The sequence below is a fragment of the Podarcis tiliguerta genome (genome assembly GCF_965153285.1).
Source record: "Podarcis tiliguerta genome assembly, chromosome: 10".
Lineage (NCBI taxonomy): Eukaryota > Metazoa > Chordata > Lepidosauria > Squamata > Lacertidae > Podarcis > Podarcis tiliguerta.
This window is the reverse complement of record NC_139543.1, coordinates 10,837,288-10,981,466: the sequence shown is the minus strand read 5'-3', so window position 1 is coordinate 10,981,466 and position 144,179 is coordinate 10,837,288. Positions and strand designations below refer to the sequence as shown.

Here is a 144,179-nt window from a genome sequence, read left to right as displayed (position 1 = left end):
TGGGGTCACGAAGAGTCGGACATGACTAAATGACTAAACAACAACAACAACAAGAGCAGGCTTCCTCAACTTTGGCCCTCCAGATGTTTTGAGACTACAATTCCCATCATCCCTGACCACTGGCCCTGCTAGCTAGGGATCATGGGAGTTGTAGGCCAAAAACATCTGGAGGGCCGAGGTTGAGGAAGCCTGCTATAGCGAAGGTGCTTATTCCCCACCACCACCCTCTAGAAATACAAAACAAGACCACACACTCAAGAGTAGAGGAACTGATGTTATAATTCTGAAAACAAAACACTGCCCTGAAAGTTAATCTAATCTTGAACAGTTCGGTGACAGAGGACTACGGCTGTCATGGTATTAATTCATCCCATGCTAACTTCACAAGCGTCGTTACAGCCAATGAAGTTGCCTGATAAGGTGGTTAATTCTAGAAGAACAGAATTCATTGAGCTTGGAGAAAATAGCAGTTCATTGGGGATCAAGATAATCTGCTGCACCTGTATAAAATTATGCACAGGGCAGATAATACTGGGACCCAATGGGTGTCATCCAACGAAGCTGAATGGTACAAGATTCAGGGCAGACAGTACTTCTTCACCCAGTGTGTTGTCAAAACTCTGGAATTTACCATCACGAGATGTTGTGAGGGTCACCAGCTTGGACAGCTTTACGATAGGATGAGGCATATTTATAGAGGGTAAAGCTATCAATGGCAAGCAGTTATGATGGCTATATATCACTTCCTGGATCAGAGGCAGCCTGGCTCTACTGGGAATCACAAGTGAGAGAGTGCTGCTGGCCTCACATCCTGTGGCCTTTCCATAGATCTGGTTGACGACAGTGAGAACAGGGTGCTGACATGAGGGAAAGAAGACTGGCTTATGAAGATGGCGGAATATCCTGAGGCGGCTAGACTAACTGTGAGAATTAGAGAACAAAATGAGGGGGGGAATCTTGAAGAATCTTGAAGAATGGAAGTGTTTTGTGGAATTAAAAAAATATATTATGGTTATGTTAAAACGTGTTTTGTCAGGCTTCAGGGAATCTGACCCCCCTCCCTCACAGATGGCAGCCAAAAATGGGAAAACAAGAGGTTCTTACCATGGTATTCAATTCAATATTCACAGAGAGAGACGGATGATGCTGCCTCTCAAGTAATGGCTTTGCTCCACTAAAGTCCCACCCCCTCCGTCTCTCCTATTCTATGTCATCCCAGTGGCAGCTGATCCGTGCTTTCTCCCTCTGAGCTTTCTGTTCTACTACTCTCAATGCACGCCAGGTTCTGGAAGAAGGGGGTCAAGAATGCTTTCCAAAGACCCTGAGTCTATCAGCTGTCTCTCCCCTTCTTCTTCTTCTTCTTCTTCTTCTTCTTCTTCTTCTTCTTCTTCTTCTTCTTCTTCTTCTTCTTCTTCCTGCTGTTCCTCTTCCAATATTTCCCAGCTTCTCCCCTCTGCAGCCTCTGCAACTATGACCTTCTGCAAACCACTATTCTAAATCTATACTGTCGTCCTCCTCTTCTTGGGAAGGTTCAGAAAGGGGGAGGGTCCCCACCATTCCTCCTCAGTCCAGTCCCTGACTCATATGTAGGATTTGAATTATAGCAACAGATGAGAATTTGTGGTTATTTATTATTAACATATATAATGGATAAAATATACCGTACTTTTCTGCATATAAGGCTAGGGCTTTTCTTTACTAAAAAAAAATAAAAAGCGGGGTAGTCTTATACACAGGGACGCGGGTGGCGCTGTGGGTTAAAGCCTCAGCGCCTAGGGCTTGCCGATCAAAAGGTCGGCGGTTCGAATCCCCGCGGCGGGGTGCGCTCCTGTTGTTCGGTCCCAGCGCCTGCCAACCTAGCAGTTCAAAAGCACTCTCGGGTGCAAGTAGATAAATAGGGACCGCTTACTAGCGGGAAGGTAAACGGCGTTTCCGTGTGCGGCTCTGGCTCGCCAGAGCAGCGATGTCACGCTAGCCACGTGACCCGGAAGTGTCTTCGGACAGCGCTGGCCCCCGGCCTCTTGAGTGAGATGGGCGCACAACCCTAGAGTCTGCCAAGACTGGCCCGTACGGGCAGGGGTACCTTTACCTTTACCTTTACCTTTAGTCTTATACACAGGGGCAAGCTCCCCCCAGTTTCTTAATTCTGAGTCCTCCAAAATAGGGAGCGTGTAATACACAGAAAAATATGGTAAGTAATGTGGCAGCTCTATCAGGGAATAAAAGAACACCATGGAAGGGTGGATGGGAGGTCAACAGATATGAGAGATTCGTTTTGACTGTATTTTTAAAAATATTAAAATATTTAAGAAAGGGAGAAGGATCCTGGATTAGATAGGTCTGATCCAGCAGGACTCTTCTTATGCCAAGGCAGCAAATTATTCACATCCAGGTCCTCAAATTAACCCTAATCCCTACCCTTAGCCAGTACACTGGAGCTGAAGCAAAGTGTCATAACTTTCAGCCTGCTCTGTCTTCCTTCCAGAGGCTCATGTAGTATCTCCCGTTGCATTCCGTTGATGTCTTCCTTGGACTACTGCAATGCGCTCTATGTGGGGCTACCTTTGAAGGTGACCTGGAAACTACAACTAATCCAGAATGCGGCAGCTAGACTGGTGACTGGGAGCAACCGCTGAGACCACATAACACCGGTCTTGAAAGACCTACATTGGCTCCCAGTACATTTCCAGGCACAATTCAAAATGTTGGTGCTGACCTTTAAAGCCCTAAATGGCCTCAGTCCAGTATACCTGAAGGACCATCTCCACCTCCATCGTTCTACCCGGACACTGAGGTCCAGTTCCAAGGGCCTTTTGGTGGTTCCCTCACTGCGAGAAGCCAAGTTACAGGGAACCAGGCAGAGGGCCTTCTCGGTATTGGCACCCGCCCTGTGGAACGCTCTCCCACCAGATTTCAATGAGAAAAACAACCTCCAGACTTTTAGAAGACATCTGAAGGCAGCCCTGTTTAGGCAAGCTTTTAATGTTTGACGGACTATTGTATTTTAATATTTTCTTGGAAGCCGCCCAGAGTGGCTGGGGAAGCCCCGCCAGATGGGTGGGGTATAAATAAATTATTATTATTATTATTATTATTATTATTATTATTATTATTCCTCTTTTGAGACCTAATGCTGAGCATCCTTAGCTCTGGCCAGCAACATATAGGCCAGCATCTCTTATTATCTGCCCATTAAGCTGTGTGCTGCTTCCTATTATTTATTCATCTGAAGTACCACGGCATGCAGCTTGTCATTTCAAATGTATTGTTAAAGTGCTGCTTGATGTACTGTATTATGCAGCATATCAGTTTTGAAATAGACTTTAGCCTGTCAGTGTAATCCTTCTTACTGAACTCAAATAAAACTGCACCAACCTTGGATCAAGGTGGCTTAAGGAACTTAGGCGGTTTTAATGCCTCTGCCATGTTCTATTTGTATTTATTGAGCCTTTCGCAGAAGGAACTGGTTGGGATCTCTTCTTCATATATGTGCATAATCCCCTCTGTTGTCAGCAGAGTGAAAAAGGAGCGTACGCAGAGAATTTCTCTGCAGATGTTTAATTCTATTTTTATTCTTCACCCAAATCTATTTCTATGCCTTGCTTTCGGAGTTAGTTCAATGCTTTTCATCTGCGGGAATAAAGGAATAATGGCATCCCCGCTGTCTTGAGCATTTTCAATTCAATGGTTGTTGCTTTGTTTGATGCTAGATTGCTTCTTCGGTGGCTTGGAAGCTGGTGGGACAAATCCACTCATCAGTTTGCCCGGGGCAAGCAGGACACCCACCAGCACCCAGCTCTCCTCACTGAAGTTTACATTTACATTGAGGTTTGTAGAAAATAATAAATAGCAGGAGTCTCTCCCACTGTTCCTTATCTTCCTTATCTTCTGTCCCTCCAACTCTATTACAAGCAACACCAAAAGGTAAAGGGACCTCTGACCATTAGGTCTAGTTGCAGACAACTCTGGGGTTGTGGCGCTCATCTCGCTTTATTGGCCGAGGGAGCCGGCGTACAGCTTCTGGGTCATGTGGCCAGCATGACTAAGCCACTTCTGGTGAACCAGAGCAGCGCACGGAAACGCCGTTTACCTTCCCGCCGGAGTGCTACCTATTAATCTACTTGCACTTTGATGTGCTTTTGAACTGCTAGGTTGGCAGGAGCAGGGACCAAGCAATGGGAGCTCACCCCGTCGCGGGGATTCGAACCGCTGACCTTCTGATTGGCAAGTCCTAGGCTCTGTGGTTTAACCCACAGTGCCACCCGCGTCCCTACAAGCAACACCTCCTCTCTCCTAAACTCCCTGGGCATGTCAGAAGGCTTGGGAGAAGGGACAGGTTAGTGATGGCCACAAGTACTGGATCTCTAGCAAGGCAACCATTTCTTTATTGCTTATTCCTATACATTGCCTTTGTTGGATTCCAAGCCATTATCAGGAGAAACTGGCAACTCTCCCAGGCACCCGGCTTGGTCTCCTGTTGACCTCCCGGTCTGCTCTCCCGGCAGGGACCAGGCAGAGGTCGCGATAGGCGATCCTTCTCAGCGTGAGAAGAACACGCCACTCTTTCCTGCCCCCCCCCCCCCGGCAGGGGAAAGAGATAGACAGAAATGTATTTACATGCTTTTATGTCTGTCTCTGCAGTGTTACAAAAATCATGTCTGCTCTCTTCAAACTCCAGCAGACGACTGAACAAACACTTCCTGTGCAGCTCATATTACACTCTGAGCTAATTCCGGTGCTGTCTGTTTCCCACAGACACTCCCAACATCACATGACTTTTCCAAGCAATCAGCTTGCAGCATCATTGCTTCAATATCGTAACAGCCTTGTATGCAGTTTGCATAAAAGTGTGGGTCATTGGCAACAAAATTTTGCTCCTCTAAATCATCCTCCCTTAACCATCTGCCATCCAGGTGTTTTGGAGTCCTTCTGCTGCTGCTTCTTTGGCAATCCCTCATAGCCGAGTAAGATTGTCTTCCATGAACACAATCTTAAAAGTGAGTCCGTCACTGTGGAGGCCAATTCTGGATCCACGCGTCCTTCCACAGTGGAGACATAGGTTTCCGGGTGGGAGTTGATCATGGTGAGGGTTTGCCAAGCATGCCTTCTTCTTAGCATGTTTCTCCCTTTCATCCTGCGTTTGAGTGTCTTCAAAGCCCATGGCACCTGTGGTAAAGGCTGTTCTCCAATTGGAGCACTCGCAGGCCAGTGTTTCCCGGTTGACAGTGTTTATACTACATTTTTTAAGCTTTGCCTTGAGTGAGTCTTTAAGCCTCTTTTGTTGACCACCAACATTACGCTTTCCATTTTTAAGTCCAACCTCCCATTAGCCGGCCTATTCTGGATCCCTGCTTGGGGCACCATTTCTGATGCCTACTAAGTGATCACAGTGTATACCTGGCCAAACAACAGTGGTGGGGTGGTTGTAAGAAGAGGTTGTTTATTTATTCATTGATTTGACAGATTTGTACACTGGGTTTTTTGGGGGGGTGGGGTCTGTCCAAAGCAGCTCACAAATTCTACATGGAAAATATAATTTAAAAGCATTTAACACATCCAACTCATTTCAAACATTACTCTGTCAAAACATTGTTAAAAACCAGGTGGGGCAGGACACCATTAAGCCTATGAAATCAAGCCACAAACATCTCTGTATTTTGACACATTCCCTTTCTTTCTTTTTTTGAAGAACATCCCTCTTCTATTTACAAAAAAAAATCAGCTCTGCTAGCATGAGTCTTTTAACACCAAACCAAAGAAGAATTAACCTGCCAGATTTTCAGATCAACACACTTTCCTTTTCATCTGCTACAGGAAATAAGGAAAGCTTATTATGTATAACTTAATTTTTGCATATAGTGGTACCTTGTGTTACATGCACTTCAGGTTACATGCGCTTCAGGTTACGCACTCTGCTAACCCAGAAATAGTGCTTCAGGTTAAGAACTCTGCTTCAGAATAATAACAGAAATCGGGCTCTGGCGGCGCGGCAGCAGCAGGAGGCCCCATTAGCTAAAGTGGTGCTTCAGGTTAAGAACAGTTTCAGGTTAAGAACAGACCTCCAGAACAAATTAAGTACTCAACCCGAGGTACCACTGTATGTTGCACCATACAGGTGCCCACCTTATGAATTCCAGAGTGGATGTTGTTTTTTAGTCGTTTAGTCGTGTCCGACTCTTTGTGACCCCATGGACCAGAGCATGCCAGGCACTCCTGTCTTCCACTGCCTCCCGCAGTTTGGTCAAGCTCATGGTAGTAGCTTTGAGAACACTGTCCAGCCATCTCTTCCTCTGTCGTCCCCTTCTCCTTGTGCCCTCAGTCTTTCCCAGAGTGGATATGTGATCCTAAATGGCTTTCTGACCTGATGTGATGCACAGAGGCACACCCTCTACTGGCTTTTATCTACTGTGCTGAAAGAATCCACCAACCAGTTAACAGAAACGGGAACAAAACTATTCTGGTGCACAATCTATTCTAATGAATTTTTGGAGTTAGAATTTTACCAAAAGGTCAGCATCTATTAATTCATACTGTATATACCAACCCCCAAGCACAACCCTCTAGGTCAAAAGGTAGCATGCCTTCAGAATAAACCTATTTGAAAAAGGCCACACCAATGTCTTATGACAGTTATGAAATTATCTAGGCCACCATCCTAGACTAGTCTTACTTAATGTAACCATTCCCGGGCAAGTGACTTAAGAATTGGATTTTAAATGTAGAAAGGGTCGACTTTGATAGATGAACAAGGAAGAAAATAATCCCTTCATCTGCTTGGCACATTGAAAATAGTCACATTTGGTCTCTATTTTTATATTTGAAAAATATCTAAGTGGCATCACAAGAGAATTGAGATACATCCAGTATCTCACAGAAATCATTCAGAGCTTACATTAAAAGAAAGCAAAGGAACCAACATTCTTCACTAAGATTCACTTACTATATTTCAGAGAAAGAGAAATGAGTTATGCTTTTTTTCTTTTCTTTTTTTACAAATGCAAAAGGGATTAGAAAACCTCCTCAGACATCAAATATCAAATTATAACTGTTTCTGAATCAGGAGGGGTGACCCGTTTCCCCTTTTTTCATATCGATATTATTCTCTCTTTTAAAAGGGTGCATCCAGACAACAGCCTCTTATTAATTTATTTCGCCTCATCTCACCAATACATAGTACGGGGTGCATGAGAAGTACTACTGTATAACAAGGGAAATCAGAGGATGATTTGCTGTAAAGTCAGCCCTTGACATAATAGCTGTGAATTCCCTTAATACATTTTGTTTTACGATTAGAACATTTCCAACTAATACAGAAAGAAAATCAGGGATAGGTCATGTTATGTACTGAAGTTCTCACCCTGGGCCAGCAGGGGGATACTGTAGATAGTTTTCACTCAGGTCCACATATGCAAATAAGGGGTTGAAAGTGACGTTCGGTGATTGGGTAGTTACAGAGAATGGTTACTGTTGCGTTCTAGTGGAGCTCTAAAAAAGCAGGCTGGCTGAACCCTTCAGTTCAGTTCTGTTCTGACCTGTGGATAAACAAGAGCTGTTTGAAGAATCGCTGTGTCGTCTGATATGTTCACCCACAACTTAACAGGTCAGTCAGTAGAGCATAAGGCTCTTAAATTGATTGTTGTGAGTTCGAGCTCCACGTTGGGCAAAAACATCCTTGCATTGCAGAGGTTGCACTAGATTAGCCTTGCGGTCCCTTCCAACTCTACAATTGCAACTTGTCTTCCAAAGGGCAAAGTGTTAGAATTCCTGCTCCATGACTGCTGTCATGGGATTGTTGTCTATCACATGACGGTGTATGTTTTGACTCCACAGAGTGGGAAGTGACGGAGACAGGATGTTTGTGTTACTGTGTTCCATGAAGTGGGACTATTGTCCTTTGTTCTTTTTCTCTTTGCTATCTGATGCTAGAGAGAGAGGGAGCCATGTTGCAGTGCTCCATGTGTGTTTATATGTAAGTAAACGTAGATTAGTCAAAATGCTGAGTTGCTGAGGTCTGTTACGCAAGCTGCAAAGACTCTGCGGATCCCTAATTGTGCCGATGTCTGTTGGCATTGGTCACTGTGATGTTCGGGCAGAAGAAAGCTTTTGAAGTTCCCAAACGATCGACCAGGAGAGAGGTAGCATGCCAGTTAGGAATGTGTCTCTGCCAGGGTCCTACTCGGCACAAAGGACTTCATGTGTTGAGATGAAACTTGGTCATTTTATGAAAGGTAACTTGTGACGGTCTTCTCCTTGCCTCTTCTTTCTGAACTAGCAGGAGGTTTCCCATCCATACTAAGGGACGTGGGTGGCGCTGTGGGTTAAATCACAGAGCCTAGGACTTGCCGATCAGAAGGTCAGCGGTTCGAATCCCCGCGACGGGGTGAGCTCTCATTGCTCGGTCCCTGCTCCTGCCAACCTAGCAGTTCAAAAGCACGTCAAAGTGCAAGTAGATAAATAGGTACCGCTCTGGCGGGAAGGTAAACGGCATTTCTGTGCACTGCTCTGGTTCGCTAGAAGTGGCTTAGTCATGCTGGCCACATGATCCGGAAGCTGTACGCCGGCTCCCTCGGCCAATAAAGCGAGATGAGCGCCGCAACCCCAGAGTCAGTCTTGACTGGGCCTAATGGTCAGGGGTCCCTTTACCTTTACCGATCCCATCCATAGAAACTGCCACCACTAGTGCTATAAATAGAACTGCTTGTTTGTGCCAAGCATTTTACCTATGGGTGAATTGACTTTTGCTCACCACTACAGTTGACATTTAGAAGGTACCCTTCCTTCTCACCTTCTCACTGAGTCAGATTAGCTGTGGACTGGATGTTTCATTTCGGACCCTTTCCTACAGCAGGTAACTTAACTATTTAGCTTTTCATAATCTGTACCTGTTCTTCGGCAGGCACCTTTGACATCATCTGAATGAGCAAGAGACATTAGCCACCGATTTGGGGTTGTGAGCATAACTCTAGGGCAGGAATGGATCAGGATCTATTGGGAGAAGTTGTAGTAACTCAACAAGGTATTCCAATTCCATTTTCTTAGCAATCACAGAAAGCTTTCATCCAAAGTAATCAGAATCCCTGATGTTCAGCAACTCAGAGAGCCAGTGTGGTGTAGTGGTTAAGAGCGGTAGTCTCGTAATCTGGGGAACCGGGTTCGCGTCTCCGCTCCTCCACATGCAGCTGCTGGGTGACCTTGGGCTAGTCACACTTCTCCGAAGTCTCTCAGCCCCACTCACCTCACAGAGTGTTTGCTGTGGGAGAGGAAGGGAAAGGAGAATGTTAGCCGCTTTGAGACTCCTTAAGGGGAGTGAAAGGCGGGATATCAAATCCAAACTCTTCCTCTTCCAAACTCAGCCAAATATTTGTACTCACCTAGGCCAGGGTGTGGCTCATTGGGTGCAGCAATGACTGCCATTTTGCGGTTGACTCTCCCCAAACCACCATCTTGGATTTGATTCCAGTTGGTGGACCATGCAGTCCTAGTTGTTGCTTTTATTTTATTTTTAAAAAACATACACAATTCCTTTGATCCAGTGGAGACTCCCTGCAGATCAGTTGCTTTGATGGGTCATAAAACCAGTGCTTTTTTCCTGGGGGGATGCAGGGGTACACATACCCCTAAACATTTTGTGAATCTAAGTTTGACCTCATTGAGGGGCAGTTTTTCAATATGAGTAGGAAAATGAGAGTACCCCTAAACATTTTTTTAGAAAGAAAGAAAAAAGCACTGCATAAAACTGAGGGAAATATCAGCTAGCATCACCTCCTCTTCCTTCTACCAGAAGCATGAGATCCATGCAATTTTGTATTGCTAATATCGGTATCTTTTACACTACAATGCTCTCTGTGTAACTTCAGTCAGGATGCACTGAGAGAACTATATCTGCTCCTACTCTGTTGTCTGTTCTTCAGTGCCCTAGTGCAGGGGTGGCTAATCTTTTGAAGGCCAATTAATCCTTGGCCAACCCTCTAGGGTTGCTGTCAGCAATGAGTGTGGCCAGAAATGGGTACAGTATTGTTAACCAACAATCTCATGGACACAGGACATTCCTTCACTCTCAGGCACAGTGTACAAATGCCTTTCTGTCCTTCTCCTGCCCAGCCCTGCAGATTTCACCCTCTCATTTCTTCTCGTTCAAGATTTTCAGTAGGGATTACCAGTTACAAAATGCGTTTTGAGGTATTTCTAATAAAGGGCTTACCCAATAAAACCTATAATTGGTCTATCTGAGCAATTAGGGGCAACATCAGTTAATGCAATGTTTTAAAATGTAAAATATCCTCTAACCCCTTTGATTGTATAATTATGGACCTCTCCATTCTTGAAATGATAGATTAACAGCAGCTGTCTTGTCAATGCCCAGAGAAGAATTAACTTACAGATCCTTGACCCCAAGCATTTCCACTGAAGCATAAAGTACTTAAAAAAAGAACTGACCATTCATTTATTCCACATGCTTATGTATGTGCCAAACATATTTAAATGGTGCAACTTGTGTGCAAAAACAACATGCAGGATGTCAGCCAGTAATAGGATTTCGTTTAGCATAAACTGGTAAAAAGCTTCAGGTAGGTAGCCGTGTTGGTCTGACGCAGTCAAAATAAATAAAAAAATTATCCAGTAGCACCTTAGAGACCTTAGAGACCAACAGCATCTTAAAAAGCAGAGTCATCACCTTGGACCAGAGCACGCCAGGCACTCCTGTCTTCCACTGCCTCCCGCAGTTTAGTCAAACTCATGCTGGTAGCTTCGAAAACACTATCCAACCATCTCGTCCTCTGTCATCCCTTTCTCCTTGTGCCCTCCATCTTTCCCAACATCAGGGTCTTTTCCATGGAGTCTTCTCTTCTCATGAGGTGGCCAAAGTATTGGAGCCTCAGCTTCACGATCTGTCCTTCCAGTGAGCACTCAGGGCTGATTTCCTTAAGAATGGATCGGTTTGATCTCCTTGCAGTCCATGGGACTCTCAAAAGTCTCCTCCAGCACCATAATTCAAAAGCACCAATTCTTCAGCAATCAGCCTTATTGTCCAGCTCTTACTTCCATACATCACTACTGGGAAAACCATAGCTTTAACTATACAGACCTTTGTTGGCAAGGATATGTCTCTGCTTTGTTTGTTCTGGGTATAAGCTTTTGTGTGCATGCACGCTTCTTCAGATACACTGAAAGCTTATACCCAGAACAAACTTAGTTGGTCTCTAAGGTGCTACTGGACATTTTTCTTATTTTTTTTTATTTATTTCAACTGCGTCAGACCAACGTGGCTACCCACCTGAATATTTACATGGTGTTAGTGTTAAGGCAGGACAGATACATTCACACACACTCCAAACAAGAAGCCTTCTGGTGGTGACAGGCAGGAATTGAAAGGAAGGGGACACATTGCATTCAAACTAGTTCGAACTTGCTCAAAAAAATGACGTTTTGAGACTTTCTGAAATGGAAGCTAGGAGGCCTGTAGAAATCACAATGAAGATAGGCCGTGTTCATGACATCTGATGTGCTACTTTTATTTGTCTAGCAATTATTTTTCCCCCTCTGAGAAAGCATGAAATCCATTCCACCTGTAGTCCAAACTGTTAACAGTCCAAGAACAGCTGTATTGTCTAATGTTCAGTGTATCTAGAGAGGCTCTGCCTTCCCAGAAAACCTGCTTCAGAGTTGGCTCTCAGGCTGTCAAGAACACATCCTGCAATCAAAGAAGCTACAGCTACAAGAGTTTTCCGGACAAGAGTCTTGCTAAATGGGAAAAAGCAAATGGTGGTATTTTTAAACTCAACTTAACAGGAAGAGAAGCCCCATTGAAACACGGAGTATATCCTCGAGTTTAGCAATGGACAAATATGACATTTTTGGTTTCTCTCATTTTGTCGTTTCCCTAGTCTTAAGTTATGTTCTGCACATATCCATTTCAGTTTGTGATATTTATTTTTAAGTCCTCATTAAAATCTGTAAGCATTTAGTATGAATTTCTCCTAATATGTACATTCTTGTGTGCAATTTTATCTTGTAAACATATTTCTGCAATTTCCCCTGATATATTTTAATATATTTTAATATATTTTGTCACGAAGAGTCGGACACGACTAAACGACTAAACAACAACATATTTTGTTTTAGATGACACTGGCACAAACGTATGGATTTTTACGCACGTAGTCCCCTAATATACACATTTGTGTACATGGCATTTGATAAGAGAACAGCCTCACAGAAGTTAGAGATGTATGAATTTCGAAGGACATCTGAATTCCAGACTGCAAATTGATTTGGGAAAGGTGAATTAGGTAAGCTTGCTTTGAAATCCTAACTGAAACAAATTTCCCCTTCCTTTAGTAGCACTGTTCATTGTGGGAATGTTCAGGGAGGCAGGAGAGGATATATTGTTTATATTGTTTATTAATATCCTTCCTAACTTGCGCTAGCAAGTTCCTTTACTTAGCAGAGTTTTACATTCGCCTTTTAAACACACTGCAGATAGCTGGTTGCAGGCTTGTTTAAGACTCTCTCTATCATACAATTCAGTATTGAATTGTATATTCCTGGTAAGTTCCCTTATTATCACTCTTAAATAGAATAAGCACACAACCATCTTATTTAATGTAGATAAAAGAAGTTTACTCACATCATCAGTTCACAGTTGGATCCCTGAAGGCAGACTTAGCTACAAAGCATATACATGTGGATCTATCCCATATGGGGATAATCCCTGTGTCCTCTGTTGGCTGAAAGCTGAAAGCCAGCAGAGCATTTCTGTGATGGCCTGGGATTCCGATTCGGAGGATGAAACAGAGGAATCCCGGCCTGCACAGGAGTCCCCGCCTCCAGGGCCGGCTGAACTGGGGCCAGGCCTAGATGCTGAAGAGCCTGCACCTGTGGCAGTGCATCAGGAGCTGGCCCCAGGTGAAGCCCTTCTGGCCCCAGAGAGGCTTGACGACTCAGTGGCCACAGGTGAGCCTCCTCCAGGGCCCAGTAACCCTTCGGCCTCTCCTGATCTGCAGAGGTTTAGAGCAGAGAGGCGAAGGGAACTGGTTGCCCCCAGGAGGAGTGCTCGCCTTAAGGCCAGAGGAGGCGGGGCTCCTGGGGGCCGGGACCGCCCCTGGCCTTAGAAGAGGATAAAAGCCCAGTCAGCCCGGCCCCAGGTTGCGGGAGCAACGTCGTTGTTGGCTTCGGACCTTCCTGCGTTCTTGATCCCTGCTCGGCCTCCTGTTCCTGACTATCCGGTACTCCTGTTCCCTGCTCGGCCTCCTGTTCCCGACCATCCGGTGTACCTGTTCCCTGCACAGCCTCCTGTTCCAGCGTTCCTGTTCACCGCCCGGCACTCTGCCTCGGACCTTGCCCCTCTTCGTGTGGACTTTGCTACACCCAAGGTACCTTGCCCCCGGGACCAGCACAGTTTGCTCCCGCCACCTCCCGCACTCCCCCTTCGTCGGGGTGCGTTCGGGAAGAGCCAGAGGCCATGGCTGAACAGGCGGCTGCACTGGTGGCTTTGGCCCAGGAGAACCAGGCCTTGTCTCACACCGTGCAGCAGCTCAGTGACGCGGTTGAGGCACTTCAGCAACGCTTGGAAGCCCTACCGGCTTCTGGGGCCGACGCCCCGGCTCCGGGCAAGTACCCAGTGGCTTTGCCTGAGAAATTTGATGGAGCCCCGGCCAGCTTTCCCATGTTCCTGGCCCAGGCCAAACTGTATATTCAGGGGCGAGCCCGGAACTTTCCTGACGACCGTACCAAGGTGCACTTTTTGATTAGCTTGTTAAAGGACCAGGCGGCCAAGTGGGCGTTGCCGCTACTCAGGCAAGACTCCCCCTTGCTGGCAGACTATACGGGGTTTTGCAATCGTTTGGAGGCCGCGTTCGGCAACCCCCAGAAAGAGAGTCAAGCCAACCGGGCGATTCGGCATTTGAAACAGGGCAAGTCCACGGTGGCCACATATACCACGGAGTTCCGGCTGTTGGCACAGGACTTGACCTGGAATGACTCGGCACTGCGGGACCAGTATCTCGAAGGGCTTTCGGACGAGGTACTGGACCAGTTGGCCACAATGGAACGCCCCACCACGCTGGACACTCTCATTCAACGGAGTCTACAAATAGGCGACCGGTTGGAGGATCGTCGTCAGGCCCGGGGTCGCCGACACTTCCAGTTCACGGCACCAGCTTTTTCCGGCAGCCCCACGGTCACAACTGATTTAACGGAGGAGCCTATGCAGCTCGGGGCAGTGCGGCCACGCCTTTCCCCCGCAGAGAAGGCGCGGCGTCGGGATGGAAATCTCTGTCTTTACTGTGGCGGAAGTGGACACTTCGCTCGGTCCTGCCCTGAGAAACGCCAGCCGCAGGGAAACCGCCAACCCCAGTAGCTGATGGCCCTAGCTACCGGGGGTCCCAAACCGTACAGAATGGGCCCGCACCAATGGACTTGCAACATCTTATGGTTTCGGTACGTTTATACCCTCCAGGTGGGCCCTGGATCCTCACCCATGCTTTGGTAGATTCAGGGGCAACCCGCTCCTATATGGACGCTGCTTTTGCCGCCCATCATCAGGTGCCACTTCGGAACAAGCCAGTACCGGTCCAGGTGGAAGCGATTGACGGACGACTTCTGCGTTCAGGTGCCGTTACTCAGGAGACCCAGCCTCTGGTCCTGTGTCTCCAGCAGCACCGGGAGTTGCGAACTTTGGACATTGCCTCTATGCCCCGCTTCCCCCTGGTGCTCGGGATGGACTGGCTGGAGGCCCACAACGTTCAGATTGACTGGGTCAAACGGACCGTGCACTTCCCAGACCCATGTTCCCATGCTCAATCCGGAACGCTGGCGGCCGCGCCCTCAGAGGAGGCAGCACCCACACTCCCAGCCGTGTACCAGGACTACCAGGACGTGTTCGAGGAACGGGGGGCAGACCAGCTGCCGCCGCATCGGCCTTTTGACTGCGGCATAGACCTCCAACCCGGAGCGCCTTTACCAGTGAGTCGCTTATATTCCCTAACAGAGCCAGAGCGCGAGGCTTTGCAGGACTTCTTGCGCAAGAACCTGGAGCGTGGGTTCATTAGGCCTTCCACCTCGCCCACCGCGGCGCCGGTGCTTTTTGTTAAGAAGAAATGTGGGGAACTCCGCCCTTGCCATGATTACCGAGCCCTGAACAAAATTACCGTCCCAGACCGGTACCCCTTGCCCCTTATCTCGGAGCTGCTGGAGCGGGTGCAAGGGGCACAGGTGTTCACCAAGCTGGACCTCCGGGGGGCCTACAACTTGATTCGGATCCGAGCCGGGGATGAGTGGAAGACAGCGTTTGGGACCCGGTACGGGCAGTTCGAATATTTGGTTATGCCTTTCGGTTTGTGCAACGCGCCTGCTGTGTTTCAACGCTACATCAACCACGTGTTTCAGGACCTGTTAGACAAGTACGTGGTGGTGTATTTGGATGACATACTGATTTACTCCCGTGACCCGGCTCGTCATGAGGGGCATGTCCGGACCGTGCTGCAGCGCTTGCGTGAGCACCGTTTGTACGCAAAGCTCAGCAAGTGCGAGTTCCATCAGCGGACTGTGGACTTCCTTGGTCACCGGCTCTCTCCAGATGGGGTGCAAATGGACCCGGGGAAGGTGACAGCGGTTCAAGAATGGGCGGCACCCCGGAACCGCAAGGACCTACAGCGTTTCCTGGGGTTCGCCAATTACTACCGGACCTTCATCGCTGATTATGCTCATCGCACCACCCCGTTGACCCGGCTACTGCGCCCAAAGACGCCGTTTTCCTGGGACAAGGAGGCAGAGGAGGCGTTTCAGGGGTTGAAGGCCTGTTTCCAGAGGGCACCAATCTTACAACATCCTGACCCCTCTCGACCCTTTGTGGTGGAGACCGACGCTTCCAGTACGGCTCTCGGTGCCGTCTTGTCTCAACAGATTGGTCCTGAAGCGCCACTCTTACCCTGTGCCTTCTATTCCCGCCAGCTCCTACCAGCGGAGCGTAACTATACTGTGTGGGAGCGGGAACTACTGGCCATCAAGGTAGCCTTTGAGGTCTGGCGCCACCATCTTGAGGGGGCACGACATCCGGTGGAGGTGAGAACCGACCACCGGAACCTGGAGTACCTCCAGACCACCCGCAAGCTGAACCAAAGACAGATCCGGTGGGCGTTGTTCTTTTCCCGGTTCCAGTTCCGGATCCGCTACATCCCTAGCTCTCAGAATCAGAAGGCGGATGCCCTGTCCCGGAAACCTGACGACAACGCAGACACGGTACAGCAAGCAGAACCCACCACGATCCTACCTCCGGCTGCATTCCTGGCCACCCAGGAGGCGCAGCCACTGCAGGTTCGGGTGCGGGAACAGCAGCGGGTCGACGCTTGGGCCCAGGAACGACTCCGGGAGCTGGCTGAAGGGTCCAGCCCACAGTATCCGGGGCTGGTCCTGCATCAGGGCCTTCTGCTGCACCACGGTCGTTTGTACATCCCGCCAGGGCCACTACGGCTGGAGGTTCTCCGGATGGCCCATGATGCCCCAGCAGCGGGGCACTTTGGACGGTATCGGACCACCCATCTGGTCAGTCGAGAGTTTTGGTGGCCCCGCCTGAAGGCTGACGTGGCTCGCTACGTTGCTGGTTGTGATGTCTGCCGGCGCGCCAAGGGACCTACCGGGCGACCCCCCGGCCTACTTCAGCCATTGCCAGTTCCACCGCACCCTTGGCACACGGTTTCGTTGGACTTTGTAGTGGACTTACCCTCGTCTCGTGGCTGTACCTGCCTTCTGGTTTTCTCCGACCATTTCACCAAGATGGTGCACTGCGCTCCCTGTCCATCTGTACCCACAGCCAAGGAAACTGCTCAGCTGTACCTTCAGCATGTCTTCCGCCTGCATGGCCTACCTGAGCGCGTGGTGTCCGACCGGGGCGTTCAGTTCACATCCCGGTTCTGGCAAGCACTACACCGGACCCTCGGGACGGAGGTCTGCCTCTCGTCAGCCTACCACCCACAGACCGATGGCCAGACGGAACGGGCGAACGCGGTGCTGGAGCAGTACCTCCGGTGTTACTGCAGCTACCAGCAGGATGACTGGGTCGACCACCTGGCATTGGCGGAGTTCGCCTACAATAACGCGGTGAATGCGTCCACCCAGCAGACCCCGTTCCAGGCCAGTTATGGTTATCATCCACGGCTGTTTCCAGAGGTGCTGCCGACATCCGCAGTCCCGGCGGTGACGGAGTGGCTTCAAGAGCTCCAGTCCCAGCAACAGCTTTTGGTGGAGCAACTGCACCAGGCCAAGGAAGCGTACAAGGCCCAGGCCGACCGCCACCGCCAGGTGGGGCCGGAACTTCGCGTCGGTGACCTGGTTTGGCTCTCCACTCGCCACCTCCACCCCTCTCGACCTTCGCGGAAGTTGGACGCCCGCTTCACCGGCCCGTTCCCTATCGTAGACCAAGTCTCTCCTGTGGCATTTCGTCTCCGGTTACCCGCAACCCTGAAGGTTCACCCGGTCTTCCACAGGTCCCTTTTGAGTCCGGTGGCCCCACCCGACGAGTTCCACCCGAACCGTCCCCGACCGCAGCCAGTGTTGGTTCGGGGAGAGCCTGAGTACGAGGTGGAACGCATCCTGGACTCCCGATACCGCAGGGGGAAGCTGCAGTATCTCATTGACTGGAAGGGGTACGGACCGGAGGACCGTTCCTGGGAACCAGCGGCCAACGTCCACGCACCTGCCTGCCTCCGAGAGTTCCATGCGACGTACCCCGGCAAGCCGGGTCCGGACCCTCGGTTGAGGGGGGGGCCTGGGAGGGGGGATGGTGTGATGGCCTGGGATTCCGATTCGGAGGATGAAACAGAGGAATCCCGGCCTGCACAGGAGTCCCCGCCTCCAGGGCCGGCTGAACTGGGGCCAGGCCTAGATGCTGAAGAGCCTGCACCTGTGGCAGTGCATCAGGAGCTGGCCCCAGGTGAAGCCCTTCTGGCCCCAGAGAGGCTTGACGACTCAGTGGCCACAGGTGAGCCTCCTCCAGGGCCCAGTAACCCTTCGGCCTCTCCTGATCTGCAGAGGTTTAGAGCAGAGAGGCGAAGGGAACTGGTTGCCCCCAGGAGGAGTGCTCGCCTTAAGGCCAGAGGAGGCGGGGCTCCTGGGGGCCGGGACCGCCCCTGGCCTTAGAAGAGGATAAAAGCCCAGTCAGCCCGGCCCCAGGTTGCGGGAGCAACGTCGTTGTTGGCTTCGGACCTTCCTGCGTTCTTGATCCCTGCTCGGCCTCCTGTTCCTGACTATCCGGTACTCCTGTTCCCTGCTCGGCCTCCTGTTCCCGACCATCCGGTGTACCTGTTCCCTGCACAGCCTCCTGTTCCAGCGTTCCTGTTCACCGCCCGGCACTCTGCCTCGGACCTTGCCCCTCTTCGTGTGGACTTTGCTACACCCAAGGTACCTTGCCCCCGGGACCAGCACAATTTCTAGCTAAAAAGCTGCTCCAACGATGGATGAATTCAAAGAATGGAGAGAGTGCTGTGTGCCTTGTGCTTTTGTTACCTGCACAGGTAAGGTCATGCCCACCTCTAGTCACATGCAAAAGGAAGTATGTCCCAGCCCAGGAGGAAACAGGAAGTTTCGACTGGCTCGACCAAACATCCCCTCGCATGTCCACTCTAGGAAAACAAGGAATGTTGTATTTGACTGCTACTTATGTATCACATCTCACATTCACTACAAAAAATAATAATAATACACAAACCCTTTTGAACAAGCTTAATTTCAATGGAAATAAAATCTATGTATTGAGTATGGAAGTTCTTCCACAAATGCAAGGCATCCAAATATCATGAGCAAGGAACATTCGTTTGTGTGCTAGTGTTCTCATCATGCACAATACACAAAAATAAATCCAGCCCAATTCTGAGCACTTATTGGCTGTGTTAGCAATACAGTTGACCCCATAATGTCTACGAGGCATAACAATATTTTAATGTTATTAAGTGAAGTTATTGAGTTATGAAGTGACGAACACCCCTTTGGACTCATCATTGCATGAGAAATGAGGAGTCTGCTTTCATATGTGTGCTCTGGAGACATTCATCTTAGATTATAATACAGCTTTATAGCATGGAATGTCCATCATTTGTCATATTATGCTAATTTAAATGAGAAACTTTTGCAACTAGTAGCATTAAACATCCTTCTTAGAATGGCCTTCACGATGAAATGTAATACTTGGTCATGCGCCCAGTTCTCAAGAGAATATAAATACAAGGCCATTCCAAATTTACCTAAAATAGCACAATTATATTGATAATTTGGGGCTTTGGTATCTATTTTGGATTTGGGGGGTGCTTTGCTTATCATTGCTGCAATGTGCTTTGTATTGCAATCATATGCTTTTTTCATGTACACTGCCCAGAGAACTTTGTTTATGAGGCATGACAGAAATAACTGTCTATAAGTAAAATGAAATAAATGTGAATGGCGGTTAACAATTTCAATTTCTCTTGCCGAGAGAGTGAAATTGTCAAGTTCACTACACTCAGTGAAAACCCTTTTTTCAAGAAGAAGCTCAGGTCTCACGACTCTAAATCTGAGGATTCCATATACCGGATTATGGGTTGGAGACAAACCAGAGAAGACCCACTTGAATTGGTCATGAATAACTTATCTGAGTGATTTTAATGGGTGAACTTTAAGTACAACTAAGCCTCAACCCACTCCAACGTATGTGTATTGCTGTTCCATTACACACAACACACCCACCCAAAAATATGAACCAACATTTAAAGCTATCAGGAAACTTCACTAATATTCTTCTCAAGGTAGCAAGTTATTTTATGAGGTTTTCCTATAATTGCCACCAAGGTAATATATATGCACAAAACATTACCTTCCAACAGTGCTTTCATTCTTCCTTCATGAAGGTGGATTGCCCTTCCTTCTCTTTCTCTTTCTCTCTCTCTCCCTCTCTCTCTCTCTTTCTCTTTCTCTCTCGTCTTGTCAGAATGACAACTGGAAGATATTGCGGTGATTGATTGATGTGTGTCTGTTGTGTGCTCTGTAAAATAACATATAATAAATGGAAAGAGTGCTCCAAAATCAATGAACTGATGACAATTCAGGTGTTAAGTGTGTTTATTGTGGACTCCTCAGTTTCTTGATTTTTCCAAAATGGAAAAATTGAGCTTTTCGTCACCTCTTACCTCACTTCACTCACACCATTATTTGAAAGAAAAAACCAACAACATTATATGGGGGGGGGGAGCAAATATCTACAAGCTCTGTTGGACTTAACATTTTCCCTGCAGTCTTGCCTCTCCAGCAGTTGGTCTGTGAATTGCTCAAGAGGCAGTTTTTTGCACACATTTGAGAACTGAATTGCAAACTGTTTTGATTCGCCTCCCCCAATGCATGACATTGAGTCCATTTTATGACTGGGTGAGCATAACTTTTAGCATCAGGTTTCCAGAGACTGCTCACAGTTAGAGATGGAGATTTGATTTCTACAAATATTCTCTTCTCCCAACCAACCCCTCCTCTTCCTTAGAATTTGCTGCTACCAGGAAATCTTTCCCAGTAATACAGTTTACTTGAAAACAATTTTTTAAAGAAGAAGAAGAAGAAGAAGACGACAAATAGAATTGGAACCCAAAGAATCACACATCTAGTTCCACAAATAAAATGAGACTTGGGGTTTCGGTTTCTGCGCTAGATGTAATCCACATCTGAAACCAAGGTGACTTTCAAAAATAGATCGCAATATGGTTTGCTAAAAGTACTGAGAGTTGTTAGGAGACTACTATTCTCGTCACAGAGCTATAGTTCCCAGAGTGCAAATAATGCACAAAGGGAGCTCTGGACCATAGTACTTCAGCTTGCAAGTGATTTACTGTGTGATTTCACATCAAATAAAAAAGGGTCTTCATGGTCTCCAATATCAGCATGATTACTGTAGACTTGCCAAAGCCTAGATCTTTTAAGCACCCTCCATTGTCACCTTTGTGGTGTAGAGAACTCTGGGTATGCTCTCGTTTCAGGAAGGACATTAGCCAGGTGACATAGTTGTGCCAGAAGTGAGAACCAGACCCTCCAAGTGCTCCTTTTTCCAGGGAAGGTCCCAGATTTACAGAAGCTGCCCTGGTTTTTATTTGATCCTGAAATGCCCCACTTTTTCTTAGGATCTCCCTATTTTCATCAGAGAAATGTTGGAGGGTGTGGAGTTATGTGACCCCTGAGCCAAGAAGATACAAATATACAACCTTTAGAAGACATCTGAAGGAGATAAGTAACTGTCTTCTTCTTTGGTGATCACTCGCAGCCAAGTAAGATTGTCTTCCATGAACACAGTCTTAACAGTGGGTCCGTAAATGACTGTGGAGGCCAATTCTGAATCTACATGTCCTTCCACAGTGGGGACATAGGTTTCTGGGTGGGAGTTGATCACGGTGAGGGTTTGCCAAGCATGCCTTCCAAATAGCATGTTTCTCCCTTTCGTCCTGAGTTTGAGCGTCTTCAAATCCCATGACACCTTCGGTAAAGGCTATTCTCCAATTGGAGGACTTGCAGGCCAGTGCTCCCCATTTGTTGGTGTTTATGCTACATTTTTTAGTCTTAAAAAAGAAGACATCTGAAGGCAGCCCTGTATAGGGAAGTATTTTTAATGTTTAATGTTTTATTATACTTTTATATATGTTGGGAGCTGCCCAGAGTGACTGGGGCAACCCTGTCAGATGGGTGGAGTATTATTATTATTATTATTATTATTATTATTAAATAGGGTGTCCCAATTTTCATCAGAGAAATTTTGGAGGGTATGGAGATCTCTAGGCACACTTTTCAGTCCATACGCCCTACTTACATGTCACCAGCCATACCTCTGCTGCCTTTCTCATAAACACTTCAAGGTTCAGCTAAAGGAGGACTTTTCTCAGTATTAAAAAGGGATGGGGAAGAAAGAAGATGGCAGAGATTTGGAGACAACAGTAGCCAAAGAGCCCCTGAGACATGAAAGCAAAGCAAAGAATATATGTATTTCTCAAAAGGAACAGTATTGGAAAACAAAAAGCCCTACATCTGGAAGAAACAAATGCCAGTCAGACCCGGTTAAAATATGATGCACGGCGAGAGAAAGCCAAGAGGCTCCTAAGTATTCTTCTAGTTGCACTGAGCTGCATAATTTTGTAACTCCTCTAAGTTAGGGAGTCGAGAACTATCCCCAGAAGAGTGCTACCGGCAGTGCAGTCCAATGAACTATAAATATTGCCTGAGTCATTCAGAAAAGCATTGCCTGTGAGCATTTGCATAACGCTGAATGAATCAGCTCCTACACAAGGAATTACAATGAAATGGGCGGCTCAGGCAGTAGGCTATGCGTCCCTTGGTTACTTTCCCCTAGATGGTGGAGAAGAAGAAGAAGAGTTTGGATTTGATATCCCGCCTTTCACTCCCTTTAAGGAGTCTCAAAGCGGCTAACATTCTCCTTTCCCTTCCTCCCCCACCAACAAACACTCTGTGAGGTGAGTGGGGCTGAGAGACTTCAAAGAAGTGTGACTAGCCCAAGGTCACCCAGCAGCTGCATGTGGAGGAGCGGAGACGCGAACCCGGTTCACCAGATTACGAGACTACCGCTCTTAACCACTACACCACACTGGCTCTCAGGAGTGAGCAGGAGGTAGCATTGGCAGAAGAAAATGAGGGAGAAAGAGCAGAGGAAGGAGACAGATGGGGTGGAATGCTTGCTTCACAGTGCTAATGCAAAGGCAAAGACCCTCCAAGTGTCCCTATTTTCCAGGGAACGTCCCTGATTTAGAGAAGCCATCCCAGTTTCTGATCTGTTCCAGGAATGTCCCGCTTTTCCTTAGGATGTCCCTATTTTCATTGGGGAAATATTGGAGGGTATGGAGCTATCTGACCCCCCAAGCCATCTGAAGGCAATCCAGTATAGGAAGGTTTCTTTTAATGTGTAATGTTTTATTATGTTATTATATTTTTATTTTTTTAATGTATTTTTATTAAAGATTTTCTTGGTTTATGAAGTATGAGAAATGTCTCTCTTTTTTATTTTTTATAATATTTTATTAAGATTTTCACAAAGTAACAAAGAAAACAAACACACGAAAAAGAAAAAGTACCAAAAAAACCCAAAAAATAATAACTATTAAAAACAATTCCATCTTTCAGAACATATCTTACATTAGCTTGTTTCTCGGACTTCCCCACACCTCCCCCCTTTGTATTCCAGTTCGATTGTTTGTTCAGCAAATCCTTTCCCTCTTTACCTTTATCTTAATTTTGGTCTTAATATTTTTAACTTTACCTTTCCCTCTATTGACATTCCATTTTTCCTAATCTTTCGAACATTATTGCTAAAAACCCCTTAGCCTCAATCCAACATCATTCCATCATTCATTAATTTTACAGTGTTTCTGTAAATAATCTTTAAATTTCTTCCAATCTTCTTCCACCAACTCTTCTCCCTGGTCTCAGATTCTGCCGGTCATTTCTGCTAATTCCATATAGTCCATCACCTTCATCTGCCATTCTTCCAGAGTGGGTAGTTCTTGTGTCTTCCAGTACTTCGCGATGAGTATTCTTGCTGCTGTTGTAGCATACATAAAAAAAGTTCTGTACATAAAAAAAGTTCTGTTTTTTTTCAAGTAACATTTTTACAGATCAGTTTCATTTGTTGAGATATTAGTGTTACATTAGTTTACTTAATATATGGGGGGTCAGCATCGCTTGTGCAGGTTCTTTGCTGTTCACTTGTGTTTCTTTGGTGGTGAGAGAGGTTGGACAACAGTCCTACAAGAAGCATGTAAAATAACCAAGCAAGTGCTAGAAATCACCCCAGAATTGACCCTACTAAACATCTTCCAAGACAATAATTTACACCACAAAGAACTCATAACCCACCTACTTTCAGCAGCCAGAAACATCATAACCAGACACTGGAGAGACCTGTCAGGAGTAAACATGGACCAATGGTACCAAATAGTATGGGAAACAGCCCTACTAGAAAAAAATAACCAATAAACTGAAACTGACATGGGGACAAATAGAAGAAGACGCCTCCCCTTCATCACATACCCAGCTCAACAAGACAACGACAAAAATCCACCAACAGCATACGAATCAATATTATGTTATTATATATGTTGGAAGCTGCCCAGAGTGGCTGGGGCAACCCAGTAAGATGTGTGGGGTATGAATCTACTAAATCTAAATTTTCACCCATTTTTAGAAAGGTAGATGGTAATTTCCCATTATTTTTATTTCCTCCGGATCTGTCTAGTTGCGGGTCAATTACCCCATTTAAATCCCCAGTTAATATTATTTTATCTTCCAGATAATCCATCAGCTTTATTTCTAAATTCTTAAAGGCGGCTGCGGAATATTAAAATGCAGCTGTGCCTTGGTTTTCGAACATTTCGGAAGTCAGACAGACTTCCAGAATGGATTAAGTTTGCTTTTGTTTTTGCTCTTTATTTTGTGTTTTTGTTTTTGAGGCTTTTTCAGTTAATTTATTTTTGTGACTGTGTGGAACCCAGTTCAGCTACTGATTGATTGATTGTGTGACTGCAGAAATGGATAAAAGCTGACTATCATCAGTGCAGGTAAGGGGGGAAATTATTTTTAATTTTTATCATCTACAATACTGTCTTTTTTATTTTATAGTACAGTACATTGATTATTGCTTTTATTTTATGGTCTCTTTAGATAGTAAAATTCGTGTTAAATTGCTGTTTTAGGGGTTGTTTTTAAAAGGCTGGAACGGATTAATGCTTTTGGCATTACTTCTATGGGAAACCTCACCTTGGTTTTGGAACGGAGTAAGTTTGAAAACCAAGGTACCACTGTATTTGTATTGGACTCTCAATTCATACGCCTCCTTCAACAAGCTATCTGTCCTGATGAAACAAAGACTTTGGGATACTTATTTTCTTTTTCTTTCTTTTTAAAAATTTTATTATAAATTTTATTGAATACAAAAAAAGAGTATCAAATGAGAAAAGAAATACGAAACAAATTTCATACATATATACATAAACATAGTTATTTATACATCTATAAAGCAATATTTAGAAAGAAAGAGGGGGAGGAAATAAAGAATAAACAAAGAAAGAAAGAAAGAAGAAAGGAAGAAAGAAAGATTTAAAATAGAAATTTAGAAAATAGAAAAGTGTTCACCATAAGCAACAGTTTCAGATCTGTACTTGCATACGGCTATATATTTCTATCTTGCAAGATATCAGCCTTAATTAAAATGCTTTAAAAAGACTTCCACTGTTTACGCCACATGTCTATTATACTTCAGTCACCATAACCTCTGTTCTTCATGTCCTTTCTATAGGTTTTACTTAATTTTTCACTTTACATTCTTTATATTTTTCACAAGATTAGTCTAAACACAACCAAATTTTGGTAATTGAACCTTGGTTTTGTAAATATTCATTTAGACAATCCCACTGTTTCTTGACCATAATTTTAGGTTTTCTCCTTATTAAATCCGTCAGTTTAGCTAACTCCAGGTACTCGCAGAGTTTTCCCAACCATTCTCTTTTTGTTGGAATGTTATTTCCTTTCCAGTGACTGGCTATCAAAATACTTATTTACAGGCTCTTCTGGCTCATTCATATGCAACCCGTTCACCTTGCTTTGTGGGTATCTCTTACGGTGATCCTTTCCAGTTAGCTGCCTACTTTAGGAATCTATATTGTTGTGAGTTCTTTGGAGGCAGGCGGAAACTATTGTTGTATTGGTGTTGAGTTAAAAGTGTGATTGCACTTTGCTATCTGTTTTTGAGGATGTGTGTTTTAATGACTTTCTTCCCCTCGTTATTTTTCTACAGGGAAGCTGCTCTTCTGTTGCTTGCACATCTGGGGACAGATGTTTTATTCTTGGAGGGAGGTAATGTTGTGAGTTTGAGAAGCGGGTAAGCCCGAGTCCCTTCTAATTCCTTGATCCAATTGCTGAATACCAAGTTTCTTGGTAATGACCCCTAAGTAGGAGTCATTGAGGTAACAAGGTGACTCTGTGCCAGAAGACAAATGGCTGAGAGACAGAGCTATTCCTGATTTCTGCTGAAATCCAAGACTGTGGCTATAGGAGAAGCAATATCGTCTTGGGGTGTTAATGCTGTGAGCTCCTCTATCATAGGCTCAGGTTGTATATATCGTATTGGCCCGAATATATGCCGCACCCACAAATAAGCCGCACCTTTAAAATTCAAAGGGGGGGGGAGAGAAAGACAATACCGGAATATAAGCCACTCCCTTAAATTTGGGTTACAGGCTGAAAATCGCTGCTGTTGGTAGAATTGTAACTCCGAGCCAATTTAAGCCTTTGATCTTGTAAGCCCGCAAAAGTTACCGTACAATCGCTAAAATCACAAATCACTATAATTCTGCAGGCACTCACACCCGTAAATGGCAAATGAACAGTCTCAAGCTCGCAAAACAGCAATAAAACAGTTTTTGTTTGTTCCATTTTACCATACGTCTGCTTCAGCACTGATATCGTAATAGCCAATTTTTGTAAGGTCGCAAATTTAAGCCCCACTTTTCACGGTCAGAATTTGGGGGGAAAGTGTGACTTATATTCAGGCCAATACGGTATGTGTAATTAAACCATATATCATAATGACACCACAGTCTCTGCTGTCCCTCATTCTGAAGAAACCATACCCTGGGTAATCAGCTGGAACCTCTGAAATTTTGCACTGCTCGGAGTCTGGGGTGGCACACAACAATATGTTGCTAAATACCACAGGTGTGTTTTTTTGTTTTGTTTTGTTTTGTTTTGTTTTCACTCTGGCCACTTTTAATGTTCTTCCACCCAAAACGCCATGGAGCAGGCATATTGGCAGCCCTCTTTCCTCAAGGGTTTGCCACTGTAATAATCAGGAGGCAGAATCTTTAGAACATGCCCTTCTGTTTTGTAATTTCAGCAGCATTTGAACAAATTACCAGGAAGGTCAATTCAATTCTATGTTAAATATCTGATGGAAGATTAAAACCCCCAAGGTGTCACTGATAGTGGCTATATTTCTATCGCTAGCAGTGAGAACAAGAGAACAGCTCACCATCTGAAACTAGAAGTACCATCTCCAGGGATCAACCTGAGATTGCCAGCGCTCGATAGAATCGTCTTTATTTTTGAACCTGTTTTGCTTCCAGATTCTGTTGTACTGTATGCTTTTGTTTTATTTTTGGTCTATTGAGTGTAATAAATTGATGGGTGAATCATCATACTCATCATCCAGATTTGATAGATTTACCAAATTCCCCCCTCCCGTTATTCCCTTTATTGAGAGAGCAATGCTAGACATACGGCTTGGCAAGAGGTTACATGCCATTGCCTCCTTGTATAGCTACAGCTTAAAATGGAGCTCCAGGGTTGTGTACTAGTTAAAATGGGACTTGCAGGACCTGGGTTCACTCCTACCTCTGAAGCTCAGTTGGTTACTCCTCTCAACATGAGGATAGCAGGAGGAATGAACTATGTATGCCACCCTGAGTTCCTTGGATAAAAGACATGAGATGATCATGGTATCAGATAGCTCATTCGGTAGAACATGGGACTCTCAACCTCAGAGTTGTAGGTTTGAGCCCCACCTTCAGCAAAACGATTCCTGCATTTAAGGGGGTTGGACCAGATGACTCTTGTGATCCCAATTCTATGATTCTATGATGATGATAATACTGGAAGCGTTGACAAAGTTTCTAAATGTAAGTTTATAGAGTAGCTGTCTGGGTTGTGTCGCTGTCCAGCACAGCTGCCTTTCTTAGAAACAGCTACTCCAGCTACTTCAGGTAAACTCAAACAGGAACCGCTTCATTTAAGAACAGCAAACAAGATTTCTTGACCTCCAGGCCCACACTGGCTTCCTCTTCCTCCTCACCTCTACAGGAAGTTCCCTGTTCAGGTACTTCCCCTTACCCCAGGAACTAACACTATATACACTGGTGAATTTGTTGTTCAGCCAAGGTTAAACAACTATTCTAAATCAGGAGGTCAAGGAATCCCCAACAGCAAATTTTCACCCCCTCACCCAACTACAGTGGTACCTCGGGTTGCATACGCTTCAGGTTACATACGCTTCAGGTTACACACTCCGCTAACCCAGAAATAGTGCTTCAGGTTAAGAACTTTGCTTCAGGAAAAGAACAGAAATCGGGCTCTGGCGGCGCAGCAGCAGCAGGAGGCCCCATTAGCTAAAGTAGTGCTTCAGGTTAAGAACAGTTTCAGGTTAAGTACAGACCTCTGGAACGAATTAAGTACTTAACCCGAGGTACCACCATACAATTCAGGAGTCTTTAAGGGTCCCAGGACAGTTAAACTGGGACAAAACTTACATAGCATTTGAGTGCTGATCTGCTGTCTGATATGCAACAAAAATCACTTTTACAGAATTCTACTATATGGAGCCCTTAAGAAATTCACTGTTTCTTGCAGTTGCTGCCTTTTCTCACCTTACCTTCTGTGTTGTTGTTTTAGTTATCTCCCTGCTTCTGTTCAGCTCCTTTCTTCTTCTTCTTCTTCTTCTTCTTCTTCTTCTTCTTCTTCTTCTTCTTCTTCTTCTTCTTCTTCAAATTAGCATGTCTTCTCTGCATGGGATTTCCTGGCCTCCTCCTTTTTCTTTCTGCTGTCTGCCTGTACCTTCTCAAAACCTATAAATTATTGCAGAACATATTGTGATTTTCCTCACACGGCTTCTAGTTGTAGAAAATGCGCCCTGACTTTAAACTTAGCACTCAGAAATGTCATTCCTTGATTTTTAAGGGAAGATCCCTAGACTCAAGAGCAGAACCAACCTTCTTCTTTGAGGAAGCAGATTCTCGCTCACTCTTTCTTCCTCTGTACATGCATGCACATTTCAAACAGCACAGTATTCTTGCCCATCACCATCTTTGTGATAAGGATTGCAGCTTTTAATACTTTGTGGAGGGAGAAATGCAATTCAGTTCCCATTTAAAGGTGAACCTACCTGTTCATGCTTTCTGAAACAATATGCAAACTGAAACACAGACATCCTTTACTCCCTTCTCTGAATTTTGCAATGCAATTCCCTAACCAAGTAAAGTGTCTGTAGTCACCCTACCAGTGCCAATGGGTTTATTGCCTGTGTGAATACTGAAGTAGGATTTAAAATTAAAGTGGCCATGAGAATGCTGGACTGTCCCATGGTGATTAAAGCAGTTACAAAAAAATTTAAAACAATAATATCATAATGACTGCTCCCACATCAAATGGGGGTGCCTTTTGAGTGGTCGTGTGCAGCCCCCCGGATCCCAGTGTGACTCCTGGTAGTTCGGGCTGGCTTCATCCTCTCCAGGCTGGATACCTGGAGGTCTCCGCCTCCTCAGCCAATCGCCCAATCCCACCTGGGGAGGCGTTGCCAGGAGATTGGCCAGGTAAGGGGAGGGACCGTCCTGCCCACACAACAGAAGGTGAATCTTACCAGCGAAGCGGCAGTCAGCTCCAGAGCTTCTCCCACCCTCCCCTTCCTCAGTTAAGTCTTCTTTTGCAGGTTAACCTCTTCTCTACAGGTACGCAGGGTTGAATTTTCCTGCATTGGCAGATTTTGCCTTTTCTGTAGCAAAACGACACAACTTTGGCGGTTTCAGGCCTTGGGTGGAATCCTTTAGTTATCTTCCTAAATGGGGGGGGGGGTTGAAGCAGTGACCCTTGCCCCCCCTTGCGACGGTGATCCCAGGGTTCCCCATTAAATGGATGGTAGAGCCCTATACACAAACACATTGCCCAAAATGAAAGATGAAGAAAGGGATGGAATATTGCAAAACTCACTCTATGAAAACTGACTTCCACTGGTTGTCAATAGAATATAATGCCAGTTGTCTATTCTGACATCACTGGGAGCACCCCAACAAGCAAAAAGGCCATCAGAAAGCCCGTCTGCAAAATACTGTAATGCAGGAGCAGAAATTGTGGTGACTATGTCGTGTGAGAAGTTGGTGAATATGTCATGTGACAGGCAAGTGAGGATTTATCTGCTCCAAGGGCAGAGCATGAATAAGAGGCGCAGTTGGAAAGTAGCAGATATTTTGTGACCGACTCTCCAAATACCAGCCAACTTTGGCTGTTTGGTGGTTAGGCAGGCTAAAGTTACCTCCAGATCTCAGGAAGAGGAGATATATTTATTCAAGCAGGAATTAACTGTAGTGCTCCTTCGGATTTGAGTTTTTTTTTAAAGTCCATATTGATTTTCTGCAGAGGACATGCAGTACAATGCTAAGAAGAGTTTAACACTGGTTGTTACAGAAAATGTAAAAACATAATGACCAGAAGCAATGGTCTAAACCTTCAAAGGAAGCTTCCTACAAGCGCAATTTCTTTATCGACTGAACTATCCTAGCCAAAACACCTGAAAAACATATTGATCCCAAAGAACTCTTAGCAACAAACTTCATACTTTTTCTTCAAACTTTGCTAATTATCGTCAAATCTCCAATGCTAGTACTAAAAGTGCTGGTGTTCTAAAAAGTTATAAAAGGTGTAAATGTTATTATATGATTTAGAGCCTGAGGGAATGCTAACAGGTGCGGGGCATAATCGACCACATGGTGTGGCGCATGCACACCATTTGAAGGGCAGTGCCCATCAACTTTGGGAGGGAGCTCCAGCCCCCTCAAATATTTTATGGTGGGGCCAAAGACCCCTCGGTCCTTAGGAGTTGGCTCCTATGCTCCCAAGGATTGTCGGTACTGATAAAGTTGCTTCAGAACAATTAAGAATGTTATCATAGTTCAAGGGGGCGCGGGTGGTGCTGTGGGTTAAACTACTGAGCCTAGGACTTGCAGATCAGAAGGTTGGCGGTTCAAATCCCCGCGACAGGGTGAGCTCCCGTTGCTCGGTCCCTGCTCCTGCCCACCTAGCAGTTTGAAAGCACGTCAAAGTGCATGTAGATAAATAGGTACCACTCTGGCGGGAAGGTAAACGGCTTTTCTGTTCGCTGCTCTGGTTCGCCAGAAGCGGCTTAGTCATGCAGGCCACATGACCCGGAAGCTGTACGCCGGCTCCCTCAGCCAATAAAATGGATGAGCACCGCAACCCCAGAGTCAGTCACGACTGGACCTAATGGTCAGGGGTCCCTTTACCTTTACATAGTACAAGAGCCTGAGTTCCCTCCTCTTTATAGTCAGAGGGATTTGAAATAAGGTTATTAGATTTTTTTCAATGAATCCAGGGACACTATCTATCTATCTATCTATCTATCTATCTATCTATCATATATCTATAAATAAATATTTTTTTTATAAAAAAGGAGAAAAGTTATTAAAAAAATAAAAAGTAATATCTTCTCTTCTGTGGTCTCCTCTGTTGTGCAGCCTTCCTTTGGGTCCTGGCCTTTCTTGGAGTGCTAGCCAGGCTTCCCCCCCTCCCTCCTTGCACTTACTCGGGAGTAAGCGTTAGCAGAAACCCCCTCCTGCTGCTGCCCTGCCCTCCTCTCTGGCCATTTCCTGCACAGCCATCATCCGGCGGCCGCCCATCCATGCCGTGGTGTGCCCAGTCAGCGAGTCTGTGGCGGAGCTGGCAGCGAGCGAGTGGAAGGAGGTGCGCTTGGGCCGGATCAGCTCGTCTCTTGCTAGGCTCTCATCCGTGATGGTCAACAACGAGCTGGCCAGCAAACTGAGCCACCGCTTGCAAGGTGAGGAGCACAATGGCGAAGCCGAGCAGCGGCCGCAGCAGCCCAAGCAACACCCGGAGGCCAAGCCCGAGCCGATGGCCTTGGACAGCAGCACCAATGGCGAGCTGAGTGCCAAGTTGCAGTGGGACACTGAGCTCAACGACCCCACCCAGCTCTCGCCCAGCAACGCATCTTCAGCCCCTACACCAAGTCCCCATATGATGTGTCTTGTGCGCAACACATCATATGGGGACTTCAAGCAAGGCAAAATGGCGGGCACCACGGCAGCGGGCAGCTCCTGAAGCCAGCCAGAGCCAACTGTGCCACCAGGCTGGCTCTGGGCTGCTGAAACTGCCGCTGCCACATTTCCCGGGGACATTAGATGAAATCCGGGGACATTCCGGGGATGGAATTTGTCCGGGGACAAATTTGCAAATCCAGGGACTGTTCCCGGAAAACGGGGACATCTGGTAACCCTAATCTGAAAAGCACTGTGTTCTTGACCCATCAAACAAGGTAGACCATGAAATCCCCATATTTTCACACCTTTTTCTTTCCTTTTTTTTCTTCTTTACCTTTAGTTTGTCTTCTCTTTGCCTTTAGATAGTAAGCCTGCAGGAAGGGCCTATGTTATATCTAATACACAGCCCCTAGCAGTTTTGGGAAGGGTCAATCCCCGTCATCTGCAGAGAGACTCCTCTATGAAATCCTAGAGCGTCACTGCTGGTCAGTTTAGACAATGCTGAGCGAGATAGGTCTGACTTGGTATAATAAGGCAGTTCCCAATGTTCCTAAATCATCATGGGGGGTTTCAAAGAAAAACAAAAGGATGCATTGTTTATTATTATGCACTTTTAGGACCCTGTAATATTATCAATAAATTATGTTTGTCCTTAACACAGAAAGATTGTTCTCTACTAATTGTGAACATAAAACAAGGGGGGAAAGCATTACCAATATGTTGCATGCATCTTATTTTGGGAAATAAGAGCACTAAATTATGTCTGTGTGTTGTTTTATCTAAGAGTGTACAAAAATGTTTTCGCAGCAATGATATATTGAATTAATACACTTCTGCAGGCCTGGAATCTGAATCAGCGAGGTATATTTTATTGCTCACTCGAAGCAACCAAAAACAGTAGATGCCTAAACATAGCAAAAATTAATAACCATCTGTTTATTTCATTCCAGTCGATGAGGCTGTCACATGTAAACAAGTATATTTTTACGTAATGAGAATAATTTTGCTGTTTTAAGGGAAGTTTGAATCTTGGTTTTTTTCTTTTTTCTTTTTTTACCCAGGTTTATATGAGGATTATCCATAAATTATGTCACACAATAATTGCGCAGCACGTCAGTTGCAAGGAGACAGAAGTGGTGTGAGAAGGGGAGAGAGTTAATATGGGTTAAAATAAGGAAAGGGTTAAAAAAAGAAAAGGAAGGGTTTTTAAAGTGTAATACCTCCAGGTAGGACTGGGAAAAGATCCCAGTCTAAAACCCTTGGGAGCTGCTGCCAGTCAGAAGATAATACTGAATTGGATGCACCAACAGTCTGACTTTCTATATAGGAGTGTGCTGGGCAGCAAAATGTTCTGATGCAAATGCACTGTTGTTTCCACTGAGCAAATGGAGAGGGGCCATTGTCAGGGACCGTGCTGAGGAGGGCTGCACTGAGGAAGAATGGTGGGAGCCACCCCCTCCCCCTGATCCTGAATCTCCCCAGGAACAGGAGGACAGTATAGATTTGGAACAGTGGTTTGCAGAGGGGCATAGTTCAGAAGGCAGAAGCTGGGAAATACTGGATGGGAAACAGCGAGGAGAAGAAACACTGGAAGAGAGAGGGTTAACGGATTCACAGTCTCTGGATAGCATCCACCCGCCTTCTCCAAAGACACAGAGTGCTCAGAAAGTGTCAGAACAGAAAGTGCAGAGGGTACAAGCTCAGATTACAAGACGTAGATTAATAGGGATGGAGAGGGGGGTGAGCCTTAATGGGGAGCACCGCCATTCTAGGTAGACGGGTTCTTTTGCCTCTCACTGTGATTATTAAAGAATCTAACTGGTAAGACATTCCTTTCGTTTGATGTCTTCTTATTTACTGCCACCGGGGAGGAAGTCGATTCCCTGAAGCCTGACAGCCACCAACCCTCCATATTGCCTTTTGAGATGCTGGATGCAAGTGCCAGCATATTACAATTCCTGAGAGAGCCAGCCGAAGCAATTCACTTAGGCTTTCTTCCTGAATAATAATGTTGACTGAGCAACTGTGAGCATAAAGCTGTAACACAATTTGAAAATTAGAGATGCTTCTCAAATGGCCGTCCCTGTAAGACCTAAGTCTGTGCAGCTCATAGGATGCAGTCCAGCTCATGCAACCTTCCTTACTCATGTGGTAGTCATTATGTACACACGTGTGCAGAAATTGCCCCTCCAACACATGGAAGATATCAATGGGAGCATGACAGAGGAGTGCAGTTCAGCTCCACCCTACTTCCATGTGGCTGGAAATGGAATAGCCAAATAGGGCAAGAAAACAGATGTGGGCAAGCAGTTTCTGTCTGGCCAGTTGCTCACTGTGCCCCCTCAAACCTTCCTTTGGAGTGAATTTCACTGACGTGGTGCCCTGTGAGGTTCGCCAGTTTTCTCATTCCTGTCTAATATCCCTAGTGCTGCAAGATTATCACAAGAGCGCCTGGACTAAAATTGTCTATCAAAAACTGCACTCTTGTGGTTTATCACCACAACAGCTACTCACTTTGGGTTTTAGTATAGCAAACAGTCTAATTAGTCAGCGCCTGAATGATATCAAGAGCCAGAACAACTTTTGCCCATGGTATGACTACCGTATTTTTCGCTCTATAAGACGCACCAGACCACAAGACGCACTTAGTTTTTGGAGGAGGAAAACAAGGGGGGGAAATATTCTGAATCTCAGAAGCCAGAACAGCAAGAGGGATCGCTGCGCAGCGAAAGCAGCAATCCCTCTTGCTGTTCTGGCTTCTGGGATAGCTGCGCAGTCTGCATTCGCTCCATAAGACGCACACACATTCCACCTTACTTTTTAGGAGGAAAAAAGTGAGTCTTATAGAGCAAAAAATATGGTATTTTTCACCTTCCCATTCCGACTCTCTGGCCCCCTATCTGCATAACCTATCAATTCTAAAATATAGACACGCTTTTACTCTCGCAAGATTGAATGTATTGCCTTCGGCTGTACTTGAGGGATGATTCCAACAGATTCCACACGAAAAACGCTTATGCCCCTGTGGAGATGGCAGTGCTGAATTGGTGGTGAAATGAGGTTATCACCCCTGTTTTATTGTCCATTCCGGGTCACCCAACCACTGGGTGTCCAGATCAAGATGAGCAGGTGACAGCAAAGGTTGCAAGGTTTTTAGCTGGGGCAATCAGAATAAGATCCATTATTTTACTATTGATTCAAAACCCTAAAATGTATTTTATATAACTGACTTTTTATTTCTATTCTTTGTATACTGTATTGTTGTTTTATTGCTATGGCTGATGGCTGACGCAAATAAAGATTCATTCATCCATTCCTGCTCACATCTAGAAAGCAATGAAAAATCATCTGCGGGGTCCTTTTAGAAATATAGTTTGGAGGTTGGATGGGAGGGATGAACTGAAAGCTGAGATGCTCTGAAAATGTGATCCTGTGCCCAATATGCACTTGCACAGAGACACATAAATGCACACACTTATCTGTGCACTTGTGCTCATAGCGATACTGACCTTTACATAATGCACATTCTCAAATTGCTGGGAAAGAAAACTGCACTTTAAAAAATATGTGATAATATATCACCCCAAATAAATAACACCAATTGCTTAGTGGGTGTACATTTTAAAGATAACCATCAGCCTACTGTTAACGGAGATACTAAACCAATAAGATGCAGCAACAACAGAAGATTCAGGCTTAAATCCTTACAACTTAAAAAGCTCCCTTATGCCCCTGAGACTTACTTTTGATTATTGCAGCTTTAGTTTATCATACTTTTTACTATCAAAGGAGAAGCCATTTGTATTTTCTGCCTCAGATACGAAAACGTTAGAATAAACAACCGTTTGATGTGTACGGCTGAAAATCAGATAAAAAGTATATATTCAAAGTGGCGTAATTAGCCGGAAACTTAAAATATTGTCTTAGAGATTTCAAAGTAAGACATAACAAAGGAAAGCAACTACAGAATGCACATTTAACAAAATAATTATCTTAATCGTTTCAAAATAAAGCATTGCTAAAGGAAGTCAAATATAAGACACATTTAAAACAGCATAATTAGCAAGAGAAAAAGATATTATCTTAAACATAGAACATATCTGCTTCTGTTGCTACTACTGCTGTCAATAGTGGTTCATGGCAGACGGCGGTTGTGGAAGCTGGGGCTCAGTGCAACTCTTCCAGTTCATTCCAGTGTACAGTGGTACCTTGGTTCTCCAACTTAATCTGTTCCGGAAGGTCGTTCCAAAACCAAAGAGTTCCAAAACCAAGGTGTGCTTTCCCATAGAAAGTAATGCAAAATGGATTAATCCGTTCCAGACTTTTAAAAACAACCCCTAAAACAGCAATTGAACATGACTTTTACTCTCTAACGAGACCATTGATCCATAAAATGAAAGCAATAATCAATGTACTGTACTATAAAATAAATAAAACAGTATTGTAGATGATAAAAAAAATTAAAAAAAAATTATTACCTGCATTGGTGATAGTCACTGTTTGGATGGGGGGCTTTTATCCATTTCCGCAGTCACACAATCAATCAGTCAGCAGCTGAACTGGGTTCCACAGTCACAAAAACAAATGAACCGAAAAAGCCTCAAAAACAAAAACGCAAAATAAAAAGCAAAAACAAAAGCACCAAACTTAATCCGTTCTGGAAGTCAATTTGACTTCTGAAATGTTCGAAAACCAAGGCACAGCTTCTGATTTGTGCAGGTGCCCTGGTAACAACAGCCGACAACCACATTGGACGTTCGACTTCTGAAAAATGGAACACTTACTTCTGGGTTTTCGGCGTTTGGGAACCAAGGCGTTTGAGAACCAAGGTACCACTGTAATAAAATCACCAACAAGTGCCACGGTCCCTTTTGGATGAACCACAAATGCACACTGAGATCCTGTTTTGCCACACACATTGTATACTTCCATTCCTCCAGTAACATAGTTCACAGCCACAACATACTTTTAAATCGTATTTCAATCATAGGGCTTCCCAAAAATATACATGAGGAATTGAAAAGAATGTTCAAAATAAAAATTGGTAAAAAGCCGGAAGCATTCCTTCTAGGAATCGTAACAAATGACATCCCCAAAGACATGAAGAGAAATTTTCTATATGCAACAGCCACCGCTAGATTATTGGTTGCTAAAAATTGGAAATCAGAAGAAGTGTTACCGGAAAAATCCGAGGGCTCGCTTGGACAAAAAGTAAAGACACCAACCAGAATAAATTGGAGCAAATCAGCAGCCTGTAGGCTTGGCCTTTATTGAACTGATGCAACAGGGTGTTCCCCTCACTTGCAGGAGAGAGGAAAGACACAGAAAATGGTGTGCAAGACCTTATAAAAACTTTTGAAATTCCCATCCTCTAGGTCAAGCCCACCCCCAGAAACATCATGCATACATTACAGAAAGGAGGGGTTGAAGGAGGAGTTGTGGTGGTAACCTGAGTGTCCTGTCACCTGGCTGGTTCCCTTCTACCCCTCCCCATGAGTCATTTTCTGAAGACAAAAGGTAGTTGCAGTTTCCTGCCCCCTGAGGGAAGATCTGATCATTGTCCTTTGTTCCAGTCTATGCTGAATCCACTCCCATATGCAAGTTCTTTGTGATCTTGATTGTTTTCTGTCTGGGATCATCCGGGTTGGCATAGCAACTGGGCAGGGCTCCTGTGGATGTGCTGGTATGGTGAAGGGATTATGGCGCCCCGTATCAAACCTTCCCCATTTTGTAGTCTTTCCTTCATGGAGTAAAATAAAAGTGGAACAGTGCAAATCCAATGTATGGTTGATTTTCTATGAATTTATAACAGAAGTGTAGTGTATGTAGTGTGTGAGTGTGAGTGTGTGTGAGTGTGAAGTTTGTACAAACTGAATGATGGGGGGGGGGTCCTGCTACAGAAGTACCATCAGTGGCAGATTGGCAACATGTGTGTGTGTGTGTGTGTGTGTGTGTGGTTGAATTAGCAAAAATGACGGCAACAATTAGAATGCAACCTAACCAAAATCTCAAACAGGAATGGAAGTGTAGATGAATACATGATTAAAAGATGCTCCAACAAAAATTTATTGATATGTATTAGATTGATCTCACAAAGTGAATTTAAATAGATATACAAGAATGTATGTTTAATTATTAAGATACAAAAATACAATCACAATAATAAAGTTATTAAATTAAAAATTAGGAAGTCAGGCACGGGTGGAGGGAAGACATAGGGTAAGACAAGAAGGAAGGAAGAAATGATGAAATGTTGATCCATAATGAAATGAAAAATGTGAATTTACAAGTATAATGTATATGTAATATTATGTAAACATTCTGTATATGTATTGAGATACCAATAAATAAATAAATGGGCGAAAAATCACATGGCTTCCCCAAAAGAAGATTTACAATTCCCAGTACCCTTAAGAAACTTATCTGAGGAAGCTATGTGCTTTAAACTTGCATTAAATGTGTTTTAACCGTATGGTGTAAAGTGACCAAGGCTAAGACACATTTTCAAAATTCATTTGCAAAAGGGGATATAAGACTTCACGAGCTAATTAAACATCCTTTTCTGTTTTATTAGTAACAGCATTTTTAGAGAGAGCTTTTTGAAGGTTCAAAAAACAATTCACTTACATCTTAATCATCCTTATAACAATCCCATAAAGTAGGTTGTAATCCACATTTTACAGGGGGTGGAACCGAGATTTACCAGAAGTGTTAGCTATAGCCATCTGGGGACTTCATTCACGTTATTTGCAAAAACTGGAAATCTGTTAGGGGGCATTTCTCTGAACTATTCTGTTTTTCTGGGATGCCACACTCAGATCCGCAATAGGGCAACAACCAGCACACTGTTGTATATGAATGAGGCACACATCCCTCCAACACTTATCCTATAATGAAATACAGCTCCCTCAGGAGAACCAAATGAGTAGAAATGTTTTGTTGCCACATTGCAAAGTCATGTCCAATTTGCTCTCCATTCTCGCCCTCTAGGTTTCCTTGAAGCCTACCTGCTTTCCACAGCAGTACGTGTTTTCTCCCCTACACATTACCTTTCATTTCTCCCAGCTGAGCAGCATGTTGTGTTATTTTGCCAAATTTCCCAGCCTTCTTTGAAATGAGTTTGGTGTACTCTCAAATACAACAAATGAAAACGGTTAACCCCACTCCAAAGAGGGATTGCATATGATTTCCAGTGCATTTACGGCTAAATACTCAGAGTAAACTGCAGGGTTTTTTTGTCCTGCAAAGAAACAGACTGGATTGAATTGTTTAGATGTTTTAGAACTGAATTTCTTCTCACCCCCACCCACATCCACCTCAGGAAAGAAAAGCCCAACTCCATGAAGAAGAAAGAAAACCTGTTTCTTGCAGAGAAACATCTCATCGTTCTTAAAGCAATGGTTTAAAGGAAATAAACGAGAAAACAAGGCACTCTTTTGGAACAGTTGCTTTTGGAATTGGGATTTTATTTCATTTCAGGTAAAATATTTCTAGAGCTAAACACCTTGTTTCGAATTGTGCCTATTTGTGTGTATGTGTGTTTTATTTATTTCATAGATTTTATAAACTGCTTTTCATCAGGGCAGTGTGCAATAATTGAACAACAGGCTAAGATCAATTAAAACCAGTCAGTGGCGTAGCGTGGGGGGGGCAGGGGGGGCAGCTGCACTGGGCGCAACATCTGGAGGGGGGGCGCGCTCGCACTCGCAGCTCTCTGCCCCTACCTGGCTCACTCACTCTCTCTCACTGCAGTGCTGGCTATGCGAATCCGATCCGAGCCGCCTGGTCGCCGCCCACTGTGGAGGGGAGGGTGCCAGGCGTGCGGTGCGGTGCGGAGAGAGAGCGAGGGACTATCTGGGGGAGGGACAGTGCAGCGGGGGGGGGGGCGTGCAAATTATTTGCCTTGCCCCGGGTTAGGGGGCGCAAATTACTTGCCTTGCCCCGGGTGCTGACAACCCACGCTACGCCACTGAAACCAGTTCCATACACTGCAACATTATTACACTAAAACAGCATAGTACAAAACAGCAGACCCCTAAGGTGGAATTAGTCAGTTCCTCCAAAGGCCTGGAAGAACTAGACAAGAGCAATGTCACTATCCACACCTACAAAGAGAGAGAATTCCAGAGTGTGGAAATATTCAGGGATGCAGGAGAGTATCTATTGTTTGATTATATCCTTTCCCACTTGTGTTAACAAGTTCTACAATTTAGCAGAGCAGCATTCCCCTTTATAAACTTGCACAGCCGGTGCGTTTGCTCAGGCTCATGAAAGCCTCTAAAATAAATTTCCCTGGTAATTTCCCCTTTAGTCCCTCAAAGAAAGATAGACACGACACAGTCTTTTATAAAAGTATAAAAAGAGTTTACTCACTCACTCATTCTGTTCACAGATGGATCTCAAAAATAATATACACCTGGAAATTATCCCATAAAGAGATAGCTCCTTTGTCCTCTCTTGGCTGGAAGCATCTTAGGCTAAGCAGATGTTGCTTCTTCGATGAATGTAGTCAGAGAGAGAGATGGCGATCTCCGCTGAGGTATTTTCTTACCTGCACAGGTGAGGCCACACCCACCTCTGGTCACATGTAGAGGAAGTCTGTCCCAGCCTAGGAGGAAACAGGAAGTTCGGACTGGCTGGTCCAGACATCCCCTTTTTATGTCCACTCTAGGGATGTTGTACTTGACAGCTTTGTGTTTCACATCCCACACAGAGTTGGGATACACCATCTTGCATCCCAATATAAGACACTCCAGCAAGACTCAGCAGTCTATCTCAGAGTCAAGGAAACTTCCCCTGCTCTGGAAGTTCTTAATGAAAAGCAACTACTTTCCATAAATCTGCTTTTCCATCCATGGAGGAAAACATTGATCTGTCGTCCTCCAGGAAGAAAAACACTTGGGCTATACCGTAATTTTTAATCAATAAACTGTAGGGGGAGAGAGGTTCAAGCAGTTCCTCTCCACATGCAGCTTGTTACCTGCTTGGGGAGGAAACCTTCCCAGGATGCTTTTCATTAAGCAAGAAGAAAAGCGCCACCGATATCTGTGTTATGTCTAGTCTAAACGTAGCTCTACACATGACATAGAATCATAGAATCATAGAATCATAGAGTTGGAAGAGACCACAAGGGCCATCGAGTCCAACCCCCTGCCAAGCAGGAAACACCATCAGAGCACTCCTGACATATGGTTGTCAAGCCTCTGCTTAAAGACCTCCAAAGAAGGAGACTCCACCACACTCCTTGGCAGCAAATTCCACTGTCAAACAGCTCTTACTGTCAGGAAGTTCTTCCTAATGTTTAGGTGGAATCTTCTTTCTTGTAGTTTGGATCCATTGCTCCATGTCCGCTTCTCTGGAGCAGCAGAAAACAACCTTTCTCCCTCCTCTATGTGACATCCTTTTATATATTTGAACATGGCTATCATATCACCCCTTAACCTCCTCTTCTCCAGGCTAAATGAATACATGGTGAATTCTTCCTGAGCATACAGCAATTCAAAACATCTTTGTAACATGTAATGGGCTCATTTCTATTCCCCCTGGCTCAGCACAAAATGACTGTGGACATTCAGTGCTTGAAGACACATTACTCTAGGCTGGGGTTCAAGCATGGATCCTGTGAGCCAGAGCCGTCTTTGCCATTGGTCTTAGTGGCTCGTTGCACCAGGGCGCCGGCCTCTCAGGGGTGCCCTAGCGAGTGGGGGAGCTTGCCAACGTTGCCGGCAGCCTCCCCTTTCCCTGCATGCATCCCAGCTGCGCCCAGCCAACTATATGGCTGGTGGGCGTGCAGCTTCCTTCCCAAGCCTCCACAGGAGGAGAGCGATCCCCACAGAGGCTTAGGATCCCTCCCAGGCCTCTGCATCTGCTAAAGATGGCCCTGCTCCCGGTCGCTGTCCTCCTCCTGCTTCCTGGCAAAAGGTGGCGCACAGCCTTCCCAGGCTGCCTACTCAGGCACCCCGACTACTCTGGCATGTCCGCCATCATGTTTTCCTGCTTGATCACCGCCACCACACTGGGGCGGTGGGGGAGGCAGAGGACATTTCCCACCCCCCCCCTTGTTTTGGAGTTGCCGGGGGGCGCTGGAGGGATCTTTGCACCACAGCACTGGATATGCTTAAGACGGCCCTGCTGTGAGCATTACAGCAACATCAGAGACCCTCCTCTTAGTTCTTGTCAAGACACTCTCCCAATTTTTTTTTAAATTGAGGGTATTGTCTTTCATCTTGGAGGCATGTTGGCTGCTTTTTGCCTGTGTTTTATTTGTTTCGGGGTATGTGTCTGGCGTTGTGCCTGTTGGAGGGCATTGCCAGTTTTTCTTCTGTGCAATGTTGTGGTGCCCACAAGTTTCTTAAGATTTCAAAATGTGCTACAGAGTCCAAAATGGATCCCCCGCCGTAGATGTCTTGGAGTTGGGCAGTGACTGGGGCCCAAACCCACTGAGGGAATCACCAGCTGAGAGCCACCATTCTGGTTCTTCATGATCTAGCTAGGTAAACACCAAGTAGTATACACCAAGTAAATTTTGGTAACAATGCAGGAGGAGTCTTCCATGACACTACAGTGGGCAACTCTCAGGTTGTGCAGGCTAGAAGTGTGCATTCATTTCTTAGGTGGGTGAAAAACCAAAAATGCATGCAAAGACCCACCCCCATTCATTTGTAAGGGAAACAAAAATACAGAAGCAAATCGGATAGATGAATGAAAACCCTTTTATTACGTTTGTCCCAGTTGTGTCTCAAAGGATAAATTTGTCACACTGTTATTGCATTGCTCGGCGAATTGGAATATTCTCACATCCAGGGAACATTCTGTAGGGAACAGGTGGGCTGCTCTGAAAATATTGTGGCATGAGAACTGTCCAATCAGAAGTGCCAAGCGCTGGAAAGATTAAAGGATGCCTCCCCTTTTAGAATTGCTTATAAAATGGAAAGCCTTTGCCCACTATGAAACTTGATAGTTCTGATGCCTTCGAGCAGTAGTGCAACACTGATAATTATTTTTTGTGAACCGCCCTGACATCTACAGTTGAAGTACAGTATACAAATGTTGTTGCTGTTGTTTGCTTGGCAAGTCCTGAAATTGCCCAGGCGGGCACGTTATATGACCCATGGGAGCAGCAAAATAACCAGACTGTACAATGGTGATGGGATAAAATCAGCCCAAATCTTTATTGACAGCAGCAGGCAGGGCAAGGGTTGGCATGGCAGTGGGTCCCATGTTGATGGAATAGATCCACTGGGTTTGGATTGCTACAAACCTGGAGTCAGCCAGTGTTGAACCTTGCCGTAGTGCAAGCCAAGCAAGCAAAGTCTCAGCAGAGGACCAGGGTGCAAATCCCAACCAGGCAGATACCAAACCCATGCTTGGGTTTTGCCGTGGTCAACCCTCCCCACAGGCTCCTTATGGGGGGCCTATACTTTGGTGATCCTGCCCAATGCCATTTTCACTGACATACAAGCAATGTTCTTCCACATAACAAAGGAAAGCCATAATTTCACTGAGGGAAAGGCAAAAAAGACCCCCAACCAACCAAGTACCAATTAGGCTGAGAGAGAGAAAAAATCCTTTCCGGTCGTGTCAACCAGCACCCCGAAATTGCTCAGTAAAGGCTCCAACTAGAGGCTGGGCAGGCGGGAAGCTCTCAAAGCAAAATTGCCGTGAGCTCCAGTGGAAGCAGCCTTATATAGGCTTTCCCCTATATGGCAAGGGCAAATGGGACAGCTTTTTTCCCATGAGCCCATCATACAGAGAAGATACTGGGCAAAATCTTGCACAGCATTTTGCTGCAATCTATGGGCCACAGCACCGCCCGGCAAAGGCGTCCCGTGCTTATTGGGCATGGAATGGGGCTGATCAGAAGATAGGTTGGGTTTGTATCACGTAAACACATGTATGCATGTGTATCTGTATGTACTTTTGTACAATATACAGAGGTACCTCAGGTTACATACGCTTCAGGTTACATACGCTTCAGGTTACAGACTCCGCTAACCCAGAAATAGTACCTCGGGTTAAGAACTTTGCTTCAGGATGAGAACAGAAATTCTGCTCCTGCGGCACGGCAGCAGCAGGAGGCCCCATTAGCTAATGTGGTGCTTCAGGTTAAGAACAGTTTCAGGTTAAGAACGGACCCCCAGAACGAATTAAGTACTTAACCCGAGGTACCACTGTACAGGGGACGCGGGTGGCGCTGTGGGTAAAACCTCAGCGTCTAGGACTTGCCGATCGTATGGTCGGCGGTTCGAATCCCCGCGGCGGGGTGAGCTCCCGTCGTTCGGTCCCAGCTCCTGCCCACTTAGCAGTTCGAAAGCACTCTTAAGTGCAAGTAGATAAATAGGTACCGCTTTATAGCGGGAAGGTAAACGGCGTTTCCGTGTGCTGCACTGGTGAAGGCTCGCCAGAGCAGCTTCGTCATGCTGGCCACGTGACCCGGAAGTGTCTCCGGACAGCGCTAGCCCCCGGCCTCTTAAGCGAGATGGGCGCACAACCCCAGAGTCGGTCACGACTGGCCTGTATGGGCAGGGGTACCTTTACCTTTACCTTTTTACCACTGTACAGAGGAACTAGGAGGAGAGAGAAAAGGACTATCGTGCAACTCAAAGCTAAAAACTTGGAGCCAGCAATGCCCACAGTATAATCATATTTGAAGACAGCAGTGCTTTTCCCCTCAGGTCCTCCCGCCTCACCACTTTGATTTGGTTCCTGCTTCCACTTTCTCAGTGTTGGATCTCATGCCCTGTCTCATAGCTAATCGAGGAATAAAGCCACCCAGCGATTCATCTCCAAAACCATCCTTTTTCAAAAAGTGCTGCATATATAGGATTTGGACCTGTAAAGTGCTGAGCCTTCGGTCTTCTGCAGAGGCACGCTGGCATTCGTCACCAATAATTAGTCACACTGACTTTGATGGGATTGTTGCTCGCATTTCAAGCGAGTGTGCGTTCCAACAGGTCAATAGATCAAGCTAGACTGCTGAACACAGTAACAACCAGTGTCGGGCTCCTACTACTTTCCGAGAGGTCGATATTTATCTCAGATTTCCCTTAGCGTTAGCTAGTTCGATTTTTATTACAGCGTCCATCTTCATAGAGTTTTCTGTTTGCGACATCTCCAGTGGCAAGTTTTGAGAGCAGACATGATAGACTTGGCACAAAGAGCGTTGCAACAAATGAACCGACCAATGTTAATTGGTAAAACAAAAGTCAAAATAACAAAAAGTGGGAGCTTTCTAGTTACACAGAGTTCCTTTGGCTGCTTTTCTTATTGAAGCCTTTCCTGATATATGTTTAAAGAACACGCAGTTTACTAGGCTATTATTATTATTATTATTATTATTATTATTATTATTATTATCATCATTATTATTACTACTACTACTATTACTATTATATTTATACCCTGACCATCTGACTGGGTTTCCCCAGCCATTCAAAACCAGTATAGGCACATTTTGTAAGGGCATGTTTGCATCAACTCACATGTTAATACTTACTCTCAGTGAATTTTCAGAGCTGTAAAGTAAATTTTGGGAGAATTTTTGGTGAGCAGTCAGTGGAAGGACAAGAAGGACACTGACAAACTGGAACGTGTCCAGAGGAGGGCAACCAAAATGGTCAAAGGCCTGGAAACGATGCCTTATGAGGAACGGCTAAGGGAGCTGGGCATGTTTAGCCTGGAGAAGAGGAGGTTAAGGGGTGATATGATAGCCATGTTCAAATATATAAAAGGATGTCACATAGAGGAGGGAGAAAGGTTGTTTTCTGCTGCTCCAGAGAAGTGGACACGGGGCAATGGATCCAAACTACAAGAAAGAAGATTCCACCTAAACATTAGGAAGAACTTCCTGACAGTAAGAGCTGTTCGACAGTGGAATTTGCTGCCAAGGAGTGTGGTGGAGTCTCCTTCTTTGGAGGTCTTTAAGCAGAGGCTTGACAACCATATGTCAGGAGTGCTCTGATGGTGTTTCCTGCTTGGCAGGGGGTTGGACTCGATGGCCCTTGTGGTCTCTTCCAACTCTATGATTCTATGATTCTATGATTCTATGATTCTATTCTATGATTCTATGACTAGGAGAACTAGACTAGTCCCCTAAATGTTCCCGGTAAATTACAGTCTTGTAGTAAAGGTAAAGGTAAAGGACCCCTGGACGATTAAGTCCAGTCAAAGGCAACTTTGGGGTTGTGGAGCTCATCTCACTTTTCAGGCCAAGGGAGCCGGCGTTTGTCCACAGACAGCTTTCCAGGTCATGTGGCCAGCATGACTAAACCGCTTCTGGCACAATGGGACACCGTGACAGAAACCAGAGTGCACAGAAATGGCATTTACCTTCCTGCCGCAGCGGCACCTATTTATCTACTCACACGGGCATGCTTTCGGACTGCTAGGTTGGCAGGAGCTGGGACAGAGGAACGGGAGCTCATTTTGTTGTGAGGATTCGAACCACCGACCTTCTGACTGGCAAGCCCAAGAGACTCAGTGGTTTAGACCATAGCGCCACCTACGTCCCTGTATTATACTACACCTCAGTGGACTAGAGGGACTAGGCCAGTTCCCTAAATGTTCCCAGTAAATTAGAGTATTGTAGTAGTAGAGCCTGGTGCCTCCTTTCCAAAGTCTAGGAAGCTTCTGTCTACTTAGGGAGGGAGACACAATGGTCCAAAAGCCCTCTCAGCACCTTCCCAAAGCCCACCTGGCTTTGGGAAGAAGGCAGAATGGCTCTAACATCCTGTCAGAGCCCTGGAGCCTCCTTCCTAATGCCCAAGGAAGCTTCTGCCTGGCTTAGGAAGGGAGGAGTAATGCTCACATGTTACTCCCACTCCCATTGACCCCACTGCTTATTTTGGCGTGAGCCCTTGGTTTGGATAGTGTAGTGTGTATTCCGGATCCCTATGTGACTAGAGGGATGTGTTTCGTCCTGTCCTTCCTGTGTTCCTATTGCATATCTCAAGAGGCGCTGCGTAGGTGAAAGTTCTAGCTTTGTGCCTTCTGTACGACCCTGGTACGGTACCCTGGTACGGAAAGCTAACTCTCTAAGCTGATGTCATGACCCTGTAATCTAACTATAAACTTCCCCTGTTTATTACCACAGACTAGAAGAATGTTAAGTGCACTCTATATAATCCCTGCGTAAGACATCCCCTATCTATCATAGATTGCCATGTTCCTGTGCTCTCTCTATCTAGTGATGCGTATGTCTGTATGTAAACCCCTCGTATGTGTATGTAATGTGTATGTAATAATATGACGCTTATACGTACCCCACGTTTATCCAATCAGCACCAAGCGCATATGCTGCAATAGGGGTAATATACAATAAAAGAGACTCTCTTAGCCTCGAGCGAGGAGATGCCTCCCACATGGACACCTTCAACTCGTCTGCCAATTATTTCCAACCCAACAGGATAGCAAAGTGGCACCCATGCCCTCAGCCTCAGCTGGCATGTAGCTCCAGTCGCACTTGTACAGAAATAGTTGTGCTATGGGTATCCACTCGTGGTCGCACCCCGTCTTGATTACGCTAATGTGCTCTGTAGGAATCAGATTCTGTATATCAGAATTAAGCTTTGGAAAAGAAAAAACTTCAGTTGATTCAGAATTCAGCAGCCAAACTTTTTTTCTTTTCCAAAGCTTAATTCTGATATACATAGCTTATGTTATATATCATTAATCAACCACTAAATACATTAAATATTAAATATCACTACCAAGTGTTGAGGAAACTATTAGGAGGAAACATTATGTTAATCGTTCTTTTATTAGTTGAAAAGTTTGAGTTAGATCTTAAAATTTTCCCGCATGACCAGTAAGAGCACTAAACAACGGTATTAAAATTTCTCCACGTAATACCAGTAATGCCAAAAAGCAATTATAAATGACTAAATGCTACAATATCCTGGCAGTAAAATTGTTGACTGGCACTGAGCTTGTATTAAAACATCCTCATAAGTCATTTCCAACCCCCCTACAATTCATAGCTTTGAGCTAGTGGCCGGGGTATACAGTATAACATAATTTTTGACCAGGGCACATAAGATGACTTACAAAACAATGAGTTGCAAAATGATAGCCTATAATTTAGTGGGTGTGGCGATCACACAGGGTCCCCTGACGTTTAACGGTCTATTGATCCCTGTGCCACCACTGTGCTCGCTTCCCCGCTGCCACCAACCCGTTACTCTCGGGTAAAACACTGAGTCCAGACAGTTGTTAAAATTGAACCAAATAAACAAGTTTATTTTATAAGAATTAACAAGTTTATGGTTTCTCAGATAAAATTTCCTGTCAGTTTCTTAACTTTAGTTTCTTTACCGGCCTATACCTTCCTAATACCTTCTGACTGATTATCTCAACTGTTTGACTGACTCCTCTTAACAGATTCTCTCTTTTTTTTCCCCAAGTAACAATCCATTTTTATATAATTCTTAATAACACTTCTGCTAAAACCATATAACTTCATTCCAGTATTCTTCTAACATTCATTAATTTTACAATATTTCTGTAAATATACTTTAAATTTTTTCCAATCTTCTTCCATCGACTCTTCTCCCTGGTCTCGGATTCTGCCAGTCATTTCTGCCATTTCCATATAGTCCATCAGCTTCATCTGCCATTCTTCCCGGGTGGGTAGACTTATCCTCCCTCTCTCTTCTCTAACTCCAGACTGACTTCTTAACAACTCTAACTCTAACTCTAACTCCTCCCCTTGGGTTCCTATTGGTTAGTCATTTTACAATTAGTTAACCCTTTCCTTATGAACCCAGTATGATGTCACACACCTAGGAGGGCAAACGCCACAGTGGGCATGATACCAAAGGGGCATGGTACCAAATGAGAGAACCACGGACACGACATGGGACAGTTCTATTGGGGGGGGGATGCAGATGGAAGTTGTCCCTCCCCACGCCCGCTTCCTAAGTCAATGAAAGGGATTTGCTAGCTCCTCTCTCTTTCTAAAGCAGCTAGGTGCTGCTCTCCTACAAGCCTGCCCACTTACTGAAAGCCATGGACTTTGTACTGCTACCCTAAGAAGGAGGCTGTGACAGAGACAGGGCCTTTTCAGTGTTGGCACCAGTGCTTTTTCTATTAAAAAAGTGTTTAGGGGTACTCTCATTTTGACTCAAGAAAATCACCATTTTATAGTTCAGATCAGGGGAATAAATACAGTAAATGGACAAAAGTACAAAGATTCACAACATGTTTAGGAGTATGTGTACCCCTGTGTCCCCCCCCCCCCCCCGAAAAAAAGCACTGGCTGGCACACAGCTATTGAATACTTGCACCAAATAAACTCGTTTGTTGCCAGGGGCGCCAACTGTAGGGGGTGGAAAGGGCTTCGGCACCCTCAATATTTGTGGGCAGGGGGCCAAGACACCCCACAGAGACACATTGAGGGGGCCCAAACAGATCAGCCTCCCACCTGCAAACATGCCCTCCCCATCCCCCACCATTGATGTGAGGGCGCTGGTGTGCCAGGCAGAGGCAGGGGCATAGAGGGTGGTCTTTATTCTCTGTGCCCTCCAACCCCTGCTGTCGCCAGGGTGCAATGGGGATCTTTGCATATGACATACATATGACATCACACAATGTAGGGTCCCCTCAATGGGGATGTTTGATTGTTGCCCACTCTGCTAACATTAGGCACCACGTTAAGGCAGTTTTATCCCCCCCAAGCTTTAAATGGATTGTATATTTTAGTCTTGCCTCTGCTGATTTACTGCAATTGCTTCTGCTTGTTGTTGTTTTTCAAATCATAGAATTTAAAGGTTATCCTGGAAGCTGGGCCATAATTATATTAAATTCAACAATAAAAAAGAGTTTCTATGATGCAGCCTGGATCTGCACCATCCCATGGCGTATGTTCTCCTCCAAACTTATTTTTAAACAAAGAAACCTAAGCACAATATTTCTGCAATTTCTGACTTTGCACTACCATCCTTTGGAGAAAACAGATCATGGTTACTCACCTTTCGAAAAACCAATAATAATGTTTTGTGTGCGGGGGTGTGATATATTTAATGTGAAGTCACAAGCAGAACCAAATAGGTTGGGGACCTGAAGGGAATTTCAAAACAAAACAAAACACAGAGAGAATGGATCCTTTTAAGTCTCTGAGAAGAAGCAGCCTAGTGCTTCAGAGATAAAGACACATCAGAACTCTAAAGTGATCAAGAGTAAATTTTATTAAAATGTCAAAACTCTGTGCGCGTTTCTACTTTGAAACCAAACACACTGTTTTTCAGAAAATTAGCTGCATAAATAGTTCTATATCCCAAGTCCCTTGCAATCCAATCGGTAATGGGAAATAGACATGGCTCAGTGGTAGAACCAATGCTTTGAATGCAGAATAGCCCAGCTTCAGTCTTCAGGTAGGGCTGAGAAACTTAAAAATGGAAAGCGTAATGCTGGTGGTCAACAAAAGAGGTTTAAAGTCTGTCTCAAGGCAAATCTTTAAAAATGTAGTATAAACACTGACAAATGGGAAACACTGGCCTGCGAGTGCTCCAGTTGGAGAACAGCCTTTACCAAAGGTCTCATGGGCTTTGAAGACACTTGAACTCAGGAAGCAAGGGAGAAACGTGCTAGGAGGAAGGCACGCTTGGCAAATCCACATCGTGATCAACTCCCACCCGGAAACCAATGTCCCCACTGTGGAAGGACGTGTGGATCCAGAATTGGCCTCCACAATCACTTAGAGACTCATCATTAAAGCCGTGTTTATGGAAGACAATCTTACTCGGCTGCTCGGCTGCTAGTGATTGCCAAAGAAGAAGAAAGAAGAAGAAGAAGAAGAAGAAGAAGAAGAAGAAGAAGAAGAAGAGAAATACTCTTGTCTGAATCCCTGGAAAGTCAGGAAATCCTGCGTAATCTGACGACAGATGGTCTGACTTGGTATAAGGCAGCTTTTTATCTTCTGCATCCAATCTACCCTCCTGTATAATTGTGTTTCTGAGCACAATTCAAAATGTTGGTGCCGAACTTTAAAGCCCTAAACAGGCTCACCCCAGTATACCTGAAGGAGTGTCTTCATCTCCATCACTTAGCCCAGACTCTGAGATCCAGCTCTGACGGCCTTCTGGCAGTTTCCTCATTGTGAAAAATGAAGTTACAGGGAACCAGGCAGAGGGCCTTCTCGGTGGTGGCACCCACCCTGTGGAATGCCCTCCCATCAGATGTCAAGGAGATAAGTATAACTATATAACCTTTAGAAGACATCTGAAGGCAAAAAATGTTTAAAATAACCTTTTCTAAAATACCCGAAGCCTCCCTTTAAGAAATTCTAGGTGCCAAAATCCCAAGGGAGCAGAAAAGACTATTTATGTATGTGACCATGGCTGCACGGATGTTATTGGCCCAGAGATGGAAAGAAGATAAAGTCCCTACCAGAGAAGAATGGCAGATCAAACTGATGGATTATGCCGAAATGGCTAAAATGACCGGAAGAATCAAAAATCAGGAAGACCAACATTTCAATAAGGAATGGGGAAAATTTATAACCTTTTAAAATTTAAAAACCATTGTAAACACTTAAAATCATTAGTGGGGTTGGAATATCACTTGGAGTTTAATGGTGAATTTTGAACACAATGGAGATGTAAAAGATTTGGATTATCATAAAAGATGCAGAAGGAAGTGATTAACAATAGGACCCACAAAGGGGAGGAGGAAAATCCAGGAGATTCTTTGGAATCTTGTTTCTGTGTTCTATACCTCGGATTACAGATGCTTCAGGTTACAGACGCTTCAGGTTACAGACTCCGCTAACCCAGAAATAGTATCTCGGGTTAAGAACTTTGCTTCAGGATGAGAACAGAACGCACACTTGCGGCAGCGGGAGGCCCCATTAGCTAAAGTGGTACCTCAGGTTAAGAACAGTTTCAGGTTAAGAGTGGACCTCCAGAACGAGTTACGTCCTTAACCCGAGGTAGCACTGTAATCTGAGTTGCAATATTTTATGCCACTCCCAAGACGTCTATCAACTTTTCACGAGGCTAAGGTTGAGCATTATGATCTATTCCTTTTGCTATCTAGTCTCAGAATTTGGCTGAGTGTTTTTTGGTTGTTGTTTTGTAAATATGTCACTCTGCAGTGTACATTTGTCACTTCCTGTTATCCCACCTCCTGCGCTAAGCTTCTAATCAAAATCTCTTTCAGGAATTGATTGTCATGATAATCCCCTGGCAGTAAAACTGCTGGCATTGAATTGCTGTCACTGCCTTATTCACTGAGTTAACGTTACTCACACTACAAGAGAGCTGAGACCATTTAGTCAATGAGGGAAGCCATTGGGAGCCCTGTGAGGAACAGAATTGTTCTGCCTATAGGAGACATTCTCTTTCAAGTGACAGAAAATCTCCATTTTACTCTCCTCCTACAATTCATTCTCCCTTGGGCAACTGAAATTTTAATTCCACCCAGTTATCCTAGACCATACCAGCCCTCTGAATGGGCGTCACAACGGAAGGGATTCAGGAATGTAGCTTATTTGGAAATTACAGTTGATTAATGGGGAACAATTGACTAAAACAACTCTCAGAAGATAGCGAAAGTAGAGAAGCCGTTCTTTTGTCATAGCAGTATAGGAATAGTCATTACATGTTTTTCACTTTTTGCTGCGTGTGATATTCTCCAAAGGCGTTCAAAGAGATTAGGCAAGACCCTGATTTAATGGTTGATAGGGAAATTATTGGCTCCTATGCAGCTCCTAGGGACACGGGTGGCACTGTGGGTTAAACCACAGAGCCTAGGAACTGCTGATCAGAAGGTCGGTGGTTCGAATCCCCGCAACGGGGTGAACTCCTGTTGCTTGGTCCCTGCTCCTGCCAACCTAGCAGTTCGAAAGCACGTCAAAGTGCAAGTAGATAAATAGGTACCACTCCAACGGGAAGGTAAACGGTGTTTCCGTGCGCTGCTCTGGTTCGCCAGAAGTGGCTTAGTCATGCTGGCCACATGACCCAGAAGCTGCACGCCGGCTCCCTCGGCCAATAAAGCGAGATGAGCGCTGCAACCCCAGAGTCGGCCACGACTGAACCTAATGGTCAGGGGTCCCTTTACCTTTACCTATGCAGTGAATGGCAGTGGCACCCACCTGAGAAATCTGGTCCTCCCTTAAAGAGGGCATGTATTGCAGTGAGACCTGGAAACCAACACCCTGTGTTGTTGGTGGGTACGATTGGTCAGCCACAACACCCGATTGGCAGGTCCCTTGTAGCTGGGTGTAATCTGGCCAATGGGACACAGTCCAAACGGTTTGAAAGACCTATATATACCCATCCACATGACCCAGAGCCAGCGTGGTGTAGTGGTTAAGAGCAGTGGACTCGTAATCTGGTGAACCGGGTTCGATTCCCCGCTCCTCCACATGCAGCTGCTGGGTGACCTTGGGCCAGTCACACTTCTCTGAAGTCTCTCAGCCCCACTCACCTCACAGGGTGTTTGTTGTGGGGGAGGAAGGGAAAGGAGAATGTTAGCCGCTTTGAGACTCCTTCGGGTAGTGATAAAGCGGGATATAAAATCCAAACTCTTCTCTTCTTCTTCTTTCGGCGCGTGCATTCGGAACACCCGCCCACCTCTCCCTACTTTTAGGGCTGTGTGCTTGACCTTGCTATGCTGTCGTGTGTCATCTGTCGTTGAGACAGGGGCATGGCAGGAATTTCCCCACTTGGCTGATTGGCTGTTGCCATTTGGGTTTCGCCTGCCGCGTAGCAAATCGTCACAACTTGTAAGGTTGAGGATAGGCTCTGGTTCAGGTGATAGGGATGGGAGAACGCTCTTGCCATCCCTATGTGAAGGGCATTCCGTTAAAGGAATCCAGGGACTCGATGGTTTGGTCAACCCATGAGAGGGGGTTATGCCCGTGCCTGAGTCCAGGGGGACATTTGGGTGGTGGAGTTAGCCCGTTCCTGGCTTTCTGCTTTTCCAGGTGTTCACCCTTGGCTGACCTATGCTGGAACCCTGGGTCAGCGCTACCTGCATGGCAGGGAGCTAGTCAAACCAGAGCCTATACAACCAGTCACTTTCTGTAATCAATAAAGTTGTGGCCTAAATTCTGCCAAAAACCAAAACCAAAATTTGAGTGAAGTGTGAATTTATTTGGGGGGAGGTTTCTGCGTCTGAACACACCAAAGCTCAGGCTGAAAAAAGGCCTCCTTTTTTTCTACTCCACTTCCAATGACTAGATATCTTGATAGGATCAGAAGGCTGGGGGTGATTCTTCTTTTCTTTTCAGAAACATATAATTTCCAGATTTGCACCAGTGCTACGCAGGCCGCTCCACTGCCCGTAGGATGCCATTTTATTATAGGCTGTTTGCACCTGTCAACTTGTTCCATTTCCCATCTGTAATATAAGAAGAGGGTTGCTAGATCAGATCAGCCATCTATCTCCTCCAGTTGTCTGCTTCCAACAGTGGCCAGCCAGATGCCTTCAGGAAGCCTATAAAGAAGATATGAAGGCAATAAAATCTTCTTATGTTGTGTTGGCATTTTTATCCAATGCCAGGGCAGCTGTAGTACTGACAGCCACTGCACTCGTGGAGAAAAATGGCGCTCCCTTATACTGCGTCAAACCATCGTCCAACTAGAGGAAGTAGCAACAACCTTCCATGGATCAGACAAGAGTTTTCTTTGAGATCCTACCTGGAAATTCCAGAGATGGAATTCAGACCATGTGCTGTGCCACTAAGTTATGATCAGTCCCAGTATTGCTAAGGAATGCAAAGCAATGGGGAAAAGATGTGTTGAAGACCATCCAAGTGTCCCTATTTTCCAGGGACAGTCCCATATTTCTGATTTGATCCCGGAATGTCCTGCTTTTCCTTAGGATGTCCCTTTTTTCATTGGAGGATATGGAGTTATGCGACACCCAAGCCAAGGAGATAAGTAACTATACAACCTTTAGAAGACACCTGAAGGCAACCCTGTATAGGGAAGTTTTTAAATGTTTCATTGTGTTTTTATATATGTTGGAAGTTGCCCAGAGTGGCTGGGGTAACCCAGTCAGATGGCCAGGATATAAATAATTATATAAATTGTTGTTGTTGTTGTTGTTGTTGTTACAGTGGTACCTTTGGTTACAGATGCTTCAGGTTACAGACTCCGCTAACCCAGAAATAGTACCTCGGGTTAAGAACTTTGCTTCAGGATGAGAACAGAAATCATGCGTCAGTGGCGTGGCGGCAGCAGGAGGCCCCATTAGCTAAAGTGGTACCTCAGGTTAAGAACAGTTTCAGGTTAAGAATGGACCTCCAGAACGAATTAAGTTCTTAGCCCGAGGTACCACTGTATTAAGGACATCCCTGTTTTCACTGGAGAAATGTTGGAGGCCATGTAAATATATGCTACCGGGGAATAGGGACTTGTCCTGTGGTCTCCTCATAACCCTATAAACTGACTTTATAGGATAATTCCTTACTGTATATAAAGATTGAGATATCAGAAAGCTATGGCATTGTTAGGCAGTGAAGGAATGGAACTTTCAGACATTTTGTGTTTGGGTTTTGACTTGAAAGCTTTGGTTTTTAAATGGTTGCTGTTGGTTTTAGAGGCTCTTATGTACACAGGGGCAAAGAGCCACTGGAAGATTAAAAGAACAGAGGCAGAAATTCTGCACCGGAGGGTTAAAAATGCACAGGAAGGTCAAAGGTTCAGCATAGGAACCTGGCAATTAAGGAGAAATAGAAACCTAACCAGAACTCTGCTGTCTCTGTGCTTGGTTAAAAGGTTTGGAGGGGTGGTGAAAATCTTGCATGTAAGTCCAGCTGGAACTTACAGAAGGGAGAGAGCTGGAACACAGGAAACTATTTGAAAACATGTCTGTGGCATCATGAGAAGGCTGCAAAGGGTTGCCATCTGATATGTACATATTACCTTGGTTAAGGAAACAGGCAAGAATAAGTACAGTCGGATGCATTTATGTCTGTCTGTTTTTATTTACATTCATGGTTAACTATGAAAAATGTAAAACTAGGGAGGGAGAGATGCTAAAAACTTTTTCTCAATTGTTCAACTTGCTGCCTTACTAAAACTTTGCCTGAAACCATGGTTTGTTTGGAAAGAAATTGGTCTGAGATGTGGGGTGAATTATGGGACCTACGAACCATAACACACTACTCAGTTGTTGTTGTTGTTTAGTCGTGTCAGACTCTTCATGACCCCATGAACCAGAGCACGCCAGGCACTCCTGTCTTCCACTGCCTCCCGCAGTTTGGTCAAACTCATGCTGGTAGCTTCGAGAACACTGTCCAGCCATCTCGTCCTCTGTCGTCCCCTTCTCCTTGTGCCCTCCATCTTTCCCAACATCAGGGTCTTTTCCAGGGAGTCTTCTCTTCTCATGAGGTAGCCAAAGTATTGGAGCCTCAGCTTCATGATCTGTCCTTCCAGTGAGCACTCAGGACTGATTTTCTTAAGAATGGAGAGGTTTGATCTTCTTGCAGTCCGTGGGACTCTCAAGAGTCTCCTCCAGCACCATAATTCAGAAGCATCAATTCTTCAGCAATCAGCCTTCTTTATGGTCCAGCTCTCACTTGCATACATCACTACTGATGTAGTGAGAGAACCATAGCTTTAACTATGTTGGCAAGGTGATGTCTACTCAGTACCCATGGTTAAAAAGCTGTTTAACGGAGGCAGCCAGAGAAGAATAAATAAGTAAATAAGCCACTCACTTGCAGCAGTCAAGTTAAAAAGAAGGAAGGGATGGACTTCGCAGGCCTCCTTTTTGTCTCCTGGTGCAAACTGTAGCCCTTGTTTTCACGCACACAGACAATGAGCTAAAGATATTATGTGAAGGGGGAACATTTGTACTTCCAACTGACAGTGAAGCAAATATTTCTTAGTTCCTGATTGTGCAATACAATGATTGCAAGCAGCCAGCACAGAATTAAGTGTGCCTAACTCCGTAAGCAATGAGTGGACTTAAGGATGCTTAAGTATGAGTTGAACTGTGGCCAGTAACTGTATAAATCTTTTGGTGAGTCTTCTGGCCCAGCTGTGCTCCATTTTCTAAATGCAAATGGGAGGCTATCAAAACCCTTAGATCTGTTCAGTTTTGTTTAAAACACATGTCTAGATGACAATTGCATTTTATTATGTTGTTGGAGCATGTCGTGGCCCTTATGGGCCTACCTTGGATAATAATAATAATAATAATAATAATAATAATAATAATAATAATAATAATAATTTATTTATACCCTGCCCATCTGGCTGGGTTTCCCCAGCCACTCTGGATGCATGTATCTCCAGCAGACTCCCAGGTAAGCCAAACTATTTGTGCACACTCTCCCAGTGTCCCTATTTTCCAGGAATGGTCCCAGAATTATTGTGGGATTTTTTTTACTATTTTTTATTAGTAATATACATATTACATATACAAAAAGAAAAAAGAGCAATTGTTACAAAGAAAAAAGAACAAATAACCTTGACATAACCTACAACCAATCTAACCTATACAAAAAGAAGAAAGAATACAAAGAAGAAGAAGAAGAAGAAGAAGAAGAAGAAGAAGAAGAAGAAGAAGAAGAAGAAGACGAAGGAAGAAGAAGAAGAAGAAGAAGAAGAAGAAGAAGAAGAAGAAGAAGAAGAAGAAGAAGAAGACGACGGAAGAAGAAGAAGAAGAAGAAGACGACGAAGGAAGAAGAAGAAGAAGAAGAAGAAGAAGAAGAAGAAGAAGAAGAGTCTCCTATATACATCTTTTTAAGGAATATAAGCCGTCCTTACTCCTATTAGAAGCCCATTCTGGAAGGTCTCATATCCTTCCCCTCTCCTTCTATTTTTGGGGGGATCTACTTTTATGACTTCAGGCTTGATTCCCTGATTTGTATCTTGACTTCCCTCTAACCCTATATGGTTCCTGCTATCTCATATCTCGGTTGTCTGTATTCAGTTTGTACTGTAAATATGTGGAGAAACATTCTAATTTCCTGTGGAACTTTTAGTCTACACTAAGCCAAGCATAGTCCTGGGAACCACCTTTTTTCATACACATTCTCTCCTGGTTCTCTCATTTGAATGCTTTCTTCTTAACTCTGTAAGTTTAGCCAACTCAAGATATTCACATAGCTTTAAGAGCCATTCTTCTTTTGTTGGGCCTTGTATTGCTTTCCCAATATTTTGCAGTCACGATCCTAGCGGCCGTGATTGTGTGCAGAAAGACTCTTCTATTGTCCTTTGGATAGTCCCTGAATTATGAAAGCCATCCTGGCTTCTGATTTGATCTTGGAATGTCCCTGTTTCTCCTGTCAGAGCCACTGCCCTTGAGTCCGAAGATGAGCAGGAGCCGGTGCTTGCCCTGAGCGATGGTGGCGGCAGCAGCAGAAGTTGTGCCTGCAAGAGAGCACCCCATTGCCTCTCCATGGCCGCTGCTGCCGGCCTTCTCCCTTGGGCAGCTCATAGCGGCTGCTGGAGAGAGGACGAGGAGGAGAAAAGGCTGCCCCAATGCCAAGGCCCAGCCTCACAGGACGCACCAGCTCTGAGGTGCAGGCAGAGAGCAGAGTGGTGGGAACGCTCTGTGGGGGGACACAATAAAATGGGGATTCAAGGAGGGTCAGTTGGAAGGAGTGAGAAATGTCATACCCTCCAACATTTTTCCAATGAAGATAGGGACGCCCCGACCTGGCCACAGTGATCCATGCAACGGTCACCTCCAGGCTTGACTACTGTAATTTGCTCTACGCAGGGCTGCCCTTGAAGCTGACCCAGAAACTCCAGCGGGTGCAGAATGCTGCAGCGAGGCTCCTCACGGAGCATATTCACCCAGTGCTTTTCCAGCTGCACTGGCTCCCGGTGGAGTACAGGGTCAGATTTAAGGTGCTGGTTTTGACCTTTAAAGCCCATCATAGCCTAGGACCCTCGTACCTATGGGTCCACCTCTCCCTGTATGCCCCACAGAGGACCTTAAGGTCCATAAATAGCAACACCCTAGAGGTCCTGGGCCCTAAGGAAGTCAGATTAGCCTCAACCAGAGCCAGGGCCTTTTCAACACTGGCTCTGGCCTGGTGGAACGCTCTGTCTCATGAGACCAGGGCCCTACGGGATCTGATTTCTTTCCGCAGGGGCTGTAAGACAGAGTTGTTCTGCTTGGCCTTCGGCTTGGAATCAATTTGATTCCCTTCCCCTCTTCTTTTTTCCTTTCTCCTCCTGTGATGGAACTCCCATTTGGGGTCTTCCCTGGCTTTTTTCTGGCCCATGTAGGACCAGTTTGGAAAGTTAGCCTTGGTGAAGACTTGACGTTTTCATCCCAAAAAAAGTTTTTGATTTGAGTTTCCATTGAAATGAAGTTGCAGTTTAATGTTTTAATGTTGTATTTTAATCTTGTTTTTAAGTTGCATTTCAATCAATTTGTATTGGGTGTTAGCCGCCCTGAGCCCGGTCTTGGCTGGGGAGGGTGGAGTATAAATAAAATTTATTATTATTATTATTCCATGGTGATAATTTTACTATTTACACCCGACACATCTTACTGAGTTGCCACAGCCAATCTGGGCAGCTTCCAACTTTTGTAAAAACATGATACAACATTAAACATTTTTTTAAAAAAAGCCCTTCCCTATACAGGATTGTCTTCAGGCAGCCTGGGGGATTGGAAAACTCCATGCCCTCCAACATTTCTCCAGTGAAAATAGGGACATTCTAAGGGAAGGTGGGACATCCAGTGCTTTTTTTCTAAAAAAATGTTTATGGGTACTCTCGTTTTCGTAGTCATATTGAAATACTGCCCCTCAATGAGGCCAAACTTTGATTCACAAAATGTTTTGTTGTTGTTTAGTCGTCGTAGTTGTGTTTGACGCTCCATGACCCCATGAACCAGAGCATACCTTGGAAATTCACACTTTCTTCTCAAAGCTTCTCCTTTTCTATATCCGTGGAGGTTTATTGGCAAAATACTGGAGTAGTTTGCCAGTTCCTTCTCCAGGTTTAAACTCTCGGCTATGACCTGTCTGTCTTGGATGGCTCTGCACGGCATAGCTCACAGTTTCTTGGAGTTATTCAAGCCCCTTCACTATGACAAGGCAGTGATCCATGAAGGGGACAAAATGTTTAGGGGGACGCATACTCCTGCATCCCCCCAGAAAAAAAGCACTGCCAGGGTCAAACCAGAAACCAGGACGGCTTCTCTAAATCAGGGACATCCCTGGAAAATAGGGACACTTGGAGGGTCTGAAATGTCCCTATTTTCACTGGAGGGTATATTTGTGTGAGGTGATGCCTACGTCAAGACAATCTAGATGTAAATACCCCAGTTTCCATTATGACACAGATGCAAAACAAGTACTGCAATTGGATTTGGCTCATTCTATTTGCTTATAGGCAAACCATGTGGTAGCTTGCATGAAGCAAGGTTCTCACATAAGGGCTACTATATTATCACTCATTCTGCTGTTTACCTTAGCCTTACTATCTGAAGTTTATTCATATCCAAATGATAAATAGATCTTATTGGGCTTTGGAACAGCTATTTATCAGGTTTTAAAACAAAACAAAATACCCAGGGTGTGTGGGTGGGTGTTTTAATGAAAATCTTTCCAATGTGCTGAGGTTTTGAAAATTAATCATGCCTTTGGGGTCAAATCTTCAGTTCCGATACGCACACATTTTATGTTTTTTTCTCAACCCCTTGTGGGTTTTCTTTAGAGAGTAATAACTGGGATATTATACACAATGTGAGGCTCTTCCTAAGGGGCATACAACTATCTGTAGGGCTTCCTTCGTAGAAAGGTTGATTGTGTTAAAATCTTGGGCTGCAATCTCACACCCAGATAGGCAGCCTAAATCCCATTGACTTCTTGGATATTGGATTGCAGCCTTGGAAAACAACATAGACTCTTGTGCAATGCTGGTTATCACAACTTGCAGAGCCGTTCACAGATAAGGAAGGAACATATTATTATTTTTTATATAAAAAAAATCAGATTGAAATCTTTGAGTATGTTTGGTCTCCTTCTTAAAACTATTTCACTTTGAATCCTTCAAAGCCATGGGGAGAGGGAGAGGGAACCTTGACATTAAAATCTAATGTAGAACTATGTGTGCTGCTATTTACTTTAGTGGAAATAGCCTATGAAAACTAACCTGAGAGTAAATCCCATTGAATTCAGTGGAACCAACCTCAGAGTGAGCATACATATCATCAGGCTGAACGTCTGTGCTGCCTTGTATTTTATTTTATTTTTATTGCTGCATGTATATTTCCTACTTGTATGTTAAGTTGAACTCTAGGTCTCCGCTTCTTAAAGGCTTGGGAGTTTATCCGACCCTCTTTCAAGAAATCTAAAAATCCAAAACAGACAGTTTTATGGGGTAGTTTCCCCAAGTGACTTTCAACGTAGTATAAAACTGACATGGAGAAGTATAAAACTGATAAATACAGTTTAAGGGGGTATTTTTCTACCCCAAGCCAATTTAAATGTGTCTCAGGGTACTAAAAAACTATGTGTATTATATCACAAGAGGGGCACCTATCTGTTCCTTGAATAACATATAAGTATAAGACCTTTTTTTTAACCACAGAAAGCTACCAACATTGGTTCAGGTGGGGGTCTAGTTCTTTGCAAATTCTGCAGCAGACAGTGATCCTGTGGTCAAAGTGCAAGTAGATAAATAGGTACCACTCCGGCGGGAAGGTAAACGGCGTTTCCGTGTGCTGCTCTAGTTTCGCCAGAAGCGGCTTATGCTGGCCACATGACCCGGAAAAACTGTCTGCAGACAAACGCCGGCTCCCTCGGCCAGTAAAGTGAGATGAACGCCAAAACCCCAGAGCCGTTCGCGACTGGACTTAACTGTCAGGGGTCCTTTACCTTTCTTATGTCACTGCAACAGTCATGGATTCCCCCAAGGAACCCTGGGAACTGTAGTTTGCTAAGGGTGGTGTTTAGGAGATCCCCATTCCCTTCGCAAAGCTACCATTTTCAGAATGGTTTAGCACACAATCCCATGGAACTCTGGGAACTTTAGTTCAGTCAGATGAATAGGGGCGTCATAACAACTCGCAGCCTATTTAACAAGCTACGAGTGTTACAATGGTACAACGGTACTTTACACTTATGGTGTGCATTTGGCCTAAGGAAAGATTTGAACTGAAAACACCTTCTTTCGTGGCTCATACTCAGCCACTACATCAGCTGTCCTCTGAATACTATGCCAAATAATATTTTAACCCTATCTAATTGTGAGCTCTTCAAGGGGTTCCAGGTGAGGAAAGTGGGGTTACGTAATTCTAATCTATGCAATTAACTCTCTTCCAACTTGTTTTTTTCCTCTCTCCCTCAGACACAGCTGATTAATTACTTTACTGCTCTCCTCTCTAAATACTAAGGCAACATTTTTGCACAGCAGAGATCCATTAACTACATCTTATAATCACCCCCTTCCAAAATAGCCATTAGCATAATTAATAGCCGGTTAACCAAAGCATTGTACCTTCAGATGTCAAACAACACACTACAAGGTCAGGACTGGAAAGGAATGGTATTGAAACACACTTTAGACACGGAAATAACAACCAGAGCAGAATTATTTGATCTATCATTGAATGTACATAGCACTCACTAATGAATGATCAATAGGACAGTTGCTTACAGAAACTGGTAGCTTTTGTAGAAACCAGATATAAATACATTAGACTGGTGGTAAGCCCACTAGCCCGCTGGAAACATAATATCCTGTGCAACTACGATCTGCTTCACTTCAGCACTGGTGGTAGGGTTGCCATATTTCAAAAAGTAAAAACCAGGGCACTCCGAAGATCCAGTACAAACCGCCGCCTTCCAGAAATTCCCCATGAACATCACATCCACCTTTGAAATTGCAGTAATGTCTGGATGTAAAAGGTAAAGGACCCGTGGATGGTTAAGTTCAGTCAAAAGTGACTGGGGGGGGGGGGAGTTGCAGCACACATCTCGCTATCAGGCCGAGAGAGCCAGAGGTTGTCCACATACAGCTTTCCGCATCATGTGGCCAGCATGACTAAACCGCTTCTGATGCAATGGGACACCATGACGGAAGCCAGTGCGCACAGAAACACCGTTTGGGATGCGGGTGATGCTGCGGTCTAAACCACAGAACCTCTTGGGCTTGCTGATCAGAAGGTCGGCGGTTCGAATCCCCATGACAGGGTGAGCTCCTGTTGTTCTGTCCCAGCTCCTGCCAACCTAGCAGTTCAAAAGCATGCCAGTGCAAGTAGATCATTAGGTACTGCTGTGGCGGGAATCAAGTAGATCAATAGGTACCGCTGTGGTACCGCTGTGGCGGGAAGGTGAATGGCGTTGCACCTGAAGCGGTTTAGTCCTGCTGACCCGGAAAGCTGTCTGTGGACAAACGCCGGCTCCCTCAGCCTGAAAAGCGAGATGAGTGCCACAACTCCATAGTCGCCTTTGACTGGACTTAACCGTCCAGGGGTCCTTTACCTTAGCCCTCCTGGTGAGGAAACCTTTTCTAGAAAAAGAGGTGCCAGAACTCACCACGAACACCTCCCTTCATCTCTTATAAGGGCAATGGTGCCCACCTGAGAGATGCCAGAACTGAATTCAGGTGAGTTCTGGCTGGGAAATATCCCTGCAGCTATCCATAACAACTACTGAAAGAAAATCAGCCCCCCCCCCCCCCCCGCAAAAGCCATCTTCGTTTACATTAACAGTAATCTGTTAAAGCCTGGAGTTCAAAACAAAAAACAACCAAACACCTCAGGATCAGAAAACAGTTTCAATATTATTTTTCCGTAACTGCCATCTGTCAATACTCACACCTCAAATATATTTATGTAGCTAGCTCTCGAACATAAGGCTTTCCTATACGGTCTGAGCATTCCCAAAGTTTACATACTTCAATTTTGTATTCATTAAATAGCATAAACAATGGGTTAAATTACATTTTATTAAATACATCTTTGCCCCTTCCCACCGACTGGAAGTCTGCCTAGAACAGCCATTTTACTTTACTGCCAGAAAACAGGGCTTCAAATCCACCTATGAACTGAAATATGTCATTTCTGGGGCCTCCCGGCTGTAGATAAAATATATTCGGGCTGATTCACTTAATACAAAGAGGCTCTATACAATACACTCACCATCCCTGGGGATGCATTCCCTGAGGTAAACTGTCGCATGTGAATGGATTCCATCCCACTAGAGATGCAACCCCCAGTTTTTGGCAGCAATATTCATAACCTCAGAAGCTAAAATATGTATCATTATGCTTGTCAAAATTGTTGGAGAGAACTCTGGTTTTATTCATGGATATGTACATCATTCAGTTTTCCTAGAACGGTCAGTGACTCTGTTCAGACACAACAACAAAGCAGGATTTGTCATTATGAGAAAGAGCCTGGGGCTCTTATGTTCCCTAGCTAGAAGAAGAAAGGAAAAGTCTTCCGCTTCTAGTCTGCAGGAAATCATGCTTTGCCATTTTGTCTGAATGCAACAAATGACAATTTGTGGAAGCAATAGTCTGCTCTCAAACCAGATTCCCAAACCAGAATGAAAGCATGGCTTGGGAACTAGTGTTTTGCTGAACATCTCCCCTGAATTTTTTCAACCATTCTCCATCATTTATTTATTTTTTATAATATTTTTTATTAATTTTAACATATAAATTATAAAATGTACCACAAAACTTATCACTTATACAATCTTTTTAGACTTCCATCAGCACCTCTGATGATCCACCATTTCAACCACTTCTTATGCATTTCTTAACTTTATATTGCCTTTACATCTCTTAACAAATCATCCTCCCCCTTGTCCATTTTTACAATACTTCTAATAATACTCCTCACAAAACTTCTTGCAACCCTACAAACGCAGTCTGTTTCTTTACTTTTCAAATAGTCCGTAAATTTACTCCAGACTTCCGTGGAATTTCTGGTCTCGCCAGTTTTGAATCCTTCCTTCTCCATCATTTAATGAGAAAAGAAAGTTCGTGCAAACATTATAGAATGGGAGGAAAAATTTTTGTGAAAGGCTCATGAGGGAGATATAGCGTTTATATCGTGCTTATCTTATTTTTGAGGAGACAGGGGGCATTGGTGAGCCTTTTTCTTCCATTCAACAAATCATCTCTCCAGTAGCCTGTATTCTGAAGCTCCAGCTTACCACACCTCAATTAAAGACCAGGGGAAGACATCATGAGGACAATTTTCCATGGGGCCTTTTCCAGTTGGGAACTGCAGGCAGCCAGGGAGGCTAACGAATGCTGGATAAATGTCTATTGAGAAGAAAAACTCACACACCACACTTGGCTACCTCACTATCATCAGGCAGGTTCAGTATCCCACACCCGCCAAATTCTAAAGAAATGCCAAAATGCCCCAAGACTAAGGCAGAAAAATACTCTTTTTTTCCAAGACGAAGAAAATGGCAGATTTTGGCACAGTGCTGGGGCAAGCCATGGGTTGCAGAAACTGTATTTTGCCACATTCAGAAGAACATCTGAATGTGGACATTGTGTAGCACCTAGAACCCTTTGGTATTGTGTGAAATGTGGCAGGAGAATCCTACAGACTGAATTCCATCTTCTCCACAATGTTTCCATACGTGGACCTATCCTGTCCACATATCCATCCCCAAGCCAAAGGAGCCCCTGCCCCCTTGATGATTCATAATCCCCAGATCCCCAGCTTTCCTTTTTTAAAAAAATCTCAGGTTGTAGAACCTGAAATATGAGGCATATTATGCAGGCACTGATTTTTCGTGGGAAACTAGCCTTCTTCTCCCTTTGTTTTACTTTACCTATCTCCTCCGAAATTGCCATGTGCGTCCAGCCTTAGTTTTTATATCAGAGTTCTTCCCTCACTGCACTAGAAATTAGCAGAGATCAAGCATTCAGGTGTGAGGCAAGCAAGCCCAGACTATTTGAATAGCCGTTGCAGCTCTAAAGAGGGCCGAGGGAGAGGGTGGCTCCACTGGCAAGAAGAGGGATACAACTTGGTTTGGCCATAAGAGAAGGATTTGAATTAGAAGGAAAATAGCTGCGATGAACTGATTGCTGCACTACAGCGAAAGTTCAGCACAGAAGTTCCTGAAACAGAAGTTGCCTGCTATACGGTGGGTGGGTGTCAGCTTACCTGCAAAATTCACCGCTGCAAACTTCATAGAATGATGCAACAGGAGGCTGAAGCGGCGAACAAGCTTTGAACTTACAGCTGCTGGTCTCAAAATAGCTGCTGCCCTAGCATTCCATTATCTCCCTGTGTTCCTCAGAATTGCTGCCCTCCATGCATAAACTCATAGAATACGTCAGTTCCTAACCCTCAGACAACAGTAGTTTGCTTCCCAACACATTTGCAACACAGGCAGTTCTGAAGTTAACTACTGCTTTTTGCATGGAGAGGTGCAAAACTCTCCGAGTGAACAAATTCCACTCCAGAAGATTCTAGTGGAAAACAACATGGATGAGGAGTCTGGAATAATTCTGTTCTTTCTTTCCACTGTGGCTAAAGCAATGTCCTCTGGTTCCCATTGTGGTAGTCCTAAATAACTCTCACAAGGTTCTAGAGGGATCAATCTGGCCTTCAATATTCTTAAATTCACCCTGCACACTGGCTTACAAGTCTTGATTATCTACTTCTTGCCTACATAACTATTTCCATCCATAAACTGCAATTAATTTGGATCATTTGTTCAAGTCATTGGTGTTTAAATGACACACTGCTTATTTACAACAAATGGGCACCTAAATCAAAGTTTAAGAGCTATAAAAACAGAAACCAACAGCTCTACATATCAAACGGCACCAGTTTACCATTAGTGTCAAATAATGCCTGCCAACAAAAGGAAATTTGATGCAAGTAGGCCCTGCGGTTGCTGAAAAGATTATGAGGAATGGGGACAACAATGGGTTGGTGATCATTGAGGTGGGAGTAGAATAGAAAACATGGTGAAAATTAGCTCATAGTTTTGTTCTTGCCATTAAAGCAAGTGTGTGGTTTCCTCCATCCCACCTTCAAGAAAAAAGACGCAGGAACTTGTTGCTCCTAAAAGGATGGGGTGTGGGGAACAGGTGAGGCCATTTGGGCCAATAAGGAGCAAGGCAAGCTGGGCTTTACTTATAAACGCCATCTCCAACTCCTTGAAAGATTCCATCAACGGTGTCTCCGAAAAAGTTTACACATCACTTGGGAAGACAGGCAAACTAATATCAGTGTACTGGAAGAAGCAAATATCACTAGTGTTGAAGCAATGATTCTTCAACATTAACGTCGTTGGACTGGTCGTGTTGTTCGGATGCCTAATTATTGTCTTCCAAAGCAACTACTCTATTCCAAACTTAAAAATGGAAAGCGTAATGCTGGTGGTGAACAAAAGAGGTTTAAAGACTCTCTCAAGGCAAATCTAAGAAAATGTAGTATAAACACCTACAACTGGGAAACAGTGGCCTGCAAGCTCTCCAATTGGAGAACAGCCTTTACCAAAGGTGTCATAGGCTTCGAAGGCACTCGAACTCAGGATGCAAGGGAGAAATATGCTAAGAGGAAGGCACCCTTGGCAAATCCACACCATGATCAACTAGCGCCCGGAAACCAATGTCCCCACTGTGGAAGCACGTGTGGATCCAGAATTGGCCTCCACAGTCACTTATGGACTCATTGTTAAAACTGTGTTTATGGAAGACAGTCTTACTCGGCTACAAGTGACTGCCAAAGAAGAAGACTCCTACTCTTTGCCAGCTTGCAAGCATTCTCCCGCCTTCCTTATGTCCCTCCTTCCCTTCATCTATTGAAGGGACTGGACAATATTTTTTGAAGGGTGGTTCCTGGTTGGCCCTTGGAAGCCGCTATTCTTTGCCTCCTGCACACTGTTGGGATTAGTTCAGTTGGTGTTCCTAGAGTGGCATAATTGGTGCCCCTCGTGGCATGAAATATAGCAGGTGGAGGAGTGGGTGAGAATATAGTTGGGAAACTGAGGCATTGCTGGATAGAGGACACCCTTCAGAACTTTGCCAGGGCCTGAGAAGACATGGAAACTCTCCTTGAGATTTGTCATGCACACTGTGGTGTTTGCCTCCTAGGTGGGTCATAAGGAAAGGGTTAAATGAGTGGGAAGTGATTGGCCAGTGGAAACAGAGGGGAGGAGTTAGAGTGAGAGTTGGAGTGGTGTGGAAGTCAGTTGAGAGTTGGGAGCCGGAGAAGGAAGAGGGAGGAATAGTCTGTGGGTTGGTCGAGTTGTGTGGTGAAAGAGTGAGAGGAATTGTTAGGTGGAGTCAGATAGATAGTTGGAATAATCGGTTTCAAGTTGTTAGGAACGCATAGGACAGTTAAGGAACTAAGATTAAGAAACTGCCAAGAAAAATTAACTGAAACCATAAGCTTGTTCATGCCTAAAAATAAACTTGATTATTTGTTAACGTTAACAACTGACTGGACTCTGTGTGTACCTGTGAGGAGAAACGGGTTGGTGGCAGCGAAGAAAGCAATCACAGTGGTGGCGCAAGGTCAATAGACCGTCAAATGTCCAGGGGCCCTGTGTGGTCGCCACACACACATTAGGCAAACACTCAAGAGCAGGGCCTAGATGAATGTCTAGGATTTATAACCAAGGTCCTACTGGCAAGAAGGTAGTTGATTGCTCCTCAGCCTTCAGTGGTGAGGCTGGAAGACATGCCTAGAGCAGGCTGGAACAATGCTTCCCTAACATAATTATTTGATTCCTCACCAGCCCGTACTTATTGATTTTGGTCAATTAGGTTAAATTCAGCTTGCAGTTCCTTCAACTTGTTATATCTGTAATAAATGAAACCTTCATTTCAATACGGTCTCTGAGTCTTCTTACCAGGTGAAGGGAGGGCAATGTGTATGCAAACCAAGGCTCGATGGTGGGAAGCAGGTTGAGGTGAACTAATTGAAAGCCGCCATGATCCTATCTGGACCAAATCCAAGTAGGATTTGGACTGGTCCAAATTCACCCGAAAATTAAGGATTCTGCTGAGTCACACCACCACACTAACGAGTCTTTTCAGCAACCTGTGGCTCTCCAGACATTTCTGGACTTATTTTGGTTCTTATCAGCCTTGACCATTGACCATGGCAGCTGATGGTGTTGAGAACTAGAAGCCAAGGGCCAATGGCAGACCACACGTTGCTCACCCATGTTGACTGGATTTGCCCATTCAAACTGTGTGCATAAACAAAACCCTGGTGTTTAATTCAGAACCATGCCTCCTTGTATCTCTGCTTTCTCAGATATGCTGACAGCTTTAGAGAAAAACACCTTGCAATATGGATTACCGAAGTTTCCTCTTCTCTCTCCGTTTAACATATTTCTCTTGTAATAATCCCTGAACCTTTTGATGAACTCTCAGCAAATGGCATTCAAATAACACACACACACACACACACACACAAATTGTATGAGGCCTAAATTAACTTTGCTCCATACATTTCCCTGCCTAACGCTGAAGGGGTTATCATGCCCACAGTTGCTAAGCACAGTAAAATATACAGTTTCTCAACCGAAGCGATGTCTTTTCAAGCACCCGAATAGCACTTCCACTTCAAAGAATCTCATCAGCCATATTATTCTGTCTCTGGAATTCGCCCATCTCCCTTCATAGAAGAAACAATTTGGAAGACTCACAACATAAATCAGGGGCCATGCACACAAGGGAGATCGCTGGGAAGTCAGATTTATGATTGCAGTGTGGCAAAGAAATATCTCTTGGCTGCAAAGGAAAATCAAGTATATTTGGGTATTTGCTCAGGTAAGCTGTAAGTCTAGGGATGGCGTGTATGTGTGAAGGAACCCGTCTTCTGGGAAATGTATTCACTTGTCAGTCATTGCAGAACACCCTCCCTCATTAAGGAGGGATAGCTCCATAATAACTCTCACACAACACATGCAAAAGGTTCTAGGTTCAATTTGGGCCTCCCCAATTAAAGGATCTAAATTGGAATAGTTAGAGTAACAATGGATCAATGGCCTTCACACATGCACATCTAAGTCCTGCCAAATTGTTAGCTGCGTCCAACAAATCCTGACCAATGTGATTAACATGGGGTCAGGATTACTATTTGATATTAACCAGGTATAGGGCCTTCTCGGTAGTGACGCCCACCCTATGGAACACCCTCCCATCAGATGTCAAGGAAATAAACAAATATCTGACTTTTAGAAGACATCTGGAGGCAGCCCTGTTTAGGAAAGTTTTTAATGTTTGATGTTTCATTTTGTTTTTAATATTCTGTTGGGAACTGCCCAGAGTGGGCGGGGTATAAATTATTATTATTATTATTATTATTATTATTATTATTATTATTATTTCTCTTTATAAGCACTAATAAAATTTATTATAAAAAAATAAATTGGACTCTCTGCTGCTGCTTTGCATCTGCACTTTAATGTTTGTTTTCCTTTATTTCTGATTGCTATCTCGTGCTTTTCTTATGATGAATATAATTGCATCTTACACGTATCTGTTATGATGAATGAAATAAAAATGTCATTTTGTGTCATTTTGGGGTAGCGTGAAACTTTGGGGAACTTGGAATCACTTCTTTTCATTCTCCTTTTCACACAGAGGCTCTTACTAGACTCCAAGCTAGAGCTCCTCAGCAAAAAAGAAAGAAAGAAAGAAAGGTCATATATAAAAGCAGTAGATGCAGTAGCAATAAAGTAAATGTAGCAGCAATAAAATGTTGCAGGGCCAGTTCTCCCATTAGGCAGGTGCCCCAGGCAATTGATTTTAGATGTCATGAAAGGGGAGCAAATTGTTAGTCATTTAATTTATTTTTATTGCGTTTTTATGGTAAAGAGGGGCTACAAAAGAAACCTGCTTTGAGGGTTTTCTGCCCCAGGTGCCATAATGACTTGGCTGGCCTTGGGCACGATGCTCTTTGACTTTGCGAGGTGGACTTGTGTCACATGCATAAATCATTTCTACTTGTTTGCACTCTGAGCATTTCTTGGTCAAAGGAAGGAGGGCAGTGTGGGTCGGACAGCCCTTTTTACAGAGGTGCCTGTTCAGTTCTGATCCAACTCTATGATCCAACTCCAGCTCTGTATCCACAGTATTTATTTGAAACATTAGACTTCCTGAAGAGCTTTGAAGTTTGGCTTTGGCAAGAATGCAGACCTCTGGCAGGCGTTGTGTCACTGGGATGAATGCAAGGAAGTGGGAACTGCTGGATCAGTAAAATTGCATATTTGGGAGGGGGCAGTGTGTGACAATGCTCAAAGAGCAGCTAATTGAGAAAGACTGGACTGCTGACATTCAGGAAGTCTGAAAGAGAGTCTTAGCCAAAAAACCATGACACAGAACAGGTTGCTGGTGTGTTTCTTGTGAGTATGTATATGCAGCAGCACATTCAATGAAAAATAAGTAATGGGCAAGGAATCTCAGCTATTCATCATCATCATCATCAAACCTTTATTGGCATCACATACAAACATTCTTCGCAATGACAGGCCTAGACAGCATCTTGAGAAGTAGAGACATCACCTTGCCAACAAAGGTCCGTATAGTTAAAGCGATGGTTTTCCCAGTAGTGATGTATGGAAGTGAGAGCTGGACCATAAAGAAGGCTGATCGCCGAAGAATTGATGCTTTTGAATTATGGTGCTGGAGGAGACTCTTGAGAGTCCCATGGACTGCAAGAAGATCAAACCTCTCCATTCTGAAGGAAATCAGCCCTGAGTGCTCACTGGAAGGACAGATCCTGAAGCTGAGGCCCCAGTACTTTGGCCACCTCATGAGAAGAGAAGACTCCCTGGAGAAGACCCTGATGTTTGGAAAGATGGAGGGCACAAGGAGAAGGGGGCGACAGAGGACGAGATGGTTGGATAGTGTTTTCGAGGTTACCAGCATGAGTTTGACCAAACTGCGGGAGGCAGTGGAGGACAGGGGTGCCTGACGTTATCTGGTCCATGGGGTCACGAGGAGCCGGACACGGCTAAACGACTAAACAACAAAAACAAAACAAACATTCAGAATAAATAGACCAGTGAGATCTCATTGCCATTTCAACAGTACAGTCATTTGCCAAAGGGAAGAATCGATGAGCAATCTATTTCATCTCTGTGGGACTCCAGCAAGGGCAGGATCCTGTAGCGTACTCTGGCGGCAAAAGATCAAATAAAGGAACTTAGCTACTGTTTTGGTGAGCTCCTGGTCTCTCCCCTGTAATAAGAAGCGCATAGCCTCCATCTCTGGTTTCCATGTTGGGATACAGTGGTACCTCGGGTTAAGTACTTAATTCGTTCCGGAGGTCCGTACTTAACCTGAAACTGTTCTTAACCTGAAGCACCACTTTAGCCAATGGGGCCTCCTGCTGCCACCGCGCCGCCGGAGCACGATTTCTGTTCTCATCCTGAAGCAAAGTTCTTAACCCGAGGTACTATTTCTGGGTTAGCGGAGTCTGTAACATGAAGCGTATGTAACCTGAAGCGTCTGTAACCCTAGGTACCACTGTATTAGGTAAAATAACTTGCAACTAATCCCAAAAGGAGGCAAAAGAGAAATAGCTACAGAATAAATGGTATTGAACAGTAACTACTAAAAGAAACAATGGGACTTTTTTTTTTAAGGAGGTATAGTCACACAATGTATAGTCTTACTCAGTTACAACAAATATTTTGTAACCAAAAGGGAGAAGTGGAGAAAATTCAGTTCAACCAAATAAGGCTACAGCTTGTTTTTGTACACACCGTGCCTTAAAAAGAGACAAATGAACTTGGGGGGGGGGGGCTATAAATATAACTATTTTGATATAAAAATGAATTATATAAATATATATTAAAAAATTAGTGTTGTTGCTCCAGCTCTCTAGAATCAATTGCTAGTCCAAATCAGACATGCGTCTAGTATGAAGTTTAGAAGCTTCCTGAAGACATAACCCAGTCATTTGTGGAAGATCAATTTTATATCTGATGGAATTGTTTTGTTCTTTTTAGAGTTTGTATGAATGGTTTTATTGTTTTTAGAACTCGCATCTGTGTTTTATTCTGCTTTTATCATGCACACTGATTCAGTGGCTTTCTGCTGTGAAGTGGTCTATAAATTGGCATAATAATAATTTTTAAAATCTAGAAATAACCTTTGTTTAAGTGTAGCTCTGCACAGAAGCAAAGGTAAGTTATAGGAGAAGGAAATGCTCCATCTACATTTACAATGCTCTGTTTTTCTGCATCTTCTTCTATACCCACATAAAACTCCACACAGCCACCAGAGAAGGATTTGAGTGCAAAAATTGGACCAGCATGATCTAGTACACACAATATTGGGTATGCCAATATTGTGTGTACTAGATCAGAGCTTTCCAAACTGTGTGTCACAACATGTTAGTGTGTCAGCTGCGGTGTGTAGGTGTGTCGCTGGACAGGGTTAGGTTAACCTCTGATCTGCTAGTAAAGCTGAATTGCCGTGTCACAAAATGATGCAAAATTGAACTACTGTGTCGCGAAATGATGTATGTCCAAAAGTATGTCACCATCTTGAAAAGTTTGGAAAGCTCTGCTCTAGATGATCTCAGTCCATTTTTGTCCTTTGTCATGAACCCTTAAACACATCACTGTGTATATCCATATTACAGACTTAAATTGCTTTAATCAGTGCTTTTTTGTATGATGATATTCACCAGTATTGTCACTCTTTTTGCTGTACATGGCAGCCATTTTGTGCTGGCACCCACAGCACTTTTGTGAAGACATGAGTATCAGAAGCTACTCAGGGGGGGTTTTTTAACCAAAAAAGGTACTGCCTTTAATAGTAACTTACATACGTTTCCGAGTGCAATTCAAAGTGTTGGTGCTGACCTTGAAAGTCCTAAATGGCCTTGGCTCAGTATATCTGAAGGAGCGTCTCCACCCCCATCGTTCAGCCCAGACACTGAGGTCCAGCTCCGAGGGTCTTCTGGCGGTTCCCTCAATGTGAGAAGTGAAGTTACAGGAAACCAGGCAGAGGGCCTTCTTGGTGGTGGCGCCCACCCTGTGGAATGCCCTCCAATCAGATGTCAAGGAGATAAATAACTATCTGACTTTTAGAAGACATCTGAAGGCAACCATGTTTAGGGAAGTTTTTAATGTTTGATGTTTTATTGTGTTTTTAATATTCTGTTGGGACCAGATGGGTGGAGTAGAAATAATAAATTATTATTATATTTCCCAGAGAACATTGGGAAGGGTAGTTCTCCAAGTAGTACGGCTCACCAAACTACAGTTACCTGAATTCTTGTGGGGAGGAAGTCGATACATAATTTAGCATGTTTAAGATAACTATATCTCTGGTCAGCCTTGCAGGGGGTGTTGAAAGGGTAAATATTATACCACGAATGGATTTTGCAAATTAAGGGTGCTATCTGATTAAGGCATACAGCCTTTGAAATCAATGAACTCAAGTTAGTACAGTGGTACCTCGGGTTAAGAACTTAATTCGTTCCAGAGGTCCGCACTTAACCTGAAACTGTTCTTAACCTGAAGCACCACTTTAGCTAATGGGGCCTCCTGCTGCCACCACGCCGCCGCTGCACAATTTCTGTTCTCATCCTGAAGCAAAGTTCTTAACCCAAGGTAATATTTCTGGGTTAGCGGAGTCTGTAACCTGAAGCATCTGTAACCCAAGGTACCACTGTAGTGGCTAATTTAAATCCATTAATTTCAACGGTTCTACTTTGAATATGACTTTACCACTCACCAAGTGTAAACCCAAAAGCAAAATTATATCCAAATGCTGTTTGCCAAAAGGAAGGCTGTGTGCACACTAGACACACACACACACACACACACACACACACACAGGATCCTGGGAACTGTTAGTATACCCCTCACATAGCTACAATGTACAGCACCCTTAAAAGAACTATGGGAATAAAGGAAGCATTAAAACAGGGGTCAACAAACTTTTTCAGCAGGGGGCCAATCCACTGTCCCTCAGACCTTGTGGGGGGACAAGACTATATTTTGAAGGAAAAAATGAATGAATTCCTATGCCCCACAAATAACCCAGAGATGCATTTTAAATAAAAGCACACATTCTACTCATGTAAAAAACACCAGGCAGGCCCCACAAATAACCCAGAGATGCATTTTTATTTAGGGACACATTCTACTCATGTAAAAACACGCTGATTCTCGGACTGTCTGCGGACCGGATTTAGAAGGCAATTGGTCCTGATCTGGCCCCCGGGCCTTAGTTTGCCTACCCATGCATTAAAAGAATCATAAAGTGGGCCATAAACCCATGAGTGAGAGAGAAGGCACTGTGGCTTTAAAAAAACAAAAAAGAGCTACGAGCATTCAAAAACCTTGTTTATACTTTTCCTCAGGGAGCCAGCATCTCCTGCAGATCCATCTCCCCAAGCCCCATGCTGGGTAATTGACTGGAATGCAGACTTTGAGGGAAGAACGCCATCTACTGAGAAAAGCCCCCAAATTCTGAGGCATTGCGTTGATGCCTGCCCTATCACACCAGCAAGACCTGACAGAAGCAATGAGACAATGGAGCGGCCGTTTTTAACACTATAGGAATAGAGAAAGTCAAAAAAAGGGAAGGGGGGGGGAATCATTTCAACGCAATAGCACTTCTAAATACCCATTGCACGTTAGATAAACAAAGTCAGTTTCTCCCTTATATCCTGCTCAGTGGATTTATTTTCCTTTCTGGAAAAAGAGAGAGAGGAGGAATAGGCATGATAGATACCAGAATCTAAATGTCTGGGCTCCAAGAAGCACCCTGAGAGAACTATCCTTTGTATCAGAGGAGAGAGAAAAATTGATCTACCCTTTTCTCAAGGATTGGGGGGGGGGAAAATATATGCAGAGCAATATTTGCATTCATCGGAATCGGCTGCATTGTACAAGAGTGGTGCCCTTTGTTTCATTTTCATTTTTATGTTTTTCTCTTTCATTACACTAAATCAGCCAAGTTTGAGGAAAGCTACTCACCGTCTCCCGAAAACACACAAAAAGAATAATCTACAGCTTGCTCCGTCAAGTGTCTCAAGATTCCTTTAATTACTGGAGTGCCAAAGTGTTTAAATGAAGCTTCCTTCCTCTCGGATGCACACCGTCAAGGCACAGTAAAAAAATAAAAATCAATAAGCTTCATTTGATGTTTCTCATCCAGCTTCTATCTGCTATATTTCCAGGCACTATTTGCCTTCAAATGGGCAGTGCCTGTACACACATAAAAATACAACTTAGCAAGGAGAGATGTTTGCCATTGCAAATCCTTTTTCCTGCACATCAGAGAAGAAGAAGAGTTTGGATTTGATATCCCGCTTTATCACTACCCTAAGGAGTCTCAAAGTGGCTCACATTCTCCTTTCCCTTCCTCCCCCACAACAAACACTCTGTGAGGTGAGTGGGGCTGAGAGACTTCAGAGAAGTGTGACTGGCCCAAGGTCACCCAGCAGCTGCATGTGGAGGAGCGGAGACGCGAACCCGGTTCCCCAGATTGCAAGCCTACCGCTCTTAACCACTACACCACACTGGCTCTCAAGGTATGAGGCTGGCTCTTCAGCTATGTTTCGGCCAGGGTTGGAGAACCTGAGACCCTCCAGGTGTTTTTTGATGACATCAGCCCTGACCATTGGTCATCATGGATCAGGCTGGTGGGAACAGATGTCAAACAATATCTGGCAGCTACAGATTCCCCTGATTTATAGTGTTGGGCTGTCAGCATCGCCCTGGAGCCAGTGCCACTAACTGGACTCATCCACTTCAGCCCCGACTGGGCTAGGCGAGCTGGGTAGCACTTCCAGAGATCACCTTCTGCACAGGAACAGGTCAAAGTGCTGTGGACTCACAGCTCAGAGTTGTGAGCACCGGATTCACTTCCACAAGTGGACAGTCGTCGCACAGCAGAGTCTAGCAGAATATATAAACAACTCGGAGAGCAGCTCTGTAGAATATCTTCTTTATTCTATCTACAACTATTATACAACTATATACAGAGCTAAATAAGCCTAAGCATAAAGAATGCTAAACCGCACTGAGTGTCTGCAGCTGCTCTTAGCAGCAACCTTATCTAAACACACAATCTCTCTCTCTCTCTCTGACACACTGACTGACTGACTGACTGACTGACTCTTTGATGTGGTGCTGGAGCAGAATAAGTAGAGAGCAGAACACACCTCCTCCTCTCTGCAGAATCAGCAGACTCCTCAGGAGATTCTTGGATATGGGAGGGGTGAAATCTCCTCATGGGCTGGGCTGAACCCAACATCAAGTAACCTACCAATCGAGTGTAGTGGCTAACCAATCAAACCCACCCACAACACAGGGTGTCAGTCTCCAGGTCTCACCGCAACAAGTGCCCTTTTTTAGGGAGGACACGATTTATTATGTTGGAAGCTGTCCAGAGTGGCTGGGGCAACCCAGTCAGATGTGTGGGGTATAAATAGTAAAAATTATGGAATGGGACGTCCTTATTTCCATCGGAGAAATGTTGAAGAGTTGTTGTGTGTCTCACATCGCTTTCTGCTGGAATGCATTCCAAAGCCCTCACTTTCCAAAGACCTCACTCTAGTGATAGCTCCTCTGAGACAGTCAGTTCCAGGCACCTTTATCTACAGCTGCAATTCAAACTCTGCCTAGCTGGAAGTAAGCCAGGATTCTCACATACCTGGAGAGCTTCAGTCTGATACCTTGCCGGATCTGAGGGCAGCACAGCATCGAGTTTCCCCTCTCCATAATGTGCACTGCAGCACCCCGTGGCTTGGCATACTTCTCTACCTCTAGCCAGTGATGTGGAGTCAGTGTTGTGCATCGGCAAAGCATATTCGTATCTGTGCACAAGGCTGATTTCTCCTACATTGTTGCAGATGAGAAGGGGAGAGCTCAGCCTGTGCTTTCCCTGGGAACTGAAGTTAGGGGAGTCAAAAATTCAGGGGTTTACAGTGTTACAAGAATTTTAAGGTATCAAATATAGAATATTCATAAATGCACACATGTCTAAATATATGAACCATGTGTCTGAAATAGTATGGGGGAGCAATCCTGAAGCCATTTTGACTCTCCCAATGACCTCAAATATTCCTCTGCAGTAAGGGAGGCAAATGAGGAAAGCCTTCCCATTGTCTTTTCACTTACAAATCCTGTCTTTTTTAAATTAAATTTTTAAATATAATTTTTATTAAATTTTCATATTTTCCCTTTGTCACATTCATATCAAATCATAGCATCACATACAACTTTGCTCATACAGAGAATTGACTCCCCCTCCTCCCACTCCTTGGCTTTCTTAAACAATACCAATCCTGTCTTAAGGGTGTATTTGTGTATGAATAGGGTGGGCCTGGGACCTGGATTCAGGAACTAAAATATTAACTATCGCAAAAGAATAGCCAGGCTGCCTGGGTAATGCAATCAGTGACCATTATCAGGTATCCTGATTTCTGCTGTAGACTGCCTTTTGTTGTAGACCACCTCCTTCTGTGATGTATGTATAATGTTTAAGGGGGTGGTGGTCTTGGGCTACAGGGTGAGCACCATTGTTCACTCCCTCCTGCGTGTGGTTAGTGGGGACCCTGTTGCAACAGTTCCTTGAATAAAGATCAGGCCTACTAGATGCTTTGCTTTTCAATTAATCTTGGCTGGCCTCTGTTATTTCTCCTACCAATATTTATTTCTCCTACCACTTAAGGGCTCCATATGGGCTGTGGAATATCCCATAAGGGAAAAGGAGCAGTTTTTTAAAAATATAACAACAGCTTGAAGGCTCTAGTCCATGGGCTGGATCCGGCCCAATCGCCTTCTAAATGTGGCCAGTGGACGGTCCAGGAATCAGCGTGTTTTTACATGAGTAGAATGTGTCCTTTTATTTAAAATGCATCTCTGGGTTATTTGTGGGGCCTGCCTGGTGTTTTTACATGAGTAGAATGTGTGCTTTTATTTAAAATGCATCTCTGGGTTATTTGTGGGGCCTGCCTGGTGTTTTTACCTGAGTAGAATGTGTGCTTTTATTTAAAATGCATCTCTGGGTTATTTGTGGGGCATAGGACTTCGTTCATCCCCCCCCAAAAAAAAATATAGTCTGCCCCCCCCCCCCCAAGGTCTGAGGGACAGTGGACCGGCCCCCTGCTGAAAAAGTTTGCTGACCCCTGATCTAGTCTATCTCCTTGCACTGAGGAAATGTGAGTTGTATAATACCACGGCAAACAATGGATATGTTTCACAACTGCAACAGTTTCATTAGATCTAACTTATGTTTTAATATTATCACACAAATTAAAGCTAGCTGCATCTACATCCTTCTGGGTTTCTAGCAGTAATTTCCCACAACTCTGTTAATTAACTTCCCAAGTGCAAGGCATTCATATTCAGAGGCTTCTTGCGAATCCAGTAGTTCCAGCCCTTATTTATTCCCTGCGCACTTCACGGTTTAAAAGAATGACTAAAATTACATAGCCATTTAATTGGGCAATATGAAAAGGGCAGAAATGACAGGAAGGGAAAAGGGAAATAGTCAAAATAAGGTATGCTGACCCGCCATGAGACAGTGGCAGTAGGTTCTAGATAGGCTACTGTCTCACCTTTGTTAAGTATAATAGTTTAATTGAAGTGAAATGAGAAGGCCTAAATGTGTATTGGTGAAAAGCTTTAACATGGGGATTTTCCATGAGGCTATATTGAAAGCACGAAGAGCGCTCTCTGAGCTGTAACTAGTGTTTATGGAAGACAATCTTACTCGGCTACGAGTGATCGCCAAAGAAGAAAATATTTCTTTAAGTAGTCTGATAGCCATTCTTCCCTAAAGTAATAAAACTTGTATAGCACTTGCGAGTGTCCAAAGTTGAACTAGTTGAAGGAAGGTAGAAAATTTGAAAATAATCCTCCCATCACATGTCAAGGAAATAAACAACTATCTGACTTTTAGAAGACACCTGAAGGCAGCCCTGTTTAGGGAACTTTTAATGTCTGATGTTTTATTGTATTTTTAATATTTTGTTGGAAGCCGCCCAGAGTGGCTGGGGAAACCCAGCCAGATGGGCGGGAAAGAAAGAAAGAAAGAAAGAAAGAAAGAAAGAAAGAAAGAAAGAAAGAAAGAAAGATTACCTGTTGGTTAGTTTTTCTTCTCTGTGCTGAGAGTAAACCTTTGATCATGTGATGAAGGTAAAAAGATAACAGTAAAGGACCCCTGACAGTTAAGACCAGTCACGAATGACTCTGGGGTTGCAGCGTTCATCTCGCTTTACAGGTCGAGTGTTATGTATTGGGTTTAACACATTTTATGTTACAAGGCGCGTTCTAACCAATCATAGAAGCGTTGGTAGACAAACGTTCTAAAGGAAGTAAACAGATGCCCTTTTAACTGTCAACTGTCAACAGTCAGTTCATGCCTGGGATTATTATTGCGTTGTTCTGTCAGTTTGGTTCTTGTGTTCCTATGAGTGAGCTGTTGTCACTGACAAATGTTGAATAAACTTAGCTGAGGAACTTATACTGCCTTGGGCTTCTGACTTTTTCCGAACATTTAACGTTGGCGACGAAGATGGGATAGATGAGCTCCCGCCAGCTGCCAGAGACCCAAGACTGCACCGCAGCACTGCCGCCTGCCGCCTCGCAGTAAGCGCGACCTCACCGCCACGCTGGACTCAGCAAATAGTCCTGGAAACGAGACTTCGCAACCACCCACAATCACACAGATCCGAGGATGGCTACCAGTCATAGTCGGCCACCACCAGACTTCAATATGAGCCATCCTGCAGAATGGCCACAGTGGCGAACATTTAACATCGAGGGAGCCAGCGTTTGTCCGCAGACAGTTTTTCCGGGTCATGTGGCCAGCATGACTAGGCCGCTTCTGGCGAACCAGAGCAGCGCACGGAAACGCCCTTTACCTTCCCGCCGGAGTGCTACCTATTTATCTTCTTGCACTTCAACATGCTAATGAACTGCTAGGTTGACAGGAGCTGGGACCGAGCAACGGGAGCTCACCCCGTCGCGGGGATTCGAACAGCCGACCTTCCGATCTGCAAGCCCCAGCCTCAGTGGTTCAGACCACAGCACCACCCGCATCCCCGGTGATGAAGGTATTGAGTTGTGAATTCACCATCTTGAAAGGGTGGCAGCTGTTAGCCTCTGTGAAAGCTAGAGAGACAACAATGAGCTGCGTAGCCTAAGGCCAATGGCGGCTGGAATGGGCTAGTAGTGACACATTTGAGATTTTTGGAATCTTGTTTCTAAGATGATGCTGAGCCGTTGCTGGGCAGCACAAGACATAGTATGGATATTTTGGTTGCGTCTGTGATGCTTATGTTTTATTTCAAAGAGTTCTGCCAGTAAAAGTTTGAATAATGCTTTTATGGGCCTGGGCAATTATTCATTTCCAAAAGGAGTAAGTTCTTATGCTTCCAGTCGCTTCAAACTGAGCAATATTAATTTCTGCAACAACCTTTCTCTCTGATACAGCCAGGTGGAACAGTTGCTGGTGGAGATAATCCCGGGAGCAAAACAGTCCGTCAGTCCTTCAGCTGATATGGCTACTAGTTCTTTCACATGATTAGTCATATGGCAACTTGATTCAGACAAAATTCTGCTTGGAGATTTAAAAAAATAACATTGCTCAGTTAAAGTTGTTACAACTGAAAGTAGACAGAGAATGAATCCCTACTTTCATTTTAGAAACACAGAACTAAGTATTTTTCCTTCCAACTACTACTGGTGATTAGGGAAGAAAAAGAAGTTTAAGCTAAATCATCTTTTATACATCAAATAACCTCATTCCCCAAATTCTCTATTCTCTTCTGATTATAAAGGAGCTCTGTAGCTGGCAACACCTCTGCTGGTTCTCATGTTGAGGTTTCTAAGACAGCTGTAAAAGCTTTGTGGAGTTTATCATAGAGTTGTGAGAACCAAGCCTGTGTTCTTCTACAACTGGTTTAACAAAAACACTCCTTGCCATCCCCAGCTGAAGGATTCAGTGTCGATGCTTCATTTGTCAACATCTGGACGGAAGTTTCTAGTACCTTAATGGGTGAAGCGATGGATACTCACTAGAGATCGTGCATTACTATACAGTGGTACCTCAGATTACATACGCTTCAGGTTACATACGCTTCAGGTTACAGACTCCGCTAACCCACAAATAGTGCTTCAGGGTAAGAACTTTGCTTCAGGATGAGAACAGAAATCGTTCTCCGGCAGCGCGGCAGCAGCAGGAGGCCCCATTAACTAAAGTGGTGCTTCAGGTTAAGAACAGTTTCAAGTTAAGAATGGACCTCCGGAACGAATTAAGTACCGTATTTTTTGCTCTATAAGACTCACTTTTTCCCTACTAAAAAGTAAGGGGAAATGTGTGTGCGTCTTATGGAGCAAATGCAGGCTGCGCAGCTATCCCAGAAGCCAGAACAGTAAGAGGGATCTCTACTTTCGCTGCGCAGCGATCCCTCTTGCTGTTCTGGCTTCTGGGATTCAGAATATTTTTCCCCTTGATTTCCTCCTCCAAAAACTAGGTGCGTCTTGTGGTCTGGTGCGTCTTATAGAGCGAAAAATACGGTACTTAACCCGAGGTACCACTGTACTTCATAGACTTCAAAATGTGGTAACCCAGCCCTGTTCATGCTGGGTTCTGCTTAGCGGTACCCCAGATGGACACCTCAAACCCCTGCTCTGGAATTACCACTTCCCTCATGCTTCGTGGCAAATTGTTTTCGAAACTGGAACAAAGAAAATCTCAAAAGCAGCTTTGATTGAACAGCAGACTCCCATACCCTGAGTGGGTGTGAATTAAAGATTCTATTGGGCGTGCCAAAAAACCTTGGACATGCCTAAAAGAGCTCTTTGGGTTTTAGCCTGTAGTAATAGCTAGTCTATTAGCCTGAACCCCAGTCTATAATGAGTAGCCATCAGCATTGCTCTGCCTATCTTTTATATAGCACTCTGCTATTACTCACTTGAAAGGCAGAAATGACCATTTCTTCACTAATGGGTATCTCTGGGTCACCATTATAGCTAAAATCGTCTAAATAATGCTCATCCATTCAACTTTTACGAATGTGCACACCCTAATTCTGTGACCACCTTTCTTCTGAATAGAAGTTAGAGGACAGGACATCTCAATGGACAGAAATTTTGGGTTCAAGACACAGCTCACCTTGGCATAAATGGGCATGAATATATAGCATGACTCTGGGTAAATGAAGATGGCTGAGTTTTCGGTGGCACTGCACTTTGCAGTATGCCCAGCAGCTGCCCTCTAAGCAAAGGTTTTTTAAAAAGGGGAAAAGGGCAGCTGATCAGGTTTCCAGCACAGAAAAGCTGAAGTTTGGGCCTCCTGGGTACCACTGTCAATGACATCCCTGCCTGGAACTTGCCTGACTAAGGTGTGCATGAGGATGCTGTGACTCTCAAGATGTTGCTGGAATGAGACTCTCATCATCTCCACCCATTGGCCATGCTGACAGTGGATGATGGGAGTTGAAAGTCCACCACATCTAGAGTGCCACAGCTTCCCGATTTTTGCTGTGAGTTCTGGCTCTCTGCTTCTCTGTCTGGTCCAGTTTACCTGACTTTGAAGATAGTGGTCTTGCTTAGGACCACCATTTAGTTGGGGGTAAGGTCTACTGTTTTTCCTATTATTTTGGTCCTAGAAATATATCCCTACTGTTGATATGCCCTATCTGCAGGTTGCTTAATCTTAGCATACATTTATTAGTATGACATCATTTGATTAACCTATCCATTCTTGTACAACTATTCATTTATTTAAAAACATCTCAGTACGTCTTGCAATTGTTAGTGAATTATCTTGAAACTTAATTTTATTGGATCTTTTTATTGGATTTGTATGGCGCTTTCACCATACTTAACCACGAGGAACCGGCTGGTGGCGATGATGATTTTTTAACAAAACAAAATCCAGAAACATGTGTAGAAACCCCAAGTTCCTTAAGTAATGTATTTCAGTAGCCACTTCACACAACCAATCTATCATGTGGCAGTGACAGTTATCTGCCTTAAAAATATAGTTGTAAACCTTTTTATAGGGCTAGAGTTAAATTGATATGCTTTCAGCTTGTCCCATTGACAGATATTTCATATGTATGATAACAAATCTCTTTTTATGATAGTGGATCTTTGGTCATTTTCTTTTGTTATCTTGAATGGCTACTAAACATGAGCTCTCAGAGTTCACATTGAAATTAATTGTTACCGGAAAAGAAGAAATTTGTTCCATGGGAGCCTGACCAAAGTTGCGGCATTTATTCCTGAAGGTGATAAGAATGAATAAAGACCTTCTTCACTGAGACTGCATGCAAAACAGATTCTTTTCCCTTCATTAATGTCCTATTTCAAACTATACATTAAGAGCTGAAACACACTTATCAGCAGCTGCACTTGATTTATCTTGCTGGGTTCTATCGCAGGCGATCAAAATTTTGAATAATTCTCCATTTTAACCTTTGCTCATACAAAATTAACACATTACGGAATTACCTAATTCTAGACTCAGCTTTTCAGTGACATGTAAGTTTTGTGTGTGGATAAAGAGGTGTTTTTTTAAAACGTCAGAAAATATTCATAGAGTCAGTCCTCACTTGTAGCCTGAAGTGGTATAGATTTGTTACATGGAGCAGCTAAACATGGAGCTTGTCGGAAGAGAAACATATTTTCAGCAAAAGTGTGGGTTGCACCTTTTGCTGTAGCACTGTAGTATCCATGCCCATTTCTAAAAAGGCAGGCCATTGCTGTGGACCAGGCATAGGCAACCTCGGCCCTCCAGATGTTTTTGGACTACAACTCCCATGATCCTTAGCTAACAAGACCAGTGGTCAGGGATGATGGGAATTGTAGTCCCAAAACATCTGGAGGGCCGAGGTTGCCTATGCCTGGTGTGGACTGCTGAAGCAAAAATGGAAGCAATTCCATTCCCAAACTTTAGTTGGGGGTAGAGTTTGCTTGACACCAATAAAGGAGCTCTCTCGCTCCTTCGTAATCTTTCCAGCATCCCACCAATGTTGGCTTTGCCAGCTGCCACTGGGAGCTGGGTAGGATTTTGGGGGGTACATCCTGACTGGCTTTCTGATGCACTTTTTTCACCGATTTCACACCACTTTGATGTTTATTAGCATAGTAAGCACCCTGAGACATGGAGAGCACTCACTAACAACCATCTATTGTCAACTAGCTCAGGGGCTGCTTGGTTTGGTGTTTCCAGGGTCTGGCAGGTGCCACCTGGCAAACACTGAACAGCAGGAGTGGCTGGCACTGGTCAGGTCCTGCACAAACTCAGAGCTTCCCTTTATGGGTGTTAAGTAAAATGGTTCAATTGACACTGGAATGAGAATGCCTAAATGTGTGTTGATGGCAAGGTTTAACATGAGGATTTTCCATGGGGCTGTATTAAAGCCAAGTAGAGCACTCTGAGCTCGTGCCGAGTTGATAAATAACTAACTGATTGTTGTTCTCTGGTAGCGAACATGTGAGTCTTGTAACCTTAGACCATGTGATGAAGGTATTGGGTTGCAAATCTCCATTTTGAAGAAAGTTGCCTTTGAGTCCTTTGTGTCACAAATTCCATGGAGCGAGGATATAAATGAAGCCCTCCTGAAGAGAGAGTAAACAGCCCAAGGCCAGTGGAGGCGGGACAGCAGGCTGTGAAAAGAGAGAGAGAGAGATTTGCTTCTAAATCTTTCTGGGTTATTTCATTTTTTTCTAAGATGCTGAGCCTGTTCTGGATAGCACAAGATATTGTATGGATATTTTTGGATGTATCCTTGATGCTTATGTTCTGTTTTTAAAAGAGTTTTGCCAGTAAAAGTTTGAATAATATGTTTTTTATGGGCCTGGACAATGCTTCATTTCCAAAAGAAGTCAGTTTCTACACTTCCAGTCACTTCAAACTGCACAATATTAATATCTGCAAAAGATGGGAAGATGTTTTTTTCTTGTCACCAAGCCAGCTTGGGAAAGGGAGTTTCTCTGTTGTGGTTTGGCCCTTAACAGCAAGCAGAAGGTTTTCTACAAGTTATTCCTGCTCACATTCGTAATTTTAGTGCAGGTTCTTCATTTGTTGGCATCTGTCTGTCTCAGGAACTCCATGTAAGCGTGGGCAAAATGATTGATGAGACTCTGTAGAGCTCCCTCTGAGTGATCTGTCACAGCTGTGCCATCTGCAAATATCATCTCTTGGCTAAGGATCCACCACACTTTGGCTTGGCCTGGAAACATCCCAGGTCGGATAGGCCCTCAGGAACTTCAGCTGTGTTTGGTTCTTGATGTCATGGACCCATGCATTCTATGTTTCCAGTGACCTATGTAATTATACCGCCAGTGGCCTTATATATTGCAAATATACATAGAATATATTAGTATTTCCTTGAAAACATTTCTTAAGGAGTCCAATATTATGCACTCATATTTGCATGAGTAAATGACCCCCCCATTTATTTTTCTTTTCAGCTGCTGGTAGAATATTTATTGCTTTTAAATGTTATTGCAAAAATTATCTTCAAAGAGCTTGTGCAAATTAATGACCCTGAGTAGAATTCAGTTCGAAGCAATAATTCTTACAGAAACAAAAATTGTGCACTTCAGCAAGTCTTTTGTTATCTGTACCAACATGTAAAATAATTTACACCCCATATTGACGACCCAGTGTAGCATTTTATGTATCATTGCAATCATGTTGTTATTTGAGGATGCTGTTAAGACTGAAACAAACATCTAACCCACAACATTCTAGAAGATATAAGTCCTAGTAGTATATTTTCCCTAAAGCATGCTTTATAAGCATTAAAATATTCATTAGGCATAGGTCTGCAACTGATCTCCCCAGGGCTCTGCCACCCGATAACATTCCCAGCATCTCCTTGACCACAACTCCCCCGTAGCTGCTGAGGTCCTCTCACAAACTCCGCAAAAACAAATTAGAGATGAGCTTGCAATATCTCCAAATCTGGGAGAGTTGGGTACAGCTATTAACCAAATGAAAATCAATAAAGCCAGCGGACCTGATGGGATACCCGCAGAAGTCTTCAAAGTGGGCAGAATTGAACTTACACAACAACTTCACAAGCTCATCGAGAAAACCTGGGAGAGAGAGGAGATCCCAGCAGACTTTAGGGATGCCAAATCATTGATCTTTTTTTTAAAAAGCTGAGAGAATGGACTGTGGAAATCATCATGGCATCTGTTCAATAGCCGCAGCCCGGCAAAATTCTTGCAAGGATCTTAGCAAACCATCTCCTAACTATATCCAAGGATACACTTCATGGATCCCAAAATGGTTTTCAACCTTCTAGGGGACAGTGGATATGATTTTCATTGCTCAACAGCTTCAAGAAAAATGCAGAGAGCAAAACCAGACCCTGTATATGGCATTTATTGACCTGATTAAGGCCTTCAACATTTCATTGCTCCTTTCGAGCTGCATAAAACTTCTTTGTATTCTCAGAATTGGCCTCCACAGTCACTTATGGACTCATTGTTAAAATCGTGTGTATGGAAGACAATCTTACTCGGCCACCTCTTGATTTCCCTCCTGAATCTGTACAGTGGTACCTCGGGTTAAGTACTTAATTCGTTCCGGAGGTCTGTTCTTAACCTGAAACTGTTCTTAACCTGAAGCACCACTTTAGCTAATGGGCCTCCTGCTGCCACCGCGCCGCCAGAGCCCGATTTCTGTTCTTATCCTGAAGCAAAGTTCTTAACCTGAAGCACTATTTCTGGGTTAGCGGAGTCTGTAACCTGAAGCGTATGTAACCCAAGGTACCACTGTACAATCATATTCCAATGAGGTGACTCCATTAAAATCATCTAATAAGATTACCTTCTTTCTATTACTTTCGTTCACAAACTTTTAAACCAATTTTATGCTTCTTTTTCTGTTACACATTGTTATCCATCTTATTTAGTATTTCAGCATTTATAACGGAACTTGTTTATTCTAATAGGAGTTCTGATTTTTCAATATAATTTTGCAAGTATCCTTTAAACGCCTTCCAGTCCTTGTCTATCTTCTCTTTTGATATCCTTCCAATTTCTCCCATTGTTTTGAATATATTGTAATACTTCAATAATTTGGCAAGCCACTCTGTTTTTGTCGGTATAATACCACTTTTCCAATTTTTCGCAATCAATAGCCTTGCGGCTACTGTTGCATATAAATATAATGTCTTGTCTTCTTCCTTTAGACTTCCTGGTAATATTCCCAATAGAAAACCTTCTGGTGTTTTCCTAAATGAATATCTGAACATTTTTTTCATTTCATTGTATATTGTTTCCCCCCAAAAAATTATGTTTAAACAATTCCACCATATATGCATCGTAGTACCTTTTTCAGTGTTGCATCGCCAGCAGACATTGCTACAATTTTTATTCATTTTTGCTATTCCTACAGGTGTTAAATACCATCTATGTTGTATTTTAAGGTAATTTTCTTTCAATATATAACACATAGTGAATTTCATATCTTCTTTCCACAATTTTTCCCATTGTTCGAGCTTTAACCAGTTCATCCTTTGTTTCCCACTCTAAGATCAGATTATATAATTTAGATATATTTTTTTATTTTTCTTGTATTAAGTATTTATCGAATTTTGATATTTCTTTTTCAAATCCTATCTTTTTGTCTTTTGCCAATCTATATTGGAACAAATCACTAATATATTGGAACAAATCACTAATATGAGCTTTAATTTCTGTATAATCCTTTAATTCCAATTCTGCATTTTCTTCCTTTAATACAGTTTTATAAGTAGCCCAATTTTCTTTCATATTTAATTTTTTCCCTGTGACACCAAGGAGTTTTCGGTTCTATGAGTCTTTTATATTTCTCCCATATTTTATATATATTTTCTGACTATATGCCTGTAATGGTTCTAGGGGTTGCTTGTGCGTAAGTTGCCGCCACTCCTGGCTAGGTTACCTGGTTGAACCCTTTCTGTCTGGACAGCCTCAAGTTTCGTGGCTGCCTCAGTCGCTGGCAGAATCCGTCAGTGGGTGTTTCTTGAACCTCTTCCAGCATAAAAGCTGTTTGACGCCCAGTCTTCTCCTACTCTCCCTGCGCGGAAGTCTTCTGATTTCCTTCCCCAGCGGATGGGCTGCCTCTCTCCCTGCTGGGACCCTCTCTGGCATCCCTCTGCAGCCTTCTCTCCACCTCCAGCTCCGATGGCAGTTCCCTGACAATGCCCTAGGAACCCTTTATGTACTTTGACTTTCTAATCTATTAGATAGGCATGCCATCCAAATCTCAGGTCTACTCCCTCTAAATCCAACACATCTGAATCGTCTAATTTAATCCATTCTTTTAGCCAGGTCAGACCCACCGCATCATAGTATAACTCCATGTCAGGGAGGCCAAATCCTCCTCTTTCCTTCTTATCTATCATTATTTTATGGTTTATTCTTGGTTTTTTCCCTGACCACATGAATTTGGCCAAATCTCTTTTCCTATTATTAAAACATTTCTCTCCTCCTAGTATTGGGATACTTTGAAATAAAAACATCATCCTTGGTAATATGTTCAACTTTATTACCAATATTTTACCTAATAAGGAAAGATTTAATGGGAAATATAAAGATATTTGTAATCCAACTGGGGTTCTTCTTTGTCTTCCGCCGCTTGTCAGCTTAATCCAAGGTATTAGAAGAAGTAAAAAGCCACATATAACACACGGTGAAATAAAAAGTTTCCAACTCTTTCCTCCAGGAGGAGAAGAAAGGGGGAGGGGCGGGTTAAAAGTCCCGATTTCAAAGTCTCCTTCCCTTAAACTGTAATTAATCTGGTAGCAAAATCCAACAGTATATCAGTATATCAAACGAAAAGCTTTGGCCGGGTAAGCAGTTCGTTAATCCAAGCCTCAGTTTACTAGCTAAAATTAGCAGGGCTTTCCCAGCCCAAAAAATGGTGGAGTGTGACGAATTTAAGTTTAAGCCGCTGGCAGGATAGAATCTGCCCAGAGAAGAAAAGTAGATTCCTCTTACTTCACTCGCCACCTGTTGGTCCTTCATAAAATCTTAGCCTCATCACTTTAAACAAAGTAACCGAGGTCTTTTTGGCAACACTCAGCAGATACTTTCTCTCCTCGCTCCTTCCTGAGACCTTCCACCATCTTCTCCCAGCCTGAGACTGTGCAGGGTTATTGCTGTCTCCCCTTCATGCCCGCAGCTCTATCCCGTCTCCGGATTTATTGACAAAACCCAGGGAGCAGAAGAGCACGACCGGGCACCACCGGGTGCTACGTCCACCAAGATGATCCTCTTGGGGTTCTGAGGTCTGCATAGCCTTCAAAGAGCTTCTAAAACCCCCGTGTTGCTCGAGATTCCCCAGAGGGCTATCTTGCGCTTCTTTCTAATGGCTGCAGCTCTGCCGGAAGTCCACCTTAAGCCCATTCGATGTCCTCAATAAGCAGGTCTTCTGGAAGAGAATGAAAAAGAGAGACTGAATTAACAGCCTCTCTCAACAACGCCTGCCAAACAATACCCAAATCCAAGGATTCAGCCACCTCAGCTTTTGTAGCTGGAGTCAGTCAGGGCCCTGCCTACTGAGGCGAAGTGAAAAAGGCCTGCAAGGCACAGCAAATACAGCAAGAAGGCCTAAGTGAAAAGTCCCCAAGGTGTGCAGATTCATTTACCTTCTTTCAGCTGATGTTCGGCTGTTGCTTTCTGCAGAGGAAAGAGAAAGCTGCATCAGACGCCTTTTCTGACACTACAAAACCCACCATTGGCAGGTGCAAGAGAGCCCACAAGGAGGCCCAAGCCAGGAAAGACTGGCCTCCCTTAGGCTTGGGCCCAATCCCTTGTCCCAGAGGATCTCCATGGGCCCTGCAGTCTCTGGGCAGAGGTGGAAGGGCAGCACCAGGGAAGAGGGCAAGACATGCCTCTGGCATCATCCTGACACCCCAGGGACACACGCCACATTATTTGCATTAGTTGCTTTGGGAGCCTTTTGGAGGGTGGGCGTGGAAGTATTCAGAGACTGCAGAACTGGGAACAAAGACCACAGTCAGCGGGCAGAGGGTCTGGGGGATCCAGTCCCTCCTCTTTTGTTCCCCCCAGTACTAACCTCAGGCTTTGTAAATGTCTCAAAGAGCTTCGGCACAACTGCAACAAGAGAAGGGCATGGGGACAGGTTAGTTCGTCCTTTTGCAGCTTCCAATATTGTTCCAAGAATCTTCTCCTTGATTCCCCTGCTTCTACACTCCTCCTACAGGGGTGGCAAACCCCAGGCCTTGGGAGCCAGTCTTGGCCTGCAGCCCCCCAAATGCGGCTCACAAGAGAATGTGGCCCTCTAGCTGACAACTGTCCCCTAGCCCTGTCCTATCAGCTGCCTCTGCCTCCTGCTTCCACTAGAAAAAATCTTCCTCTCCTCTCTCTTTTTAAAAAAATAATTTTTATTGAATGGTTTTATGTTACAAAAAACAATATAGCCATACTACCACAAAATATAATTAAGAAATAAAAATTACATACATCGATATTTAGTTTGTTAGTTGTTATTTACCATCTTATTTCCTCCCAAACATTGCATACAACAACACACATATGTGCAGACACCCGCACAGAAAATGATAATAATGAAAGTAAATAATTTCCCCCCTTTTATCTTCCAAAATCTTTTCTTCAGCTTTGACTTCCTGTCAAGTCCCTTTGCATATGTTTTATCTTACATTTGAATGTACACAAAACAATAAACCTTTCTATATAATTTTTCTAATACATTCTGAAAACATAATAAATCCTTAATTGTAGTCCACCTCCTTTTAGTTCCTTTATCACTCGAATGCTAGCACGGAGTCAAAACTATTATTGTATTTTTGAACATATTTTTTATAAACATCCCATTTTCCCGCTAATTTTTGCTTTGAGTTTCCTCTGAGTTTACTAGTCAGTTGAGCCGTCTCCACCAATTCCTGTAATTTGATTTGCCAATCTGTTATTTTTGGAGCCTCGTGATCTTGCCATCCCTTGGCCACAAGTATACGAGCCGCTGTGGTTGCATACAAAAATACCTCTCTTAGATTTTTTTGGGATCTCTTTATCTAAAATACTTAATAGAAATGCCTCCGGTTTTTTAGTAAAAGTTATCCCCGTCATCTTTTTTAATTCATCGTATATTTTCCCAAAAAAAATCTTAATCTTTTCACACGTCCACCACATGTGGATCATGTCACCGTTATTTCCTCCACATCTCCAACAAGCATTCGCCAAATTTTTATACATTCTTGATAATCTGGAAGGAGTGAGGTACGACCTATGAGCCATTTTCATCATGTTCTCTCTTATATTATAGCTGGCTGTAAATTTCAAATTTACCTTCCATAAGTTTTCCCAATCTTTTAGCATAATTGGACAGCCCACATCTTGGGCCCACTTTACCATTGAAACCTTAACCTCCTCATCCATTTCTTCATAGTCTAAAAGAAGTCTATACATTTTTGCGATTATTTTAGTTTTACTATTCAGTAATTCTCTTTCAAATCTTGAAGGCTCCTTTTCAAAACCTATCTGCTTATCCTGTCTGAACATTTCATTCACCTGGAAGTAATCTAGCCAACTAGAAAAGTGATCTTTTATTTTCTCATAACTTATCAATATTAGTTGACCCTTCTCCTCCCTTAATATTGTGTTATACGTTATCCAGTTCTCTTCGATGTTGTTGTTTTTAACAGCGATTGCTTCTAATGGAGAGTTCCATCTTGGGGTTTTCTGTTCCAAATATCTTTTGTATTTTCCCCACACCTTATATATAGCATTTCTTATTATATGATTTAAAAAACTCCGGTGCACCTTTATATTCCCATAATTAAGATAGCCATGCCATCCAAAACGTGTGTCATGACCTTCTAGATCTAAAATATCCCAATTTTTTAATAAACACCAATCTTTCAACCAGAGAAGACATGAGGCTTCGTAATATAGCTTCAAATCCGGTAACCCGAAGCCACCTCTTTCTACAGTATCTATTAATATCTTATGCTTTAATCTTGGTCCTTTACCCTTCCACAAAAATTTAGAAATTTCTTTTTGCCACATGTCAATACTGCTGGTCTTTCCTATAATTGGAATCATTTGGAATAAAAAGAGTAGCTTCGGTAAGACTATCATTTTAATTACCAAAATACGGCCCAGGAATTATAAGTTTAGGCTTGTCCATGTCCTTATTTAAATTCAGTTCCAAAAATTCCTTTAAGGTCTTTTTTACTTTTTCTATTATTATTATTATTATTTCATCTCTCCCTTAGCTACCACCCTAGCCTATTCCTGCCCTTCCAAAAATGGCGTGGGGGGAACTTCCTCACCTGGTGGCATAAGCTTCTTCTGCAGTGGGGCCACCTTTCTGGTCTTCCTGAGGCGTCTTTTTGTTCTTAATGACCTGCCACGGTGGGCAGATCGCCCCTCCTCCGGGTGCCCGTTGTCTTTTATATTCTGGCTTCCTTCGCCACTGGCCACAGGGTGTTCATTGTCCGGCAGCGGGGCCACCTCATTGTTCTTTTCTGGTTGAATGAAATTTTTTAGTCTCTTGAACCTAGAAGAGGTGACGCAGAACAGAAATAGGTTTAGCCTAATAGACAATTGCCAGCACGTCCCTCCCAATTCCTTCCCTCTTTCTGCAGTTGAATGAACTGCAGGGCTTCATAACAGCTGCAGAGAGGCAGCCAAGAGCATTCAGGGCTTGGAGAGAAAGGAGGTACCAGCTCCTGCCATTCCAGGACCGAGAAAGCCTGGCTACCATAGTTCAGGCCCTGATTGCTTCAAGACTGGATTGCTGCCATGCACTGTACGTGGGGCTTCCCTTGTGCTTGGAAGCTGCAGTTAGTGCAGGATGCTGCAGCGTGAGTGCTGACAGGAGCGAGGCCTTGTCAACATACAACATCTACATTGTTTTACCTTGTAAACCGCATATATATATATATATATTGTATATAAATTTTATGAAACAAAGAAACAAAATAAATAAATGGAGAGATGGGAGAAGTTTTTGCCCCATCAATGGGCACTTCTTCATATAACACTTAATTGGTTTGTGAAATTGGCAGCCAAAAGATGCAAAGGACAACTGCCTTGCAAGGTTGGAAAGAGGGAGTCACACCTCTTCATTGAGGAAGACAGGAGTATTTATGGTTACCGTCTGAAATAGTTGCAGTATGTCGAAATTCTGGGTTTGGAGGCAATCTACCACTGAAGCCACCTGTTAGGGGACAATCCTTGTGGGCTTCCTGGAGACATCTGGTTGGCCACTGGACCAAACAGGCCTTTGGTCTCCTTTTCCTGCTATGCTATATCCCATGAGGAATTGCAACACTCCACCCCAAAGGAAAGAGAAGCATTGCCAGCATTTAAAGGGTGCCTCTGCCTAGTCTTTGAAGGACAGCCCTGCCCAGAGAGGGAGGAGACCGCTAGGTGGGTCCTCCAAGCATCAAGGGGTCCAAGAAGACGAGCAGAACAACATTGGGTGGCTGAGAGAGGAAGGTGGTGGAGTCTTGCTTACAGACAAGAGAGACCCACGGAAAGGGCTTGACAGTTGGAGAGATGGAAGATGGAGGCGGGGAGACATGTAGTAGTTAGAGTGCTGGACTAGGGGGACCTGGAAGACCAGGGTTCAAATCTTCATGAAGCTCACTGATTGATCTTTGGCCAGTCTTTTCCCCCTCAGCCTAGCCTACTTTGCAGGGTTGATGTGAGGGTAAAAACTGGTGGCGGGGAAAACCATGTATGCCATCTTGACCTCCTGGGAGGATGGATGGCCTATGAATGTAAACAATGAATGTAATTGATGAGATGGGAGAGGAGCGGAAATAGGAAGGCAGGGAAAGAGTGTGGAGGAGCTGAGCTCTTTGGGAGGGGAGTGGCTGGTCAAGACAATTTCAGGGGGCTGAGGCTGTGCAGGGGATTCCAGGACCCCACCCCAGGAGACATAGAGAAGGGGAAGAAATCCTACTTACAGTCTGAAGTTGAACATGGTGTCCAGAAAAAGTCCCTCCTTCCTGTTTATACTACCTACGCCTAACTGTACCTCTCCAACCACCTTTCCTTCTACCCACCACACACACACCTCTCTATCCTGGTCTCCTCACTAACCCACAATGGACACCTGTAGTTGGTGACTTTTAAAGGAGAAGCAAGAGATGTCACAAAGGAGGGCAGGTCATTGTTACCGTGACAACCCACCCACCTTGACCCTGGGCCAAACTTGATCTTTCTTCAGAACTTTGAAGCACCTGCTGTTCCGTCTGCAGGTGAATCTTCTCTTTTGGAGTTCATGTTTTTATATCAGATCATTCTTCATTCAGCCCCATTTCCAAATGGAGACAATCCCAACGTCCCTTGAAATGCAGTTGAAGACTCCCAAGTCTAGGGGTGTCCATAGCACAGGAGTAGACAATCTGCTTTGCATTATCCCCATCCTCATAGATAATCCTGGATGACATCTCCAGGTGGGGCAGAGAATGTTCCCTGTCTGAAACCCGGGAGAGATGCTGCCGGTCAGTGTAGACGATGCTAAGGTGGATGGGTCAATGTCTGACTCTTCCCAAGTCAGTTTCCTATGAATATTCCTCTTAAGTCATTTACCCTGAAGTCAAGCAAGCTAACTTCTCCACAAGACCAACAATCAATTTCTCTATTTAGAAGACAATATGGAAAAGTCCCAGTTTTATATACAACAATGCAAGTACAAAAATCTTGAATAAGAGAGGAAGCAAAATTCTGGCCTCTGTAATGAAGCAATAGGCAAAGGGTCCTGAAGCAGAGCAAGTTGGGGGGATGTATCTGTCAGAGACTCTTCTGCTATTCTTCCTGCATTGCAGGGGGGTGGGCTAGATGGCCTTTGTTGTGGCCCCCAGTTCCACGATTCTGTAATTCTAGGTTTGTACTCTGTACTGGGTCCTGTATATGTGTATATGTCCTAAATGTCTAGTATATCTAACACACCATACTGCTATGTATACATACAATCAACATTAGCGTTAAAATATCTGCAAGTTTCCTACAGATGTGCTTGAGAATCTCCCATATGGGAATTCTGGAAAAAGAATGCAGGATTTGCAACTGGAAAAAACCTTTGGAATACTCTTTTAGAGAAGCGTGTGAACTACACCCACTTGTCTTAGTGAAGGAGATTTACTAAAAGCAGCTCAAATCTAATTTTCAATTAAGTGTGCCTAGCCTCACAGACTTTTTGCCTCACATATTTTTTGCAGCGACTGTGGCAGAAACTGCCATAACCCTTCATCCTAGTATATGAACATTTATCAAGCTAGCCCTCATAAAAAATATAATGGCAGGGGCGAGAATGCTTAAATCACTAAGCTAATTTGTTTATCAAGTGAGGAACTTGGAAGAAAAAGTGACACTGTGGAGAGAACTCAAGATTTTGCAAGGAAATAGGCCAGAAAAATAAAAGCTTTGAGGTGAATTGGCCTATTTTTAAGTTGTTTGCAGGCAAATTGGTCACAGTTAGAAGAGACTAAAAAAAGAAAATGAAAACCATTAACAGGATACCACTATTATTCATTACTTGGCATTTATTATATATTATTTTCCATAAGGATGGGGGATTCCACCCAGTTCTCATTTAAACTTAACTAAACCACACTTCCCAAAACAATATGTAAAGCAAAGCACATCTATCCTCTTCCAAAATTCACACTTCTCCGAATTTTGCAATTCTGCTCTCAAGCCAGGAGTGTAAAAATGCCTAAAGGCTGCATATAAATCATATAGCATTGAAAATAGCATACAAAATACATTGTCCTCTCCCCATCCCTCACTAAATTAAATTAAAATCCTATCTGAATTATTACCCAACCTCTTGCACCTTGTCTATTTGACCTTTATATTGCTGATTTCAGTATATCTCACTGTTTGTTTGTTTTTAAAAAACCCTCTCAAACAAACTAAAAATACAAAATCTTATCCATTAATATTCCCAGCCAAGTGTTTCTTTCCTATTTTCTTGGGAAATTATTTATCTTTCTAGTGACAGACAGGTTGAGTAAGATTCCACAATGTATCCATGAAGATAAACAGAAACAGATGAGTCGGTTTGCATTTCTTAGTGCAGAAAGTATTAATCTGATATGTAGAGATTTTTCCTATTCTGTTTAATTCAAGAGGGTTCTGGAAGCTTCTGGAAGCTTCTGTGTGTGAAAGAAGCAAGCAGAAGGTTTGTGATGTTTGGGTTATCCCTTCAGAGACGCTGAGAACAGCTGGCTTAAATTGGTTCTGTTATCTCTTCTTCAAGGTCATGCTGACTATAATAAGAAGCCAGAAGGAGCCTGGGTTTCACTCATTTTCTCTTCTATCCCTGTTCCTTCTTGTGTGGTGTTCTGTACATACAGTGGTGCCTCGCAAGACGAAAAGAATCCGTTCCGTGAGTCTCTTCGTCTAGCGGTTTTTTCGTCTTGCGAAGCAAGCCCATTGGCGGATTAGCGGTTTAGCGGCTATTAGCGGCTATTAAAGGTTTAAGGGATTAGCAGATTAGCTGCTAAAAGGCTATTAGCAGCTTAGTGCCTTAGAAAAAGGGAGTGGGGAGCGGAAAAAAATTGCAGGAACTCGCAAGACATTTTCGTCTTGCGAAGCAAGCCCATAGGAAATTCATTCTGCGAAGCACCTCCAAAACGGAGAACCCTTTCGTCTAGCGGGTTTTCCGTCTTGCGAGGCATTCGTCTTGCGGGGCACCACTGTATTATGTTTAGTGTTAAGGTTTAGACTTATTCTAAGTTCTTGTAAGTGTAAGTTAAGTCTACTGAAACTACATTTCTTATGGACAGTGCCAATCCTGAATGTATTGGATTTATGACCATTATGCTCATTTGCCTTCAGTAGCAGTAAAGCTCTGCTGGATGACATACAATTGCCTCTGATCTGTTTTTTGGGAATCCTGCAACGTGTTTAAGTTTTTACTCTGCTAACTATACGATGGAGTTCTACTCTTGAGTAGAATTTCAATGACAGTTCAATTTGGAGCAGGCTGCATGATCCAATCCAGGTTAAGTCCTGTTAAGTCATTTCAAGAGTTCAACAAGGGCTCATATCCTTTCCATGGGAATCAATGGCACCTAAAAGTGCTTAATTTGGGCCGGATTGTGCCCATTGGATTTACACACGCATGCGAGATACAGCCAAGAGAACAAATCGGAGCATTTTGAAAAGCGCTCCACACAGGCTAGCCCTTGTTGTCATCAACGCAAGCAAGTACAAGGCAATTGTGAGGGATTTAAGACTGCAAAATGGTGGGGAGTGGTACCAGTTGCTAATTCATGCGAGCATCAAACAGGGTGAGCACATGGTGAAGAACGAGAGCGACAGGGAAAACATTGTATAACATTCTATTTGCCTGCTTAAAATTCAGCAACACTAAGAGATGTTGTATAGAGTTCCACACCATCTGGCAGCTGCAAGGAACAAACAAAATACAATTTACAGGTACTCCGCCGCGCAGCCTAAATAATACACCATAGTGCACCAATTGTGCATGAGAGACAGCGCAGCATTAAAGATAATTGATGCACAGCCCCTGCACTTCCTGCTCTAATTTATGTCGCAGGAGTGTCACGAGGGGGAATTATGGGTGATATGCTGCGTAGCCACCTGCCACGTCATAATCTGGCTCCAGGTACCACAACAGATAGCTACTTATTTTGATTTAGACCGAACTCGCAGCTCCGGTCCTCCTAGCACAACAATCCCCTGCCAAATCAGGTTAAAAAAAATAAAATGGACAGAGACATTCATCTTCTGCCATGCAATCCTCCGGCAACAGACATTTGTAGTGCATTTCACATAATTCTTTGTAGTTTGTACAAAGGAGGAGTCTTCCCCCCATCTCTAAAAAGGCAAATCATGTTTATTGAAAATATCGTGTTGGGGGCTTGCCAATTCCTTTACGGTTATGAGCCTGACATTTAAGTTTCCTCTAGACACACACACACACAGACACACTTCTTAATGCTGTGTCTTTCCTAAACGAAAACATCCAGCCAACTTTTTAACCTACAGAGGGAGCAAACAGCAGCACAGAACCCTCTTCCCCAATCTGCAACACAAGGCCACCTCCTCCATCTTAAAATCAAAAGATCAGCTGCAAAATAGAGGCTAAACCTTGTGCACCAAGACCTGGAAACCTATTATATTTGTGGCAGTGTGGCAACATGTAGTAAAAGGCAAAGGCAGTGGCGTAGCGTGGGTTGTCAGCACCCGGGGCAAGGCAAGTAATTTGCGCCCCCTAACCCGGGGCAAGGCAAGTAATTTGCGCCCCCCGCTGCACTGTCCCCCCCCCAGATAGTCCCTCACTCTCTCTCCGCACCGCACCACATGCCTGGCACCGTCCCCCTTCACAGTGGGGGGCGACCCGGCGGCTCGGCTCGGATTCGCACAGCCAGCACTGCAGTGAGAGAGAGTGAGTGAGCCAGGTAGGGGCAGAGAGCTGCGAGTGCGAGCCCCCCCCCAGATGTTGCGCCCGGTGCGGCCGGCCCCCCCTGCACCCCCCACGCTACGCCACTGGGCAAAGGGACCCCTGACCATTAGGTCCAGTCGTGACCGACTCTGGGGTTGTGACGCTCATCTCTCTTTACTGGCCGAGGGAGCCGGCATACAGCTTCCGGGTCATGTGGTCAGCATGGCTAAGCCGCTTCTGGTGAACCAGAGCAGCTCACAGAAATGCCGTTTACCTTCCCGCCGAAGCGGTACCTATTTATCTACTTGCACTTTGACGTGCTTTCAAACTGCTAGGTTGGCAGGAGCAGGGACCGAGCAACGGGAACTCACCCCGTCGCAGGGATTCAAACCGCCAACCTTCCGATCGGCAAGTCCTAGGCTCTGTGGTTTAACCCACAGCGCCACCAGCACCTAGTAAATTGCTGCATACCAAGGCCTAGTATTGCCTGCCCGGACTAGTAGAAGTTTGGGAGTGTCTCCCAGCTGCTGCTGCTGCTGCTGCTGCTGCTGCAGCAGCAGCAGCAACCTGATCCAATCCCACCATCAGTGCTCAGCACACTAGGGCAATTCCCAAGGTCCAGATACCCTGGCAGGCCCCATTATCATTACTGAGCTCCTGCCTGCTATTACCACTGATGCCACCAGTCAACACCACCAGTCGGTGTCCCTGGTTGCTACGATGGTGGGAGGAGGTTTTGGTTGGGAGCCAAATGCCCATTCAGTTAGCTCAGTGGGTGGAGCATGAGACTCTTAACCTCAGGGTTGTAGGTTGGAGCCCCACATTGGGCAAAAGATTCCTGGACTAGGTGACCCTTTCAACTTTGCAGTTCTATAATTCTAGGAATGGTTGCTCAGCTGCAATACATGGCAGTACCATCATATTGTTGGGATACTGCCAGGGAGACATAGTCCATCTTGACTCCACGTCGTCTCCGGACTTCCATCGATCTCCGGTAGACACGCAGTATTAGCAATTAGCGACAGGAGCTCCAGAAATAGCTTCCCACATTCCAGAGGCGATGCACACTCTATCAGCAGATAATGCACAGGGAAAGATGCAGTCAGGAGAGCATTATTTTCAAGTTTATTCAGCGTTGGTCAGAACAAAGAAAAACATGACTGCCTGCTTGAGAGTTCCAGCAGAGAGAGAGAGAGAGACGAAAGCAAAGACACAACATAAACTTCCTGTGAAACAGGAAATGCGCAGGCTGTGACACAAACATCCTGCTCCCTTTTAAGGTGGAACAGAAATATCCTAACACATATATCCTCCAAATATCCTCATACATCCATGGTGCGACGTTGGGAATTGCATCTGCAGGGATGTGAGATGGCAGCCATATTGTGTTAAAAAGGAGTCATACACTCTAAAAAGAGGCATAACAACAACAACTTATTATTTATACCCTGCCCATCTGGCTGGGTTTCCCCAGCCACTCTTTGCAGCTTCCAACGGAATATTATTAATAATAATAATAAAGTGATAAAACATCAAACATTAAAAACTTCCCTAAACAGGGCTGCCTTCGGATGTCTTAAAGCAGCCTTTCTCAACCTTGGGTCCCCAGATGTTTTTGGCCTACAACTCCCATCATCCTTGACCACTGGTCCTGTGAGCTAGGGATCATGGGACTTGTAGGCCAAAAATATCTGGGAACCACACTGTGTAGTTCTTTATTTCCTTGACATCTGATGGGAGATCTTTCCACAGGGCGGGCGCCACTACCGGGAAGACTCTCTGCCTGGTTCCCTGTAGCTTCACTTCTCACAGTGAGGGAACTGCCAGAAAGCCCTCGGAGCTGGACCTCAGTGTCTGGACTGAACAATGTGGGTGGAGATGCTCCTTCAGGTATACTGGGCCAAGGCCATTTAGGGCTTTCAAGGTCAGCCCTTGAAACACTTTGAATGGTGCTCAGAAACGTACTGTGAACCAATGTAGGTCTTTCGGGACCCGCGTTACATGGTCTCGGCAGCTACTCCCAGTCAGCAGTCTAGCTGCCACATTTTGGATTAGTTGCAGTTTCCGGGTCACCTTCAAAGGTAGCCCCACGTAGAGCGCATTGCAGTAGTCCAAGTGGGAGACAACCAGAGCATGCACCACTCTGGCGAGACAGTCCACGGGCAGGTAGGGTCTCAGCCTGCGTACCAGATGGAACTAGTAGACAGCTGCCCTGTCTACAAAAGGCAATGAGAATCAAGGCAGGGGAGAATGAACAAATCAGATGGTAAAGGTCCAAAAAGGGTGGGAAATGGTCTTCAGAGATCATTAGTTGAGACGCATCCTATGATGTTGCATTTCTACTGCACTGGTCTGTTCAACTTACCCATCCCTCTTTTCTCCACACCAACTTCAACTTTTTTCTGCGAGTTTGTTTTTAATTTTTCACCAGCTTCCACAGATGAGCTTCTCTCCAACAGAGTGAATCTGACATCTCAGAGGGCCTTGCTTCCTCATTCTGTACATCTCAATTATATTCAGAAATAAATTATCTTGTTAGCTACATTATTACATTAAGATGACAAGTAAATTTTATTATAAAAATGTAATGATAAAATAAAAGATATTTTATTCATGCATTTAGTCCTCTCCCTCTCTCCCTCTGACATTTAATTATGTCTACCGCTGCATGGTGATCTAAAACATTAATTTGCCAAATCAACTAGAATCATTGGTAACGGACTGCTTTCCTATTTTGCTTTTTAAAAACTGCAGTTTAAAATTTGTTTGAAGGCCAACATCCAGAGGAGAGAGAAGGGCTGGAAGAAGATTTCGTATATGTGTCAGCCCTACCATGATAGGAAGTGAAACACGCCTCTGTGGTTCACAGATTTTAAGGTAGTATGATTCCCTTGCCACTAACAGCCATCCCCATTTGTCCCATTATGTTTGAAATATTAATGCAAAGCAGTCTTCCCCAAGCTGAAGCCCTCCAGATGTTGTGGACTACCATTTCCATCCGTCTCAGCCACCACAGCTACACTGTCTGAGGTCGATGGGATTTGTAGCTGTTATGTACTGAAGTTCTCACCTTGGGCCAGCAGGGGGATACTGTAGATAGTTTTCACTCAGGTCCGCATATGCAAATAAGGAATTGAAAGTGACATTCAGTGATTGGATAGTTACATAAAGTTGTTACTGTTGCGTTGTAGTGGAGCTCTATATAAGCAGGCTGGCTGAAGCCTTCAGTTCAGTTCTGTTCTGGCCTGTGAATAAACAAGAGCTGTTTGAAAAATTGCTGTGTTGTCTGATGTTCACCCACAACTTAACAGTAGCCCCAAACATCTGGAGGCCCCAGAATGAGGAAGGTTGGTACAAAAGAAGCATCAAGGAAGAGATGTGCTGTCTGATCGGGCGGCCATGTGCATTGGAAAAACCAAAAGACAGCGATTCCAATTGTAAAGGAAGAAATACAATGAAATCACGATATGAGATCTCACTGGACTCATAATTGCTGCAAAATGGTTATAAGCTGTGGTGTTTTTTTCTAAAAAAATGTTTACTCTCATTTTGACTCAAGAAAATCACCATTTTATAGATCAAATTGGGGGGGGGGGATACAGTAAATGGACAAAAATACAAAGAACATGCATTACCTCATATTATCACAGATCCACATTCCACACTGCTTCACACATTAAATGTTCGCTTCTGACTGAGACTCAGGAAACACTGGGAAAGGAAATGAGGCCGCCATCGGAGGTAGCAACGGAACTGACGATTCACCGTGCTAGAGAAGAAACGAAATATTTCTTAAAAATCAGTTTCTTCTTCCGTTAGATTCACTAAATGTTTAGGGGTATGCTAAACCCCTGTGTCCCTCCAGAAAAAAGCACCGGTTATAAGAGACATGAGAGATTGAATAAGGTTGCAGATCAACTGCTGATTGCAAACGGGTAACAGGAAGAACAGTTTTCTTGAAAACTGTGGCCTGCAAGGCGTTTGGTAGTTCTAGTATGTATTGCTTAAAATGAAACCAATCAACTAAAAAGAACATACATTGTAAATCCCGTTTGCTGTTGCTTCCTTTAAAGTTCCATGTCTATGCAAACTGTACTGTAATAATGATTGCTTATATGGATAAATCTACTTATAACTTCTAGACAGGGCTGGATTTAGGTTTGATGAGACCCTAAGCTACTGAAGGTAATGGGGCCCTTTATATGCCCAGATGTCTTTGTCAACAGCAAATGGTCACTGTTTTTTGTGTTGAATATATGCTATATTTATGGACCTATTAGGTATCTAAAGCCATTTGCACATGCAGAATGTAGGCACCCTATATATCAAAATGAGCAAACCAGTGATATTTTATGGAGCAGGCTAGCAGGCAGGGCCCATTACTTACATCATAGGGGCCTACACAACACAAAATGCTGTTGCTGTATGTAGGTTTTATTTTATTTGTTTTTTATCTTATATTTTGGAAATGTACACCCAGGTTTTTTTCCTTTAATTTTTGGGGGGGCCCCCAAGAGAGTGGGGCCCTAAGCTATAGCTTGTTTAGCTTGTACGTACCGGTAAATCCAGCAGTGCTTCTAGAGAGACAAAGAGAGATATGGATAGATTGTTACTGAAAGGACTTCCCACAAGTGCAAGAGGTTGAGAAAACCCCCAGAAAAGATTTATAAGTGCGGGGGGGGGGGGTAGTGAAAGGAGAAGGAGAGACAGGGCCCTGTTGTGTGCTGGCGGAAGTCCTTTTGCAAACAGAACAGCTTCATTGCATATAACCTAATAATCCCTTCGATAATATCAACAGCATAGCTTTTATAGACGTTGCAAGATTGAGGAGTATACAACTCTTTTGCCCTATATATTTGAAAAGGCATGTCTTCTCATGAAGAGAAGAACAGATGACAAGTTTAAAATTCTAACGAGAGGTACCCGCAGTCCTTTAAAAGCGCCAGAGAGTTTGTGAATAATTTCAGCATAAAAATATATTCCCCCAATAATGCTGACAAGTTCACTTATCCGACTGTGTGAACGGTAATATCCGTCACTGAAGTGGCAAGGAGATAAATTTGATCTGACTGGCAGCAATGGATAAACAGCCTCTAAAACTTCCCTCAGATCTGGTTTGTCATATATGAATTGCCACTCTTTGTCCACTTCAGAATCTGCATCCCAACTCGTCGGGCTCCTCTTCCTTCGGCAATGTTGAAGAAAAGCAGTGCATTAAACAGATCGGAAAGGCACTCCCAATACGTATTTCAATTTGAATTAAAATCCAGTTTGCTCGGATAGGATGGCTAGAGCCTGTCACACAAAAACCGTTAACAATGTTTTGTTGCTCAGGAGATAATACAGTGGTACCTCAGGTTAAGTACTTAATTCGTTCCGGAGGTCTGTACTTAACCTGAGACTGTTCTTAACCTAGAATCATAGAATCATAGAATCATAGAGTTGGAAGAGACCACAAGGGTCATCGAGTCCAACCCCCCGCCAAGCAGGAAACACCATCAGAGCACTCCTGACATATGGTTGTCAAGCCTCTGCTTAAAGACCTCCAAAGAAGGAGACTCCACCACACTCCTTGGCAGCAAATTCCACTGTCGAACAGCTCTTACTGTCAGGAAGTTCTTCCTAATGTTTAGGTGGAATCTTCTTTCTTGTAGTTTGTATCCATTGCTCCGTGTCCGCTTCTCTGGAGCAGCAGAAAACAACCTTTCTCCCTCCTCTATGTGACATCCTTTTATATATTTGAACATGGCTATCATATCACCCCTTAACCTCCTCTTCTCCAGGCTAAACATGCCCAGCTCCCTTAGCCGATCCTCATAAGGCATTGTTTCCAGGCCTTTGACCATTTTGGTTGCCCTCCTCTGTACACGTTCTAGTTTGTCAGTGTCCTTCTTGAACTGTGGTGCCCAGAACTGGACACAGTACTCCAGGTGAGGTCTGACCAGAGCAGAATACAGTGGCACTATAACTTCCCTTGATCTAGATGCTATACTCCTATTGATGCAGCCCAGAATTGCATTGGCTTTTTTAGCTGCCGCGTCACACTGTTGGCTCATGTTAAGTTTGTGGTCAACCAAGACTCCTAGATCCTTTTCACATGTACTGCTCTCAAGCCAGGTGTCACCCATCTTGTATTTGTGCCTCTCATTTTTTTTGCCCAAGTGCAATACTTTACATTTCTCCCTGTTAAAATTCATCTTGTTTGTTTTGGCCCAGTTCTCTAATCTGTCAAGGTCGTTTTGAAGTGTGATCCTGTCTTCTGGGGTGTTAGCCACCCCTCCCAGTTTGGTGTCATCTGCAAATTTGATCAGGATGCCCTTGAGTCCATCATCCAAGTCGTTGATAAAGATGTTGAATAAGACCGGGCCCAAGACAGAACCCTGTGGCACCCCACTAGTCACTCTTCTCCAGGATGAAGAGGAACCATTGATGAGCACCCTTTGGGTCCGGTCAGTCAGCCAGTTACAAATCCACTGAGTGGTAGCATAGTCAAGACCGCATTTTACCAGCTTCTTTACAAGAATATCATGGGGCACCTTGTCAAATGCCTTGCTGAAATCAAGGTAGACTACATCCACTGCGTTCCCTTCATCTACCAGGCTTGTAATTCTGTCAAAAAATGAGATCAGGTTAGTCTGACCTGAAGCACCACTTTAGCTAATGGGGCCTCCTGCTGCCACTGCACCGCCAGAGCACGATTTCTGTTCTCATACTGAAGCAAAGTTCTTAACCCGAGGTACTATTTCTGGGTTGGCGGAGTCTGTAACCTGAAGCGTCTGTAACCTGAAGCATATGTAACCTGAGGTACCACTTTACTGGCTCTCTTAAGCCAATCCAGTTTCTGATTTGGATCCCTGGGCATTTAATATTTTCACCCTTTCTAGCATTGCCTTCCCTCAGCACATAGTGTAAACAGGAAAGCCTATCTATAAACTTTGCTGGTACCAAGATTGTGATTGCTGGCAGACACAGTGCTAGGCATAGATGGTGCTTGGATCAGCTGGCTATAGAACGAACTCGCTCATTTACCATAGGTATCTGGGTGTATTCCTGAATAAAAACCTCTCTTGGAAGTGTCATATGGAGACACTGAAGGGAATGTTGGGATACTGCCAGGGAGATATAGTCCATCTTGACTCCACGTCGTCTCCGGACTTCCATTGATCTCCCGTAGACACGCAGTATCAGCAATTAGCGACACGAGCTCTAGAAATAGCTTGCCACATTCCAGAACCGATGCACGCTCTATCAGCAGATAATGCACAGCAAAAGTTACAGTCAGGAGAGCATGATTTACAAGTTTATTCAGCGTTGATCAGAACAAAGAAAAACATGACTGCCTGCTTCAGATGTCTCCGGCAGAGAGAGAGAATCGAAAGCAAAGACACAACATAAACATCCTGTGAAACAGGAAATGCGCAGGCTGTGACACGAACATCCTGCTCCCTTTTAAGGTGGAACGGAAATATCCTAACAGGGAAAGGCACAGAAAAGCATTGAGGCATTGATGAAGTTTTATTACAATAAGGGAGTGCAGCTGATTGAACCTGCCCTTAAGATATTTGGAGAAATGTTGGAGGGTATGCAATCTTTCCTTGCAGCTCCTTCCTTTGACCAGGCCTGGGTGCTCATGCAGAGGCAGAATCCACACCTAAGATGCCCCAAGGTCTGTGGGAATGTTAATTGAATTGACATACTTTATTGTCACTTGTACAACTTGTATACAGTGAGATTACACAGGATAGTAGGAAACGATATATTGAATAAGTAAGCAGAGCAGATTCCCTTCAGTATAGCTGGAAGCTTGTTTGCAGATCTGTTTGAATCTCTTAGTTGAGTTTATTTCTGGTATCTCCCTTTTGATCCCTCTTAAAAGAATAAAGACACAAGAGTCTTTCTGAGTAAAGTAACAAAACGTTGACTCACATTTCAGTTCACAGTTTGATCCCTGAAAGGCAGACATTACTTGGTAGTTAGACAACAAACTGCGAGTTCATCTCATATGGAGACTCAACTCATGTGCTGCTGGCTAAGAGCCAGCAGACAGCAAAAATTACATTAAGACAACAAAATGGCTGCAGGAGAGCAGCATGGCGGCAAGAGAGCAGCAAGCAAGAGAAAGAACAAGACAATGGAGCTAGACTGAGAAAATGGCTGCATTTTGTGGAGTCAGCCAGGGCCACGCCCATCTCCCAGGTCACATGCAGGGGGAGGATGCTCCAGACCAGTGGAACAGGAAGTTACCCTGACTGGATGTCCCCCTGCATGTGGCCACTCTAGGGAAATAAGGAATGTTGCATTTGACTGTACCAATGGATTACATCCCACAAGATCCACCATCAATTGCAGACTCAGGTCCTCCTATTGCTGGTGCAACAATTATGTTGTGCTCTTGGCTATTTCCAATGACCTCATGTGCAAAAGGGAGACAAATTAGAGATCTCCCAGTGGTTAAAAAACCCCCAAAAAAGGTAAAGGACCCCTGGACGGTCAATTCCAGTCAATAAGCCTGAGCTGTACTCACATATGAGCTTCACGGATCTCAACGTGGGTCTCAAGAGGTCCAAACTATACAAGGAAGACATGGGAACATGAATAGGAAACTAGTTGTTTAGTCCCCACTTCAGACATTGCAAAAAACAACAACAACCCAGGGTGAACATAGGGCATATGTTGTCATCATTGTAACATAAGGATGTGCATGTTAAATTTAAGGACTGCTGGAACTTCATGTCCTTCATGTATGCATACCCTCCAACATTTCTCTGATGAGAATAGGGACGTCCCATTCCATAATGTGAATTTTACTGTTTATACTCCACACAACTTACTGGCTTGCCCCAGCCACTCTGGGCAGCTTCCAACACATATAAAAACATAATAAAACATTTTTTTAAAGCTTCTCTATACAAGATTGCCTTCAGACAGCTCAGGAGTCAAATAACTCCATACGCTCAAACATTTCTCCAATGAAAATAGGGGCGTCCTAAGGAAAAGTGGGACATTCCGGGATCAAATCAGAAATTGGGATGGCTTCTCTAAATCAGGGACATCCCTGGAAAATAGGGACACTGGGTCTGGTGTATGAAATATAAGCCACCTGGAACATGTATGCCTATAAAATGGTGATCCCATGGGGGAAAGAAAGAAGAACTGGTAGCAACAAAGTACTCTCAAAGGGCTTCCCTGCACACTGATGTTTAATTGGCCTCCTTGTGGGTTTACAGCAGGCATAGGCAAACTTGGCCCTTCAGATGTTTTGGGACTACAACTCCCATCATCCCTAGCTAACAGGACCAGTGGTCAGGGATGATGGGAATTGTAGTCCCAAAACATCTGGAGGGCCAAGTTTGCCTATGCCTGGTTTACAGCTTTTGCTTTGCTGGGCTTTTTATGTATCTGTTTATCAGGAAGCAAATAAAAGACCAAATCTTCAAGCACTGAGTGATTTTGAGTGGGCCAGACCCCTTCCAGCCATCAAGTAACAGGGCTTAGTTAGAAGCTAAGCACTATCCAAGCAAATGGAAAGTAAACACTTCGATTTTGCCTTGTTTTGTTTATCCATGCAATTTGTATATCACTTAATGTGGTAGAAGCGCTATGTGGCGAACATGCAATGTACTAAATAACAGTCACACCAGAGTTCAACATTAATATTCAGCAAAGCTTTGTACAGACCTTGCTCAGGAAACTTACTAGCAGAATTCTCATATACACTATGCATACATACACACATGTGTGTGCAGACAAACACATATTTCTGGTATATTTTGGAAAGTCGCTTGTTCACTGTGCATTTCAGCACTACTTTAGATACCATAACCAAATTTTGCATGGTGATTTCTAAGATCAAAGAGCAGGTTTTTGTCCACGTTTAGATACCATCAGATGCCATTTTGAATGAAGATGGTGGGCTGAGCCTTTCGACACAGCACTGATGGTTTTGGTTTCTTGGAATTCCCAAACATCATTGAGTATAATTTGTGTGTGTTTGTGTTTGTGTTTGTGTGTGTGTGTGTGTGTGTGTGTCTGAGGGCTTCTATTTATAAGCCAAAAGCTTGGAGCCAAACAAAATGTTTGCCCTGCCTCAGAAACCTCCATTTCAATTTGCACACAGGGCATGAGCCGCCCAAAAGCTCTTTGACATAAAGGCAGTTGTTCTTTCTGGAAAATACCTTTATTATGAGATGTAATTCTGTGATGTGGATTGGTGTTATAACTTAAACCACTCATTTATTCATGCCACCTCACCTCTTTCTGAGAGAGTGCAAGTGAAGCACTTAAAAAAATGAAATGCCCCCATGATTACTTAGCAACTTATTTGCGGGTTTTCCTGCCCTCCCCATTACTATGGAAACAAAGTGGATATAATGTGCAGCGCAAGCAACGTCTGCTTCAGACCATTAAAAGATGTGCAATTATTTTAATAGCGGGCTTCATGGCAAACTTTCCATTTTCAACGAATTCTTTTTCATATTAAGCCCACTGCTGATGGAAAGGAGAAAGACTAACAGCAATCAGGAACTTGTCAGGAACCAACACGTAGTGACAATCAGCGTTGTATTTCCCATGTATTTTTAAGCCTTATCAAAGCTGTCCAAAGGAAATCTCCATCTCAGAAAAGGCTCACTACTGAACACACAGCTGAACTGTGTTCTGTAGTAGTTCCCACCTACAACTCTCCAGTTCCTTTATTTTTGTTAAAATATCGCTATACAGTGGTACCTCGGGTTACATATGCTTCAGGTTACATACGCTTCAGGTTACAGACTCCGCTAACCCAGAAATAGTGCTTCAGGTTAAGAACTTTGCTTCAGAACAGAAATTGTGCTCCGGCGGCGCAGCAGCAGGGGGAGGCCCCATTAGCTAAAGTGGTGCTTCAGGTTAAGAACAGTTTCAGGTTAAGAATGGACCTCCAGAATGAATTAAGTACTTAGCCTGAGGTACCACTGTACTGCTTTCGCAGCAAAACCCATCCAAAGCAGAATCAGAATTAGAAGAATCTTAATTTGCATCAGCCACTAACCATAGCAATAAAATAAAATGTACTGATGATAGAGCTAGAAACTTAACTACAGTGGTACCTTGGGTTACATATGCTTCAGGTTGCAGATGCTTCAGGTTACAGACTCTGCTAACCCAGAAATAGTACCTTGGGTTAAGAACTATGCTTCAGGATGAGAAGCATCCTGCCGGAAGCATGTCCGGCGGCGCACATCTTCATGACCCCATGGACCAGAGAACCCCAGGCACTCCTGTCTTCCACTGCCTCTCGCAGTTTGGTCAAACTCATGCTGGTAGCTTCGAGAACACTGTCCAACCATCTCGTCCTCTGTCCTCCCCTTCTCCTTGTGCCCTCCATCTTTCCCAACATCAGGGTCTTTTCCAGGGAGTCTTCTCTTCTCATGAGGTGGCCAAAGTATTGGAGCCTCAGCTTCAGGATCTGTCCTTCCAGTGAGCACTCAGGGCTGATTTCCATCAGAATGGAGAGGTTTGATCTTCTTGCAGTCCATGGGACTCTCAAGAATCTCCTCCAGCACCATAATTCAAAAGCATCAATTCTTCGGTGATCAGCCTTTTTTATGGTCCAGCTCTCACTTCCATACATCACTACTGGGAAAAACATAGCTTTAACTATACGGGCCTTTGTTGGCAAGGTGATGTCTCTGCTGTCAAAATATGAATGGACTCCAAACTCCCATTCAACTCCAACCAACATGGCTGGTGGGATATGTCTAACATCTGAAGGCTCACAGGTTCCCCATTCCTGCAGCCCAAGGGGAGGGGCTCTTCTGTCAAAGGCTCCCCTTTGTTGAATCACCTCCCTCCTGAAACACAACATAAACAAGTTTTGAGTGCTTGCAAAAATCACACTTGCTCCCTCAGGTATTTGTTGCTCATTGCTACCAAGCTTACTGGACTGTTGTTATATTTTTATATGCTATGGACTTTTAATGAGTGGTGGTATGCAAATGTTTTATATATGGCAATAAAGTCAGGAGAGAGGGATGGTTCTGCCAAAAGAACTTCCCCGCCCAAAGGAATGCACACTGCAGAAAAAGAAGGGGAAATCTTTTGAGAAAGAAGCGAAATCTTTTTTCTTTTCCAGGGCTTGGGGAGAAAGGAAATGAGGGCTAAGCTGGCTCCACAGTTCTTTCTACTCTATATTGTATTTTTATTTATGTTATTGGTTTTTTATTGGTTTTTATGGTTGTCAATGTTCTTTGGTTGCGCTGTGAGCTACCTGGGGTCCCATTCGGGCCAGAAATGGCGAGATAGATCATTTAAAATAAATAAATAAAAATGAAGGTTAACGCTACAACTGGGCTTTATGACCAGAGGGAGACTTTGCTTTTCCTTGTTTCCAAAGAGAGAGAGAGAGATTGCACACACACACACACACACACACACACACACAGACACACACACACACACTTACTTTTGTTCTATATTAGTGCTACAGTGGTAAAATATAAACAGTTCTTTAAAAGTGAGAAAATGGGGAGGGAATCTGTATACTGTACAGTGGTATCTCTGGTTACGTACTTAATTCGTTCCAGAGGTCCGTTCTTAACCTGAAACTGTTCTTAACCCGAAGCACCACTTTAGCTAATGGGGTCTCCCACTGCCGCTGCACCGCCACTGTCACGCAATTTCTGTTCTCATCCTGAAGCAAAGTTCTTAATCCAAGGAACTACTTCTGGATTAGCGGAGTCTGCAACCTGAAGCGTATATAACCTGAAGCGTATGTAACCTGAGGTACCACTGTATATCCAAGAGTGGGCTGATGGACTGGCCTTTATGACAACTACCTGCAATGGGGCCTGCAGGTCTACAGCAATATTGCAAAATGTTCTTTCTACTCAATAAGATATGGAGAATTTCTTTACAAGCTGCAACCAGGGGTGAACAAATCAATCTCTTTCAAGCCCATGTCATTTTCAGATGAACTCATACCTAAGTCCATGCAGTCCTGACTCCATGTTAATTTGTGATTAAAAACAACTAATTGAAATATGTATTTTAACATCCCCCCCCAAAAAAAATATGCATTTCTAAACGTACTTTGTTTCAAAACTCACACTGTTAAAAGGAGATGTTTTTAATGTTTATAAAGTAGAAAACTGCAGTGGAATGTTTAGAAAGTACAAAAGCGTATGGCTTCTCAACTCTGCTTCATATTGGAATTTGCCAATCAAATTTCCCAACAACGAGACTGACTGAAAACACTACACACAGTGCAAAGAAAAAGAAGGGACCTTTTATCATATGTTTAATGCATATGTTTAATACATATGTTGTAATGAAATCAAAAAGTTTTGGGAAATGATATATAAAAAACTGAAGAAAATGTTCCAATTAACATTTGTTAAAAAATCTGAAGCATTTTTGTTAGGGATTGTAGGAAAAGACCTGCCAAGGAAATTGAAAAATATCTTTATGTGTGCGACAACAGCGGCAAGAGTCTTAATAGCACAAGGATGGAAGAACGAGGAAATCCTGACTAAAGAACTATTGGCAAAACCTATTTGGTGTTTCACAACGTTCTGACTAGCTGCAGGACCTTAGCCAGACCTCGCAGAGTAAACGCAGAATCCACGGAAGCAATTGGCAACTTGGCTGCAGACAGGATAGACGAAGTGTCCTCAAGAAGGACACTGACAACCTGGAACATGTCCAGAGGAGGGCAACCAAAATGGTCAAAGGCCTGGAAACGATGCCTTATGAGGAACGGTTAAGGGAGCTGGGCATGTTTAGCCTGGAGAAGAGGAGGTTAAGGGGTGATATGATAGCCATGTTCAAATATATAAAAGGTTGTCACATAGAGGAGGGAGAAAGGTTGTTTTCTGCTGCTCCAGAGAAGCGGACACGGAGCAATGGATCCAAACTACAAGAAAGAAGATTCCACCTAAACATTAGGAAGAACTTCCTGACAGTAAGAGCTGTTCGACAGTGGAATTTGCTGCCAAGGAGTGTGGTGGAGTCTTCTTCTTTGGAGGTCTTTAAGCAGAGGCTTGACAACCATATGTCAGGAGTGCTCTGATGGTGTTTCCTGCTTGGCAGGGGGTTGGACTCGATGGCCCTTGTGGTCTCTTCCAACTCTATGATTCTATGATTCTATGGAGCAGGAACCAGGAACTTGTAGTTAGGTGTTTATTATATACAGTGGACTATTTACAGGAACAGAACACAGATCTTTTGCCAGCTCTCTCTGACACGACTCACAACTCCTACACTGACACACAGAACTATTGAACTTCTGAACACTGAACTCATGCATTCCAGTTAGTAGGCCATTAATTATCACTCCCTTGAGAGAGCTTGACCAATCAGGGAGCTGTCTCCATGTCTCTGTTATCTCCAGGCAGACTTACTCCTTCAGATTGCCTTCCGGCTGTCTGCCAAACTTTAATTGACTCTGTGTGAGGAGCTGCATGTACACAGTTTCCCAACAAGAACTATGGCAAGAGAAATTGATGGACTACACAGAATTGGCAAAATTGACAGATAAACTACAAGGATCACTGTGATTTTAAAGATGAATGGGAACCCTTTACAAAGTATTTAAAGAAACAACAAAATGAACTGGACTCCTTGGCAGGCTTTAAATAAACATTCACAAACTTTTTATTGATAACATTCAGATAGATTAATTAAGGATCTGTACAGTTTTGTAACAGGCAGAAAATAACATATGTTGATAAACCAGAGAGAGGAGCTGAGGGAAGTCTGGGGGGGGGGGTTATGTTTTTGGGGAGGGGGAGGGAAAAAACAGGAGGGGAATTTAAGGATGATATGTTTTTTGATAAAATGTGATGTTGAAATTACTAATAAAAATAATTTTTAAAGGTGGAGGGGAGAAAAAAAGAAAACACCACACACAGATTTCCCCCCAGTTCCCATTAGCCAGCAAAAAAATCAGACCTCTCCCTCTCATTTTGCCCTGAGAAAAGTGGGGAAGAAAGAAAAAGACCTGACAAGCTACCACTATCCAATGGAGACCTTACTCTCATCCAATGGTTATCACAGGGGCAGCTGAAGAACCATCTTGCCCTGAGACAGGCCAGCAGGAAGCAAGCACACCCCTAAATGAGTTCATCTGCCCTGAGCCTCCCAATTGTTGGTTTCTGTCAGTAATATATACCATTTTTCTTTCAGAGATCTTAACATATGGGGTACAGCTCACCCATCCAGAAAGAAAGTCGTGCCTTGGTTCTCAAACAGCTTAGTTCCCAAACGTTTTGGCTCCCAAAAAGAGCAGGATTTAGGTTTGATGAGGCCCTAAGCTACTGAAGGTAATGGGGCCCATATATATATATATATATATATGCAGGTTTTGGTGTCCTCGGGTGTCTTCCCGTGTAAAAGTTGGGGTGTCTAGGCGACGTTTCGACGAGGTCTCACTCGTCATCTTCAGGCTGGTGCTTTCGGCTTCTTGTTACTGGAACAGAGCAGGATCTCAGTGTTTGAGTTCCTATAAATACTGTTGAGGAGGTGTGGTGTATAGCCTCCAATGTTCTGGGCAGAGAGGAGGTTCCCAGGCTAGTGTGCCTTTTCTTCTTTTGTTCCTTAATTACTTGAGGGATATCTTGAGTGATTTCTTGAGTGATTTCCTGAATCCCACTTAGGTGGGTCATTAGGTGTGGATTAGTTGCTAAAGCCTTCGTGTCTTGAACTCTTGAACTTTGTGAAGAGTTTTTCTGAGAAGATGGCTGTACTGCACTTGGTTGTGCTCTGGCTTGGCTTCGTGTATAGGGGCGAGCTGTGGTTTTGTGGCCTGTGCCAGCCAGATCTGTGTAGGGATTGCAGGGGGGTGCAGCATCCGGAGGTGCCACCCTGGTTTGGCTACTGGATGGTGTCTGTAATTTATCTGTGGAGAGGGTCTGGGTTTGGGTCTGGTGTGGTTGATTGGTGATGGCGTTCTGTGTGCCTCTGGATCTGGTGTCAGATTTTGTGGGGAGGGCTAATTTCCAGATGTCTGGCAAGCGGGATGTGTCGTCACGCTTGTTCATGTTGTGAGGGTGTTTCTCTATCTCGATGGCTTCCATGATTATTCTCTTGTGGTGATGTTCCATGTTAAAGAGCAATTTGGAATCTGCAAAATTAATTTCGTGTCCTGTTTCTTTCATGTGTTGGAAAAGAGAGGAAGTTTTTTCTTCTTTTTTGACGGCATTCTTGTGTTCTGCGATCCGTGCATTTATTCGTCTGTTTGTTTGTCCAATGTACGTGGCTGGGCAGACTTTGCAGGGTATTTCATAGACTCCTTGGTTTTCCAACTGAATTTTATCCTTGGGGTTTCTGAGGATATTGGCTATTTTTTGGTTGGTGCAAAAGGCTGTTTTGATATTGTGTTTATGGAGGATTTTGCTAATTTTATCTGTAGTGCCCTTGATATAAGGAAGGAGGGCTATGCCATTGTTTTCTTCTGTGTCTTGGTTTTTGGGGGGTGTTTCTTTTTGGATTAGCTTCGTAACCCTGTTTTGCTGGTATCCATTGGCAATTAACACATTTGAGAGATTCTGTAACTCAGTTGTCAAGTGGTCTTCGTCAGCCAGGCGTTTGGTTCTGGAGATGAGAGTCTTGGCTACGGAGTTTATTTGTGCAGGGTGGTGGTGTGATTGTGCATGTAAGTAGCGGTTGGTGTGTGTTTTTTTCCGGTAGATAGTGTGTCCTAGGGAGCCATCAGGTTTTTTGTAGATTAGGACGTCAAGGAAGGGAAGTTGGTTGTTGGCTTCTATTTCCATAGTGAATTGTATTTTGGGGTGTAGGCTGTTGAGATGTGTGAGGAAGCTATCCAGTTTTTCCTTCCCGTGTGGCCAAATTACAAAGGTGTCGTCAACATATCTGAGCCAAAGTTTGGGTTTGTGTTCTGACTTGTCTAAAGCATTGGTTTCAAAGTGTTCCATGTACAGGTTAGCGATGACCGGTGAGAGGGGTGATCCCATAGGTGCTCCTTCTATCTGTTTGTATCTTTGTCTGGAAATTAGCCCTCCCCACAAAATCTGACACCAGATCCAGAGGCACACAGAACGCCATCACCAATCAACCACACCAGACCCAAACCCAGACCCTCTCCACAGATAAATTACAGACACCATCCAGTAGCCAAACCAGGGTGGCACCTCCGGATGCTGCACCCCCCTGCAATCCCTACACAGATCTGGCTGGCACAGGCCACAAAACCACAGCTCGCCCCTATACACGAAGCCAAGCCAGAGCACAACCAAGTGCAGTACAGCCATCTTCTCAGAAAAACTCTTCACAAAGTTCAAGAGTTCAAGACACGAAGGCTTTAGCAACTAATCCACACCTAATGACCCACCTAAGTGGGATTCAGGAAATCACTCAAGAAATCACTCAAGATATCCCTCAAGTAATTAAGGAACAAAAGAAGAAAAGGCACACTAGCCTGGGAACCTCCTCTCTGCCCAGAACATTGGAGGCTATACACCACACCTCCTCAACAGTATTTATAGGAACTCAAACACTGAGATCCTGCTCTGTTCCAGTAACAAGAAGCCGAAAGCACCAGCCTGAAGATGACGAGTGAGACCTCGTCGAAACGTCGCCTAGACACCCCAACTTTTACACGGGAAGACACCCGAGGACACCAAAACCTGCATTCCTGTACCCGTGAAAATCTACGAAAGCAAATATATATATATATATATATATATATATATAAGTTTTTTAACATACCATTTTCAGCAGTAATTAAACATATTTTTACATCTTATTCAATTTTTTTGACTTCCCTCAGTCCTGTCTGAAAATTTTCCAATCTAATCTCTTAGTATGCATTTCTTATTTTCCCTATTACATTTGAACCTTATAACCAATATCTCTATCTTTTTCTACTTTGTAACCCTTCGTATATTTCTCCTTACAAAACTTCTTGTAGTCCTACTAGTGTAATTTGTTGATTACAGTTGCTCTTCAAATAGTTTGTATATTTCTTCCAATCTTCTGTAAATCTCTGGTCCCACAGGTTTCGAATCCTTCCTGTCATTTTGTCCAATTCTGCATAGTCCATTAATGGGGCCAGCTATCCTTTGTCAACAACAAATTGTCGCTGTTTTTGTGTGTTGAATATATGTTATATGGTAATTTATGGACCTAATAGGCATCTAAAGCCATTTGCACATAACAAAATATGTATTTTATCAAACTAATTGTTGAACTGAAATACAATTAAAAAGAACTATCTTATATTTTGGAAATGTACATCCAGTTTTTTTCCTTTAGCTTAAACGTAAATACAGCACTGCTCCCAAACGCCGGAAACCTGGAAGTGATTATTCCGGTTTGTGAACTATTTTTAGAAGCCGAATGTCCAACCGGGTTTCTGCGGCTTCTGATTGGCTGCAGGAGCTTCCTGCAGCCAATCAGAAGCCACTTCCTGCAGCCAATCAGAAGCCACTCTTTGGTTTTCGAACATTTTGGAAGTCGAACGGACTTCCGGAACAGATTCCGTTCGACTTCCAAGGTACAACTGTATATTGTCCCCTTCTGTGTGTCGCCCAAATCTTTTTTTCTGGTGCTGCCACTACCCTGAGAGGAGCAAAGAATAAGTAGTACAGCTTTGTCTTAACAAATAGCCATCTTTTCCATTCTGTTGTAACTTCCAATTTAAAAAAATTATCATAATCATCTTATGAAAACTATTTTCTGAGGTCTATCTGAAAAGCAGTGTGTATACCAGAAGCATTTTTACTTGGTATTATAAGTGAGGATATTAATAGACAGGATGTTAAATTGTTTTTATATGCAACAACAGCGGCAAGAGTATTGTTGGCCCAGAAATGGAAGCAAGAAGAAATACAGACTAAAGAAGAATGGCAGATAAAATTAATGGACTACGCAGTATGGGATTAAATTACAGGAAGGATTCGAAACCTGTGGCACCAGAGATTTATGGAAGATTGGAAGAAATATACGAACTATTTGAAGAGCAACTGTAATCAACAAATTACGCTAGTAGGACTACAAGAAGTTTTGTAAGGAGAAATATATGAAATATTGCAAAGAAGAGATACAAGAGAGACATTAGTTAGGAGATTTAAATGTAATAGTGAAAGTAAGAAATGTAAATTAAGTGAAAAGATTTATGGAAGATTTTCAGATGTGATTGTTGGAAGATATAAAAGAATGTTTAATAATTGTTGAAAATTATATGTTAAAAAATTAATTATTATTTTTTTTAAAAAAAAAAAAGAAAAGCAGTATGTATAAGAGCCATAAATTATCCGCCACCCTGAAAGTTGAGTGACTTTCTTTTCAAAAAGCAGCACTTCCAGAGGGGGAAGTACTTGCAGAAACTGACCGACTGGTTGGAATAAACCAATTTGGCTTATAAGGTTAGTTGTCTGCAGCTGGTCTCTCTGGATGTCTCCGCAATAAACAAGGTTTTGATATAAGGCAACATATGGTGCCTGAAGTTTGCAATGCCTTTGCTGCCAGTCAATGGAATGGAATTACGGAAACTTACTCCAGAGGTCCGGATGGTATGAGAGGAGCAGCACAGGTAATGTTTAAAACACCATCTACTTGTGTAAATGAAAGCTGTCAAGACTCATAGAAATAAATTGGAGGGGAAAGTAGCTCTCTTGTGTATTGCTGAGAGAGCCTGAGGGTATCGGTGCATAAAAAAAGCCTCACAGTGAGAATGAAGAGCAGAAAAATTCTATTATGCCTGCAAAGAGATAACAGCCAGGGCTGTGTACTGCTGAAGCGCTTGGATATTGTGTTTAGGGGTTGAATGCGACGGCTTCAGAATTCGCCTAAGTCTGCAGTCCTGCAAAATTACTGGAAAGCAAGCTCCATTGATATCAACAGGACTTTTTGAGAAAACATGCATAGCATTCTGCTGTAACTAACTTCAGGAAGTAGAGAGAGCCCATTCACATGAAGGCAGGCCTGTACTGGGAAGGCTTTAATGCTGGATGTTATACAGTGGTGCCCCGCAAGACAAATGCCTCGCAAGACGGAAAACCCGCTAGACGAAAGGGTTTTCCGTTTTGGAGGTGCTTCGCAGGACGAATTTGCTATGGGCTTGCTTCGCAAGACGAAAATGCCTTGTGATTCCTGGGGTTTTTCCCCCCCTCCCCCCTTTTTTCCCAAGCCCCTAAGCCGCTTAACAGCTGTTCGCTAAGCCGCTTAACAGCTGATGGCTAAGCCGCTTAACAGCTGATCTAAGCTGCTAATAGCCTTTTAGCAGCTAATCCGCTAATCCCTTAAGCCTTTAATAGCCGCTAATAGCCGCTAAACCGCTAATAGCGCTAATCCGCTAATGGGCTTGCTTCGCAAGATGGAAAAAACCGCAAGACGAAGAGACTCGCGGAACGGATTATTTTCGTCTTGCGAGGCACCACTGTATTATGTTTTTATGTGTGTTGGAAGCTGCCCAGAGTGGCTGGGGAAACCCAGCCAGATGGGTGAGGTATAAATAATAAGATGGCGATGATGACAAAGTGAACAGTCGTACCTTGGATCCCAAACGCCTTGCGAGTCGAACGTTTTGGCTCCCGAATGCCACAAACCCAGACGTGAATGCCGCAAAGTGGCGCAGCTCCCCCCTCTTACCCCGATGGCTCAGGGTAGGCCTGTGAGTCATGGGCGGGCAGCCCACTGAATGTCACCCCCCCCCCCAGCGAGGGCACCCAGGGTGGCCCGCCCCCACTGCGCCCCTTCCTACTTCACTGTGTAGGCCATATTAAGCTAGCAATAGGCTGACTCTGTGAAAAAAACAGCTTTCCGTGTTCCAAAAGAGGCAGAAAAAAGTGAAGAAGCATTGGGTGTTTCTGCAGAGCACTGCATTTTATTGGGGGAAAAGAGGAAAAATGTTGACACATGCCATTCTCTCCAGCAGCCACACAGAAATGAGCAGCATCTGTATACTATGTTCAGCAATGTTTACGGCGGGCCAAGGGCAATGATTTAGCACCTGCCTTTACAATACGTTATGCTAAGATACCACCACCTGAATTCAGTTCAGTCTTTGATGTGTTTACCCATTCAGATAGCTGTTCAGAAGGCAGACACGTGCCCAATGAGTCAACAAACTCTTGAAACAGGCAGGGTTCTGTGAATCTTTTTCTTCTTTTTTCCCCTAGGCAATCGTGTAAATAAAGATTTAATATTGTTTTCTCCAGGAGGTGGACTCACCCAGGTTTCACAAAGAAATAGGGCTCCTTTGGGTGTTAAAACAGATGAAGGCATGCCTTGTTTTTCACACTTCTCTCTCTTACATGCTCCACCCCTAGGAATGGGAGAAATGGTCAATTTTGGTTTGTTTCTCATTGTTCTAGTCAAAAGTTCAGTTTTCCATATTTCCACATCAGTTTAAGCACTTATCAGCATTTTAGTGCAAATGTACCCTAATATACATGCCTGTGTGCAATTTTGCTTAATAACACAGATTTTTCAAAGCAGATTTTCCTGATTTAATGCATTTTTGTATGTTACTTTAACTAATAATAATAATAAATATTATTATTTATACCCCGCCCATCTAGATGTGTTTCTCCTGCTACTCTGGGCCTGTTCCAACAAAATATTTAAAATACAATACAACATCAAACATTAAAAATGTCCCTAAACAGGGGCTGCCTTCAGATGTCTTCTAAAAGTCAGATAGTTGTTTATTTCCTTGATGGGAGGGCGTTCCACAGGGTGGGCACCACTACCGAAAAGGCCCTCTGCCTGGTTCCCTGTAACTTCACTTCTCGTGGTGAGGGAACCACCAGAAGGCTGTCAGAGCTGGACCTCAGTGTCCAGGCAGAACGATGGGGATGGAGACACTCCTTCAGGTATACTGGGCCAAGACCGTTTAGGGCTTTCAAGGTCAGCATCAACACTTTGAATTGTGCTCGGAAACGTACTGGGAGCCAATGTAGGTCTTTCAGGATTAGTGTTATGTGATCTTGGTAGCCACTCCCAGTCACTACTCCCATAACCCCATGATACGATTTTATTTATAACAATAATAATAAATTTTATTTATACACTGCCCTCCCCAGCCAAGACTGGGCTCAGGGCGGCTAACGACCGATATAAAAACAAATTGATTGAAATACAACTTAAAAAACAAGATTGAAATACAACATTAAAACATTAAAATGCAGCCTCATTTCAATGGAATCAAAACTTTTTGGGGGATGAAAACTTCAAATCTTCACCAAGGCTAACTATCCAGACTGGTCCTACATGGGCCAGAAAAAAGCCAGGGAAGTCCCCAAATAGGAGTTCCATCACAGGAGGAGAAAGGAAAAAAGAAAGAGGGGGAAGGGAATCAAATTGATTCCAAGCCAAAGGCCAGGTGGAACAACTCTGTCTTACAGGCCCCACGGAAAGAAATCAGATCCTACAGGGCCTTGGTCTCATGAGACAGAGCGTTCCACCAGACCGGAGCCAGTGTTGAAAAGGCCCTGGCTCTGGTTGAGGCTAATCTAACTTCCTTAGGGCCCGGGACCTCTAGGGTGTTGCTATTTGTGGACCTTCAGGCCCTCCATGGGGCATAAACACATTACTCGCTGGAGAACTGCGTTGCAAAATTCAGAGACATGTGAATCCCTGAAGGATGTTTCTCAAATTGTTTCAGGTGCAAATTAGGTAGGCCCACCTGAATCAAATTTGTCTGCCCTCCCTGCTTCCACCTTGCATATAGGTAAACATCCCCATTTTGCAATTCCATGCAATATTGCAGCTCTACTGGTGGAGCTGACTCCAGAGGTCTTTCCAATGAGACTACCATCCCCTCTACAATTGAGTGGGAAAGACGTACAAGATAGGCCCTGGCTGCATGCATAGTTGTGATTGTCAGACATATTCCCTAGGAGCGCTGTGACACTGCACTGGGTGTGAGAAGCAGGGGCTGAATCTGAAGCCATCCTACTAGGTTCCAACTAAGCAAAACTGAAACACACTTGTCAGCTAGTGGTGGCTCAGTCCTGCTGCGTTGTCTTCATGTGCCTGTTCACTGCACCCCTCGCCAATGAAGAATTGAACCATGCTAGTGGCAAAAATGACTGGCAGAATCAGAGACCAGGGAGAAGAGACAGCGGAAGAAGATTGGAAGAAATTTAAAGACTATTTACAGAAATATTATAAAATTAATGAATGCTAGAATGACATCAGATGGAGGTTAAAAGGTTACTAGTAATAATGCGGTGAAGGAGTATGGAAAATTTGAAGGTTAAAAGATGCAAAACTAAAGGTTTAATACATTAAGATAAAGATTAAGATAAGATAGAGGGAAGGGATTTGCTGATTAAACATTTGAACTGGAATACAGCGAGGGGAGGTGTGGGGAAGTCTGGGAAATAAGCAAATGCAAGAAATATTATGAAAATGGAATTGTTTTTATCTGTTTTTCTTTTTCTTTTTGTATTTTTGTATTTTTCTTTTCTTTTTTTTCTATGTAAAAGTCTTAATAAAAATATTATTAAAAAAGAAGAAATAGAATTGAACCATGCGCTTCTGCTGATGTCACAAATTACCGTATTTTTCTGTGTATAAGACTAGGTTTTCCCCCTAAAAAATAATGTCAAAAATTAGGGGGCATCTTATACATGGATACATCTCCCCCCCATTTTCTTAAATCTGAGTCCTCAAAAATAGGGGGCATCTTATACATGGGGGCATTTTATAGATGAACAAAAGACAGTACATCTTTTGATTGACTGGTGGGCATGGTTTAGGGAAATGGCCTTGTGGGCAAAAATGGACCTCCTTACAGGCCAAGACTGGCCTCCAGTCCAAAGGTTCCCCCCTCCTGTAACTAAGATAACATTCTCTGAATGTTGGTTTCCCTACATAAGGTTTCAGAGTGGGGTAAACCCTTTCTCCCCACTCCCTTTCAAAATACAGTTACGTTCGCCACATTTTCATAAGAGCTATTTTTTATACTATTTTATCAGAGGGATTCAATTTATAAAAAGATAGAGTGAGAAAATTGTTGGGTTGAAATCATACGCGGCAGACGAGTTGTGGGTGTTCATGTGGGAGGCATCTCCCAGACCAAATCTCAGAGAGTCCCTTTTATTGTATACTACCCCAATTGCTGCATATGTGCTTGGTGCTGATTGGTTACACGTGGGGTGCGTACAAGCATTACAATATTACATGCACATATGAGGGTTACATGAAGACATTACACATCACTAGATAGAGAGAGTACAGGAACATCGTAATCTATGATTGATAGGGTGGTACTCAGAGATTATATAGAGTGCACTTAACATTCCTGTAATCTGCGGTGATAAACAGGGGATGTATATAGTTAGATAGGAAGGTCATGACATCACTTAGAGACTCGGAGCTATCCGTGCCAGGGTTGTTTGGAAGGCAATGTGCAGGACTACCACCTAGGCAGGATCTCTAAGAATTCAACAGGAAGGCAACACAGGAAGGGAATACAGGAAGGCCATGTTCTAGTAATACAGGAAAAGAATACTCTACAGAAAATGAAAGAAAAATGTGAGTGAGAATGAAAAAAATATATATACTGTTACATGCATTAATATATAGATGTGTATATTCTTGTTATTCTGATACGCATATAATTGTCAGTAACCTAACATATTCTGTGTAAACTCCTCTCAAATATCATCATCTTTATCCAAAGAAAGCCTGTGTCTATAAGCTGCTCATTCCCCCATTTCTGTACTGGGATAATTTTCTTTGAATGTTGGTTTCCATAAATAAGGTTTCAGAGAGGGGCGAAAACCCTTCCTCCCAGCTCCCTTTCAAAATTCTGTTCCGCTCGCTACATTTTGATAAGAGCTATTAACCGACAACTTTCCCCTGAATCTTCTCCTCATAAACATTGAACTCAAAGGGCCTATCAATATTAGCAATCCCACGGAAAGGTATTCTCTCCTGCTGGGCTTTAAAAATCATTACTGAACCATAATTTCCGAAAAGGAAGAGCTCAGTCATTGTTTGGAAATGAGCCTGCTAAAGAGTAAACAAAATCATTAAGCTGGTACGTGGAATGAGAATATCTTCTTCTTCATCATCACATTGCTCACCCAAAGCAAAATGATAGAGTTTCAGTCCCTATTGCTACTGACAAGACCCAACCCCAAAGGTACTGCCAAGGTGATGCAATTACTCTTCTACAAGGATTGGTTGGAGAGAGAAGATTATTATGCTCATGATTGTTGATTTTCTTCTCTAGGGGTGGTTGTAAGAGATACGACTTGCCGTGGCAGAAATTCAACTTACAGAACAATACTGGAAAAATGAACATCGCTATCACAACCTTTAAAAAGTGGTGAGGGATGAAAATAAGAATTATGGGCCAATTCACACCTTGGGTATAAAGTGTTCTACTTATGGAAGGGCTTTTGATCTGGCAGAAGAGGCGGTGAGGTGATTTTTTTGCTCATTTGCCCTGGGAAGGAACCATCACCTCAGCCTTCCCCTTTGTTCTGAAATGTTCCCTAACTTTCTGACACTGATATTTGCCAGGAGGAGACTAGGAGCTGCAAAGAAAATTTGAGTCCCTTTATGAATCTCTTCCCATAAGGTATCTCAGAGTGGTTTTGCTGTGAGGAAAAACATCGACAGTAAAAAGCATGACAAACATATGCACATAATTGCTCATCCAATTCAGATGCAGACTGGGAGAAAGGGAAACCTTCCGCGGACATTCAGACACAAGGTGAAACCTTTTTGAAAAGATCTGCGATTTTATTTATTTATTATTTCTTAGAAAACCCAAACCACTGCTTGCGTATTATGAATGTTTTACTCGCCTGGTTTTATTCTTCTCCCACCTGGAAAAGTTCAGACTGTGTGTTGTTTAGCGGTATCATTTTATTGTATTGTACGTTACCATTTTATGCAGGTGAGACGCCCAGAGAACAAGGCAATCCTTATACAAATAACAAGCAACTACCAATGAAAATAAACGCACCCTCATTGTGCTTCATGAGAATGCAGGTGGATGGGTACTGGAAGTTGAAATCCTGTGCAAATATCTATTGCCTCTTCATTTAAGCAAAATATATGGGTTGTCTCTTTAAGCCTTCTCTTTGTTCCCACAAAGAGGAAGTGTGTCAGCTTGCTGCCAAGCCTTACTCCCTCTACTGCAAGAGTGGGGGAGCTTTTCAGTTCAAGGGGCCACATCCCAATCCTTTTGGTTCCAGGGGCCACATAGTGTGCTTTCAAACTGACGTCCAGAGATGGACTGCATTGTCCTGACTGTCAGGACTTCAAAATGCAGTTGCATAAGGGCCCATGATGTTCTTTGAACCTCCAGTTTTTTTAAGTTTCACAAAGCACTGTGGGACTGTTTGAAAGCCCTTTAGCAAACAGCCCACACTGTGCTTTGGCTACGCATGCCTGTTTGCAGCATCAAGCTCATCCCCCATCAGCTGACATCACCATCCACTGAAATGATGGCAGCTGATTGGCAGATGGATGTGGGTTTTTTAAATGGTACCATAGTTTGAATGCCTATGCCCTTGTGAAGCAGAGATAATAGAAACTGTGGGGCATCTCTTATTCTACTGTTCCTTCTATTGTGATATCCGCCGCCATCTTATTAATCCAGTTTTACAAAGAATACCAGGAAAAATTGAAGTGTTTTATAGTGACTATCTTTTGGCTCACCAGTTTCCGGAGATTACTGCCAAGATAGCTAGTTTTTGTGTGACGGCAATAGCTTGTCAGCACAGGATCCTGTCTTGATTTTTAAAATCATTAACACTTTATGTTGTTTTTTATCATTTTAGTATAATTATTTTATATTTCTGACTTAAAAAAAGATTTTACATTGTTTTTAATTCTACATTTCATAGTATACTTAATGTATTACATTGTGTTTTATGTGCTCTGTTTTCTTCCTACCTTCTCTACTGGTTATTGACATCTCTCTCTCTCTCTCTCTCTCTCTCTCTCCATTTGTCTTGCCAAATGCAAGGTGGTTCTTTTAAAATGAGATTCAGAAGCAATACCAAACACAAGTGAGCGAGAAGGTTAAAGGTTTTATTCTAATCAGCAAGCAATATATACCGTATTTTTCGTCCTATAGGGCGCACCGGCCCATAGGACGCACCTCGTTTTTTTGGGGGGGAAATGAATAAAAAAAATTTATTCCCCCCCCAGCTGCGGCTGCCGCCCCAAGCCTTGCGGACACCCGCCAGAAGCAAGGGGAGCCCTCCGGAGGGCTCCCCGTGCTTTGGGCGGAAGGTTGCCGCCCCAAGCCTCGCACGCTCAGCGGGACCTCCCGTCGGGTGCGCAAGGCTTGCGGACACTCGCCCAAAGCACGGGGAGTCCTCCGGAGGGCTCCCCGTGCTTTGGGCGGCAGGCTGCCTCCCCAAGCCTTGCGCGCTCGGCGGGACCTCCCGTCGGGTGCGCAAGGCTTGCGGACACTCGCCCAAAGCACGGGGAGTCCTCCGGAGGGCTCCCCGTGCTTTGGTGGCTGGCTGCCTCCCCAAGCCTCGCGCGCTCGGCGGGACCTCTCGTCGGGTGCGCAAGGCTTGCGGACACTCGCCCGAAGCACGGGGAGTCCTCCGGAGGGCTCCCCGTGCTTCGGGCGGCAGGCTGCTGCCCGCAAGCCTTGTGAGCCCGTGGGAACTCCCACAGGGCTTGCAAGGCTTGCGGATAGCTTCCTGAAGCCTGGAGAGCAAGAGGGGTCGGTGCGCACCGATGCCTCTCGCTCTCCAGGCTTCAGCGAAAGCCTGCATTCGCCCCATAGGACACACGCACATTTCCCCTTCATTTTTGGAGGGGAAAAAGTGCGTCCTATGGGGCGAAAAATACGGTACATACCAAGCAAGCACTTTAATCTGCCACTTGAAAGCCCCCAAGAAGTGGCGAAGTGACTCCCCAGGCAGCTTCAGTTTGGCCCTGCAGCTGATCAGTCCATGCACGGGATTCAAAGAAAACTCTGCTCAAAACCATCTGATTTATCGCTAGCTAGTCTGAGTGGCTTGCCCAACTGGCTCCGTGCATTCATAAGCCACCCCCACCCAATGCCTCACTTTCTCCAAACGATGTCCAGCATCGAAAAAGGAACCCAGCATTATCACTTCCTTCCAACAGATTAGGACATGAAAGGCTGCTCTCAGCCATCAAAGAACTTAACAAGGCAAAGGGAGGGGGAAGGAAGAGGAGGCATGAAGGGTAACTATGTCAAATCACTAACTCCTCAATTAACAATTATCTTTATATATATATATATATATATATATATATATATATATATATATTTCAATTTTCAAATAAAAAATTAATACAAATCATACATCTTTTTTACATCCAATCTCTTTTTTTTTTACTTCCCTCAACTTGACTGATACTCCTTCCCTTCTTAATTTCTTACACATTTCTAAAACCTCACCCATTGTTTGTAAATTAAATCTTGTTTCACTCATATTCTAGCATTTCTTTTTACAGAGCTTCGTTAAAGCTTACAAGCGTTATTTGTTTTTCACTTAAGTTATGCATATACTCTGTAAACTTTTCCCAATCTTCTGTAAATCTCTGATCTCGTCGATTTCGAATTCTTCCTGTCAGTCTATCAAGTTCTGCAAAGTCCGTCATCTTCATTCTCCATTCTTCCAATGTTGGTAACTCTTCTTGCTTCCATTTCTGAGCCATTAATATTCTCGCTGCTGTCACTGCATATAGAAATAACTTCCTGTCTTTCTTATTTATCTCATTCCCTATAATACCAAGTAAGAACGCTTCTGGTTTCTTAACAAAAGTATATTTAAACATTTTTTTCAATTCGTTATATATCATTTCCCAATAACTTTTTACTTTCTTACACTCCCACCACATATGATAGAATGTACCTTCTTTTTCTTTACATTTCCAACATTTATTACATCCCTTATACATCCTTGCTAGCTTCACCGGTGTTAAATACCATTGATACATCATTTTCATCACGTTTTCTTTTATAGTTATACATGCAGTGAATCTTAAACCTTCTTTCCATAGTTTCTCCCAATCCTCCATTTGTATGTTATATCCAAAGTCTTTGGCCCAATCAATCATAACTGATTTTACCTCTTCATCTTTCGTGTGCCATTCTAATAATATCCTATACATTTTAGCCAGAACTTTAAAGTTACTGTTTATTATTTCTTTCTGGAATTTCGACTCTTTGTCCTCAAAACCTCTTAACTTTAGATCCTTTTTAAACATTTCGTTGATTTGAAAATAGTACAGCCAGTCATTAACATATTTCTTAACTTCTTCATATGGTTTCAACATCCATTTACCACCTATTTTTCTTATTAAATCCTCAATTTACAATTATCTTCTGGAGAGATTGCCTATACCCCATTGGGCAAAGTTGACCTCCTGGCAGGCCAAGATTTCGGTTTACACTAACTAGCAGGAACTCAACCACGGTTTCAGCCTGGTGTCATTTTTAGTCCTAGCTGGAGATGCTGGTGGTTGAGCCTTCTACATGCCAAACACATGCACTTACCATTGCATCATGTCCCTTCTTCATTTTGCACCCTATCTATTAGACTCTCAGGTTTTCCAGTAAGGATCTATCTATTTTGCTTTAAGCTCATTGCTCAGTTTAATTTTAAATACTTAACAATAGCATTTTCTCTCGAGTGTCGCTTTAGTTTGTGCAGATAAACTTATGGGACCTTCAAAGATGGCTCCTTTTGATTCCAGATCTTACCAAGACCTGGGAAGCTGAAATGTATGATAATAGTTTCCAAGGCGTTCTAACGCTGGGGGAAGAACTCTCGCGAAAATGTATCTCAGCAGCGGTTTTACAAATCAAAGGAGGTACGCACTTCGCAAAAGGATTTTAAAACACGTTTGTACAGGGATAATGGTGGGAGCAAAGAGAATGAAAGTTGGAGGTGGATCAAGAGAGAAATTGCTTTTATTCACCAACAGAACAACTTCAGTCAGATCTTGAACAAAATGGGAGAAAAGAAAAGGTGACGAGGGGAGGTGAGGGGAATTGAGGACAAAGCGGAGGAAAGCTGTGCGATGAATCTTGAGCAGATCCCAAGAAGTTGCAGTTTTAGAAATGGTAATGTGGGAAGCTTAAAAATCTTCCTTTCTTTTTTTAATTCGTTGATGGTGGTAATAACATTGTGTTCCTGGTTTTGATCATTGAAATAAAATCCTAGGGGAGGAAGCAGCCTCTGCTTAGCCTCTGCAACCACAGAAACTGCAAAGACACCAAAAACAATAAAACAGGAAGCAGAACATCTGTTAAAGTTTGGAGGAAGAATTGAATGGGCTGGATATTGTGGTTTGTCCTTTCTAAATCCTGATCCAAAGATCTCTGATGGGAGTGAGAAATCAACCAGAGCCCTCTTCAGCCATGCTTTAGAGGAGTGGTGAGGACTGAGCCCTTCCCCCCCCCAATATTTTTGGGGTGGGAGCTGGTCCTACCGATATCCAGAAAGAGTGGGGTCAAGCATGGCGCAGCTCCAGTGGCCATCTCTTCCTCCTCCTGCTGCTATGGAGGGCAAGGAGGGTTAAAGCCAACTCCCAGCTGGTGGTGATGCCACTGTGTTCGGCTCCTCCCCCGGTTCTTCCCCACATCCTGACGCTATGTATGTGATGTTGGCCCTCCATAATCACCCTCACAAGCTGGTGCCTCAGATGCAAGCCCCTCCACTTCCCCTTCCCCTTCTTTATAGTCCCCCATGATAGTTGAATGATAAACTTCTGCAGCAGGAAGCCTTCACTGTTTAGGAGAGTTCCTGTGTGTTTTAGGACCCTGATTGTAGGAAGGGTAAGGGGACACGGGTGGCACTGTGGTCTAAACCACTGAGCCTCTTGGGCTTGCTGATCAGAAGGCCGGCGGTTTGAATCCCCATGACGGAGTGAGCTCCTGTTGCTCTGTCCCAGATCCTGCCAACCTAGCAGTTTGAAAGCACAACATGGCTTTGAAAGCACACTATGGGCTTTAAAGGTCAGCACCAACACTTTGGATTGTGCTCAGAAACGTATAGTGGTACCTCAGGTTAAGAACTTAATTCATTCTGGAGGTCCGTTCTTAACCTGAAACTGTTCTTAACCTGAGGTACCACTTTAGCTAATGGGGCCTCCCGCTGCCGCCGCGCGATTTCTGTTCTCATCCTGAAGCAAAGTTCTTAACCCGAGGTACTATTTCTGGGTTAGCGGAGTCTGTAACCTGAAGCGTATGTAACCTGAAGCGTCTGTAACCCGAGGTACCACTGTACTGGGAGCCAATGTAGGTCTTTGAAGACCGGTGTTTATGATAGAAATCACAAACCTGATATGGGTTGTATATCCAAACCAAAGTTGCAAAGAACTAAACAGATCATCTGTTCCAATCCTCTTGTAACCTAAACTGGGATATCCAATGTCTTAAGTACGCTGATGGGAGGTCCAACCAATTTTGTCATTAAAAGCAGCCAGCATGTTAAGCAACATGATGATGCCAACTTTATTCAATTTGAAAGGAAAGTATAAAGCAGACTGAAGCTGATATCTTCCTGAGTCTTGTCAAGAAATATTTCATTGTGTATAAACGGGCATGTTGCCCACCAATGCATTTATCCATTCATACATCCTTTGGTGACCTGCTGTGTTCTCTCTCTCTCTCTTGTGGGGGGGGGGAGTAGCAAAAGAAAATATACATTTGTGAACTGAAGGGTGAGTTAACTTTTCCAGTCTCATAGGTTCCATGAGGAAAAAGAATAGCGTCAGCGTAACCCAAATTGACAGTTGCTATTTGAAAATCATGGCCACTGGGCCCATCACCTCCTGGCAAATAGAAGGGGAAGAAATGGAGGCAGTGAGAGATTTTACTTTCTTGGGCTCCATGATCACTGCAGATGGTGACAACAGTCATGAAATTAAAATACTCCTGCTTCTTGGGAGAAAAGCAATGACAAACCAAGACAGCATCTTAAAAAGCAGAGACATCACCTTGACAACAAAGCTTCGTATAGTTAAAGCTATGGTTTTCCCTGTAGTGATGTATGGAAGTGAGAGCTGGACCATAAAGAAGGCTGATCGCCAAAGAATTGATGCTTTTGAATTATGGTGCTGGAGGAGACTCTTGAGAGTCCCATGGACTGCAAGAAGATCAAACCTATCCATTCTGAAGGAAATTAGCCCTGAGTGCTCACTGGAAGGACAGATCGTGAAGCTGAGGCTCCAATACTCTGGCCACCTCATGACAAGAGAAGATTCCCTGGAAAAGACCCTGATGTTGGGAAGGATGGAGGGCACAAGGAAGAAGGGGACGACAGAGGACGAGATGGTTGGACAGTGTTCTCGAAGCTACCAGCATGAGTTTGACCAAACTGCGGGAGGCAGTGGAAGACAGAAGTGCCTGGCGTGCTCTGGTCCATGGGGTCACAAAGAGTTGGGCACGACTAAAGGACTAAACAACAACAACAATTTGTAGCCAGTGTCAATGGTCATAATTTACTCCAAAGATTAAAATGGCAGCAGCCTTTTGTCTTCCAAACCATAAAAGTCAGCCATTATCTTGTAAAGAAGGGAGCACCAGGAACATAGAGAAGCATTTATATTAGCTGAACTGGAAATTAATTTTAGATGCCACTCTAGTTATAGAATCAGGACCCAGGCCATTCAAGAGCCCCAATGATAGCCAAATTCTTCAGTATGGAAATCAAGATGGAAAATCTTCAGTCCAGGAAAAACGGAATAGCCGCATTTTGCTGCTTCAGCAGCTTCTATCTAGGAAGCTTCATTAGAGGTCATCTCTCTCATATTGCCACTAAAAAAGGAGCGAGGCAGAAAGAGAGAGAGAAGATGACGCAGAGGAGCGATATCCTTGATGGCAAAAACCAAGGCCGTAGGCTTCTCCCCTCTAAAGAGTCTCAAAATCCTCACCCCATCAGGCTCTGTTAACAAGCTCTGCTCACAAAGCTGAATTTGCTTTGTTCTGTTGAAATAAAGCAAGCAGGAAATGGAGGAGTTGGCAAACAGAAAAGCTGACGGAAATAAAGACAGCTGTTCACCAAAGTGGGAACAAGTTGAGCGCAGCAAAACCCAAAATTAGCAAAACCGTTTTGAGCATTATTTAAAATGGCACTAACACAACAGGGTGCCATCTTTAAAATGGGCTGTCCCTGCCACAAACAGCTCTCTCGACTGGTGTCAGTCCCCTCCAGGGCAAACTGTATGAATTCACTCCAACCATTAGAACAGTGATGGCTAGCGAAGTTGCTGGTACCAGTGGGGGGCTCATGCTGAATTTTACTAAAAGCAACACCACGAGGGTGTGATACATCTTTCAGAATGCTGCCTCCTTTTAAAACACCACCTACTTCACAAATGTAAAGCGCATTTGTCATGGTTTCCCCCCAGAAATGTAGCTTAGCTTTGTGAGAGCATCCTCTTGGCATTTCAATACAGGCCTGTAGTTGTTCATTAGAAGAAACTGCAAGGATATTAAACACAGCATCAAAGGAGGTTCAGATCCTGAGTTCATATTCTGGTTAGTACAACAAGATTAAACCCAAGTTTCCCAAATTAGATGCTAAAGGATAAAGGTAAAGGGACCCCTGACCATTAGGTTCAGTCATGGCCAACTCTGGGGTTGCGGCGCTCATCTCACTTTATTGGCCGAGGGAGCCGGCGTACAGCTTCCGGGTCACGTGGCCAGCATTACTAAGCCGCTTCTGGCGAACCAGAGCAGCGAATGGAAACGCCGTTTACCTTCCCGCCAGAGCGGTACCTATTTATCTACTTGCACTTTGACATGCTTTCAAACTGCTAGGTTGGCAGGAGCAGGGACCGAGCAACGGGAGCTCACCCCGTCGCGGGGATTTGAACCGCCGACCTTCTGATCGGCAAGCCCAAGAGGCTCAGTGGTTTAACCCACGGCGCCATCCGCATCCCCGCAAAATGATACTGTGGTTTAAACAAAACACGCAGAATCCGGGACAGGATGGGAGGGATGCAGGGCAGGCCACAGGCACTTGGCGAATCCTGGGAACTGTAGTTCATTAAGTGTGTTTGGAATTGTGAGGAACAAACTACAGTTCCCAGGTTTTTGGGGGGGAAGCTTTGTGGTTTAAATGTATGGAGTGTACATAGCGTGAGATATTGGTACAGGCTGACTGGGTGGGGGCGACAGCAGTGGTCACCGGTTCAAAAGCTCTAGATGGTTTTCCAGCTATACAATAGGAGTTTGTGCACATCAGCAGAGAGTTATATGGATATTCAAACAGCATTTGAAGAAAAGCTTTTCAGATTAATTCTGAAGTTAACAACTTGTTATGAACAGATTGTTGGATAGACAGATTTAAAACACCCCGAGGCTAACACGAAAAGCAAAGAAAAAACACCATTTCAAGATAATATGGTGGTTTAAATTAAAAATTAATATTCCAATACAGTATAACCCAAGGAGCCATTTATTTAAATACATTTTAAACTATTCATTTCCCAATGGAAAGGAAAATTGTTTGAGGCAGAACATCAAAAACAAGGCTCTGAACACAATTAGAGTGAGAAGCACAATAGTTGAAATCTTTGTGGAAGTGAGGCCTGAGATGCTTTGATGGATCATTGTGAATAAGCAACTCGTGTGTAATACTGAATTCAGATTTGTTTTAACTATTCTTTCCCCTTTTTAGCTACTCCTCATTGAAATGCCAACACAACAGGTGAACTTTCGATTTTGTTCCAGCGCCTACATTGGATAGAGAGGCTAAATTGGATTTCCTATAGAAGGAATGGCAAACCTGTGGTCATAAGAACACAAGTCTTGCAGGATTAGGCCCAGATACTTGTTTGAACCCAAGAGCACTCTCCCCTCTTAACTATGGAAGATTGATGGAATTTGTTGATTCTCACCTAAATTACAGTATTTTTAATTTACTTTTGCCATTAGAGTGGTGCCTCTGGATGCGAACGGGATCCATTCCGTAGCCCCGTTCGCATCCTGAAGCGAATGCAACCCATGTCTGCACGTCTGTACCTGCGTGGGTCGCAATTGGCCGCTTCCGCGCATGCGTGTGATGTCATTTTTAGCATCTGCGTATGCGCAAGCGGTGAAACCCAGAAGGAACGCATTCCATTACTTTCGGGTCGCCGTGGAGCGTAACCTGAAAACGTTCAACCTGAAGCATATTTAACCTGAGGTATGACTGTAGTAGTTGGCGATGGTACTCAAAAAAGAGATGCCATTGTTTCGGTTAGATTTTTTTCATTCAAGGAATAGAAAATGATGCTTTGGCAAGCAAAGTACCCACGGCTGATCAGAAATCAAATCTCTGGCAGATTTACCACTGGAAGGCGTGGGGGATGCAGAAACCTGAAATTCTTAACAAGTTGGAATTAAATTGCCCAGAATATAGAAGGAGCGTGCCATTTAAAATGACCTTCAAATATATTTATAAAATGATTTACTATCGTGAATACTGAACAAGGGCTGCGATTTTGAGAGAGAAGCCTGAAAGGAGCAGCAAGATGGAAGGAAGCCGTGAACCAGAAATCGAATTGGAAGAACTGGGGAGCGGGGAGGGGGGCACAAGAGAGGTAATAATTACATGTGGATGGGATGTATGTGCTTATTTTGACATGGACTGGATCCAGATGTAGATATGCTTAGAGTAGGCCCGCTGAATTCCAGGTAAGGTTGCTTCCAACCAAGTCCTCCCACAATTTCCGTCCTCCCTTCCCAACAGGTGGGTGGGGTTTGCGACACCGAGCAGGCTTACCAGGTCTGGTGCCTCCCACCTGGGTAAGGGTGGCTATCGTCCCGCCCCCAGCCTGGGAGGACAAGGGATGGCTGGCAGGGGGCAGGGTGAGGGCCAGGGGAAAGAGGTCGGCCCCTTCGGCCAAACCTCACTTTGTTTCCTCCTCTTCCAGGTTCACCCACCCATCTCTCCCAAATTAATGATTTTTTTTTGCAGCCTAATATTTTGCATTTCGGGTCAGTGGGCGCTGCTATGGTCGCAAGATGGATGCTGTATTCAGAACCTGAAATATACTCAGAGTTGCAAAGTGATTTCATGCTCTTTATTCAGCTCATAGTGGTGAGGAGGAATGAATGAAAGTCCCCTCAAAGTATCTGCTTTATATACATTATTTACACAATGGGCTGCACATGATTGGCTAATTCCGGAATTCTACTGTAAGCCAATCAGGTTGTGGATTCACTTCTATCTGGAGCATGATTGGGAGGTTCCTGCCAACCAATCATACTGCTGCATTGTTCTTTGACCAATCTGACTGCTGCATTCTGAATCCTATTGTTCTAGGACCAATCAGACTGCTGCCTTTTTGATCCTATTGTTCTAGGGCCAATCAGACTGCTGCAGTTTGGATCCTATTCAACTCAGTACATAACAGAACCAGAAATGAATTTTCCCTACTTTGGCAGGTTTTGCCTTCCCCGTAGCATTTCGTCACAACTTTGGCGGTTTTTAGGCCTTGGCAAGGTATCCTTTAGTCTATCTTCAAGATGGGGGGTGACATGGTCACGCACCCCCCACACAGCGGCGTTTGCAGGGCCCATTAAAGGGTTTGTTAAGTTGTGGGTGAACATATCAGACAACACAGCGATTCTTCAAACAGCTCTTGTTTATTCACAGGCCAGGACAGAACTGAACTTGAAGGGTTTAGCCAAACTGCTTATATAGAGCTCCACTAGAACACAACAGTAACCACTTTCTGTAGCTATCCAATCACTGAACGTCACTTTCAATTCCTTATTTGCATATGTGGACCTGAGTGAAAACTATCTACAGTATCCCCCTGCTGGCCCAGGGTGAGAACTTCAGTACATAACAGGGTTGATTGCGGGAGTCCCTGGCCTTAGAGCGGTGGCATGTAGGTCTAACTCCCGGCTGAGGTAAGGTGGGAGGGCACGCTGTGTAAGTTCGTGTTTTACAGTCCCCTCCCAGTGCACCTCATTGCCCTGCACATCCTCAGTCCCGGACGGGCTGAGAGGGTTACATGCTGAGGCCTATGCCAAGTTTCCCACATCCTGAAGTTAAATAAAGTTGTGGCCAATTTGAACCCATACTTCGGTCTCTAGTCTCATTCTCTGGGGGGGTAAGGCTGCACAGACAGATTTCAGTGTGTGCGCTCGCAACAGGAATTCCTCTCTCCATGACCCTCCCCATTGTTCTGGGTTTCCTCTGAACTCTCCAGAGACTGGGGTGCGGGGAGGGATGGGGGCACACAGAGAAATGAGATGGGGAGGAAGTCCTGCTGTATGTTTCCGAGCACAATCTAAAGTGTTGGTGCTGACCTTGAAAGCCCTAAACAGCCTCGGCCCAGTATACCTGAAGAAGCGTCTCCACCCACAACGTTCTGCCCAGACACTAAGGTCCAGCTTCGAGGGCCTTCTGGCGGTTCCCTCCCTGTGAGAAGTGAAGTTACAGGGAACCAGGCAGAGGGCCTTCTGGGTGGTGGCGCCCGACCTGTGGAACGCCCTCCCACCAGATGTCAAGGAGATAAACAACTATCTGACTTTTAGAAGACATCTGAAGGCAACCATGTTTAGGGAAGTTTATGTTTGATGTTTTATTTTGTTTTTAATATTCTGTTGGGAGCCACCCAGAGTGGCTGGGGAAACCCAGCCAGATGGGCGGGGTAGAAATAATAAATTATTCTATAGTGGCGCCTGCCCTGTGGAACACCCTCCCATCAGGTGTCAAGGAAATAAACAACTATCTGACTTTTAGAAGACATCTGAAGGCGGCTCTGTTTAGGGAAGTTTTTAATGTTTGATGTTTTATCGTATTTTTAATATTCTGTTGTGAGCTGCCCAGAGTGGCTGGGGAAACCCATCCAGATGGACGGGGTACAAATAAATTATTCTTATTCTTATTATTATTATTATTATTATTATTAGCTAATGGATGCAACCTTCTGTCATGACTAGCTTAAGTCCCACTGATTTCCGTGAGTTATTCAAAGTACGAATAACACATACAGTAGAAAATATGGAATTAGTCTGTCGTTCCATAGAATAGAAGTGTTGAAGAAATTGTGATTTATGTTGCTGCATTAAAGAAACCCGAGGAGCATAAGGAAACTGCAATAAATATGGAGAGAAAGTTTCAATAGCCTTTCTGACATTAGCACACATTAACTGTTTTGGGGAACAATGCCCAAAAACTCAATATATGCAGTCTCTACTAACAAGGTGTGTTAACTGGCAGAGATTATAACTGAAAGAAGTGTGGTTTGTCAAAACCAAATAAAAGCTTTAATGCCATATATAATTTATTTTGCATGTATGTTTTTAGAATAGTAGCTGTGGGGCATGCATGATCAGGTATGTGGCCTGATCTTCATCCCTGCCCCATGCATGGTCCCTATGAGAAGCATTCCTATTATCGTTAATTGTTTAATGAAGTGTTTGATGCCTTGCTGCTGATGCTACTGTCTTTAAGAACAAATTGTTTAGCACTCTATTTTGATTTGTAGTGAGCCACCATGGTCAACCCTCTGTGGAAAACGACAGTCAGATTGATGGATTGATGTCGTCTTTGGTTGCTCATTAAATGAGTGCCAAGCAGACTTCCTTAAAACTGTTATTTTAAATAGGAAGACTCTATGAGTGAGAATGCTAATGTAATAGGAATGAAATATTCAGCCGGGTCTGAGGAAAAGAACCCGGAGTTTAATGTTACAGCCAGAGGTTTTTTTTTCTTTAAAAATGTTTAGGGGTACTCTCATTTTCCTACTCATATTGTCTTCTTCTTTGGCGATCACTCGTAGCCGAGTAAGATTGTCTTCCATAAACACGGTTTTAACAATGAGTCTGTAAGTGACTGTGGAGGCCAATTCTGGATCCACACATCCTTCCACAGTGAGGACATTGGTTTCCGGGTGGGAGTTGATCATGGTGTGGATTTGCCAAGCGTGCCTGCCTCTTAGCATGTTTCTCCCTTGTGTCCTGAGTTCAAGTGCCTTCAAAGCCCATGACAGCTTTGGTAAAGGCTGTTCTCCAACTGGAGCGCTCCCAGACCAGTGTTTCCCAGTTGTCAGTGTTTATAAAGTGGTACCTCTGGTTAAGTACTTAATCGTTCCGGAGGTCCGTTCTTAACCTGAAACTGTTCTTAACTTGAAGCACCACTTTAGTTAATGGGGCCTCCCAGTGCTGCCGCGCCACTGGAGCACGATTTCTGTTCTCATCCTGAAGCAAAGTTCTTAACCCGAGGTACTATTTCTGGGTTAGCGGAGTCTGTAACCTGAAGCATATGTAACCTGAAGTGTATGTAACCCAAGGTACCACTGTACTACATTTTTTAAGATTTGCCTTGAGAGAGTCTTTAAACCTCTTTTGTTGACCACCAGCATTACGCTTTCTATTTTTAAGTTTGGTATAGAGTAGTTGCTTTGGAAGATGATCATCAGGCATCCGCCCAACATGACCAGTCCAACGAAGTTGATGTTGAAGAATCATTGCTTCAACACTGGTGATCTTTGCTTCTTCCAGTACACTGGTATTAGTTCGCCTGTCTTCCCAAGTGATGTGTAAATACTGAAATACTGCCCCTCAATGAGGCCAAACTTAAATTCACAACATGTTTAGGGGTATGCGTACGCCCAGAAAAAAAACACTGGTTACATCTGAACCAGGTTTACAGAGTTATTGCATGCTGAAACACTATCAGGATTAATTGACAATTTCTGCTGAAATTTAAAGGAAAAAACCCACAGCAATGCTTCTCATTTTATTTATGGCTCCTTGCTCCTGATTTCACTAAGGTGGAGCTCAGTTATGCTTCCAATGATGCTGTGCAACATCACAAACCAGAATGCCTTCAGGGTTATAATATTGTGGGAGTTACAAAAGGCTTTGGGCGCTTTGAAAAAAATAATATGCTTCCTCTTTCAATTTCCAAGTGTTAACCAAGCTCATTTCAGAAGGTCCCTGGAAAGGCTTTCGTTTAAATATGCTAACATACACAGACTGTATGGGACTTTTTATCCTTCCTTGGGTGGTTTAAATTGCTGCCGCCACCATTCAGCTACAAGATCTAGTTTGATCTCCCAACAAGACCTTTTGGGTGTCACAGCTGGTGTGAGCTTCACCCAATATCTTCTGCTTTATTAAGGACAAATTCCCAGCTGCTGCCTATATAACCCATGATCTAATGCACAAAAAATTTGGAGGGGCGGGGAGGCAGAAGAGAAGCCTGCAATGTTCCCAAAAAATATCAGAGCACTTTCATCGTGTAATGCAAATCCCACTTTCACTTGTTATCAAAGAACATTAGCAATGCCTTCCTCTTGATTTTCTTCATCAAATACAGCAATCTTTGCACTGAACCAAAAACAAAAGAATATCTTAAAAAGGAGCATCTCAAGTTAGACACACCATGCCATCTTCCCAGGAGAATACATAAAGTAGTTATCTACAACTGCTACTCAGATCAATCTTTGAGGAACCCTACAGATTTATTTTGATTGAGAGCCAATGCATTAACCATCATTGGGCTTTTAAAAAGTTCTTTAAATGTCTCCGTGAACACAAATGGATTCGAAGATGAGCGGAGACCGCTTTCCTGCCTAGTGAAACCTCCTAACGTGAAATCTCAAAGCTAGAAAGAAAAAAAAAGAAGAAGAAACAGAAGTTGCAGAGCTTTCTAGTTCAAATGAAGCTATTGTAATTATTCCGTGTAGCAGGCACACATGATGCTTTGGCACATTTTCCTGAGCTTGACAATTAGGAACTCAGGATTGCTGTCTAGGGAGCTGAACTTTGCCAAGTAGCAAAAGACTGTTCTATTGTAAGCGGAGCTCATTACCAGAATCCTAAGGGTGACCCTATGGACCACGCAAGGGATAATTTCCCTCTTGCCTTGGCAACCCTTCTCACGTTTTGATCACACCACCACAAGTGGCCCTAAATGTGTGCTGGCTCCAACACAGCTGCCTAGGAAATAATAATGCAATGACCAAAGCTTAAGAAAAATGGAGAAGTGCCAGCTGGGATTATTACGAAGTCCAGCGAAGCCACTTGCTAATACGGTCTTGCGCTCTGCCTTTCTGAACTAGAAAGCTTTGCAAATAAACGAGCAGAGGGCAGAAGAGATGCTTTAACCGAGAAACATTGCCTACAGAAAAAACCGGGGTGGGATTAACATTGATTAAAATTTCAACATTGCAGCAGAAAAGTTAAACTGATGCCTGAAACGCAATCAATTTTATCCAGCTAAGTTCTATGCAGTGAAATGAATGGCTATTCATTTTGTCATGCCTATTCATTTCACTGAATCTGCCCTGAGTATGACTAGTGTTGGATACAACCCAATGTGCAGTCTGGGATATGTGTTGACAGCATCAAGCTCCTCTAAGAGACAATGAAGCTATAATTGAGCTGGTCCATTTTCATTCAGCGCCACTGATGGACTCAATTTGATGGACTACAAATGGACGCGAGCATTGTCGAGATATTTTGTGGGCACAATGTGGCCCAAAAAAATACAGGGCAAGGGGCAGTTTCCATGACTTCCGCTTATCGAGAATGAAAATTGGACTGCCTGAAAGCACCATTAGGGTTGATGATTTGAAGCCGGACAGCATCAAGGGAAGCTCTGATGACTTGAATGTGCTCTCGAAGATTTAAGACCCTAAGTAGGAATTTTAGGCGGTGCATCAATTTCTATGTTTTTTTCGTACAGTCTGTTCCCATACCCAGCTGACATCAAGTATTGAAAAATGAACACAGCGACGGAAACGATGTTGCGAGTGAATCGGCTCTACGTAAGGTGAAAGTATGACAATATTAGACACAAAATTCATTGCAGTGGTTCCCAACCTTTTTTTGGCCATTCCCCACCTAAGCATCTCTAAAATCCTGATCGCACACCCCGCCCCATGACATATAATTCTTATTATTCAAAAAGTGAACTATTCACGTGGATGAAACCTAAAAGGCCATTAACTTGGTCTAACTCATTCTTGAATTGCCCCCCTGAAAAATCAAATTGCCCCCCTGTGGGGTGTGTGCCCCACGTTGGGAACCACAGATTTAGAAGGAAAGACAGATGAGCTGCAGTTCAAATTTACTAATCCAGGATTAGTAAATTTGGTAATCACACTAGGTGTTTATGAGGTTAGGTTTGGATAGTTTCTCAAAATAAGAAAACCTACCTGCTATATTTTGCACATAGAAAACCATCAGCTCTGCTTTTTCAGCATTCCTCTACTACAGGGCTGTCCAACTGCCAAGTGACTGCAATCTACCCATTGGATTGACCAGAGTAGTTGAGCTTTTTTTTTGGGGGGGGGGGAAGCTTCATCAAAGTTGTTGAGCTTTTTGAGGGGAGGATGAGCCAAAGTTGTTGAGCTGTTTTGTTTTGTTGTGTTTGGGGAGAAGGGAATCAGGATCCCACGATCAACAAGGATCAACCAGGGACATCCCACAATCGACGGGTAGATCGAGAGGCCTGCTCTACTATAACTAAAGAAAGATGGAGGGGCATTATGGCTAATTTCCCCAGCTACTCCCATTCCCAACTGTTGTGGAAGATTTAGCGGCACGAGGCAACAATAGAAACAGAGTCAACAACCTTTTTACTCCTGTGGACACATTTGCCAGCTGATGAAACCGTCATGGGTGTTGGAAACTGGCCCCCTCGGGAAAGACTGGCTCCTCTTCCCAGGCACTCGGGGCCTGTTGCCGGTGACCTACCCTGGCTGGCATCCGGACAGACCAGGGAGGTCTTGGATAAGCGACACCCCCCTCCGGAGAGGTGCACACTCCCATCCCCCTTGCATAGCAGCAGGAGAAAGAAAACAGTCTGAAAAATAGGCTATTCCATTCTACTTTTATTCCTTGACTGTACACTGTACAAAGCCTGCCAACCTAGCAGTTCGAAAGCACCTCCGGGTGCAAGTAGATAAATAGGGACCGCTTACTGGTGGGAAGGTAAACGGCGTCTCCGTGTGCTGCGCTGGCTCGCCAGATGCGGCTTTGTCACGCTGGCCACGTGACCTGAAAGTGTCTCCGGACAGCGCTGGCCCTCGGCCTCTTAAGTGAGATGGGTGCACAACCCTAGAGTCTGTCAAGACTGGCCCGTACGGGCAGGGGTACCTTTACCTTTACCTTTACACTGTACAAAAGCATGACTTCTCTCTCAGAAACCTCCGAGCAACTGACTAACTCCTCCCGTACAGGAACAACAGGAAGGTTTCATGTTACACTGAGAACACAACTCTGAGAATAGCTTGGAACTTCCTGTCCCACGCTTAGACCCACCAGACACATCATGTGATGTAAACATCGTACTGCTGGATCGCAGCTGCTGAGGACTCATATTACAACAATGGGCACCACACACACCGAAACCAAGCAGATACCTCAACACTATATTGGCAACAACAGATTGCTTCTCTCCAGCTTATTTTGGGGGGTGGGGGTCCCATTCTGTGGGAACCTAGAAAGAGCCTTATGGATGCAAGCTGTGAGGCTGGGGACCCCTGCAACAGAAAGACCACAAAGACTTGATTGATAGTAGTACCCTCTTTTTTTACACAACATTAAGTTGATTGCTAGATTGCCCAAAGACTACTTTATGATTTGTGGTGCGTTGCGTTGTCTTGCTTTAAATCTAACCCCCTCCCTTTGTTGTGTCCCAAGAGAATGATCCCCACTTCCAGCAAATATAAATTGCAAATACAAATAAACATCTAGGTGAAACAAATATAAGAGTAGATTCTTCAGAGATTTCTTTAATCGTTGTTGAAAATGAAAAAGTCATCGCCGCCCCCCCCCCCAATAATCCTCCTCAATAAATCTGTGTTTCCGTTGGATCTCCTTGATGTGACCCTGCTGGTTAATGGGTACGAGATAATTTGAAATTGAAAGACTACTGTCATTATCTTAGACACCGAGACTTTTGCTATCTATACACCAATTGCTAACAAACAAGGTTTATAGAGTGAAATAATAAATCAACATATGCATGAGGAGACACAAATAAATGATTAATGTTATTATTTTCTCCTTAGCGTTTGATAAACCTATATATCTCTTTTGATTCCTCTCAGTAGGGCTCCAACCAAAGCTGGATTAATTTATTATGCTTTCCATAAAATAGACTTTTAGAGAGGAGGGACAAAATCCGGCTTTGGATTCTCTGTGATGAAAACCTTTCCTTACTCTAGTAATACACCAGGAATTTCAAATGAGTGAACAAAATTAGGTAGTGAGGCTTACGCGTTCAGCTCATGATCCAGAAGAGAGAAGGCTAATTTTCCATGCACACATTTTGCTGGAACACCTTTTTCTCTTCCAGTTTCTTGCCTGTGTGTTTTGACATAGGCTTTGAAATACAGACAACCCATGCCATGCCCATAGCTGAACATACATCCTCAAATGTATTTTACTGAGCCTTTGCCTCTTGGCTGTCAGCTTAGCACAGGTTTTTGAACCTAGAAACTTCCAAGAGGTACAGAGTGTGTCCTCAAAGGATGCTGAGCCATGGCTAATGGCCATGAAGGGCAAGATGGTCAGGCACAAGGCCAGACCAGTTGCAAATGGTCCCAGAGATGGGACAAGCACTACAGGAGTCTATTACAGCGGTGCCCCGCAAGACAAATGCCTCGCAAGATGGAAAACCCGCTAGACGAAAGGGTTTTCCGTTTTGGAGGTGCTTCGCAAAACAAATTTGCTATGGGCTTGCTTCGCAAGACGAAAATGTCTTGCGAGTTCCTGCGATTTTTTTCCGCTCCCCACCCCCTTTTTCTAAGGCACTAAGCTGCTAATAGCCTTTTAGCAGCTAATCCGCTAATCCCTTAAGCCTTTAATAGCCGCTAATAGCCGCTAAACCGCTAATAGCGCTAATCTGCTAATCCGTTAATGGGGTTGCTTCGCAAGACGAAAAAACCGCTAGACAAAGAGACTCGCGGAACAGATTCTTTTCGTCTTGCGAGGCACCACTGTATGTGTATGACAACTGTATGTTTAATAGTGTAACGGCTGCGTTAGCATATGCAGCAATGGTTACCTGAAAAGGGGGAGGATGTTAGCATTTCACTCCTCCATTGCTGGATATGTGATTGTTATATCACACGTCTGTGTTCACTTTCCAGGTTTGGAAAGTATGAGAACAGAAGCCTGTCTTATCTCTCTTCTGCTTGTGATTGTACTGTT

The 144,179-nt window shown here is 43.9% G+C and overlaps 1 protein-coding gene and 2 long non-coding RNA genes across 5 annotated transcripts; all 3 read right to left on the bottom strand.

Annotated features, from left to right (window-relative positions):
- Nucleotides 1-71,779: 71,779 nt before the first annotated feature.
- Nucleotides 71,780-79,979, bottom strand: LOC310658345. The gene is made up of 3 exons (XR_014502256.1): nucleotides 79,816-79,979; nucleotides 77,231-77,621; nucleotides 71,780-71,878 (listed from the first exon to the last, which is right to left on the bottom strand). It is a non-coding gene; the product is annotated as an uncharacterized lncRNA (long non-coding RNA).
- Nucleotides 79,980-90,353: 10,374 nt separating this feature from the next.
- Nucleotides 90,354-94,879, bottom strand: LOC310658251 (uncharacterized protein). Its single transcript, XM_083400171.1, has 3 exons — nucleotides 94,650-94,879; nucleotides 93,006-93,232; nucleotides 90,354-90,807 (listed from the first exon to the last, which is right to left on the bottom strand). The coding sequence occupies exons 1-3, from the start codon at nucleotides 94,664-94,666 to the stop codon at nucleotides 90,710-90,712; spliced, it is 342 nt and encodes a 113-aa protein (XP_083256297.1). The 5' UTR covers nucleotides 94,667-94,879; the 3' UTR covers nucleotides 90,354-90,709.
- A 5,934-nt stretch (nucleotides 94,880-100,813) lies between these two features.
- On the bottom strand, nucleotides 100,814-143,597 carry LOC310658271. 3 transcript variants are annotated; one of them, XR_014502165.1, is made up of 5 exons: nucleotides 142,131-143,597; nucleotides 141,583-141,864; nucleotides 102,739-102,872; nucleotides 102,174-102,348; nucleotides 100,814-101,600 (listed from the first exon to the last, which is right to left on the bottom strand). It is a non-coding gene; the product is annotated as an uncharacterized lncRNA (long non-coding RNA). The 3 variants fall into 3 exon arrangements; XR_014502166.1 differs by having other exon boundaries at nucleotides 102,739-102,814; nucleotides 141,595-141,864; XR_014502167.1 differs by lacking the exon at nucleotides 102,174-102,348 and having other exon boundaries at nucleotides 100,814-101,608; nucleotides 102,739-102,814; nucleotides 141,595-141,864; nucleotides 142,131-143,009.
- Between the last annotated feature and the right edge of the window lie 582 nt (nucleotides 143,598-144,179).

What these genes read in the sequence shown, in the direction of transcription:
- LOC310658251 (XM_083400171.1), bottom strand. An exon ending in GAAGAAGCTTATGCCACCAG is followed by an intron (nt 90,808 to 93,005) that starts GTGAGGAAGTTC and finishes CTCTTGTTGCAG; the next exon opens with TTGTGCCGAAGCTCTTTGAG.